The sequence below is a fragment of the Salminus brasiliensis genome, chromosome 9 (assembly GCF_030463535.1).
Source record: "Salminus brasiliensis chromosome 9, fSalBra1.hap2, whole genome shotgun sequence".
Lineage (NCBI taxonomy): Eukaryota > Metazoa > Chordata > Actinopteri > Characiformes > Bryconidae > Salminus > Salminus brasiliensis.
In genome coordinates, this window is record NC_132886.1 from 29,369,055 (window position 1) to 29,489,673 (window position 120,619).

Below are 120,619 nucleotides of genomic sequence, written 5' to 3' on the forward strand. Positions count from 1 at the left end.
CCCAATACTTTTGTCTACATAACATCATCATGAATAGCCGGGGTTAGGAATGTTCTGTGAATTACTTCACACTATGTAACATCACCCATTCACAGTGCCTGATGTTATCAGATTCACATTCGTAAAGTACATTTCTCTGTTTACTGTCGTATAATGCTATAATATAAACAGCTGATAGAAGTAAATCTGATGTAAAATTTGTCTTACTTGGCAACAGAAAAGGTTTTTTAATCGTATGGCAATATGGAATACTATGTTTATTTTCTAGGTGTATATTTGCTGCATGGGTTGCCACGCCTGCCAAAACGCCTACATCCTGCTTCTTCTGTGCAATGTTTTTTAGTATACCTTAGGGCTGGGCAATATGACAATATTTTATCGTATTTTGAAGCATAATGAGGATATTGTGAAATAACAGCATTTCGATACAAACAGTGTAATTAGTCTGATTTAAGTGGAATAGATGCAGCACATTTTGAGTCCTGAGTACGGGACTGCATTTGAATAATAGTTTTTAAGAATCTGAGGCTACTGATGCATGTTGTCTACGATCATGTATATCTCAGTTAATATCATGCATTGTGGAAATGTCTTCAAATATCGTGATTTAATATTTTTACCATATCGCCCACCCCTACTACACCTACACCAACACCGGCATAATGGATACGATGGGGGGAGGATTATTCCACCGGATCCTCTGCTAAATAAAGAATCATGTCCTGAAGCCTGGGGTTTTCAGAGGTCTGAGAAGCAGGTCTGCAAATCTGATTGGATAGCACTGACAGAAGTGAGCACCAGTTTTCTGAACCATCAGTCTCTTGAAACCAGTAAATAACTGGAAACAGCTGGTCTGATCTTACAGTTTAAAAAGGAGAGGAGGGGTTCCTGACTTCAGATCATTTTAGCTGGTTCATAAATGACTTATTTTATATAATTAAATATTTTATATTTTTATATAAATATTTATTATGTATTCTTTCTTTTCTTAAATGGTAAAAATCATTGTTACTGTAAAAATACACTAATATTAAAATGTTACCATAAATCATAACTTATGCTCAATATCATAGTTAAAATAATACTTTTAAATACTGTTGCTTATCTATTTAAGTAAGTGTGTGTGTGTTCATACACTTTTACCAGAATATCTTGCATAGAACTAAGACTTCTTCATCAGTATGGGGATCTGTGCAGTTCTGCCACCTATGTGAACGAGCCCACGTTTCCACAGCTGTTCACATCTGTGCAGATTTAGCACCTACCTGTGAGGTAGCCATGAGTTACTGCACTCCTGAAACTGCAGATCAGACCACAGTCCCAGCTCGGATCAGTGCTCGGTTCTTTGGGGTGATCGTTCACAGAACCCTGTAAAATATTCACTAAATAAACTCGACCTGCCTCGAGATGATCCTGTTTAACCTCACAGCAGAGCAGAGCTGAGGACCCGCTCCTCTCCCTGCATACTAATATATATATACACACACACACACACACACACACACACACACACACACACACAAATCATACAACTATGCATTACAGACTGGAACCCCGGACCTTCACGCGCCGCGCTCCCTCAGGACCCCGCATGCTGACAGTGTGCGCCGCTGAGCGCGAGCCCCTGCTCCCCTGCTCCTCTACCCACCTCTTAGCGGCCTGCAGCTCTTCTTCCACACTCTTCAGAGCCGCTGACCTAGACTCGTCAAAAGCGACTTCATCAGGACCCTCGTCTTCACTCGAACCAGACATTTCTTCACTAACTTTTACTTGTTTCACCGGCTTTGACTGAGATTCCCCACGCTGAAACTTCGCCATGTTGAACGACGCTCGAACGCTACAGACCCAGAAGACAAAGCATCGCCCCCTGGCGCTCAGGAGGGTTCATAGCGTCACAGCGTGTAAACAAGCAGAGTGATCGCAGGTCCTCTGATTATAATACAGGGAGATATTTACGCTTAACTAATTTAAAAATTACACTGCATTAAATTATGGCCAACTTTCACTCTAGACATTGAAGCATATAAGGCACTGTAGTTACGTAGGACTGTGTTACGCAGAACATCTCGTTATTTCGAGAAAGTGTCTTGTTATTATCTCGTGATACGACGTACAAAGCAGATATGTCGCAGTTATGACAAAGAGCATCCCATAATAAATATCTTATTATGTGATATTGTAATATTCTATATTATGAGATCGTAATTATGTAGTAATTATGATACTGAACATATCTGGTTATTATGAGATATTGTGTCGTAATTATGATACTGAACATATCTGGTTATTATAAGATATTGTGTAGTAATTATGATACTGAACATATCTGGTTATTATGAGATATTGTGTCGTAATTGTGATACTGAACATATCTGGTTATTATAAGATATTGTGTCGTAATTATGATACTGAACATATCTGGTTATTATAAGATATTGTGTCGTAATTATGATACTGAACATATCTGGTTATTATAAGATATTGTGTCGTAATTATGATACTGAACATATCTGGTTATTATGAGATATTGTGTAGTAATTATGATACTGAACATATCTGGTTATTATAAGATATTGTGTCGTAATTATGATACTGAACATATCTGGTTATTATGAGATACTGTGTCGTAATTATGATACTGAACATATCTGGTTATTATGAGATACTGTGTCGTAATTATGATACTGAACACATCTGGTTATTATGAGATATTGTGTAGTAATTATGGTACTGAACATATCTGGTTATTATGAGATATTGTGTCGTAATTATGATACTGAACATATCTGGTTATTATGAGATATTGTGTCGTAATTATGATACTGAACATATCTGGTTATTATGAGATATTGTGTAGTAATTATGATACTGAACATATCTGGTTATTATGAAATACTGTGTCGTAATTATGATACTGAACATATCTAGTTATTATGAGATATTGTGTCGTAATTATGATACTGAACATGTCTGGTTATTATAAGATATTGTGTCGTAATTATGATACTGAACAAATCTGGTTATTATGAGATATTGTGTCGTAATTATGATACTGAACATATCTGGTTATTATGAGATATTGTGTCGTAATTATGATACTGAACATATCTGGTTATTATGAGATATTGTGTAGTAATTATGATACTGAACATGTCTGGTTATTATAAGATATTGTGTCGTAATTATGATACTGAACATATCTGGTTATTATGAGATATTGTGTAGTAATTATGATACTGAACATATCTGGTTATTATGAGATATTGTGTCGTAATTATGATACTGAACATATCTGGTTATTATAAGATATTGTGTCGTAATTATGATACTGAACAAATCTGGTTATTAAGAGATATTGTGTCGTAATTATGATACTGAACAAATCTGGTTATTAAGAGATATTGTGTCGTAATTATGATACTGAACAAATCTGGTTATTATGAGATATTGTGTAGTAATTATGATACTGAACATATCTGGTTATTATGAGATATTGTGTAGTAATTATGATACTGAACATATCTGGTTATTATGAGATACTGTGTCGTAATTATGATACTGAACATATCTGGTTATTATGAGATACTGTGTAGTAATTATGATACTGAACATATCTGGTTATTAAGAGATATTGTGTCGTAATTATGATACTGAACATATCTGGTTATTATGAGATACTGTGTCGTAATTATGATACTGAACATATCTGGTTATTATGAGATATTGTGTCGTAATTATGATACTGAACATATCTGGTTATTATGAGATACTGTGTCGTAATTATGATACTGAACATATCTGGTTATTATGAGATATTGTGTCGTAATTATGATACTGAACATATCTGGTTATTATGAGATACTGTGTCGTAATTATGATACTGAACAAATCTGGTTATTAAGAGATACTGTGTTGTTAAATCAACACAATATGCATTTATTATGAGATCCACTGTAGAACACTGTAATGTTCGAGAAATTGATGTCATGACGTCTGACAACCATCTATCATAACCAGTGCTCAAACTTTATTTTATGTATACAGTATTTACAGTATTTATGACTGACACACTGGATATTTTAATACACTGATAAGCAATGAGTGTTTTATGCAGTATGTTTGACTGTGTTAACTGTGTGCAAGGTGACTGCATTCTCAAAAATCAGCCTGTGGCCGACCACAAGTTCCAGATTGGGAGTGTATGGTGAAGAGGGGCTCTTGGCATCATGAAAACTTCATCTTGGGGAGTACTGGCAACTATATATAGTTTTAGTAGGGCTCTCCTCTACACACAGTCTGGGTTCTGATGGCCTGGAGTTGCCCAGGGTGAGAGGTGCTAGTGGATGTAGTGATACTTCCCAGTCCAGCCAGTCACACAGTTGGAGTTTGTCGCCTAAATGTCACTATCACTGTGTTTCAAAGAGTTCTGTGTGTGTATGCACCCAACAGCAGTTCAGAGTAATCGGCCTCCTGGAGAAAGTGGGTGGAATTCTTGAGAGGGTCTTATGTGCTGACTCTATTGTTCTGCAGGCCGACTTCCACGCTCATGTGGACAATGACTGGAAAACCTAGGGAGGAGTGGTTGGGAGGAACGGCCTGCCTGATCTGAATCTGAGTGGTGAGATGTTATTGAACACATCTGTGCTTATAAGTGTAATTGGTACCTGCCGCCTTGGGTCAAAAGTTAGTGAACAACTTTGTGGTCGTGTCATCTGACCTGAGGTCATATATTTTGGACGCCCAGGTAAAGGGTGTCTTATCTGTTTGTAGGTGATATTGTCCTGCTGAGGCCTCCAGCGCTTGAACAGTTTGCAGCTTTGTGTATCCCAGAAAAGGATGCCATGCTCTCTCTAGGTGGGAATGTGAGCCTAACCCAGGTGGAGGTTGAAGTATCTTATTATAGAAGTTTAGTGGTGTCATGTTCAGGTGTCATGGGAAGAGAGATCATGAGACTGACCGCAGGTTAGGTGCATTGGCTGCAGTAATGCAGTAACTATACCTCAGAAGAAAAGTCAGAGCTGGGCCATTACACAGAGCTCTTGGGTTAGCAGTCAATCTATGTCCCCACCCTTACCTATGGACAGGAACTCTCCACAGTAGAATAAGGAGAACAGCGGCTATGGAGAACAGCGGCTGCTCCTTTGTGGTGAGATGAGCCAGCTTAGGTGGGTAGGGAATCTGATAAGGATGCCCCTTTGTCGCCTTCTGTTGTAGGTGTACTAGGTACAGCCAGCTGGGAGAAGACCCAGGACTCGCTGAAAGGATAGGCCTAAGAGCGCCTGGGGATCCCTCAGGATAAGCTGGTGGACGTGGGTGGGGACAGGGATGTCTGGTTTATGTGCTTGCCTCATTAAAACCCTGTAAGGAGATGATGATGATGATGATGATGATGTTTATGTTATCAGTCAGAGGAACTGCTTTTTTGGGAGGGATGGTTGCCATGTTATGATGGGGATAGTTATCACATCAGGGAAATACTGTGTGTACACTAAGCTGACATCCCATACCCTACCTATGCATCGTGCACACCATAAAAATGTGAACAATGAAAAATGGGGGTATATTTTTATGAACTATGAATTAAGGTTTGGGTTGTGGAGTGGCTCGGATTGGCTCTAGGGCTCCCATGCTTTCCATGTAGTGGACCAATCAGAGCTTTTGGGGGTCTGAGCGCCCACTGTCGACCATGTTTTGGTGTTACCTCCGGCCTTAGCTGTCTTGCCGGGTAGCACATCTATTCTCATAGCATCTCTGATCTTGTGTCCCGGTTTCAGCACGATGCTGCGGTTCGTCGTGTTCACGCTGGCCCTGTGGCTGTCAGCCATGGTGGTCTGTCTTGGCCGGCCGCCTCCCGGAGCTGCAGCCCCGGCTCAGCCCTGTGCGGCTCCGCTACAGTGGGAAGGACGGACCGTTGAGTACGACCACAGCACAGGCAGAAACACACGGGCTGTAGTCTCGTATGATGGGCAGAATCAGCGCATAAGGGTTCTGGAGGAGAAGAGGAAACACACCCCCTGTAAGAGGTGCGGAAGGGCTTCTTTTACTGCGCAGATAAAGCCGCAGATCTCGCTAGCAGTGATGACAGGACTAGCGTCGAAGCGGAGAATTACCTAAGATGATAGCCTGCACTGTTTTACCTCGTTTATTCTATTTTTTTATTAAATTTGATTTAAATTTGATTTGATTTCATTTGGCAGAATTGTATTTTACTTATTTACAGTTTAGTAATCCTTAAAACATCGTGCAAAGGCTACATGAGTCAACACAGGGCAGCTTAGCTCCAGCCCTCCAGCAAATAAACAACACGTGATGCTGCTCATGTTGAATCTGCAGGGTTTCAGCTTGGGCTGGTTAATGCTGGCAGGACCAGAACCATCAGGTTCAGTGATATCAACTACAAACCTTTACAAACTACAAACTACAGTCTCTTATTTTATTTTATTTTTTTTTTTGGTTATTGTGCAAAGTGACAGTGGGTTACTGTCATTTTTTTATTATATGCATGTAGACAGTGGCAGGCATAGGTTGGACACCCCTTGTGAAATGATGATTAGGCATGGCATTAAATAGGAAATATTGATTTAATATTTTAAGCAAGACTACAGTTTATTCCCATCGTTTGCTGTTTTAAAATAGCAAAAAAAAAGACCAAAAGGAAAAGCATGGGCACCCTGCATGGTCAGGACTTAATATCATCCACTGTAGAACACCGTAATGTTCGAGAAATTGATGTCATGACGTCTGACAACCATCTAATCATATCCAGTAAGAAAATCAGTGTTCAAACTTTATTTTATGTATACAGTATTTACAGTATATTTGACTGATGCACTGGATATTTTAATACACTGATAAGCAATGAGTGTTTTATGCAGTATGTTTGACTGTGTTAACTGTGTGCAAGGTGACTGCATTCTCAAAAATCAGCCTGTGGCCAACCACAAGTTCCAGATTGGGGGTGTAGTGCAATGCCCAACAAGTAAAGGGCAGAGGGGCTCTTGGCATCATGGAAACTGCATCTTAAGGAGTAATGGCAACTATATATAGTTTTAGTAGGGTTCACCTCTACACACAGCTTGGGTTCTGAAGTCCCGGAGTTGCCTAGGGTAAAAGGTGCTAGTGGATGTAGTGATACTTCCCAGTCCAGCCAGTCACACAGTTGGAGTTTGTCCTGGTGGATGAGAGGGTTGCCTAAATGCCTAAATGCACCCTACAGTCTCTTTCTTTTTTTTGGTTATTGTGCAAAGTGACAGTGGGTTACTGTCATTTTTTATTATATGCATGTAGACAGTGGCAGGCATAGGTTGGACACCCCTTGGGAAATTATGATAAGACTACAATTTATTCCCATCGTTTCCCGTTTTAAAATAGCAAAAAAAGACCAAAAGGAAAAGCATGGGCACCCTGCATGGTCAGGACTTAATATCATCCAGCTTGTGAACGCTTTTTGTCACTAGCTAAGAGTTTTCCATGTTGGAGGGATTTTCACTAATCCATCCCTGCAAAAGGATTCTAGTTCTGTGAGAATTTTAGGCTGATTTGCTGCGCTGCTCTTTTCGCCTTGTGCAGCTTTTTCTTCTTGAGGTGTTTATTGTAGATGTTGAGATGTGTTTGGGGTCAGTATTCTGCTGTAGAAGCTGTAGGGTTTTTTTTTTTTTTTACAGATGATGTGATGTGTTTTTGCTGGTATTTAATGGAATCCACTCTTCCCTGGACCAGTGAAATGTTTCCCATGCCACTGGCTGCAACACATACTCAAGACGTGACCGATCCACCCCAGACTTAACAGTTGGAGAAGTGTTCTTGTCATGAAATTCTGCACTTTTGTTTTCTTCAAACACACACTACCGGTCAGTGAGGTCTAGAACCCCCCTGTTTTTTCTGTTAGTCCACTGGTAACGCTGCATGGCCCAGGTAAGCCTGCCTTTATTGTTTTGCTATCTTAGTATTGACTTTCTTACTGCCACTCCAAGACTGTCAAACCTGCAGCTCCAAGTTTTCTCTTCACAGTTAAAACTGAGGCTTGGTCCAGTGTTAAGCTGTGCTTTAAGGTATTGCCATGTGAGCCAACTGTCATACAAGCCTTCTGAGATGGTTGCGGATTTGAGTCGTTGAGACATTCATTCTCTACTAGACCTTTTTTTTTCTCCAAGAGCCCTTTGATGGTGTAGAAAACTGAGTTGAGTTCTAATGGTCTATTGTAATGGACATTATGATAGAAACACCAACTTGCTATCTAGATACTTAGGTAGAGAGTGCTGCTGTGTTCCAACACAGCTTTCATACAAGGGTTTGTAAGTAGGCCTGTCCTACTGATAACTGTGAACAAGCTATAGCCTTTACATTCTTATTAATTCTTATATATTAGACCTTGGTAAAAGTGCATAGTGCTCCTTTCCTTTTTCCACTCTGAATTTGTAAAAATAACCACAGAAAAACATCTTGCTTAAAATGTTGAACAAATGTTTCAGCTTTTCCACGATTTTATTAAAGGTGAAGCAGTACTGGCAGTTTAGTTAGGATGCAGCTTAAACTTGCCCATGTTGTATATACAGTTACATGTACAGTTGTGCATGAATTCTTACAGACCTCTGCTACCTCACTGCCCAGGTACTTCGAGTATATCTACCTGTTCCAAAGTGGGGTGCTTTTCCAGATTGAGCAAGTTTCCAAGAACTGTGCTAAGCTCAATTTAACTGATGCATGGGACCCATATGACATCCCGATGAACTCCACGTATGAGGATCAGTACTTCATTGGTGGGCCCGGGGACATGATTGAGGTTCAAGAGTGGTCTGACAGGAAACCAGCTCGCAAACGTGAGTATAGCGTGATGTAAAGTGTACAGTGTTTTGAGGTAAGAGAATGGCCCGTTTCTGGGTGCAGTGTCACCAACCAGTGCATGAAGGTTTTTCCAATGTCATTCTGATGCAGGTGTATCAGAAATATGTACAGATATATAGTATACCATGTTTTAAATACACTGGAAAGGTGGTTCATCCTTTTAGCCTAAAAAAATGACTACATGTGGTAGCAAATAATTGAACTGGGCTCATTCAACGTATACTTTTAAAGAACCATTATTTGATTTAAAGTATTTATTATAAAAAACTGTTTGCTTGTCACATTAAGTACTTTTTCTTTAGACTGAACCATCAGACTGCTTTTTTTCAATGTACAAAGTAATGCTGCTGTGCCTGAGACAATGTCAGATGTGCTAGAGGGGGCTGATAAGTTGAGCTACTGTCAATATCTGCAAACCTACAGAGGTTTGCCTTGATTTAGTAGGAGCTGTAGGCCTCTGTGTTTTAATGACCAATAAATGTATGTACAGGAAGTAAGGCAGCCAAAGCATGCATTTGTGAGCATCACTACTGATAAACACTGTGATCTGTGTCCCCTTTGCAGATGAGACCTGGGTGGGAGTGTACACCTTAAATGACTGCTACCCCGTGCAGGAGACTTACACTAAGAACACCAGCGTGACCACGTCCACACGCTTCTTTGACCTACAGCTGGGCATTACTGACCCTGGGGTCTTCACCCCACCCAGCACATGTATGTCAGCTGTACCTGAGCGTATGCTTTCTGACTGCTGAGGCTCTGATTCCTGCACTATCACTGGTGCTCTTCACTCTGCGCAGGCCGAGGAAGCACATGGCATACACTGTCGACTCTCTACAGGGGAACACTGTTTAAATGAGTGTAGACATCTACTGATAAAGCGTAATTGTAGCTTTTTGCTCCAGGAGTCTTATATTTGCACAATATTGAATACGGGGGTGTGTGTAAATGTATAGCAATTCTAATTTTAATTTGAATGAACTTTTATTTATTTTATAAAAGGCATTCAAATATATGGTCATCCAGTTCAAACATAAAACAAAATTCAGAGCAAATTGAGATAATTCAGCTGCTGTAATTTCAGTTTGGTTCTGTGTGATTGCTGACGCAAGGCTATAAAATCCATGATGCAAAGAAATAAAACCATAATACCAGAACCTGCCTCTGCCTTTCAGTCATTAGCATTAAGCTGGGTCTCATTAGCTTCATTAGGTGCTATAGAATGTATTTATTCAGTAATTTAAATTGCTCTGGAATGTCTGAACAGAATGTATGTGGCTTTACATGCTCATTTATGACCCTATAATATCAGAATCTCTTTATTTCATATGCAAGGAACTGTATTTATATGTTCAGTATTTAGCTGATGCTCTTACCCAGAGCAACTTACAAGGTTACTTGTATTACAGCATTGGGCCAGTGTAGTGTTAGGAGTCTTGCCCAATGACTCTTATTGGTGTAGCGCAACATAGCCACCCAGACCAGGACTCATACCCCAGTCTCCCACATGGTGTGGTAGCTCACTGGCAGGTAGTGGTGTTATCTGTTGCACCACACCAACCATGAATTGGTACTTGGTGAGAGCAACACAAGTATGACATGTAACAAACACACAGACTATTAACAAGTATTACACTAAGAGAGAAAAATACACTAAACAATAAATAGAATAAGAATAATAAGTAATAAGTACTAAAAGTAATAAAACAATATACTAATAATAATCTGTAATCAGAAATTTGTACTTGTACGAGTATAAATACTGCATATCCATATGTCGCCTGAGCTGACATATACATACAAACTAATATGTACAGTTATAATGATATAATATGACTCTAGAATTAAACAAGCTGTTTCTTTTAGGGTGGGTGAGGCACTGCGGCGCATCATAAAGAAGCCACATAGCGTCGCTTTGTTTTTCACACTGTAACAAGAACATTGTAGTTATTTTCCAACCTTTTGCTGCTATCCTCTCAGTGCAATGTGCGGTTAGAGGAGATAATAAAAACGATCAGCTAGTGTTGGATTGTAGTCTAGCATGAAAACCACACTTGCTTCCCTGGTTTTTGCTTCCTTGTGCACAGCTTTCAAGCTCCCGATCACAGGTCGGGTCTCAGGCAAAGCCATGGTCATGAGACCTGTTTTTCAAAGTAACCAGAATCTGGTGGTGATGTAATGCTCTCCAGTCTTACTGAAGTACAACTGTGGCAAGGATTGTGTCAGAAGGGACACAGAGTATCTCAGTGGTCTAATGCGCTGCCACTACAGTCCAGGGGTAGCAAGTTCGAATCCCAAGTCATGCTACTTTGCCATCAGCAGCTGGAGTCAGAGAGAGCACAATTGGCTGTGCTCCCTCCAGGTGGATAGAAGCGACGTTGGCCGGCACAGGCTACGAACCTGGCTGGTGCTGCGAACCTGAAGCTTTCCTCAGAGTGTGTGGGTTAATTGTCAGTAGCAAATTGGGAAACAGGTTAATTTGTAAGAAAACTGACTAAAAGTTTCAGCAGTGGGCTGGGTGAATATACATTTTAGGGGGTGTAACTGTAATGAGTAGAGACTGTTACATAAAAGTTTGATGGTCTTGGCCCACTTCAAAGCCCTGTTTTGGTAATGACGGATTTCCTTTTGATGGAGGACAGAACAGTGTTTGAGGTTCATGGTTTTGTTACTTCTATGTATTGAACTCTCATTATTCAATGATGCCAAGAGATGTTTGACATTGTAAAGCACCCTTTAATAGAAAACAGCAGTGTGCATGCATTTGAACAGGGATATCTTAGAAATGAACCAAAATATTCATTAGTCTTAATTACTACAATTACTACAACTATCTCTGCTGTCCAATGAAACACACGTATCTCCAATTTTTCATTTCCTCTGTGGTTTGAACCCTATAGTTGCTATAGCTATTCTGGATGAATAGACCAATAGAAATGCTCCAAATAATTTTATTTACAATGTGTATATATATGTATATGTGACGAGACAAGACACAAACACATACACACTAGTCATCCAACACACAAAGTGACAGCAAGAAACCATTGCTGCAGCACCCGGGGAGCAGAGAGGGTGAAGGGCCTTGCCCAAGGGCCCAACGGTGGCAGCTTAATGAGGTATCAAAGCCACTACTGTCATATATGTATAATATATTTATATGTCATATCATATATTTATAGTATATATAGTATAGTGTTTTAGTACGGGTGCTGGTCATAAAATTAGAATATCATGAAAAAGTGAAACGTGAGGTCCAAGGTCAACGCAGCTGTCTACCAGGAAGTTTTAGAGCACTTCATGCTTCTTGCTTCTGACCAACTTTATGGAGATGCAGATTCCATTTTCCAACAGGACTTGGCACCTGCACATGGTGCCAAAGCTACCAGTACCTGGTTTAAGGACCATGATATCCCTGTTATTGTGAAGAAGCCCAACAATGCAGAAGAGCTGAGGGCCACTATCAGAGCAACCTGGGCTCTCATAGCACCTGAGCAGTGCCACAGACTGATCGACTCCATGCCACACCGCATTGCTGCAGTAATCCAGGCTAAAGGAGCCCCAGCTGAATATTGAGAGCTGTACATGCTCATACTTTTCATTTGGCCACATTTCTTTTTTTTTTTTTGGTCTTAAGTAATATTCTAATTTTCTGAGATAGTGAATTTGGGTTTTTTTTTTATTAGTTGTCAGTTGTAACCATCAAAATGAAAAGAAATAAACACTTGAAATATATCAGTCTGTGTGTAATGAATGAATATAATATACAAGTTTCACTTTTTGAATGGAATTACTGAAAGAAATCAAGAAAAACTTTTTCATGATGTTCTAATTTTATGACCAGCACCTGTAGCTAGCTATATATTTAGATAGCTAGTATTTAGAACTGTACTGGCGGACTGGGTCGACAAAACTACATCTCCCACAATTTCAGTGTCGAACCACGTCTGCCGACGAAACTACAACTCCCATAATTCCCGCTTACAAACAGAGTGAGGCATTTTCAGTTTTGTCCTGAAACTGCGGGCCCTGGGGGAAGTTTCTGTTTGTGGCTGATGTGGGAGCGGTTCCGGGGCACTCACAGCCCGCAGCTGTCCGATTAAAACACAAACAGAAAGCCGTCATGAGATCAGCGCTGGAGGACGAGTAGCTGGGCGGAGGGAGGGACGGCCTGCCTTCCTGCCTTCCAGCAACACCAACATTAGCTGAACAGCCTGGTTTCCTACTTCAGCTAGATCAATGTGTGTCCTCCGTTTGCGCTCACACCCCCATCTTCACTGTGAAATAAGGTGAGTAGTGCTAAAGCCTTCATAACACACTGTACAGTTAAGACACAGATATAATATTTCTGAAGAGTGGTGGAGGACAGACCCCTCGGTGAGAGACTGATTAGCTCGGTTAGCTAATAGCTAGCTATCGCTAGCCTGTTTGTGTCCCTAACTTGGCGTCGTAGCCTCAAGTGGATGGTGATAACTAGCTAGCTAGCTATATATTCAGGAAAGCTGTTGTTTTAGATAGTTAGCTGTCTAAATGTCGGTGCTTTTTTATGTTAGTATAATATTTTCTATTGGTACATTAGTTGGGAGCTGAGGGGACAGGTTTGCTGTTTAACGAAACGGCGAGAGTTCAGACAGGGTGAACTATTAGCCTGTGTGGGACATGATTGCCTTCCAGACTTCTGGAGTAGACACACACACACACACACACACACACAAACACACACACAGTGTATCTACCACTCTAAAATCCTCTGTCCTAAACAAACCGAATGAGAAAATTCAGATATTCAGACATGTCAGCACTCCTAGTGCTAAGATTGACTCAGACAGTCTACCTGGCCTATAGTGGGACTGTCCTGTTGGAAATCTGCAGCACTGAAAAGGCAGTGTTTAAAGAGCTGAATAAAAAACCTTAGCTCAGTAACTATTCAATCTAAATGCAGTCTCATGCATTTCAGTAATTTGCCACTTACAGGGCTTTGGTTTTGCAAAATGTAGGAATATAGGTGTGGATGTTAGAATAGACTGTAACGGCCTTAATGCATTTCGTCACACTCCTGCAGAAATCTACAAATTTTTACAATTTAACAAGGTACAAATATTATGATGACTGGACCAAATTTACATTAACTTCCTTTGAAGGTTAAAAAAGGCATTTCCTTCTTCTGCAAAGTTGTCGATTTAGAGATTTGGAAGTTTTTTTGTAACAGTGACAATAAACAGAAAAAAATATGAATAATCTGTTAAAAGACCCTGTAAATAATCCTAGCTATAGCTTAATCCACGGCCCTCCACCATTTGTTGCCTGACTGAAACACTTAGACTACATATAGGACAGCCCCTTTATACTCCACATACTCCACACAGCCCCATATACTGTCCCCCTTTTTTAAACAGCTGTCCTAAAACAGGACAACAGAACATTAAATGTATTGTGTATTTGCACACAATTATATTTTATAATTTTATTGATAAACAAACACACCCTGAAAAACTATCAGGATTGATTTATTTTTCAGAAAGCAGTGCACTCAATAATTGTCTACACATTGTATTACTGACCTTTGGGTGGTCTTCACATGGGCTGCTTCCTGTTTGGAGATTGCTCCACTCTAATCTAAGATTGAATGTTTGAGAAGTCACATGATTTGATCACATGCCATCACAGCTTGTGTAAACTTTAATTCTTTTCTTTTTTTTTTTTAACCCAGTCGAGCTTAGATGTCCCCCGTTTGGCTGTGCTCCACATTAGAGCAGTTCACCCTGCCGTTGTTGGGTTGGTCATCTTGTCGTACACTTTCTCAACAGTTTCTTCATTATTGGGAATATTTTGAGGCCTAGGACATTAGTAAAAGGTACATTTAGTCGAAATGGGGTTTAGCAAACTAAATCCCACCATTTACAGGCTGGGATTTTGAATGCAGTGTCGTTCTGTGGAAAGCCTAGGCAAAACGTTTAGTAACGCCCTTCACATGTTTGGTATGCTAACAAGCAGGCTTTACTTCCTTGTACTGATAAAGCTCACCTGTCTTCACGTTTTTACTGTGAGTAAAAGTAAAGTGCATGCTTTAGGTCACTTTTGTAAACGTGCCATTGTGGTGAAATTAGGTTGTCCACCATGTAGACAACTGCTGCAAGAAGTCGTATCTGTTTGGTAATATTAGACAGTCTTTTCTGTTGTGTTAGGTTTACCTGCAGGGTCCATGTGACCAGGTCTTCTGACAAGCTTTTGGTTTCGGAACAGCCTGGTGTTTTATCTGCTTTACCAAATGTTGATCTATGACTAGGCAGTTTAATCAAGCAGTAAACAACAGCCTAACTTCCACACAGACACCATGCTTGTAGGAATAAGGAAGCATGTTAATCTATTTCTGATATTCATCTCTATTTCTGTTTCTTTCTGTATGTGCATGTTTGCACTTTTATCAGCTTATACCCATGACTGATTAGGCTTGTGTGCCAAGTTAGATTCCTGTATTATAATTTTATAATTTTATGACTTATAATTTTATCACCTCTCAGACTGATGCACCTTTACCATATCATTGCTCTGGCAGTTATCTTTTACATTGTGTCCAACTTCCATGATGAATGGACCAATAGGAATGCTCTAGAATTACTTGAAATTAAATATTTTTAACAAAGTCTCCAATTTGAAGACACAAGTTTTGTTGTCTGTCAGCGATGATTTGCGCTGATATCAGGTACTACTAATCCTCTGCTGTACAAATGTCCATATGTACCTCACAGAGCTTTGGTTTGTACACATTACCTGAACTGACCATAATTTACAACATTTAGAAAGGTCTGCCAAACTGAAAAACACAATGCCTCTGTGCTCTGACCACCTGATCCTCCATTCCACCTGATTTACTATTACTTACTGCCTTTAGAAGGCCTTGATTTACTGAATGGGGTGTCTTAGACTTGATGGGAGTTGAAACCTGCAGGAAGACAGCTCTCCAAGAGGAGGGTTGGAGCAGACTGAGCCATGGTCTTCTCTGGAGCTTGATCTAATACCTTAAGTTAGAGTGCCAGAACTATTTATCCCCTATTGGTACTTATCCTCACTAATGCTCCTCAGGCTGAATGCATTTGCTGTGTTCCACCTCAAATCCTCACATAAGCCCTCTGAGGAGACTAAGGACTGTTACTGCGTCAGAAGGGAGGTCTTGTTGATACTTTTCAATTTCAGAGGCAATTTTGGATGAGGTGTCTACAAACTTTTGATCATAGAGTGTATGTTGCAGCACAGTGTACAAGATGATGTGCATGTATTATCAGAAGATTCTTTTTACTAAAAAAAAAAAAAAAAAAAAAAAAAAAACTTTTTGTAAATCATTACAGTCCTGCTTGTTGTCCCAGTTCTACTAAAATTCATTTATAACCATCACGTACCCCGTTAACCTCAGCACTTTAAGTTTTGTGCTTGGTTGTTTCCCAAAATAGCCCTCCTGCGGCCATGTGAAATGCCTCTGCACCTCTCTATGTTTCAGCTCAAGCAAGCATGACTGCTGAAGGTGGCTATCTGGACTGCTGAGAGGAAGCAGTGGGTGTGTGTCAGTAAGCGAGAGGCCATGGCCAGCCAGTGCAGCAGCGTGGACTCCAGGGCCACGTTAAGGGGTGCGGGCTCCATCAACTCCACCCCAATGGCTGCCCGGATCGAGTCCTATGAAGGAGTGGAGAAGAAATGCATCTCTGACGTCAGGAGGACTTTCTGCCTGTTTGTGACATTTGACCTCCTGTTCATCACTCTGCTCTGGATCATTGAGCTCAATGTAGGTTCAACTGTTGCATCTCACTGCCTACTCTTCCTTTAGCTTGTTAAAACTCCCACCAGGAGTAATAAAGCAGTGCCCTGAGCCACACCTTAAGACTGTTTCTGAGTTTTACATGCAGAGTCACTCATTCATTTAAAACAGTGTTTAGCAATGTGGAGCTTTGAAGAGTGAACATATTCTTGCATAAGTGTTTGAAAGCTTTACAGAACAGTTTTTCTTATACGTTCCTAAGAACCCCATCTCTAAGATGAAATAGAAGAGATGGACAGCTTGGTTAACTTACTCCTGTGTTTTCACAGTCTGCTTCTCACATTTCACACTCATATTACCAGCACATACTTGACACAGTGCAAGGCGGCTGTTGTCATCAGGGGCGGGGACAGTGGTTGACAAGATTTGCATCCTATGTGTGGCTTTGTGCTTTGGTACTTAGCCTTTCATTCACACCTATAGCTGAGTTGACCACAATATTTATTTATTTATTTTTATTTTGAGGGGTAAAATTTCAGAAACACTGGTGAATGCAACAGATCATTTTTTTATTAAACAAATTGACTTGGGGGTACAATTACTCTAAGATAATGTAGCTGGTAAACAATTATATGTATACATATATAAACAATGAATGGGGGAATCAAGGAGAAATGTGCAATATCTGCTACTTCAACTTCTTAAATTCTTGTTTCTTTATGCTGTATTTGGGTTTGCAGCTATTAAATGTATTATATAGTGTATATATACAGGTGATTCAGAAAGTATTCAGAAACCTATGGTTTGGATTTTTTTTATATCATTTGCATGTATTGGAGTTATCCACTTTTTCATATTGTCTCAAAATATTACCACTTTACTCCACTGGATTACTAAAGTGGGGAGTAATTGTGCAAGTAGCGTAGATGGTTCTAGGTGATTCTTCCATACGTTATTTATAAAAATTAAATACAAATTTCAAGACTGGGTTGGGTAACATTAGCTGGTTAACATTAACTTAGTAAGCAGAATAATAGTAAACCTTATAACTGGGACCACAAAGTTGAGTGAAAAGGTGCATTTAGCAGGGTCATCCAGGGTCCTCTGCTCGGGATACTGTCTATGCAGTGTAAATTGGGTCCTTGTAGACCCACACCTTTCCAAACTGTGTCCAGTCAATTCAAATAGCAACAGATGGCCTCCAACTAGTTCTGGAAAAATCTCAAGGATAATTAAAACAAACAATATGCACCTGATCACAATTTGGTTTGCTGCAACAAAATGTCTAAATATTTCTGATGGTAGATTTCTAGTTTTGATTTCTAATTGGTTTTCAAAATACTTTTTTCAAAAAACATTTTTCCCCTTAATGTTATAGGTGATTAGATGTAGATTGATGGACATAAGTGATGGTTATATCTATTTAAAATACTCTTTCTGAATTCCATATATAGTCTTACAGACTAAAACAGACTAAGATCTTTTGCACTGCACTGTATATTGTTTATTGTCAAAAGCTATAAAGGATAAAGACAAATTAGCATTATGTCACAATAACGATAGACTGTCAGATGGATAATGCTGTTAGTCCTGCATTGATACAATTAGATTTTGTTCCAATCTTAAGAAAATTTCACAATTAGATGCTCCTTATTTCCTGGTTGTTAGAACTGCCAAGCTTACAAGTGTTATGCGATATCATGTGGCCAAAAATGAAATGGGTGGCAGGAAAAAAGGTAATGGGTGTGTTTCTTATCAGATCAAATGGCTATATACCCCTACCAAGTCGGGCAGTGAACACAATAAACACATGCTATTACTGGTCTGGTTTAGTCCGTTTTATTCAGAATAAACAATAGGTAACACTCAAATATAACACTCAATGTATCTGAATTATCCACTTAAAAGTATTGCAACCCTTTAAATTTGCAAACATATTTGTTTGGGAAGCCCAGCGTTGCGCTGTGGAGCAGTGAGACTGTGTTCTCTGGAATTTTTGTTATGTTTGTTTATTTGTTTCAGGTAATTGGAAAAATACAAGACCAGCTAAAAAAGGAAGTGCTGGAATATGACTACCACAAATCCTTTTTTGATATTTTTGTAAGTATTGTATTCTCTTATTAGCCAAGTGCTCCAGACAGAGGAAAAAAACAAACCCCACTGAGCCAGTGGTTCTCAGTGCTGTTCCTGGAGTACCACTACCCTGCATATTGTAGTGTTTTCCCTGCACCCGCACACCCAGTTCACCTCAGCAATGGATGATCAGCTGTGGAACCTGGAAAGCAAGAAGAAGCTGTGGAGCAGGGGTACTCCAGGACCAGGCTATAGATATAGAACCACTGTGTGTAAGATATGTAGGCCGAGCCACTTTTGTCAGTATTCTCTTGCTAACTCTAATGCAGGCTTTGTAAGACTTTAGGTCCTTTTTAAGAGTGTCTGACCTTCTGTTCATTGCCTCGTCTTGTCTGACAGTACAGCTAATGCAGTGTCAATCAAATTGTGACTCTTCTGTTCATATTCCTTGCTCGATTTTCAGGTTTTGGCTGCATTTCGATTTACAGTCTTGATCCTGGCCTATGCAGTGTGTCGACTACGCCACTGGTGGGCTATTGCGGTATGTTGACTACCACCAGTCCAAAAGTGTAATACCAGGCATTGTTTACTCTTATCGACACCAGGGGGCAGTAGAGCCCTGTCGTATGATTTAAAAATTGTAAACAGTCTGCTGATTTGAGCTTGACTTATGGACTTGAAACTTCTCTAAGAATAGATACAGGACTTCAGCAGTTATCCGCAGACAGCAGGGGGAAGCTCAGCACATGGGGAGAGAACAGAATATAGAAAAGAAAGAAAGGGATTTAGGAGTATGAATAGACTGGTGTACATCCTGTAAAAGAAGTAGATTAGAACAACAATAATAATGATCAGATACCTGTAATCAGACTGGTACAGGGGGGAGAAAGCTTCTTCGAAGGCATGGAACTGACAGTAGGCCAGCGTCCTGCGAGCGAAGTGTATGTGACGGGTTATAGGGTTTAAGAAGAGTGACTTTTAAGTCAGGAGGAGTATTTTTTAGCATTAAGCATTATGCTCAACGAAAACAGTCTCTAGATTTTTACAAGGGTGCTGGGTATGCTTACATGAGGCCATTGTGTGTTATTTCCTTTTCTGTAATGTGCTTGGAAGCTAGATTATTCTTAATACACTGCACTATCTGTTATTCTGTCATTCATTTATTTATTTATTTTTTTTATTTTTTTTACAGATAACTACAGCAGTCACCAGTGCTTTCCTGATTGTGAAGGTTATTATATCCAAGGTATTTCATTTCACATTCCTCTCCTTTCATGAAATAAGGAATTAGCCGTTATACACCATCGCTCACTGTGTATGCACAAGCCAGTGTTTGAGGCTGTACAGTCATGTGGCTGTCAAAAAGGCTACTGGACAGCTGTGTTTTTGATGTAAACAATGTAAACAGTGTGAATATACCCTTAAAGGTACAAAAGCTTCAGTGAGTACCATTTACTCATTTTTAACTGTGGCCCCTAAATAAAGTACCAAAGAGGTACCATTGGGGATGACCTCTCTGACCAGGCTTGTGTCTATAAAAATACCATGTAGTACCTCCCTACATGTCTTTGTAGAACGTCTGAGAGTGTTCAGTTCAGAGGATAGTTGGTAGTGCAGTTTGGCTCTTCTATAATGACAGTCAGCTTAATGGTTACGTTGTCCAAGCATAAACATCTCACACACACCTGTTCTGTCTGGTATCTGTCCAGCTGCTCTCTCAGGGAGCCTTTGGGTACCTGCTGCCAATCATCTCTTTCATCCTGGCATGGATAGAGACGTGGCTTCTCGACTTTAAAGTTTTGCCTCAAGAAGCCATTGACGAGAACAGTGAGTTGGCCTGTCAAGTACAATATTCTTACTGCATCCCTGATAGAGCTTATGTGTGGTATGATGGTTGATGTTTTTGATGTGCAGTATTAGCTTTTTAACTGATGTCTGTTCTGGTTGACAGGGTATCTTACAATACAAAGCATTGCAGAAACAGCTCCGCTCATGCACCCAGGGCCTCTCTCAGATGGCCAATTCTACTCACCACCAGAGTCTGTAGCAGGTAAGGGTCTGATCATTAGGAGACAGAACATTAGAACACACAGTACTGTTCAACAGACAATGTTTTTGTGGTAACAGAAAACAGAAAACGACACCAGGGGGCAGTAGAGCCCTGTCGTATGATTTAAAAATTGTAAACAGTCTGCTGATTTGAGCTTGACTTCAGCAGTTATCCGCAGACAGCAGGGGGAAGCTCAGCACATGGGGAGAGAACAGAATATAGAAAAGAAAGAAAGGGATTTAGAAGTATGAATAGACTGGTGTACATCCTGTAAAAGAAGTAGATTTTAAAGTTTTGCCTCAAGAAGCCATTGACGAGAACAGTGAGTTGGCCTGTCAAGTACAATATTCTTACTGCATCCCTGATAGAGCTTATGTGTGGTATGATGGTTGATGTTTTTGATTAGGATGTTTTGATTAGGTAATATGAATCCGACTTTGTTACAGATGCACTGTAAAATTGTTTTCTAAAGGTTTTCCTCCACAAGAACCAGAATATTATATAGACAAAACATAATCTTAACATTCATTTAAGCAGGCCAGTGAATTTTTACAGTTTTGCTATTAGATACAAGATGTAATGCTCCTAGTCCATACAATGTTATTAAATAACTGTTGAACCACAAAGAAGATTTCCTGTAAATATTACTGAGCCGCCCAGGTGCACCATGATTCATTCAGAGATAGTAAAACGACGTGTGCAGCGTGGTTACTCAGAATAGCTCCTGAGTCTTTCCAGTGTTTCACACAGCGAAGTTAAATACATTTTAAATAAGCAGAATAGGGATTGATTGATTACGACCTAAATCAGAAAAGCATGTAATTTCTGAATGGATTCATCATATTGTCCAGCCCTAATACTGAATATGTCTTAGAATATCCTACATGACATAAAAATGCAATTTCTATTAAAGATATACTGAGAATGATTCCCTCTTGATTTTGCTTTGTTTTCCATGTAGTTATTAAACAGTAAGCCTAAGGATTTGGACATGCATATAAACCTCAAGGGATTTAATTGATCCTTGTTGGATCTTTTGCAGATTCTGATGAAGAGCTTGATGACAAACATGACCTTGAGAAGCCCATCGTCTAGCAGGTACTAAAGTGTTGACTTATTGTGTTTGAGGGTAAATGGCACAGTGGTACTCTAGTAGCAAGTAACCTTGAAATGGGCAATAAGTATGTTTATGCATGTATTAAAATCAGGTTATATGTTATATATACATATATGTATATATGTATATATATGCCACACACATGTTCAAATTCACCAGCAGCACACCTGATTTTATTTAATTTAATATACAATTCTAACACAGTTGCAAACTAGTATTTCCAATACTTTTCTGATATTATAAGAAACAGTGAAATATTACAGTTGTTTGTGCATAAGTCTATTTTTTAAGTTTGTTTAGACCCCACAACCAGAAGACTACTGGAAGAACCTTCTGTGAACAAATGAGAACAATGCCTTATCTATGCATTATGTTCAGCAAAGACCAAAGGCTTTGCAGCCTTGGGCCCAGAGTGGCTTGCTGTAATTGATTGACTTATAAATTCTAGACTGTAACAGCAAATTCTACAGGAGAAGGTCTAGATATCTTTGTGTGTAGATAGCTCTCCTCAGTGGGTCATACAAAAAAGACATCGACCATGGCACATAGAAATGCTACAAAGAAATGTTTAATACAGGAGGAAATTCAGCATCATGGAATGACCCAATAGAAATGTTGTCAAGGGACCTTTAAAAAGCAGTCCATTCAAATGAAACCCATCAACATCACTGAATAATACAAAAAAAATCTAAGGGGGAAGGGGCCACAATGTCCAGGATGGACCATTCAAAGTTGGTGTCACTTTTTAAATTGAGTTCTGTAAATCTAATATTAGATTTGTTATTATGATCTATGCATAAATCTAGAAAGTTATAAAGGGCTTATAAACGTCATTTTGTCAAAATTTTGTCAGATTGCCAATTATTTGTTTAAGGAAAACCATTGCTGGTCCTTTTTCTATTCCAATTTTTCACCTCTAGTAACTGCATTTCAGTTAAACACATTGACATATTTGTGTTAATATTTAATGTTAATATTAATATTTAGTCCTGAGCAGATAAAAGTGTAGAAAAATAGCTTTGAAAATGGCAGCTTCAGTGCAGTATAGCAGATGTTTGTTGCTTTTCTCAGGAGTCCTGGGTCATAAGGAAGACCTGCTGAGTTTTGTCATTAAAGCCTCGACATGTGTGACTCGACCTTGAGCTGTTCCAGCACTCGCTGCACCCTCTGGTTAATTGTCTGAAGTGATCTGGACAGTTGATCTGCCTTGGATCCACCATCGCAACCTTCTACTGTATCACTCTCGGCTTCGCTTTAGCACTCCAAGTTTTTGGTGCAATCACGTTACGGTGCCACCAAATCTTCATCCTGTTCTGCTGTCTTAATGGATGCTGTGCCAAATGAACACACAGCTCAGATGTTTACACGGTTTTGAAATCACTGATGGACAGATTCGCGTCTCGTTTCTGAACAAAGCATTTGCTTGCTTTTGCTTTTCTGCCTGTGCTGCACTTTCACATCTCTTTTCCTCCTGAAAAAGAGGCAAACGTCTGCCGTCGTTAATGTACATGATGCAACTCCCAAACATCTTCATTTCTACAGTAACAAACATGTGAACAGCATTTTCCTGCCACCTGCACGACCGCTCATTACTGAGGTATTGCCACCTCCAGTGGATCAGTGTATTTATTTCTATTATTTGCTCTCCTGGTTATTAAGTTACCTAGCTGTCAGCTGTAATCTAGCTGTCAGTTTGTAAATAAGAAACTGACCTTCAAATATTATAGGCTGTTATACAACGTATGTACATAAATATATATAACCTATAAAATGTCTGGAACAGTTTGTTTACCTGCAACATAAGTGCAAAATAAAGGGCTCTCCTCATTTTGCATGATCTTAAACAAAGTCTGTTGCATCTCTGAAGCATGAACGATATTTCTTCATGATCATTTGTTCAGGTTGTCTCTTAGCAAACATGCCCAGATAGATAAAGCATATGAATTTAACATTGATTTTTTTCCGTTATTAACCTTTTCCGTGTTCATATTTAAGCAACACTTACAGATAAGGGCTTACGCACCCGGTGCTTGTCTGGTTCCCGCGGCCTTCTGTATGTACACTATTTACAAAGTGATTTTTATCAACACATACAGCTATATGGAAATCTCATTGCCATTCTTTTTCATGATAAATGTGAAGATATTTGTTTTAATTAAAGTTTCTGTTTGTCTTTCATGAGTTACCATTCTAATTAAAAAACACAAAACAATATTATCAATTTTTTTGTGTAGAAAATAGTAAGATTCAATAGATAAGCCCAAACACCAGACATACTGTACTTGAAACATTACTTAGTTTGTAGTCTTCTGGTTGTCATTTTGGATTTACACTGTGAATGAATTAACACAGTGAAGCACTTTGTAATAACATCATAATATTAAACATCATAATTGTTAAATAGTGTAAATGTGATAATTTGTGTTATTTTATTTGCTCAATACAAATGTGTATACACATACAATACAAATCTTAATAATAACACTTTATAATACTTTATAATACTGTATCACAATTTTAGTTTTGTAAGTTAAATAAGTTTTGTTACATTTCAGAAATTTAGAATATAGCACCAGCATCAGGTAAAGAGAATATAACACCATTAAAACACTGGAATTCACATGAAGAGGCTTGTGTAAATGTGGTAAATAGGATTTTGTATGAATGCATGAATTTTGTGTTAGGTTGCCTATATATAATATATATAGACAACAGTAGCATACTCTTAACAAGCCCCATTAAAAAAAAAAAAAAAAAAAAAAAATAATTATATTATTTTTGGTAAAACAAAAAACTATTTTACATTCGATGCAAAGTAATTGGATTTGGTTCTGTGATTTCGGTCAGTAAGGAATTCTTTAATGAAAGTATGTATTGAATTTGCTGCTTATGCTGTTTTAGCAGAGTAATAAGCCACCTGAGTCCTAACACAGAGGCTCATGTGCTGTTTAAGCTTTACTGAATCTGCTGCTCACTAATGTGTATCTGAGTGTTTGCAGCGTGTTTTCAGTGAAACCTAGTTTCAGTGATCTTTCTACCCCACAGATACACCACTTGTGGTGTAGCTGCTGCTCTCTGTCTCTGTAACCACTGCAATCACAAATAAGAGCTGAAGGCTCCGAGACCCCAATGCTCTTTCCTACAGCAGCAACATAATCTTGTCTTTAGTGGCGTGTGAGCATGCTAATACCTAAACAGGCAGTAAGAAGAAGAGTGCTGCCATGGAGATGAAGTGGGGGGAAAAAAAAGTATTTAGTCAGTCACCAATTGTGCAAGTTCTCCCACTTAAAAAGATGAGAGGCCTGTAATTGACATAGGTAGATCTCAACTATGAGAGACAAAATGAGAAAAAAAATTCAGAAAATCACATTGTCTGATTTTTAAAGAATTTATTTGCAAATGGTGGAAAATAAGTATTTGGTCAATAACAAAAGTTCATCTCAATACTTCATTATATATCCTTTGTTGGCAATGACAGAGGTCAAACGTAGTCTTCACAAGGTTGGACACACCGTTGCTGGTATGTTGGCCCATTCCTCCATGCAGATCTCCTCTAGAGCAGTGACGTTCTGGGGCTGTCGGCGGGCAACACAGACTTTCAACTCCCTCCAAAGGTTTTCTATGGGGTTGAGATCTGGAGACTGGCTAGGGCACTCCAGGACCTTAAAATGCTTCTAACGAAGCCACTCCTTTGTTGCCCTGGCAGTGTGCTTGGGATCATTGTCATGCTGAAAGACCCAGCCACGTTTCATCTTCAATGCCCTTGCTGATGGAAGGAGGTTTGCACTCAAAATTTCACAATACATGGCCCCATTCATTCTTTCATGTACACGGACCAGTCGTCCTAGTCCCTTTGCAGAGAAACCACCCCAAAGCATGATGTTGCCACCCCCATGCTTCACAGTTGGTATTGTGTTCTTTGGATGCAACGAGTTGTGTTTGTACCAAACAGATCCAAATGCTCTCTAGCAAACTTCAGACACGCCCGGATATGTACTGGCTTAAGCAGGGGAACACGCCTGGCACTGCAAGAGTCCCTGGTGGTGTAGTGTATTACTGACGGTAGCCTTTGTAACGTTGGTCCCAGCTTTCTGCATTAATACAGGTAATGAGTGGAGGACAGAGAAGCCTATTAAAAAAGAAGTTGTTACAGGTCTGTGACAGCCAGAAATCTTGCTTGTTTGTAGGTGACCAAATACTTATTTTCCACCATTATTTGCAAATAAATTCTTTAAAAATCAGACAATGTGATTTTTTTTCTCATATGGTCTCTCATAGTTGAGGTCTACCTATGATGTCCTATTACAGGTCTCTCTCATCCCACAAGTGGGAGAACTTGCACAATTGGTGACTGACTAAATACTTTTTCACCCACTGTGTGTGTGTGTGTGTGTATATATATATATATATATATATATATATATGTATATGTATATGTATATATATATATATATATATATATATATATATATATATATATATATATATGTATGTATATGTATATATATATATATATATATATATATATATATATGTGTATAAATATAAAATTTTATAAATTATAGCTGCAGTCAGAGGAAGCCAAGAGCCACCATCAAGCTTCACTGTAGACAGGATCTTTTCCACGTATGCTTAATTCTCTTCTGTTTAGTCACTCCACAGATCTATATATATCTATATCTCTCTATATATATTTTAGCAATTAATCTGTTTAGATTATTCTTTTTACAGGAAGACTGAATGAGATTGAGAAATCTGATTAAACAAAAGGTTATGGAAAGTGACTAATCTGTTACGTTAAAAATATTAGTCAAGACAACTGCCATTTCTGCTCATATTTTATTGATAAATGCACACAACAAGCACAACTATTAAAACAGCAGATATGATAAAAATGTTCAGCTATTGACAGAACAGACAGGCAGGTCACAGGAAGAGTGTAAATGTTAAAAATGTAAAAGGTGCATGACATTATACATTATACAGAAAAGGGGAATAGATCTATGTCTTTGTAAATGTAGCACTAAATTCACAGCAAGGAAAGACGTGTCACGGTGGGACATTAGGGTGAGATAAACATGTAAACATACACATATGTCTGCACATTCTGAAGCAGAATTACTGTTTAGTTTAACATATTGGGGGGACAACGTGCAGTGCATGCAAAAGTAATGACAAATGAAATGTATAGAAAAATGTGATATTTATGTTTTAATATTTAAAAAATATTTTAACCTTCTCCTGTAGAGAATGTATTTATTTATTTTTGACCAGGGCTGCCCAAACTGTTGTACAAGGCTGAATGTTTGCTTAGTCTTAGGTGGGCCTTTTAGTGCCATTTCTGCCTATGTGAAAAATACACAAGGTTTCTTCGATTTGGTGCTGGACCGGGTTCACTGTTTTCACCTCTCCTCTTGTACAGTATGATGCACACAGCACAGAAATACACCACGTTCTTCACTAGCAGGGACGCATATGTCACACTGAACAGGTACAGATTGGGGGTGGGCTCACAAGAACCTGAAGAGGAATAAAGAAAAGAAAATGGACAATGAGAAAGTCATCCTGATGATACAACATTTACCTTGTATTAAAGCTCTTATCTTTCTCTTCTTTCCACTGTTAAATCCACGGATTTAATTTCACGAATTTGCTAAACGACCTCAAAATTGGAGTAATGTAGACCAATGCAGACCAAAAAAAGACCCTTTTCTTATGTTACATACAGCCTTCACCAAAGATCTTCATTATTCTACTCACAGTGTCTCAGTCTTACAATTTATTTGTTTTAACGTTTATGTGTTTTTCATTCAGCCATTCACCCAAAAGCTTTGTTGAAAGTATTTGGATTTTAAATGCCAATATTCTGATATTCTTTACTATAATTTAAACAATTTTACCAATGTCTAACAACATTTATTGGCTGTAAACATTCTAAGTGTTTAAAAGCCTTGATCATGTTTTAACGTTTTTAGAATTTTGAACCTTAAAGTTAAAACATCCACACAACATTCATCTCTTTAAATGTTTAACAGCATATTAGAGTTTGATTGAACTCTAAGCGTTATTCACTGCTTTATTCACAAGCCAAATTAAAGTTTATTCATTCACCCGTTACCTTAGCAACTGCAAAGACACACCTTAGCAACCAGCACCTGCACCATATCAGCACACTAGCAACACCATCTGGCCACACCTTAGCAACCGATTAGCAACACCTAAAGAAGTGCCTAGGAACACCTTAGCAGCAACTCATTACCAAAATGAGTTACATAGTGATACTTCAGCAACTGCCTTGTAATACCTTAACAACCAACACCTATACCATAGCAACCAGCATACATTGTGATGTAATATTTTAGCATTGAGATTAAATCCTCCCAAAAACATCCAGCTCTTAATGCATGTACTAGCATTGTGAATTTTAGCATTTAGCATTTTTTACTAGCATTTTAGCTTTTTCAACCTTAAAGTTTAAATGAAATAAGACTGCCATCTGTTTTTGATGTAGATGTAGAATAAACCTACGTCATGTTCTTGTAGGAATGTCTGATTATGAAAAATGAGAAGTTAAAGCAGACAATGAACAAAGACACAGTTCAAGAAGAGGAAAAGTCAAATGCGGCCATTAAAACCTATTTCCCTCATCAGAGAGTGTGTGTTAAAGTGTGTAGTCTAATGTGGTGTTAGTCAGTAAAGTTATAGATACATGGGTTAGAAGGACACGGGTTTGGGTGCTGATCTTCTCGGTGGACTCCAGACAGTGTATGAATGTATTCAGTTTCGCCAGGAGATCACCTGATTTTCTTTAATGATGGTCAGATTACATACACTACGTGTTAGATGAGAACTGTGTATACTGGCCTTCCTCGAGGAGAGCTTTGGCAATGGTTAAGGGAACACACACATCTCAAATCACAATGCTTGCTGTTGCTTGTGAATTCTGTAACACTGAAGCTTTCATTCCCAGGGACACAGAATCTGCATGCAGCTGTTACCTTTTCTAAAGGTGGCCTTCAGATCCACGTTCCTGCTGCTGTCGTGTTGGACGGAGCAGGTGAATGTGTTGGAGCATGCTTTCTGATTGCTTATGATGAGCATGCTGGTCACGCTCACAACATTGTCATCGTACGTGATTTTCTGCTCCAGTATGTCATCTGGGCCGCTTTGGTCCACCTGTCTACCATATTGATCCTCCCATGTGAATCTCACCAGTTCTGGAAACATGCATCTGGCTTGGCACATCAGGATGTTCTTTCCATTCTTCTGTTGGACTATTGGGTAGGTTGATAATATGGGGTCCTTTACCGAGCCCTGTCCAGGGACTGTTTAGCACATGCAGAAGTCTGGTTAATTGAATAAGCTTCAGGCAACACACGTTATCAACTACCAAAACTACCAGTTAATTTCTAACAGGTTAGAAATCAGTCTTACAACATGGAATTTTTAATGCCATGCAAAAAATTCCAAAATTTCCGAAAGAGGAACTTTGCAGGACAAAGAAAAGACCTTCTTAACTTACAGTTGAAGTCAATGTTAAGATTTTACTAAAGATAATTTTTCAGAGTTTATATTGGTCCATCATTAAATTTTGACACAGTATAAAAACTGCCAGATTTACATTGTCAAAAACCTGAAACCACCAAATATGAAGGTACAAGGATTTATGTATTCTATTTAGGAAAATATTAACATACTTAGGTATTTATATATTTAAATATATGCAAGAGTAGTCTTATAAGCACAGTTTTAGGTTCAGAGTTTATGACAAATAGGAGGGGTGTCCAACTTCGTGACCTGTAGGGCCACAGTGCAGCAGTGAGTGTTTATACTAGCTGGCTTCACCCAGTGCTCTGTATTATTTGGATTCAAATGACTAAATTTGAATCTTAAGTAAAGCTTTCAATTGTAAACCATTCATCCATTCAGTTCATCTTAAGATCAGATGTCACACATTCGCTTCAAGACCATCTAAATGGTTTTGGCAAAATATAAAAAGACCCTTTTCTTACCACCGAAGACCTTTCCACCCACAGCGTTTTACTCAAGGTGGAAAAGACCTGAGCTGACCATCCATAATGAAACAGCATCATTGTATTTGGAACTTTTTAGCTTTTACTTCTCTCGATTAAAAAAAGAATTGTGTTCATACCAGTGATGATTAGCCGAGTTCCAGATCAAATACTTTATAATAGAAGCTGCCAGAGTCGCACTCAGAAACAGACTACAGTAAATACTCTTACATAAATTAAATACCACTAATGACAAATTACACAGCCTTTTCCCATAGTCGTAATGTTCTGTAAAATATTCTGTTTCATTTGTATGGCATATGGTTTATTTGATGATTTAATTCAACCAATTTGCTACATGACCTCGAAATTGGAGCAATGCAGACCAAAAAAGACCCCTTTCTTATCTGTTACATACAACCTTTAACCAAAGATCTCTCTCTACTCACATACTCTACTCACAGTGTCTCATTCAAGATTGAAAAGACCTGAACTGACCTCTACAGACATGCAGGTGGAAAGTAAAGTATCATTCTAAGGGATTTTAATAAAAATATATTTCTTTGGCAAAGAATATTATTTTTTTAATTTTTATTTGAAGTTTCAATGTTGAGGTTTTTTTTTTATGAATTTTAGATTTTGCCACTTTTATGTTCCATCTTAAGCTTGCACAATTTGCAGAAATGCATAATATGCTGACAAATTTCATCATTTCTTTTTTTTCTTTTAAGTTTCAACTATTACCAACAATATTAACACCTGTCCTCAGTTAATATTGAGCATTTGATCATTTTTGTTGATACAAAAATAAATGCGATCATACCCGTAACGATTAGCTGGGTTCCAGGCCCAAATACTTTGTATTCATAGTATGACACACTCAGGAACAAGCTGTAGCAAATACTCCTAAACAACTACAACTATCTGGAAAATTACTATACAAGTATTCCTAGTCTTTGGACCCTGAGTACAGATTCCTGCTACATTTACCAATCCTGAATATTAAAGCTACTTTAGCCAAGGTTAATTATAAGAGCAGAGCAAGATTTCCTTCATGGTTTTGGAACCATTTCTAAAGAGCCTTTTCTTACCTGTTACATACAGTCGTGTGCCTGCACCAAAGATCTTCCTAACCATAGCATTTTACTCAAGAACAAAAAGACCTGAACTGACCTCTATAGACATGCAGTGGCTCAGGATTTGTTTTGCACTGAAAATTAAGCAAATAGTCTGTTTTACAGAGAAGCCCAACTGATGTTTTTTGCTCTGTTAGTCAGTATATGGTTCTGACCACTGGCATTACCTTGACCTTATTCAGGATTTGATTGGAACTTGTACTTTCACCATCAGCTTTAGTTTAATTTAGTGAACATTTACTTAAATATTAGTTAATCACAAAGTGAACATCTATAAAAAGATCCACAGTGGACTTTTAAGGTGTTTAATTCACCATTTTTCGATAGATAAAGAAATATGCTCATACCAGTGACGACTAGTCGTGTTCCAGATCCAAATACTTTGTGGGTGTAGTAGCCAGAGCCACACTTAGAAACACAGTACAACGAATACTCTGAAACAGCTACCACTAATCTGACTGACACAACCTTTCCCATAATCTTCAGACTCTGTTAAAGATCCTGATGCCAGTGTTTCACAGTAAATGTGATGATGGATAATTTCAAGTTTCCACAAAAATATCTCATTTCTGGAGAAATGGATAAAGACCTTCTCTTACCTGTTACATACAATCTTGTTCCAGCACCAAAGACCTTAATCCACCCCCCACAGTGTCTTACTCAATTACAAAAAGAAGGTAGATCTTGACCTTATCATGAAACAGTTCAGACAACAAAATTCATTTGTTCTCTAAGGTGGAGGTGAAAAATCTGACCAGTAAGCATTGATGAGTTTCTTTGCGTTAGCAAAATAAATAAAGACATTTTCTAAGTTCTGTAGATACAAATTAAACGTTTTAATCTCTGTGATGATTATCCAGGATTATTAGCAGTAATTATTTTTTGCTTTTTAGTCATTTTATTTAACTGTGTTCCATTAAAAGCTGTCTAGTAGGACATATACACTGAAAAGCAATTGCATTATCTTGCCGAACATTTTATCTGTAGACAAAAAGAACGATTCGGTTCCACATCCAAATACTGTATAGTAGTAGCGAGAGCTCCACTACAAAACAGACTAACAAATACTCTTAATCAGCTACCACTGATTTAAGTATACAAGTACACAACTATTCCTAGTCTTTAGACCCTAAACACTGACACCAGCTACATTTCCCAATTCTAAATATGAACAATTTTCAGGCCAATGTTTCATTTCCAAACCACACTTTTACTCTTAAAAGTGGTTGATGTCAAAATCACTTCTACAAGACCTGGAAATGGACCTTTATAGACATGCACTAGCTCAGAATCTGCTTTGCACTGAGAATGATGCATTCTGTTAAAACTGACTGTTAGTTTACAGCCAAAATGTTCCAGTACAGAGTTATTTTTTAAAGAAAAACAGGAAAATACTGATTATTTTTAGAGGCTGAAGCAGAAAAATGGCTCTGTGACGGAAACTCTAGCTACTGTAAATCCTGTGTTTTGCTATTATTTGTAAGTTGTAAGTTGCTGTCATGCATGCTGCTTGTTTTGATATCTGTTGGTGCCACTGGGCACAGAGCACTATCACCCTTTATAAGACATGTGGTGTGAGTAAGGGCTTCAGGCTGAGTAGAGGATGGGCTTAACTATATAAGTTTAATTGTAGGGGTTATTGACATCTTCAGGTCTTAATCTGACTTCTTGAGTTCTTGATTGGAACATTTCTCCAGTGTGTGAATCTGTAAATGAAGAAATACTACAATCCTATAGTGTTGCATTACCTTCTAAAGTGTAAATGTGGAGGTAAAATGGCGGTATGCGTTGATGAGTCAGTTTTGTACATAAAAATGAAGTAGCGGAATGTGCTCGTACCTGTGACGATTAGCCGTGTTCCAGATCCAAATACTTTGTAGGAATAGATGTAGCCATCAGAGACACACTCAGAAACAGACTACAACAATAACTTTAAACAGCGAAAGGCCAAAAGAAGAGCTACCTCTTCTGTAGTCTCTAGATTCTATTGGATTCTTGGCAATGTTACAATTCTGACCCTAAAACACTTCTGGAACAATGAATAAAGTTTTTTTTTTTTCCCAGGATTTGAATTAGACTGTTCTGTTCACCATCAACTTCAGTTGAATTTAGTGGACATTTGGTTGAATATTAGTTGATCTATAGAAAGATCCACAAAGTTTTGTCAAATGTTTGAGGTGTAAAACACACTATTTTTATAAAGTACTTTAGAAAATGTGAACATTTTATCATTTTTGTAGATAGATAAAGAAATGTGACGACTAGTCGTGTTCCAGGTCCAAATACTAGCCAGTAGTAGCCAGAGCCACACTTGGAAACACTGTACAACAAAGACTCTGAAACAACTACCACTAATCTGACTGACACAAGCTTTCCCATAATCTTCAGACTCTGTTAAAGATCCTGACGCCAGTGTTTCACAGTAAATGTGATGATGGATAATGTCACAAGTTTCCACAAAAAGACCTCAAAACATTTATGGAGCAATGGATAAAGACCTTCTCTTACCTGTTACATACAAAAGACCTTAATCCCCCTCCCCCCACAGTGTCTTACTCGAGTACAAAAAGACCTGAACTGACCTTTATAGACATGCAGTAGCTCAGGTTGTTTTCTGATGTTTCAGTGTTGAGAAAACAAAGCAAGTGAACTTATTTCAGTCATTTAACCACAATCTTACCACTAGGTGCTGCTATCAAAACCTCTTCATATGCCACCACACTGATGTTAATTATGTGAAGTTAGGATATACACTCACACAGGAAAGGTTATCTTCAGATGCTTTATTCATGAAGGTGCACACCCACTCCACATTCTGCTAAATCTTCCTGAATATATTTTTGATCTTTTGGTGGAACATTTGAATATATGTAGAATTCTAGACAACTGCCAAAATGGGCCTAAGGCTGCCTAAGTTTATATAAGGTCAGAGATATTAGAGTGTTGGAAAAGCTTTGCAGTGTGCATCACCTGACCCTTCCTAACAGTGACTGTAAACAAGCCATACCCCTAACAAGCTCATGTCAGACAGCTCAATCCTCTCGGGTTACTCCTTGTCTTTTTTCACTTTCTACAAAACAAATGTTAAAAATTTTGTCCAGGGGGGCTTTAAATGTGCATGCCTCTGCACCCTTTGCATTGTGTAACTCTGTACTTATTATGTCATATGTCCACAGTGCAGGCCCCTAACATTTTGTAATCTGTAAGCAGCTAAGCTAAGTTTGCTTTCAGCAGCAAACACCTTCACTTAACATTTCTGTAACAAAATGATGGACCATTTCTCTCCACAATTTTGTTTTAGTCTATAAATATTTTTGGGATACCTTGGGTGCACAGCCCTTATCAGGTCATGCCTCAGCATCTCCATAGGGTTAAGGTCAAGACTTGAGTTGGCCGTTTCAGAACACACATTTTCTTTTTTTCTTCTTTTCTTTAACCGTTCGTTGATTTACTTGGATTGCTTCACCCTGAAAGATCTGATCGTGAGTTGCAGTAGTCAAGTGTTAAGATGACAAAAGACTAAAGATACACCTGGGTGGCCTCCCTGAAGAGGAAGGACTGGTATCACTTTCATTTAACTAACATTCAGCTGAATATGTATTAAATGCAACTGAACTGAAAGTTAAACGTAAATGATTGTCTATTGAATGAACCTACACCCAACCATAACCCTTAACCTTACCCTTGAATCAACCTTAAATCCTAACCCCAAATAAAATGTTTAGGTTAAGGTTAACATTTGTAGTAGGGTTACATTCAATAGACAATCGTTTACAGTTAACCTCAAGTTCAGTTGCATTTAATACATATTCAGCTGAATGCTAGTTGAATGTCAGGTGAGCATCTATGAGGCATCTAAAATGGACCGTCCAAGTGTTACCAAAGGTTCTTCCAGCCTCCCGATGAGAGTATGTTGTATTGTAACCTTAATACTCCCATAAAAAATCAACCGGTTACTTTCTTTTTGGCACAGTCTCTCTTAGAAAATAATATTTTTTGATCAATATGACCAGCATAACATATCGTAAGAACATGAGCTTCAGTGAAAGCAATAAAAACTGAAAAGGATGAAAGGATCTGATCCTGGGAACAGGATGCTTATCAGGGTTGTAAATCCATAAGTTAAGGGTCAGTATGCAATAATTGGATTAGGAGAGTTGACCATTTGGTAAACTCACAACCGGATATACCCTCTTTGTATATGGGGGGTGGGGGGGGGGGTGTGCAAACTGCAATCGCCTCAACTCAACACCTCAGCTGTCCACTGGTTCTTCCTTCAGTGCAAGAAAGCAAGAATCTACTTCAATGTGTTGTCATAAACTGGAAATGTGTGTTGGATTGAACACAGAGCTGTTTAAATTTATTGTGCTAAAACTATCCCAGCCATCTTTTACAGCTCATCCTGCTCCTGCTTAAATTGCTATATAACTCCTCTTTGGGCTATAGTCTTTATAAATAGTTGGAGCTTGTTACATTGTCATTTTCAGCAGAGGTGTGCAGGTTGGCTGTATATATAAAAGCATGTATTTTAGCATTATTAAGTTGAAACCAAAATGTTAGCGTGTAATCAGCTCTGTTCTGCTTAGGTAAAGGTGCACGTATTTGTCACTGTACACTGCACAGCGAAATGTGCCCGCCGAATTTAATCCATCTATGGTAGTGAACACACACTCGCACACACTAGTGAGCACACACACACACGCCCAGAGCGGTGGGCAGCCAACTCCAGCGCCCGGGGAGCAGAGAGGGTAAAGGGCCTTGCTCAAGGGCCCAACAGTGGCAGCTTGCCAAGCCTGGGAATCGAACCCACAACCCTGTTATCGATAACCCGGCGCTCTAACCGCTGAACCACCACTGTATGCACAGTATTCAGTCAGGAGCTGCATTTTCTCACTGAGGCTGCAGTCTATGAGATTTTGAACAGGTCTCTGAGCCCTGCTGTCACTGTGTCATCCCAGATCCAGCAGGCACAATAATATGTTGCTGAATGCTCTGAGTTTAGGTTTGGGATTTTCAAAACAAGCTGATTGTGTGCTTTCTTCTCTGATTTTAAAAACCCAAAACCAGCTTCATTTTGAGGTGCTCCACCACTGATCCTCACATACTGAAGTCTTTTAAGTATTCCATCAGATTTCTGCTGATACCAGTGAATGTAATATTCACAGTCTGAAGGGAAAGTGCATTCTATGATGGCAGTCTTTGTAGCAGGTTTAGTCATTAGGAACTTCTGGTGCAGCTCCACAGCTCCGTCCACTGTTGAAGAGAAGAGCTTATCTTAGGTTAAGGACTAAATAAGGAACATATGCTAAACATATTGATGGATATCAGATCATTTGTCTCTTATGAGACTGAATATTGATTACAGTAAAGAATGAACAGGTTAAAAACAGGGTTTACCTGCACTGATGAAGAAAATCATCAGCTTGAATGCTAGCTGTGGTAGAAGATGCATGGCTGCTGTAAGACGCTCTCTAGCTCTTGTGACTGCACCAGCAGCTGCTGGGAGGAGAGTGAAGGTTAAGGGGAGGCCTATGCAGGGTCTCTCTTCTACGTTTTTTTTCTGCTGTGGAGCAGCAGCATGGTGATGCTTGATAATGTGCTGAAGACATTTAATAGGATGATTTAGTACCAGTACCAGTACCATGCCATCCATTCAGTCAGTACAGAGTTTCTTTGGAAATGTTTGTTGTTGTGTCCGTAGCCTTTACATAAAAGTTGAACAATTACACCTTCTTAAGCCATCAATTTGGAAATCTTAGTTTTTTTTATATAATATATGTATAGAATATATAGAATTATATAGAAGATCCACAGAAGTGCTTGTCTGGCAGTCATGTACAGTCATGATAAAATGAAAATACACTCTTTGAATTCTATGGTTTTACATATCAGGAGATAATATACAAAAATATTAGCAGGTTTTAAAACAAGGACAAATAAAACCTCCTCCAACACAGATTCCACTGTATCATTATTTATTAGACCAACATGCAGAAGCAGTCTGTGAAAAATAACTGCCTCCATAGGAATTAAGAAGGTAAGTAGCAGCCAGGTGCTGCTGGTCAAATGCCCTTGATTAATTGGTCATCAGCCTGGGTGACCACCTCTTTAAAAGCAGAGGTTTGGGCCATTTGCTGGCCTGAAGAATTCAGATGGGTTAACACAATACCAAGGAGGAAAGACATCAGCAATGTAATTGCATACCAACGTATTCTAGAGTCCGATGTGAGGCCATCTGTCCAACAGGTAAAGCTTGGCTGAAATTGGGCCATGCAACAGGACAGTTATCCCACCACACCCGCAAATCAACAAATCTACAACAGATTGGCTGAAAAGGAAAAGAATCAGGGTGTTGCCACAACCCAGTCAAAGTCCGCTTCTCAACTGTGCAGAAACAAAATCCCACAAACCTCAATGAACTGAAGCAGTGTTGTAAAGAAGAGGCCAAATATTTCCATATTGATGTGAGATTAAAAGCCATACATAAACAGTTACTTCAGGTTATTACTGCTAAAGATGGTTGTACAAGCCATTGATTCATGAGTTGTACTTAAGTTTTTCAAACATGGCTTTTCCATATTGGTTTAATTCTTTTGGAATAAATGATAAATCTGTTGTGTGGTGTTGTTCATCTGAGACCTGCTCATAAAACATGCTAAAGACCAGACATTCTTTCTTATTGTCTGATACAGAAAACCATAGAATTCCCATGAGCATTTACAGGATGAGGACCATTTTCTGAGTTATAACTATTTCAGTTTGTTATATTTAATATTTAAAGTCATGTATGATCTCATTTGATAAAAATAAATGTAATTAAAGCTCAAAATGGTGATGTGATCAATTGTATTATTTGTTTGATCATTTATTATATGTACACTGCATGTCCAAATGTTTGTGGACCCATCTTATCTAGTCCATGTAGAGAAGTACTGCCAATAGAATAGGACTCTCTGGAGCAGATAAACATGAACCTATTGACTGACACCATGTCTAATGCCAGGTGTGGGCTAAAGGGGTATAAAGCATTGAGCTGTGGAGCAGTGGAACTGTGTTCTCTGGAATGATGGTGCTCCAATAACTTTGGTATGAGTTGGTGAGTTGGGTTTGGATGGTGACCATGTAACATCCTGACCTTACGAGCACTCTTGTAACTGAATGCAATTTAAACCACACAGCAGTGCTCCAAAATCTAGTAGAAATCCTTCCCTGGGTAGTAGAGACGGTTACCCCAACAAAAGCAGGATAAAAAAATTTAGGGTCATCAGGTGTGTTGGAAGCTGTGGAACTTGGGAAGCAGGAGAAACTGGGGCGCAGGGTTATTCCAGGACCACGCTATAGAACCACTACTCCATGCTGTATTTAGTGATGCAAAGGCTGATTTCCCCACATATTTTTACTAATATGTGTAAGATCTGTAGACAGAGACACTGCTTAACATGTTTGTCAGTATGCTCTTGCTAACTCTAATGCAGTCTTTGTAAGACTTTAGGTTCTTTTAAGAGCGACTGACCTTGTCTTGTCTGACAGTCCAGCTAACTCAGTGTTAAACAAATTGTGACTCTTCTGTTTAATTCAGGTTCAGGTTTCGATCCTGGCCTTTGCAGTGTGTCGACTATGCCACTGGTGGGCTATTGCGGTATGTTGACTACCACCACTCCAAAAGTGTAATAGTAGGCAGTGTTTACTCTTATCGATACCAGGGGGCAGTAGAGCTCTGTCTTATGTCTGATTTTTAGCTTGACTTAGAATTTAAAAGCTTAATAATACAGTTGCTGTCAGAAATAAGGCTACTGTACTGTGTGACAGTATCCTTAAAGGTACAAAACTTAGCATCCTTAAGATCCAATGGTTTACCTATTAAATAAGTGGCAAGGGTAGACTATGTTGATTTTATCAAGTGATGGGTACCATTTTATAATTTTTAACTGTGTCTAAATAAAGTACTAAAGAGGTATCATTGGGGATGACCTCTGTGACCAGGTGCCTTAAATAGTACAGTGTAGTACTCCCGACATATCTTTGTAGAACGTCTGAGAGTGTTGGAGGCACAGAGGATGGTCGGTAGTGCAGTTTGTTTCTTTTTAAATGATGGTCAGTTTACATTGATGGTCAGGTTACATTGTCCAAGCATAAACATCTCACACACACCTGTTCTGCCTGGGAGCCTTTGGCTACCTGCTGCTCACAGTTTGCACTGTCCTTCTATTAGATACAAGATGTAATGCTCCTAGTCCACACAATGTTACTAAAGTAACTGTTGAACCACAAAGAAGATTTCCTGTAAATATTACTGAGCCGCCCAGGTGCACCATGATTCATTCAGAGATAGTAAAACGACGTGTGCAGCGTGGTTACTCAGAATAGCTCCTGAGTCTTTCCAGAGTTTCACACAGCCAAGTTAAATACACGTTAAATTAGCAGAATAGGGGTTGATTATTGATTATGACCTAATTCAGAAAAGCACATAGGAATGTAATTTCTGAATGGATTCATCATATTGCCCAGCCCTGATGCTGAATGTCATTTTTTTTGTTGGCTAAGGCTAACTAAAATGCAATATCTATTAAAGATATACTGAGAATGATTCCCTCTATTTTTTGTATTATTTCCATGTAGTTATTGAACAGTAAGACTAAGGATTTGTACATACATAGAAGTATAAGGAGGTTTAATAAATCTGTTGGATCTTTTGCAGATTCAGATGAAGAGCTTGATAACTAACACAACCTTGAGTCTAGCAGGTATTCCAGTGACGACTTATTGTGTTTGAGGGTAAACGGTACAACTCAAGCAAGCAGTTTATAAACACTGATCTGGGCTTTAGTTGTGTTTATGCATGTTTAAAAAAATGTTTGTGTTTCAAAATAAAGGGCTCCCCTCATTTTGCATGATCTTAAACAAAGTCTGTTGCATCTCTGAAGCATGAATGATATTTCTTCATGATCATTTGTTTAGGTTGTCACTTAGCAAACATGCCCAGATAGATAAAGCGTATTAATTTAACATCGACACACCCGCTGCTTGTCTGGTTCCCTCAGCCTTCTGTATGTACACTATTTAGAAAGTGATGCTATCTTGTAATTTTTAAATGTTATCTCTTTTCAGATGCTCTTGTTTTGAGACACTTTTATTTTGAAATACTTTCTTGTTATTTATGAGATAACTAAATTGTTACATAACAGTTCCCGCATAATTATGTTCTTTTTTTTGTGGCACAGTGGGCTTCCGTGCCACTGTCCTTTTCCTGTCAATAAAAAAATCTTTATTAAAGTATGTATTGTATTTGCTGCTTATGCTGTTTTAGCAGAGTAATGAGCCACCTGAGGTTGAGACGCTCTTGGCGTCTTATTCGAGAGCACCTCTAATTCATTATGGTCACAGTAAGTTTATCCTAACACAGAGGCTGATGTGGAGTTTGAGAATCTGCTGCTTGGTTAGGTGTATCTGAGATCTAGAGTTTCCGTGACAGAGAGGGTGATCTTTATACCCTACAGAGACGTGTAGAGGGGTTTTCACTCTGGTGGTGTATCTGCTGCTCGCTGTCTGTATATAACCACTGCAATCACAAATATGAGCAGAGAGCATCACACTCTCTGCAGCAGCTAATCAGCTAATCATTGCTGCAAACTGTGGTAAAGCTACTGTGTGTGTTTTTTCCAGTAAACACACTCCGCTGCACTGCATGCAGACCCCACCACACTTTCCTACCACAGCACTTTCCATCATAATCGGCCTTTGCTGATCATGCCAATACCAAAACAGGCAGTAAGAGGAAGAGTGCATCACAACTGAAATGAAATGTAGTAGAACTGTGCCACTGCCACTGTGGCTTTGTCAGCCCTGACTTCAACCTGTATTTATAATGATATAGATATAAATGTGTGTATTTTCAAATGTGTGTGTGTATATATATATATATATATATATATATATATATATATACAATCCTTTTAAATATCTCCTAATTGGACTTTTTATTAATTGATCAATCAAACTTTATTTATATAGCACTTTTTAGACAACTCTGATTGAGTGTTTCACAAATGATTAACAAAGCATTAAAGCAGGTTAAAGCAGCATGATGAATGATGAAAAATGTTATGTGAAGTGATAATGTGGAATGTAACAATTAAAATAGAATAAAATCACATTGATCAATTGATTGATGTTGAAATAATGAAATAATTAAAATAAAAACAATTAAATAACTAAAACCCAATAATAATAATAACTGAAAACTATTTAATTTGCATTTAACAATAGCAATATTACCAGCTCCTCTCATCTTTACTGGAAGGCTGTTCCAGCAGCTTGGAGCATAATGGCTGAAATCAGCATCAGCAAAAGTTTTTGTTCTGCTTTTAGGAACAACTAAAAGAAAGGCCAGAAATCATTCTGGTTCACGAACCAAAAGTAACTAAAACTAACTGTTAGCACTGTTAAACAGTAAGGAGAGCATTACAGAAGTCTAACCTGCCAGTTATAAAAGGAGAAGGAAATGGCCTCACTTTAGAGATGTTCAGCAAATGATAAAATCGCTTGGGTCCTGGTGTGTTTAGTTTCTTTTAACTAATGATCTAGAATTGATGATGTTTGAAAACAACTGCCACATTCACATTTCTTCAGTAAAAACATCAATTTATTTAATTATTTAACATATAAGAAATTTATATATTTATATATATATATATATATATATATATATATATATTTTTTTTTTTTTTTTTATATAGTGGTACAATGTTGCTTATGGACTCTAAATGTCAAAAGTTGTGTTAATATAAATGTATGTAAACTAAATATATATATTTATACATTTATGTGAATTTTCAAAATTAGAAATGCTGATTCGGAAGCACATTATGGAAAGTCCATTGCTGGAAATTATATAAATACATATTTTTATGTCAAATATATAAATAGTACATATTTACGAATTTGAAAGTTCAGGGCTGTAACTGACTGTCATTCAATCAGTAAAATGAATAATGATCATGTAAACTTAAAGAACCTCACCAAACCTGTGAAGCCTGATGTGGGTACTATCATTATGACATTTATAGAGGGTTTTTTTAACTATTAGAGAAGGTGTTCAGCATATCATTTATAATTATCTTTGTTCTACAAAACTTTGGAAAAAGTTTATTAAAAACACAATGAGACAATTTCTGAATTAATCTGTTTAAATTTCTACAGGACGATTTAAATCTAATGGAACAAATGAGGGTTATGGATGGAAATGTGTGATTTAGCTATTTAGGAACATCAACCGAGACATCTCTGCCATTTCTGCTAATATTTTATTGATAAATGTAGACAACATGCGCTGGTATAAAAACAGACAGATAGATTACAGGAACAGGGTAAATGTTAGAGTAAAATACACAACAATACACTCAGTCAGAATAGAGAAACAGATTTAAGTCTCTAGGATCTAAACTGTAAGAAAAGTATAGCACAAAATTAACAGCAAATATTGGGATATCTTATATTGGGGTAAAATTAACCAAACTATGGAATTACATGGGGTATAACTGAAAGTCTTATGCAAAAGGTTCAGCAACCCTGGTTAAATTCCATGTCTCAGTAAGTTCACATCTTCTACATAGACCGACATCTGCACATTCTAAAGCAGAATGACTGTTTGCTTAATTAAACATATTGTGAAATAATAATAAATGTGGTGTGGGGAAAGGTAATAGCATTTTAAATGTGTTTTAATGTTTTCAATATGTCAAGCAAATAGGTCAGCATTGTTTATCTACAATGTGTAGAAAATGTCAAGTTGTACTTTGTGTTCTATAGAGGATTAATTCACTTACTTACAACTAAATATGACCAGGACTGCCCAAACTACTGTATAATTCTGTAGGTTTGCTTAGTTGTAGGTGGGCCTATTATGAACATTTCTCACTATATGTAAAAAAAAAAACACTAAGCTCTTCATTTTTCCCGATTTGGTGTTGAATCATATTGACTGTATCCATCTCGTCTCTTGTACAGTAGGACACAAACGGCAAAGAAATACAGCACGTTCTTCACTATCAGGGACAGGTAGGTAAGATTGAACAGGTACAGCTTGCGGACGAGCTCAGATGATTCTGTAAAAAAGTGAGGGGGGGGGGGGGGGGGGTGAGAGAGCCATCATGATAATAAACATTTGTCCTGTACTAGAGCTCATCTTTTTTACTCGTTCCTTTTTTTTACTACAATCAGTAACATACATTTTAACACATTATATTCTTTTGGTTTTCTATAAAGACCAAATAAAAAATGTATAAATAAAAGCTGGTTATTTAACACACAAATGCTCATTGTGATTGCAACAGTTATTATTGAACATTTTAGGAAAGTAGGGAGCTTTTGCATCTGCTTACCAGATATGTCCACTTCCTTGTTTTCTTGAGGTACACAGTTTTGGTCAGAGGAAGAGGCAGTGCTATTCTCAGATTGGGAATACTGTTCTGTAACACAATGTTATGGTATTGTTATTTTTTTTATGTAGATACAGAATACCTGTTTATCCTTTGAAGAAATAAATCTACTTCACGTTCTTGTAGCTAAATTAATTTTTATGAAGAGTCGTGTAAAATGACATCAAAGTTAAAACAGCCAATGACCGCATAAATGGTAGAGGATCAGGACTGTGCAAAAGGCAAATGCATCCATAGAACCTATTCATTTCAACAGGTAGTGTGTGTGTTAAGAGTTTAAAACACGCTGCTTTAGAATACATTACACTAAACAAAGTCAGTAATGGGGCAGTGGTGGCTCAGTGGTTAGAGCACCGGGTTATCGATAATAGGGTTGTGGGTCCGGTTCCCGGGCTTGGCAAGCTGCCACTGTTGGGTCCTTGAGCAAGGCCCTTTACCCTCTCTGCTCCCCGGGTGCTGGAGTTGGTTGCCCACCGCTCGGGGTGTGTGTGTACTCACTGCAGAATACCTGTTTGTGTGTGTTAAGAGTTTAAAACACTGCTTTAGAATACATTACACTACACTACACACAGTGTACTCACTGCCCCTAGCTCACTATTGTGTGTTCACTACCACAGATGGGTTAAATGCGGAGGACACATTTCGCTGTACAGTGTACACTGTACAGTGACAAATACGTGCACCTTTACCTTTAATGCATTGTTAGTTAGTAGAGTTATTCATACACTGGTTAAAAGACAGGGTCAGTTCAAATAACAGATTTTTGTTTTTTACATTTTTTAGTTATTCCAACAACTCCATTGGTAGATTTTTTCTTAATAAGATTTATTTGTTTAGCTAACTTAGATTTGCTTGTTCAAACAATATTGATTATTTTATTCTGGCTGTTAATAATATCATAATGTGATAACTACATAATTCCTGCTTAGTAAAAGAGTGCTTTTCGAAATAATGATAAATGTAGTGTGGGCAAAAATAAGGACACTTTAAATGTGTTGTTTTATTTTTTTCAATATGTCAAGTTCAGCAAATAGGTCAGCACTGTGCTCTGAAATGTGTAGAAAATGTGACGTTGTACTAAGTTGTGTCCTGTAGAGGATTTATTCACTTATTTTTACTTGGAAAATCAACAAAATGTGTCCTCTGACCAGGGCTGCCCAAACTACTGTATAATTCTGTAGGTTTGCTTAGTTGTAGGTGGGCCTATTATGAACATTTCCCACTAAAAAACACTAAACTCTTCATTTTTCCAGATTTGGTATTGAATCAGATTTACTGTTTCCATCTCGTCTCTCGTACAGTAGGACATGCACGGCATATTACGATAACTACGAAATTCCTGCTTAGTAAAAGATTGTTTTAGTCCTTAAGTTACAGTTTTACTATTAACTATCTGCCAAATAACTGACAGTATGATCAGCAGTGAACAGCAACAGTGAACATTGCTGTACTCGCAGCATAGTTCCACTCAACCAGTCAGAAAATGGTAAGTTGCTCTTATAGCCTTCAACACTAAGGCCAAACAGTCAACCACACTCTAAGAAATCAAGGTATTACAAGTGGTTCTTTAGGTAGTACCGTAGAAGAACCACTTTTGGTTGGCAAGGAAACTTCACACCAAAAGAAGCCGTCTAATGGTTCTTTATAATCACACATCTCTATTACAAACATGGTTCTCAATGGAGCCAAAAGTGTTTCTTCTATGGCATCCCCTTAATTAACCTTTTGTAGCATTTTAAAGACGAAACAGCTGAGAAAAATAAAGTAGTCTATGGGGAACGACAACAGGCTGACTGTATGATCTGTTCAGTTCCACCAGCAGCTCACATGATAGATAAACTAGGTGTTGGATTGGAACTGTAAATCCTGGCCTTCTTCACGGACACCTTTGACAATGGTTAGGGGAACACACACATTGCTTGCTGTTGTCTGTGAATTTACTAACATCTCCTAGAACACAGATGCAGTGTGCAGCCATTACCTTCTGGAATCGGCTTCTTTAGATCAGCATTCTTGCTGCTGTCATGTTGGACGTGGCAGGAGAATGCTTTGGGGTTTATCGATCTGTTTATGATGAGAATGCTGGTCACACTCTGGACCTGTTCACCATTCTTGATTTTCTGCTCCAGCACTTCCTCTATGTTTGACACCAGGCTATTGTCTTCTTCCCATGTGAATCTCACCAGATCTGGATACATGCCTTTGGCTTGACACAGCAGCATACTCCGTCCATCAGGCTGTTTGACTACCGGGAACGTTGATAATATTGGGTCTATAACTTTGTCCGCTCCTGCATCTGTGGAGCACATGGAAAGGTCCAACAAATCACAAATCAGTTAGCTTCAGACAACACACAATAGCGACTTTTATTGGAAACAAATTATTTATGTCAGATTAGAAATCCATCATACACTATATACACAGTCATATCAGAATAGTATGACCACCCCTGGCTTGGAATCAACTTGACCCATTCTGTCAGAGCAACTTATTGTGTATTGTGGTATTATGTAGGCGGCGTGTCATTTTCAGCACTTCAGTGACCCTGACATGGTGGTGGTGGTGCTGTGTTAGTAGTGTGTGTTGTGCTGGTACGAATGAATCAGACACAGCAGTACTATAAACACTGTGTCCACTCACTGTCCACTCTATTACACAGAAATACCTAGTTGGTCCACCTTGTAGATGTACAGTCAGAGACAGAAGCTACAAGTTGTGTTTGTCATCCTCTAGTCCTTCAGACGTTGCTCACAGGACGCTGTCCACGGGCTGTTGTTGGCTTGATATTTCTGGTTGGTGGACAGTTTTCAGTTACCACCAGCATGTCAGTGTCACTGCAGTGCTCAGAATGACCCAGCACCCAAATACAACCTGCTTTGTGGTGGTCCCGGGGGTCCTGACCATTGAAGAACAGGGTGAAAGAAGGCTAACAGAGTATGCAGAGAAACAGATGGACTACAGTCTGGAATTATAGGACTACAGAGTGCTCCTATATGATAAGTGGAACTGATAGAATGGGCCAAACCAAGGGTGGTCATAAAACTTCTCCCAAATCCTAAATCTCTCTCTCTCTCTCTCTCTCTCTCTCTCTCTCGTGATTAATAGAGCATTATTTATATTTATTTTACAGTTTGGAGTAAAGTTGATGAATACTTTATTTGCTGAATGTAACTTATTGAAAGAAAAGGTGCCGCTATATTTAGTTTTTTATAATTTTCATATTTCATATTTTTTAGTATGTTAAATTCAGCAAATCATACAAATAATGATTGAAATTATGCAGTAGACTATGCGAGTTTAGTATTTAAGTTAAGTTTAAGTTAACAATTTTTACTTTATAGCGTATAACTGCATTAAATATTTGAGACTTAGTCTTACTAACTTCAGGGTTTGAGGTGTTGAAGTCTTGTTTGGATTTTGACCTTTAATCACAATTACAGTAATTACAGTCCCTCATTCTAGATGATTATAAGTTAAGGGTTAACAGGGGTTAAGCATAGACTAAACTGCTTTCTGAATGATAAAATTATCAACCTAAAATTGAAACCAACCTATATTCTGAATGCTAAATCAAGCAAAACTAAGCCAAATATATATATGTATCACTATGTAAACAGTTAAGAGTTGCTTTTCTCTATAGACACCATGTATTAGCAAGCAGTCATTTTAGCATGAACATTGGTGAGAGAATTCCTATAATGTGCCTATAAAGTCTTTGACTATTAATAAAATAAATTATGGGTCAATATTCCTCCTGATGTATATATATATATATATATTCAGTATCTTAGTCAGTAACGTAATTAGCATCCCTATCTTTAAATGGTGCACTTTAACATCAGGATTTTGTGTGCTTCAGTTGTCTCTGCTATTAATAAAAAATAAAAATAAAAATTATAGTGACTTCAAATGTAAACATTTGCTCAGCAACAACATTGACTGTCTGAATGACTATTACTTCTCTATCTGGCAAACATTTACTTGCCAAGTAAACTGATGAACAAATTCTTCCTTAACTAATACTTAGTTGGTGCCAGCTTATTTAGGCTAGTCATTTCAACTATTGCAACTACACTTTTTTATACTACACTTTACACTACACTTTTTTATAGGCTATTTTTGTGTGAACTGTTTTTTTTTTCAGAAATAAGTTATATATAAACCTTAAAATATAAAAATGTCTTTCAAATATGATTTACAAACTTTTGATCCTGAACTTAAGATTATATTACCTGCTTAGGATGAAGAGTTTCCGTATGTTAAAATGAATTAGTAGACAACTTAATTAATTAATTAGAAAGGCAGTCCATTATTATTTTTTTGTTTAACTAAAATCAATGTCTAAGGGCTACAGTAACATAGTAATATGTAGAAAGTGTATATTTATATATAGTATGCATTTCTACATGCCTGCTTGCTGTGATTCACATCATCAGAGTACATTCTTACTTTGTAGTGACAGTTATGGGTAGAAATGGGCTAAGAACTATGCTGTTATGCTTTTGAAGACAAGGTATGATCCAAAATTGACAACCGAATATTTGTCTTTTAATTACTAAGATGAATGACTTTCAATGTGTGCCAATTCACATAGTCAATGTTAAGCACAGCTTTGGACAAGTTAAGTTTAATTCACTTAAATATTCTCACATTCTCTCCAGAATTCTACTGAATGTGATATCTTATATCATTTGACCTGAAAGCCCCAGGCACATCACATCCTATTACTTATTATTAAGCGACAACATGGATTGCAGTCCGAGTTTTCAGGTCTTGGCCATTTAAGCAGATTATGCTGTTCATGTTATTTTTGTACTGGCAATACCAATTGTTCAAAATCACCAAGTTTCCCATAGTATGAATGATGGGGTCAGCACTCCTATTGTTGAAATACAATCACTTTTTGAACAGATTAGATCTGATTTCATCATATTGCTGAGAAATGTCTAGTAATTTTGGTAGATTTTGGACGATCTTTGGACGATTCCCAGCAGCACTGTCTAAAATGTAGAGTGAACAGCAGAACAGCAGCAGATCAATTAAACAAATATTCTATATTTTGGTTAAAATTATTATTTTTTATTTAGATTTTTATTAAAAGTAAAAAAAACATTTTAAAAAAAAATTTATTTGTAGGATTTTATGGTGAATATCAATGTCTCTTAGGTGTCTTAGTTTGATATTTTAACTTTCAGTAATTAACTGTAATTTACAGCCTGCAGAGCCATTAAACTTTGACATGAACTTCCAAACACTAATTCGTCATTGGCTTTATTAGAATGTTTTTTTCACTAAGGGATTTGCATTTATTCTTATTTATTCTTTTTATTTTTTTTTCCCAATTATTCTATCAGAACTGGTATTGTAATTTCTGTTAATTTTACTCATTAATGAATTAATGTTACCAAGTTCTATTTGAAGCTACCTTGTGAAACCTTGTGGGATTATGATGTACAGATTATTAACATTTAACAAGTTCGTAAGACAAAACAGGAAAACATATTCATACCAGTGACAATTAGCTGTGTTCCAGATCCAAGTACTTTGTAAGCATATTCAGAGACTGATTCATAGTCCATATAGTCAGAGCTATAGTCATCTGTAATAGTTGTAGTTACACATAGCAACATACTATAACTAATACTTCAGAACCATGTACCGTGGAATTTGGACATTGGGCTTGCAGGTGTTAAGCAATACTTAAGTCTGGACAAAGTCATTAAACATTTTAACTTCTTTAAACTAAACACAAAAAATGTTAAGGTTTATTTAGAATTTTCCATTTTATATTTTAAATTATCTTTGCATATTTTATTTAATCCTTTTTTAACATTTTACTTAAAAAAAAAAAATGAATATTTCAGTTAAAGCTTCTTTTGAGAACCAAAAGCATCTTCAATAATAAAAGAGCTTCATATTATTTTGAACATTTGCTCACTTTTGTTGATCAAAAAGAAACATGTGAAACGTGTTCATACCAGTGACGATTAGCCGTGTTCCAGATCCAAATACTTTGTTGTAGTATCTGCCAGAGGCACACTCAAAAAACAACTATAACGAATACCCCTATCACTGATCTGACAAACGACACAACCTTTTTCACAATGTCTAGACAAAGATACTGAGGGCAAACCTGGTTGTACCTAGTCATAAGGTAAATTGGATGATCAGAAAATGTCACACATTTGCTACAAGACCTCAAAACATTTCTGGAGCAATGCATAGAGACCTTTTCTTACCTGTTACATACAGTCTTGTGCCTTCACCAAAGCTCTTCCACTCTACCCACAGTGTCTCATTCAACAACAAAAAAGTTATCTGATTTATTTGCACTGCAAATGGGCTAGGTCTTTGCAGGGAAGCCATGTATGGCTTCAACTTTAGTACTGTTTTCAGTTCTGGTAGTATGGAAGTTTATGGTTCTGGCCACTGGTATAGGCAAATTGTGATATGTGAGATATATGTCATACAACTAACGGAATGCTTTGTTTGTTTTTTTAGTTTGTTTGTTTTTTTTGCTTGGTTAAAGGGTTCTTCAAATTAGTGGAAAACCATTTGGAGAACACCAAAAATCAAAAAGCCATTTTGATTAATATATAGCACTTTCCAGCTTGCTTAAAGTATAAATTATCATATCAAGGGATTGCAAATATAGTTTTATGATTTCTTTTATTTAAAGTGTCTTTTGTTTGATGTTTTTAGTTATTTTAGTTTTTTATGTTCCATTTTAAGCTGCTTAGTCTTGGGTCTAACAATTTCACCTAAGTTAATATTGAGCATTTTTTATATCTATTGATAAAATAAGAAATGTGTTCATACCTGTAACGATTAGCCGGGTTCCAGATCCAAATACTTTGTACTCATAGTAGCTGCCAGAGACTCACTTAGTAACAGACTGTAACAAATACTCCTAAACAACTACAACTATCTGGAAAATTACTATACAACTATTCCTAGTCTTTAGACCCTGAGTACAGATTTCAGCTACGTTTCCCAATCCTGAATATTTAAGCTACTTTAGGCAAGGTTTCATTACAAATTTGCTACAAGACCTCCAAATGGTTTTGGAACAATTTATAAAGAGCATTTTCTTACCTGTTACATATAGTCGTGTGCCTGCACCAAAGATCTTCCTATCCACAGCATTTTACTCAAGAACAAAAAGACCTGAACTGACCTCTATAGACAGTAACTCATGCTCTTTTTTATATTTGGATTCTATTTGGTTTAATTGATAATTGGTGCTCAGATATTTTTATTGGATTTACATAATTTATTTTCTTTGTAAGTAATAATGCTGTAGTCAATTTTAATTTACCATTTCTGATTTACCATTTGATCATTTTCCTAGCTGAAAATGTAAGTGATATAAAAAAGAAGAAAGTATCATCAAAAACGAATTAACAAAATAAAAAAACTAAATCTGTCCTCTAAGGTAACACAGATGATTATGGGTAAAATACATTGATACACCTCTTTCAGCGAAACTTTTACACCTCAAAAAACCCTACATTCATATAACCGCCTCATCTTCCACCACTTAATTATGAACATTACAACACTTCTTTTTAGATAAATAAGAAATTGCTAAATGTGCTTATACCTGTGACGATTAGCCGTGTTCCAGATCCAAACACTTTGTAGCCATAGCCTGAGCCACACTAGAACAGACTACAACAAATACTCTTAAACAGCTAACTGGCAAATGAATAACCCCTTTAACCATCCTTAGAGTCTCAGCGCAGTTACTAGCCTTATTTCTCCATCCATGAATCCCCAAGCCAAGGTTTCAATTGGATATGATATGGTTATCCTGATTAATTTAACATTTGGAAGTTTGTTTAAGACCTTGAAGCTCTTCTGGAGCAATAATTTAAGACATTTTCTTACCTGTCACATATAATCTTGTGCCTGCGCCAAAGACCTTAATCCAGTTACCCACAGTGTCTTACTCAAGAACAAAAAGACCTTAGCTGACCTCTATAGACATGCACGATTCTCTGATCTATTTTAATTAGGACTGAAAATTATCCGAATGGAATCTGTGTTTACAGAGACTCTGTGTATGTCTAATGTTTAACTGATGTTTATATCCTTATTTAGTGAGTCTGGCCACTGGCATTACACTCTTTCATTGGTAGATTTTGGCCATATCATCATATCATCAAGCTGTCTAGTAGGACATGCACTGAAAAAAGCATTGTAATATCTTGCTTCAGTTAATATCGAACTATTTATCTTGTCTGTAGACAAAAAAGAAATGTGTTCATACCAGTGACGATTAGCCGGGTTCCAGATCCAAATACTTTATAGTCATAGTAGCCAGAGCTCCACTATGAAATGGACTGGAACAAATACTCCTAATCAACTACCAATGATTTGGAAAATAAATAACTGTCCAACTATTCCTAGTCTTTAGACCCTGAGTACAGATACCAACTACATTTCCTAATTCTGAATATTAGAATTTTCAGATTTTCAGGCCATGGTTTCATTTCTAAACCATACTGTTACTCTTATGGGCAGATAATGTAAAAAAAAAAAAAAAACAACAAAAAAAAGCTATGAGACCCCAAACTGGGTTTGAAACAATTCATAAAGATTCTTTTCTTACCTGTTACAAACAGTCTTGTGCCTGCGCCAAAGGCCTTGCCACCCACAGCGTTTTACTCAAGAACAAAAAGATCTGAACTGATCTCTATAAACATGCAGTAGCTCAGGATCTGCTTTCTTTTTTTTTTGGGTTCTTACAGCATTGATGATTTCTCTATAGTAGTCGGACTATGACCCCAGCAAGTGGTTTACCATTCTGTGTTATCTAAGCTTAACTTAATTAAACATTCCTCTGCTCTGATATTAGTCATCCTTTTGAGCTATGATTACAATTTCTCAATTTATATTATTGTTATTATTATTATTATTATTTTGTATAATTCCTTTGCATTTTTATTTTCTTTTATATAGATTGGGCTACTGTTATGCTTTTAGGGTGCCTAGTGTAACTTTTCAAAAGGTTCTACTGATTTTGAGGACACATTTCATAAGGATCTTTTAACAAGGCTAATAAATATCATTAAAGGAACAGTTCTAACAGAAGCAAAATCTGTTCCCTAAGAAGGAGATAAACATGGCAGTATGCATTAATGAACATCTTTGCGTTCACTGTTTCATCATTTCTGTAGCTACAACAAATGTACAGAATGTGCTCATACCTGTGACGATTAGCCGTGTTCCAGATCCAAATACTTTGTAGGCATAAGTGTAGCCACCAGAGACACACTTTGACACAGACTATAACAAATATCCCATAACAGCTAAAGAGGAGCTAAACAGCTAAAGAAGAGCTAAAGAAGAGCTTCTGCTTCTATAGTGTACAGATTCTCAGTGCAGAGAGTGTCACAGACATCTAAACATTCCTGGAACAATGGATCAAGACCTTTTTCCTACCTGTTACATACAATCTTGTGCCTGCTCCAAAGATCTTCCTCCTGCCAGCCACAGTGTCTTACTCAAGGACAAAAAGCCCTAAACTGACCGAACTTATAGACCTGCAGTGGCTAAGAATCTGCTTTTATGTTCGAACATATTGAGGCAAAAAAATGCACAAAATGCATAGTGCTGTCAGTTAGCAGGATAAAAGTGGGCCAGTTTATTTTAAAGGAATATCTCTTGCATACCTGTGCTGTTGGAGTACACAGCTATTATACTTTGCCAGGCTTTGAACTAAAGACTTTTAATTAAAACCTTTCTTTCTCAGCTCTGATATTTTGACCTTTTGCTTATTTTTTTTAATGATCTTTTCTTCTTTTATATACTTTATTTAAGACTATTCCATTTAATTCTGGGTTGTACAACTTTTGATCACACTTCATTTTGATAATTTACAAATACTCAAAACTGTTGTAACCATACCAACTAGACTTAGGATGGGGTTTAAGATTAGAAATACAGTTTAGGTTGTAGTTAAGGTTAGAGTTAAGTTTGGGGCAGGGTTCAAATTGAACTTTTATGTTTACCAACTTCAGTTTGACATTTAACATTTACTTAAATATTAGTTAATCACAAAATAAACATCTATAAAAAAGATCCACAGTGGACGTTTGAGGTGTTTTAGGCACCATTTTTAGAAAGTACTTCATCGTGCTTCAAATAATTTGAACATTTTATCATTTTTGTAGATAGATAAAGAAATGTGCTCGTACCAGTGACGACTAGTCGTGTTCCAGATCCAAATACTAGCCAGTAGTAGCCAGAGCCACACTGAGAAACACAGTACAACGAATACTCTGAAACAGCTACCACTAATCTGACTGACACAACCTTTCCCATAATCTTCAGACTCTGTTAAAGATCCTGACGCCAGTGTTTCACAGTAAATGTGATGATGGATTTCACAAGTTTCCACAAAAAGACCTCAAAACATTTCTGGAGAAATGAATAAAACCCTTTTCTTACCTGTTACATACAATCTTGTTCCAGCACCAAAGACCTTAATCCACCCCCCACCCACAGTGTCTTACTCAATTACAAAAAGACCTGAATTGACCTTCATTGACATGCAGTAGCAGGTTGTTTTCTCATGTTTTGGTGTGGAGAAAGCAAAGCAAGTAAACTTATTTGAGTCATTTTACCACAAACTTACCACTAGGTGCTGCCAAGGCTGGTATCAAAACCTCTTTATATGCCACCACACTGATGTTAATTATGTGAATTATGTGATTATGTGTTTTCGGATGCTTTATTCATAAAGGTCATATTTGCGCAGTTGAACAGTGCACCCCCTCTCCAGAGTCTGCTCAATCTTCCTGAATTTTTGCAGTAAAATGGCCATTTTAATTTGCTTTTCCAGTAATCCTATGATATGTTCTATGGTTCAAAGGCTACCTTAAAATGCTTTGCATCTTCTTATAGCCTTGCACTTTGTGAGCATGACATTTCATATATAATAAATAATATGTGTAAAATGCTTGACAGCTGCCTGGAGGCGCCTGTTGTTAGTTAGTAGGCGTTTGATGCATCAGAGAATTTATAAAAGCTTGGCCCTAATCAGTGTATAGTGCACTGCTCTGGGGTCATTTTGTTGTGGTGTCTAAAAATGTGGTGCCAAATTGTCAGTGCATTACAATACATTGTAATACATTACATACGCAATAAATAGTGTACAAATGATGTACACTAAAATACATGGAATGTCCATAATGCATTGTGTTGTTAGGTTTGAAGTTACGCATGCAGCCGCAGTTCAGATTGTTTATGCAAAGTATTCTGCTGTCGCACAGCAGTCAGTGAACTCACACACATAATGATGTGTCAAAAATCACTCATTACCTTGTTATTCTGTTTTCTATAGTAGTGCTCCATACAGTGATCTGGGTTTTCGTGTGAAGGCCATAGTGAATAGGACACAGTGTATAGGGTACAGTTTTGGACACAGCTAAAGGTTTGCAATTTGCATTACCTGGCCTTTACTAACAATGATTGTGAACAGGCCAGAGCCCTAACAGGCTCAAAGCTTACATCTTTTGGGTTGCCCAAACCAATACTTGAATGAGTTTCTTGAATTCCAACCGATGTTCCCAAGTTATAGTTGCTAAAGGTAGATCAACATGATTCTTTCCCAGATTTCTTTTTTTAGGAAGTCGTAATATAATAGAACAGTAGTTTTGGAGAGCCCTTACACTCAGCTGATGAATTTGTATTGATAAAGCCTAAATAATGAAGATATGTCTGCACAAATACACACTAACACAAACTATTTTACAGACAAAAGTGTGTGCATCACGCCATCCACAATATGTGGCACGCTGATGATGTCATAGTCTACAAGCAAAGGAGTTTCACACCACCCTGGACTGAGAGGCTGCTGTCCAGGAAGAAGCCCCTGCTCCAAAATCAGCTGACTTATGTTTGCAGTTAAACACATAACCAAAGAAACTGCCTTCTAAAGGAGGGTTTTAATGGTCAGACAAGGACAAAGATGGAAGGAGTAAAGGTGAGGCATTCAACCTCAGGCATAACCTCAATCCATCAGCTACACCAACTTGGACCCAATTGGCTGTTCCAACAGGTCAGTGTGCCATCAGGTGTGCTAGAAGTTGTTGTACACCTAGACGATACACTTATGTGATCTTGTGATTATTAATGCCAATTATAAACGAACACAATCTAACTAAATTAATAATACACAAACAGATGCACTCTTTGTCAAACATCCACAGTGTAGGCAAGAAAAAGTAAGTAATGCATGCATAGCCAATATGGAGTTGCAGTAGTCAAGTGTCAGATGGCAAGCGGCTAAAGAAGCACATGGGTGGTCTTCCTGAAGAGAAAGGATCAGTTCTCCAGATGTTGGTTTGCTGAAAAAAGAATTCTAGTCAGCCCCCATGTGACAGGTTTAATAGTAATTGTTTCTTTTAGCCAATAATATTTATTTTTGTGAATATTTACTGTAGTGAACTGTACTGTAGTGAAGTCCGAGCTTTAGTGGACGTGATGAAACTACAAAAACATCACATCTTTTTAAACCAAGGCCTTAACCTGATCCATGTCACACATTTGCTTAAACTTTAGCCTTTACCCAAAAGCATTTTCCGTTTGTTTTTGCCCTTTGTTTCCTTTGTTCTTTGTATTTTTTTATTTTGAAAGGTTTTAGACATTGGAAAATACAACCCAGAGCTGCAGCAGAGGCGTGCAGTATAAGCTGGTTGTATAGAAAAGTGTGTCTTTTTACTGGAGAGATTATTAAGGAGAAACCGAAATGTTAACGTGTGCTCAGCTCAGCTCTGCTTAGTATGCACAGTATTCAGTCAGGAGCTGCATTTTCTCACTGAGGCTGCAGTTTATGAGATTTTGTACAGGCCTCTGAGCCCTGCTGTCACTGTGTAGATCCAGCAGGCACAATAATATGTTGCTGAATTCTCTGAGTTTAAGTTGGGGATTTTCAAAACAAGCTGATTGTGTGCTTTCTTCTCCGATTTTAAAAACCCAAAACCAGCTTCATTTTGAGGTGCTCCATCACTGATGTCCACATACTGAAGTCTCTTAATTATTCCATCAGATTTCTGCTGATACCAGTGAATGTAATACAGACAGTCTGAAGGGAAAGTGCATTCTATGATGGCAGTCTTTGTAGCAGGTTTAGTCATTAGGAACTTCTGGTGCAGCTCCACAGCTCCGTCCACTGTTGAAGAGAAGAGCTTATCTTAGGTTAAGGACTAAATAAGGAACATATGCTAAACATATTGATGGATATCAGATCATTTGTCTCTTATGAGACTGAATATTGATTACAGTAAAGAATGAACAGGTTAAAGACAGGGCTTACCTGCACTGATGAAGAAAATCATCAGCTTAAATGCTAGTTGTGGTAGAAGATGCATGGCTGCTGTAAGACACTCTCGAGCTTTTGTGACTGCACAAGCAGCTGCTGGGAGGAGAGTGAAGGTTAAGGGGAGGCCTAATCCCTGTTCTGATCAGCTACGCGGGGCCTCTCTCTTATGTTTTTCTGTCATGGAGCAGCAGTGCAGTATGATTTTACAGCCAATGAAAATGGTCATGATAATGTCAGTTTGAATGACAGTAAAAACAAAATATATGTTCTCCAGTGATGCCTTTTTGCTGCAGCTTGATAATGGGGTAAATACCTTACTTAAAGCAGCATTATGCAAGATTTGAGACTTTTTGCTTATGAGATCCCCCTACAGTTGGTAGAGTGTAATTCACTGCAGGTGCAGACAAATCACACTTGGATCTCTCCTTTACAAGCTGAAAGAGCCTGGAGTAGCAGCACAATTTTGATGCTGTTAGAATTGGAAGATAAAAATACTGCATGATGCTGCATAAATCTATTGTATCAGTAGCGAGTCATTCTGTGGAAACGTCTATTGTTGTGTCTCTAGCCTTTACAGAAATGTTTCACTTGAAAATCCTTTTCAGTTTTTTTTGTTTATATATTTATAATAAACTAACCTTCGTAAACATCAGTTTGATAATATGTTTAATATATTAACATATATATTTTTTCAAGGTTTTTGTCACATACATAATCATACATGGTACAGCTACAGTGGAATGCTTTGATAACTACCCGCTCACATTAAGCAGTAAGATATAATATAAAGATAAAAGCAAAGATGTCAAATAAACATATAATAAGATAAAAACATATACATTATAATGTTCTGTTTTGTTTTTGCTCATTACACGGAGTTGCTGAGCTGTAGTGAAATTTACATGAGCTGCACTTTTACTGTAAAAACATTCCACTTACCAGACAGGAAAAATAATTTTTGCTTCTAGTGGAAGCTCAATGTAGTCTGACTCTAAGATGCTTGGTCTGGGAGAAGGGGGCGGGTCTACCAAATGAGTAGATTTAGGCTCCACCTACTACTCTACACACTACACTACTCTGCAGTACTCACTACACAGACTTTGGCTGCCAATTTGACACCATGTTGGCATTATCATTACTCGATATGTGTCCCCTGCTTGATATGTGCAAACTCAGCAGATCGAGTAGACAGTAGCAATCTGTGCTGCTCATAGATGATCCCAAAATGATGAAGAGCTAATGTTAGTTGGCATTTGAATATCAGTGTCCTGTTAGGCAGGAGGGTGGTTCAGCATAGATTAGTTTACGTTAACTAGCCAGGCAGACCTATATATATATATATATATATATATATATATATATATATATATATATATATACACAGTGGGGAAAAAAAGTATTTAGTCAGTCACCAATTGTGCAAGTTCTCCCACTTAAAAAAATGAGAGAGGCCTGTAATTTACATCATAGGTAGACCTTAACTATGAGAGACAAAATGAGAAAAAAAAAATCAGAAAATCACATTTTTAAAGAATTTATTTGCAAATAATGGTGGAAAATAAGTATTTGGTCACCTACAAACAAGCAAGATTTCTGGCTGTCACAGACCTGTAACTACTTCTTTAAGAGGCTTCTCTGTCCTCCACTCATTACCTGTATTAATGGCACCTGTTTGAACTCGTTAACAGTATAAAAGACACCTGCCCACAACCTCAAACAGTCACACTCCAAACCGCACTATGGGGAAGACCAAAGAGCTGTCGAAGGACACCAGAAACAAAATTCAGGGGTCCACGCAAGATCTAACTACCCAAAATCACACATCTACATTGGTTAAACATGCTAACTCACTGCTAGCGCTAGCAACACCAGTCTGAAGTTCGACCCCCCTGCTCAGTTTGCACTACACATGCGCACACATGCTCTGCACAAGTCATGCAGGGGGTGTGAATCGGACAGCATAAGGCATCATTTCTAAACAAGAAAAGACAACATATTCACCATTAGTGTTGGGCACAGGTGGAATTTGGCCTCTGCCTTTAACCTACATGTGCAGTGAACACACACATACACTCTAGTGACCAAACAAACAGTGACACTGAGCACACATGAAGCCTGAAGCCCAGAGCGGTGGGCAGCCATCACTGCGTTGCCCTGCGAGCAGACAGAGTGAAGGACCCAAGGCCCCAACAGAGGCAGCTTGCCGAGCCCGGGTATCAAACCCACAACCACAACCACCACTGGGAGCCCCTTTCTCCCAGACCAATCATCTCTTAAACTGACTACATTGAGCTTCCACAAGAAGAGAATGTATTTTTCCCATGTATTTACAATATCCATGTCTGGTAAGTGGAATGTTTTCACAGTAAAAGTGAAATATGATAAAATATGAGTTTCACTACAAACTCAGCTACTCAGTGTACTTAACAGACACAGAACAGAATATTATTATTATTATTTATATTATTTATGTTTATTCAACATCTTTGCTTTTATCTTTATATTATATCATATTGTTTAATGTGAGCGGGTAGTTATCAAAGCATTCCACTGTAGTTGTACCATTATTATGTTATTAAATATAATGCTTAATCAACATTAATAAACACTGATTATCAATATTAATTAATGTTACCCAACTGATGTCTCAAGAAGGTAAAATTGTTCAAATAACATTAGTTTATTAAAAATTATAAATAAAGTAACTTTAAAATTTAGAAAGTTTTTTAAGTGTAACATTTCTGTAAAGGCTAGATCCACAGAATGACTCACTACTGATAGCATGGTGTTGTTTATTATGTATTTGTATACATTTAAACAGATAATCAGGGGAAAAAATGTTTTTAAGCTGCTGCACTAAAACATGTGTCAAGGCCTCAGCTATAGTAGTATGTTGGTGCTGGGCAGTATGACAGGCCATTCATATTCAATCAAATTGTGAGTGTGAAACCCAGAGTTTATTGTATTGGTCAGTGTAAGGAGATGGAAAAGGATCTGCAGGCTGCAGTGAGTGAGTGGAGGTCATTACTGTGAAGTATCAACAAGCTGCTTTAAATGGTTTGTTCACGGATCAATTTATTTATTTCTTACTTTATTTCTATTCTGAACAGTTGTATAAAGCAATAGAACACTCAAGATTGTGTGATTATCGTGAAACAACAGCATGACTGTGATGCCAATAACACGATAACACTCCCTCTCCTGATCAATTGCTGGAGTAGGTTACATATCTCTATAGATATAGTACAGAGTGCTGTGTAGATCCTCCACTGTCCTGTCTGTTTACTGTTCACTGTCTTTCGTATTTATCTTATTTGTTGTGGGTTTGTTTTTGCTCTTGTTTTTGCATTATATGTGGTTTTGTGCACCATGATTCCTTGTATGGCAGTGTAGGGTATTTCTTGGGTGTTTCTCTCACGGTTTTGGTCTGTTGAACCATGCACGACCCAGGACATGCAAATCAGGCCGACTAATGGATATACATGATTTGTTGGCAACATTGGTTTGTATCATCAATTGGCTGTTAATATGTCCAACATATTTGCATTTGCATTGAAAGCCGAGTACATGTAGAAAGTCTTCTCACAATTCTTACATCAGGGCATCTGTTGTGTAATAAAGGTATAAAATGATGTACTGAATGTATTTGAGCAATCAGATAACACAGGTGTAATTTTTGTGGCTCTGTCAGATTTGTGTAAAGGATGCAAACAATTTCTCTCACTGTGGCCGTCCCAGCAGGCACAGTAATACACTGCCGAATGGCTCTTCTTCAGTGTATCCACTCTCAAAACGTAAGTACTGTCTCTCTCTCGTCTCACAGAGAAATCATTTGCTTCAGGATTGTTAGAGTTGCGAATGGTGCTGGTGCCGGCTTCGTTGATGTACAGTAAATGTTTAAGAGCTTCACCATCTTTCTGTTGGTACCAGTGAACGTAATTGCTGTTGGCTAGTCCAGTCACTTTACAGTTGATTTGCAGTCTTTTTCCCACTGGCTTTGTCCAGGAGAGTTGAGTTTGCTCCACTGTCAGTCCCAGCGCACCCGCTGTAATAATTGTATGTTTTTATTTTTTATATAATTATTATAGTTTAATGTAATCAGCAAATAAATTATTGTAAAATGATACTCACTTCACCAAGGTCTCACATTGAAATGGTACTTACCTGCTATCAGTGAGAAGAAAACAGCATGCACAACTAAATGCATCTTTCCTTTAGTTGTGAAGTCTGTAAAATTCTCTTGCTGGCACTTGTAGTTTGTGTGTGGGAGTGTGTGTGTGTGTGTGTGTCTGTATGCATGAACTCCACTGCTATCTGTAGTATACGTCACTCAGTTGTTAATTGTTGATGTCATTTCCTGGATAACAGTTTGTGTTCTTTTTAAGGTAGTGTTAGAAGAACATTACCTCTTAATTTGGATTAATAATATAATCTGGTCTACCCATGAACCGCCATATCCTGTTTTACTGCAAGTAGATTCCTTTTTTTCTTTCCTTGTCCTTCATAATTTCAAAACATGTAAGCTTGCATTGTGCAACATTTAACGCTTGGATGTTGGAGAGCTTATGCACTTGGAAATGAGTAGTAGTAGTAGGATGTGTATGTAATACCTACATGAAGTGTAATAACTGTATAGCGCAATAACACAAACATTACACCTATTAATAAAACAAACACAAAAGTACTACTACATTAAATGTTGTTTATTACATCATATACCGCTTATGACATCACATACTGTTTGACATCGCATACTGTTTATGACCTTTACATTACATGATTACACCAAATACTGTTTATTACATCATTGCATTATTACATCAAAAGATGTTTGTCAGTACTATAAAATGAAAGATTAATGATGTCACCACATAATATACTAACATACTAATAGAATTTCTATTAACTCAGTACAAGATGAAAAACCAAAGCTAAGGATTTGTATTTATCCTTAAGTTTTCTTACATTTTTTTAGTACACAAAATACTTTTGCTAGAAAATCACCTGAATATATATATATATATATATATATATATATATATATATATATATATATATATATATATTTGTTTATATGTGTATTTACATTAGCAAAAAAACACAAACAAAATAGACACCAGAAAAGGCCCAGTTGCTTTTTAATCTTGTCTGAGAGTATGGAATGATTTGAGAGATATCAGAGGTCACAGATACAGCTGAGACGCATATCCTACAAAACCTTCGATTCAAATTGCACGAGATCCAGGAGTATTAATAGGAGTATTAATATTTCTTATTACCTATCTGGAACCTCACTGTTGCATCTTGAGTCACCCGCAGATGTGATGAGATGGAGATAGAAGTACAGCTAGTTGCAGTATTCAGTACAAGGAGAAATGAAAGAACAGTAATTCATTGCTTTAAAATTTTAAGGACTCAAAAATGATACCAAGGTTTTTTGCGTGTGAACATTAAGCCCATTTTACACCAGATATGGTAAGTGGCACATGTCTCCACAGCAGTACTGCATGTGAAAAGGGCCTGGGTCTATGTGCTGCAGTCTTGTGGTTTATAAGCAAAAACAATCCAAAATGCAGTATGTGCAGTATTACACATTACATATTTCTAACTGTAAACTCAAGACCAACAGACATCTCAACAAACAGCTACAAAAAAATAAATAAAATAAATAAATAATAAAAAGCCAAACAAAAATAAGTATTTATTTGTATTGCATAAACTATTTATTACCTGATATTGTCAACAAAATGGCTAACTAAAAAAATCTACCTAGTGGCTAGACGTCTACCTAAAGCAGCACACCTACAATAAAGCAATGTGTAGATTGTAGTCCCATCACAGGAAAAACAGAAATCGCTTGCCCCTTGCAGACAACCCTGAAATATTAATACATACCACTCCACATGTGTCTGATGTAAAACAGGCTCTTGTTGTTAATGGCCATAATGTATTGGCTATAGCTCTTTATTTTCTATAGCTCTTTTAGGGCTATGGCTTGTTCACAGTTATCATTAGGAAAGGCTATGAAGGCTTATACAAGGCTTATGGTGCTAATTTTAAAGATCGATCTCAGGCTTATACAAATCGATGTCAGATCATTTAAATGAAGATTGATTTGAATCGAAAAATTTATTTTCTAAACACACCCCTAGTCAGGACATTAAGGAACATCTAAACAAGCCACTGCACTGAAGAGCACAGAATAGAAGGTAAACATTTAAAACTGATGATTGTGTTCTCTAAAAATCAGTACTTCTGTATTCATACTGTATTCATTCTGTATTCAGTTTGCTCCATTTATAGTCCCACCATTGCCACTGTAATCAACATTAAACATGATCAGTGAGAACGTTTTAAGTTTGTGTTTTAAAATGTCTTTTAGTTTAGCTGAGGATCTGCTTGAAAATCATGCATTTTGTCTACTAGATTTATATGAGGATTTTTCGGTTTTAGAGGAGCTATTCTTTAGAGCAGCGTAGTGATGTAATTTCCTGTAAGTGAAAATGCAGTAGCAATCTGTTCTTTCAGATGTGTGAGCTGAAATATGGCGCCCTCTGCATCTCTGCCTTTCTTTACATAACAGGCAGGTTCTCACTTGACAGTTCTGCTAACAACATGCCACTGTTTCACTTGGCCCTAAATTCCTATAATTATAGGAATGTAAATAAAAATTTAGCTAGAAAGACACACATGATTATTTATGAAGGAAAATCTTAAACTTCAAACAATATCACATCAAATCAGTGTTCGTCAGCAGGTAACTGCACATGGTAGGATTAGTTTGGCATATCACTGTTGCTGATTTTTTTAATGTGTAAAATTTAGAGATTGAGAGCAGGGCTTTGTGATGGTCACTCCAAAACATTGACTTTGTTATCAGTTTTGTAACCAGTTTGGCAGTATCGTTTGGGTCATTGTCCTTTGGAAGACCCATTTACCCCCCGACTTTAACTTCCTGGCTGATGTCTTGAGATGTTTCAGTATTCAGCTTCAGTATTTCCACAAAACGTTCTTTTCTCATGACGCCATCTATTTTGTGATGTGCACCAGTCCCTCCTGCAGCAAAACAACCCCACAACATTCTGCCACATTCTGTTCTCAGGCTTGCAGGCTCCTCATTTTTCCTCGTAACGATGGTCATTATGGCCAAACAGTTCAAGTTTAGGACATGGACATGTCTCCAAAATTAAGGTATTTGTCTCATTCCCATCTTGTTTTTACTTGCATATAATTGTTTGTACAGATGAATGAGGCACCTTCAGGCATCTGGAAATTGCACCCAAGGATGAACCAGACTTGTGCATGTCCACAACTCTCTACCTGATATCTTGGCTGATTTCTTTCAAGTTTCCCATGATGTTACACAAAGAAGCAGTGTGTTTCAGGTGTGCCTTAAAAAACATTCCCAGGTGTGTCTTTAATTAACTCAGATGTTGCCAATAACCTTATCGAAAGCTTCCAAAGGAAGGATATCATCATATGGGCTGTCCCTAATGGTTTAAAGGCATAGTAATCTTAGTGTATTAAAATTTTTGACTTTGAAGAAAATAATCAAAATTGCCTTAAAGAATTCCCTCTCTCATTAATCTGGCATTTAGCAAATTTAGTTCATCCTAATTGACCTAAAACAGGAAAAGTTTATTCTAAATTCATGTAAGACAGTGAGAAAAAAAATACATGTCTTTTTATATAGTATTTACAGTTAGCTGCCTTCCAGTACATGCTTTATTTAATTAAAATAATATGATAATATAATATTTAATCAGTATGTTGTTAAATCAAATTAGGTGTTGCTGGTCCAAATTCATGCAGTGACTGCAGTGCAGCTTAAAGAACCAAACATTGTTCAGTATTGTTATTTTTTCATGCTGTATTCCTTGAACATAAGTTTTATTTTCAATTGTATTTATCTTTATTCTTGTTATATGGGGTTGTATATAAACAAGCTTGCTGCTGAGATAAATAGTCTTAGACTATTGGAATATATTGATTATATATTATTAGCTGTGAAATAATATCTCCTCCCCTTCCAAAAAAAACTCCCCAAAAAAACAAAGAGGAGAAAATGTACTCATCTCCAAGCCTAGGAGCAACAGATCTCTCCCAGAACCCACAATCTGATCTACCTTCTGACAAACTAATGTTTGCAAAGATGCCAACGACATGATTAGCGCCTGAACGGTACAAGACGTTTACTCATTTTTGTGTTTTAAAATGGCCGATACTGGTTATGCTTCCATTGGTAGTAGAGTCCATATCTGGAGATTTGTACCTGTTGAACTATGATTGGCCTATTGGCCATGTTTTTTCAAACATGAGCTCAGACTCATGGATACTGATCCAGGACAGCACATAGTAGAATCATTCATTTTCATGTCAATCAGACAACCTTTGGTTGCGTACCATATATATATATATATAGATAGATAGATAGATAGCAATATTAAACAATGCAGGAGTTTGACCAAAATCAGTTGACCAAAATCCCAAAAAGTAAATGACCCATTGTGATGATAATAATGCATGTTTCTTAGTAAGAACTTCTTATCCTAAATAAGTAGCTCATATGTGAATGATGAAGGTTAGTGTCTAGAAGGAATACAGGAGGAGATTACAGTATGCTACATCTTTGTGTTCATTTGAAACAGCATTAAACCAAGGAAGCGTCAATAACACATTAGGGAATTAAGATGAGTGAACATTTTCTTTATAAATCATATTCTTTTCAAGTTGTAAACAATTAAACCAAAACTACAGAATAAAATGGCAGCTATTTAGCATTCCCATTGACAATTGACAATAGTCAAAAGCCGATCCGCACCAAGAGCTCTTTAAGTACGGCTCGGCTTGACCCTCAAAATCCATGGAAGACAAGCGCCCTGGCACCAAAGTGGTGGACAACTTCCCCTTGGTGTCCGAACAGCAGAGTCACTCGCTGTCTTCAAACGCAGACTGAAGACCCTCCTCTTCTGAGAGTTCTGAGTGAATAGCAGAGTGGTCACCTTATTGACTTGTGTTTAATAGTGTCTAAGATTATATATATCTTTATATTTTTAGCCTATTCAAACTAGCTGAGGTATTTCTTGGGTAAATAGCAAAGCACTTTTGTAAGTCGCTCTGGATAAGAGCTAAATGTAAAATGTAAGCTAGCTATGTTATGCTAGCTAGCTAATGCTAGCAGCTACAGACGAACGCCAAACAAGCTGTTTATGGTTCTCTGTGGGGTTTATAGGGTCTTTATGGCTAAAAAGTTTGTCATTTACAACCCACAGTCTGTATCAAAGAGAGGCATAATTGTCCTGTTTGGCGTCAGTAACGTTAGCCGCTAGCGTTAGAACAGTTAGCTAACATCATTAATAGTACAGCTATATTAATAGTACAAATATTAGACAAAACTTTGTGGGCAAAAGAACAAGAGGAGTTGTCTGTAGTTGAGGAGTTAAGTTTATGTACAGTTCTTAAACAAACTAAAAGTCTCATAACTGTTAAGCGTTGGTAAGCTCATCTAGGCCCCAAGCAGCCACATTCTCTAATCCCTGTTGTGACGTTCTCACTTGTATGATCCTCCGAGGAAAATGCTGATGCATGGATACTGATATAAACTGATAAAACTTATATAATAAAAAAATAGTATAAAAGACAGTTAAAGATAGAGAGAGCGAGATGGAGAAAGAGGTGGTTGCCAAGGTCTACTGGGTGGCAGTTTCTTTGTGTATAGGGTTGGTTGATGAGGTAAAAACTTATTTAAGGCACCATGCCATCAGAATTTATGGATTTTAAGGATTATGGATTGTAACCTTGATTTTAAACATTTAACTTCCTCTTGCTTCTTGTTCAACATACTAAAGCCTTACAAAGTTTGTATAGTGTAATCATCCTTCTATTATCTGATGCTTGAACAGTCACAACTCCCCATAAACCTGCATTGTCATTTCTTCCCCTACTCAGTATACAGGTGCTGGTCATAAAATTAGAATATCATGAAAAAGTTTATTTATTTCAGTAATTCCATTCAGAAAGTGAAACTTGTATATTATATTCATTCATTACGCACAGACTGATATATTTCAAGTGTTTATTTCTTTTCTTTTTGATGGTTATAACTGACAACTAATGAAAACTTCAAATCCACTATCTCAGAAAATTACAATAGTGTGAAAAGGTTCAACATTGAAGCCTGGTGCCACACTCTAATCTAATCTAAGCTAATTAACTCAAAACACCTGCAAAGGCCTTTAAATGGCCTCTCAGTCTAGTTCTGTTGGCTACACAATCATGGGGAAGACTGCTGACTTGACAGTTGTCCAAAAGACAACCATTGACACCTTGCACAAAGAGGGCAAGACACAAAAGGTCATTGCTTAAGAGGCTGGCTTTTCACAGAGCTCTGTGTCCAAGAACATTAATAGAGAGGTGAAGGGAAGGAAAAGATGTGGTAGAAAAAAGTGTACAAGCAATAGGGATAAACGCACCCTGGAGAGGATTGGGAAACAAAATCCATTCAAAAATGTGGGGGAAATTCACAAAGAGTGGATTGCAGCTGGAGTCAGTGCTTCTAATGTGAGACCTCTAATGACTGTCACCTCTAATCATTCAAAAAACGCAGACCACACCCTGGATGTAAATTGTGGTCCACAATCAGGCAGCATATCCTCAGGGATACCAAAAAAAGGTGTAAAATAAAAAACGGTGGGAAGACCAACAAACGGGATAAAACTGACTCTGTGAGGGACTTTGTGGAATTGGTAATGGCAAATGTTTCCCAGCTGGCTGAGTTTTAGGCGTTTTACATTGAGAACATGTACAGCATGACAGAAATCTGTATACGTCTGCTAACATCAACTCCCAACAGTCTCTACTGCCCAGTAACTGGTTGGTACGGGTCTCACCTGGATATCCCAATGTCAAAGACAGATGGGCCCAAGAAATCAGTCTATCTCTAAATTGCTATGTAAACCTAGCAGGGCACTGAGCTGGGATATAAGTGTGAGCCAATAAACATGTTCTCTTCATCTATTTCCCATCTCACTGGAGCTACGTCAACGGATGGGGATAAAACAGATTGCACCTCTAAGGGTTTGTCAGAGCAGGTAAACTGACAAGGCAAAGCAATGACCTTGGTGTTACGCAACCCTACGCCAATATGTAATAGTGAAATGAAATAGGAAAAGAACAAAGGCCATCCCGCCTGGCGGAGATTGAGACATTTAGCAGAACACACGTATTTTAGATTTTTGTTATCTTTGGGTGGAAGTTGCAATTTCATTACAGACCCAGACAGTACAGGCCAGTTCAGTACTGCTTCTATTTTCTTGTCATCCATGAAGACTCCTCCATGACTAATGACATATTCAAGAAACAAATAGTGGAAAGAGTATTATGTGATATCAAGCAGATAACACAGTTGCATTCATACTCCCCCTCACCTGTACCACCCCCTACCTCTAGGCAAGCCACTAACAGTGAGATTAGCTTATAAAGCAAAATAAAGTGGAAAGGGGGAAAGAGTTGAAGAGTTGACTGAATCAAGCACACGTTAACTTTTTAAATGAACAAGCTCAATTATCTAGCTGGGATTCATATACAGTATATCACAAAAGTGAGTACACCCCTCACATTTCTGCAGATATTTAAGGATATCTTTTCATGGGACAACTCTTTTACACACTCTTTTTCAACACTTTGACACAATGAAAAGTAGTCTGTGTGCAGCTTATATAACAGTGTAAATTAATTCTTCCCTCAAATTAACTCAATATACAGCCATTAATGTCTAAACCACTGGCAACAAAAGAGAGTACACCCCTAAGAAACTACACCCCTTAATGTCCAAATTGAGCACTGCCTGCATTTTCCCTCCAAAATGTAATGTGACTCGTTAGTGTTACTAGGTCTCAGGTGTGCATAGGAAGCAGGTGTGTTCAATTTTGTAGTACAGCTCTCACACTCAAGAACTCTGAGGATCTTAAAAGACTAATTGTTGCACTACATGAAGATGGCCAAGGCTACAAGAAGATTGCCAACACCCTGAAACTGAGCTGCAGCACAGTGGCCAAGATCATCCAGCGTTTTAAAAGAGCAGGGTCCACTCAGGACAGACCTTGCGTTGGTCGTCCAAAGAAGCTGAGTGTTGTCTTTGAAAGATAGGCGCAGAAGTGCTGCCAGCATTGCTGCAGAGATTGAAGAGGTGGGGAGTCAGCCTGTCAGTGCTCAGACCATACGCCGCACACTACATCAAATTGGTCTGCATGGCTGTCACCCCAGAAGAAAGCCTCTTCTGTACACAAGAAAGCCCGCAAACAGTTTGCTGAAGACATGTCAACAAAGGACATGGATTACTGGAACCATGACCTATGGTCTGATGAGACCAAGATTAATTTGTTTGGTTTAGATGGTCTCAAGCATGTGTGGTGTCAATTAGGTGAGGAGTACAAAGAAAGTGTGTCATGCCTACAGTCAAGCATGGTGGTGGGAATGCCATGGTCTGGGGCTGCATTAGTGCAGCAGGTGTTGGTGAGTTACATTTCGTTGAGGGACACATGAACTCCAATATGTACTGTGAAATACTGAAGCAGAGCATGATCCCCTCCCTCCAGAAACTGGGTCGCAGGGCAGTGTTCCAGCATGATAATGACCCCAAACACACCTCTAAGACGACCACTGCTTTATTGAAGAGGCTGAGGGTAAAGGTGATGGACTGGCCAAGCATGTCTCCAGACCTAAATCCAATAGAACATCTTTGGGGCATCCTCAAGTGGAAGGTGAAAGTCTTGAATATCCGCCAGCTCCGTGATGTCGTCATGGAGGAGTGGAAAAGCATTCCAGTGGCAACCTGTGAAGCTCTGGTAAACTCCAAGCCCAGGAGAGTTAATGCAGTTTTGGAAAATACTGGTGGCCACACAAAATATTGACACTTCAGGAACTTTCCCTTAGGGGTGTACTTCCTTTTGTTGCCAGTGGTTTAGACATTGATGGCTGTTATTTTGTGATGGGAGTTAATGGGAGTTATTTTGAGGGAAGAATAAATTGACACTGTTATAAGCTGCACACAGACTACTTTTCATTGTCTCAAAATGTCATTTTGTCAGTGTTGTCCCATGTCAAACAGACAAAGAAGGAGAGTGACCACTTCAGGTTGGGAGACAAAGCGTAATCTCCATAGAGACAAAGGAGTAAGATGACCGTTTGCTAAGTTGGATCAGGACCCGTGGCATGGCATGCAAAGGGAACGTTGCATCTCCCATAAACACACATGGAGAGGTGACCTGCAACCAGGCAAGGGAGTTGGCACTCTCTCCTCTATCACTCTCTCACTCATGCCTTTGAATGTTACTTGTTGTAGCTTGTAAACATGTTAGTTGTGTGAATATTAAGAGTCAGTAGAGGTAAGAGAATCCTTATACTAACAATCCTTGTGAAATGGAGATGGCTGTTAGATGGTGGAGCTTTTGAGTATGGGTGGCAAATTCAAGCGAGTAATCAGGAGATGGTTGATCATGCAGCAAGAGTTAGATGGCCTGTTTACTACGGATGGTGGCTCAGTTCTGCAGGTAAGAAGAAACTATTGTAGTGCTTGAGACCCCAAGGATGCACCAGATGTGGTTGTGACAGATAAAGGGGACAAGGGAGTGAGCCCAGCAGTGCTGAAAAGATCTTTGGGCAGCAATCAAGCAGCATGATACCGACAGGGAGTCACAGGGTTCAGGGCGAAAGCTGAAATGTGCTGCAACACTTATCCAATCCAGGGGGCGGAGAGCAGAAGTAGTGCAGGTAGGAGAGTGTCGAAGCCAACAGCCAAGACAGGTGAACAAGGTAGAGATAGAATTTATAGAACATTAAAGATGGATTAGGAAGGAGGGGCTTCAGGCAATGCTCATTGTCCAAAAACTTAGTTATTTCATAACTCCACTAATATACCAACACTGAATAGAATAACTAGGCTTGTCTCAGAAAGCCTGTCTTATTGAGTTAGCTCGCTTTGTGGAATACCCCCTAGGTGCAGTACTAAAGATATACTGTTTATTTGACATTTTTGTAACTCATTTGGTAAGTTTTGGTTTAGGAAGCTCTTTGCAAAACACTTGCAAAAGTGATTCATTCTTTTGTGCTTTGTTAGTTGGTTTGTTATTTGGCACGATTGATCATTTTTGGGAAACACTAATATCAAGCCATTGGTACAAACACAGTGTCTGAACTCAGAACAATTGGATCATGCTATCTACCTACCTTTATTATTCTAATGGAAAATGCACATTTATATTTATCCAAATCATTACTATTTTTTTGTAATCAGTCAGAGCTGTGCTTGGGGTGGCTTTTGTCTTTAGCATATTAATCTTGAATTGATTAATTATGAAAGGTCTGGGATTTGGCAGATGTTGTAAAAATTCCAAGTCCAAAATTGCATTTACCAGATTTATTCAAAGAATAGCCAGGCAAAAACAGTTTTCTTGATGCAAAATAAGGAAAAGATTGACAAAAAATAAAGAGATTAAAATATGCTTTAAGTTTATAAATATCAAACACCTATTGTTTGATATTTATAAAAAGACATTAAGATGGGTAAAATATCAGTTAATTTCCCATAGTCACAAAACAGTCACAGTTGAAGATATCAAATCAAACCATAATCACTTAAAGAAAGAAAGATAAAAAGAAAACTCATAGGCAAACTTGGACTGGACAGAGTAATCCTAAGTCACATTATCCCTCAGTTATTTGGTAATCAGTTAAGAAGAGAAAAAAAACTCATGCTCATTCTGCATTTGCTTGCGGAAGATTCTGTTGGCTTTTTCCACTTTTCCAGGTGTGTTCAGGTACGTGTTCAGAATGTCTTTAAATTTCTCAGGATGGCCACTCATATTGTCTATTTTCCATTTGTAGTAGGCAGATTTTTCTGCTATTTCCAGATGATAAGCCAGCCAGGGCCAGAGTCTGTAGCAGGGCAGGAGGGCCACAGCAAAGTAAATAGAATCACAGTCACACATCACCTCTCTGTAGGTAGACAGATACTTCTCAGTAGCTGGAGTCGGTATGATGAAAGATGGATCCTGTAGTATGAACCATAAAATAAATTGTTATTAGATACAAAAAAAATGTATTATAATGAACAGCTTTTGTTCTTACTGTAACGTTTTCAACATTTTAGTTCTTACCTTAATCAACAACTGACCGTCAAGTAAGTCAAGAAAGTCTTTGTAGTCATTGAATATCTCTTTTATGAAACTCCTCAGGTCATCTGGCTGTCCGACCTTCTTAGTCATTTCCTGCAGCATTTCAGACACCTTTTGGATGTAAAAAACGTCCTGTAGAGTAAACCTGACAAAACGATTAGCATCAAGGCTACCGATTTGCATTTGGTTTAGGAAGTCAACATGAAGTATTTCTTTAGCCAGGTCTTTGTTGTCAACCCAAAGTTTCTTGTAGATGTCATCATCTTGTTTGGTTGTCAAACTACATCCAGAGTGGGGGAGCACATTGTCCTCAATGTTGTTGTTATCCTATTGGATCGTGCATGCATCCTCCTCATGTTGTGCCAAACTGCAGCTAAAATTATATAAAAGCAGGTACATCATCCCTATTATTAATTAAACATATTTTTTAAACAAGTATTAAACATTTATGAAGGCTGTGCATACACAGATGACGACAAAGTAACATTAAAACAGACAAAACACACCCCCTCTCTATCCCCTTTAGGTTAATAATATTAAATTATTACATTGTATTATACATCTGTATGGCCGATTTACTAATGTTTTGCAGCATCACTAACCCTATGTTTACAAGGTGAGTGTTCAGATTTACTATGGCTTTGTTGTTGTTGCTCTTTTGCACTTTTGTTTTATACAGGAGTTTCCCTCTCAAAGCTAAAAACACTCGGAGGACGCCTACTAGATTTTTGTAAGTACATACTGTGTAATATATATATATATATATATATATATATATATATATATATATATATATATATATATATATATATACACACACACACACGTCACCAATTTTTTAATTTTCTTTATTTAATACTTTGTACAAAATCCTTTGTTGGTGATGGCAGCTTCAAGATGCCGCCTGTATGGAGAAACTATTGGCATGCATTGCTCAGGTGTGAGTTTGGCCCATTGTTCCACACAAACTCTCTTCAAATCCTGAAGGTTTCTTGGGCTCCATCTATGAACTCTGAGTTCCTTCCATAAATTTTAAATTGGATTCAGGTCATGTGATTGGCTGGGCCATTCTAGCAGCTTTATTTTATTTCTCTGAAACCAATTCCTTGGCTGTGTGTTTGGGATCATTGTTTTGCTGAAATGTCCATCTTAGTTTCATCTTCATCATACTGGAAGATGGCAACAGATTTCTATCAAGAATGTCTTGGTACATTTGTCCATTTATCCTTTTTTCAATTATATGAAGCATGCCAATGCTAACAAACAGCCCCACACCATGATGTTTCCACCTACAAACTTCACTGTTGGTGTAATGTTTTATGGGTGATTTTTGGCCCCTTAAACATGGTGTGTATTTTGGCACCCAAAGAGTTACATTTTGGTCTCATCTGACCAGACTATATTCCCAGTATTTCACAGGCTTGTCTAATTGTTGTTGAGCTGAACTTTAAAAATGCTTCAATATGCTTTTTCTCCAGCAATGGACTCTTGTGTGGTGAGCGTGCATACAGGCTATGGCAGTTGAGTGCATTACTTATTGTTTTCTTCAAAACAATTTTACCTGCTAATTCCACTCTTCTGGTCATTTTTTTGAATGAAACCTTGTGGGGAGCACCTGGTCGTGGCCTGTTTATAGTGAAATAATGTTCTTTCCACTTATTATGATTATGGCCCCAGCAGTGCTCACTGGAACCTCCAGTTTAGAAATTCTTCTGTAACCAATGCCTTCGGTGTTTTGCAACAATAAAGTTGCAAAGGTCTTAAGAGAGCTCACTTGTTTTACCCACCATGAGATGATTCTTGTGTGGCACCTTGGTAATAAAATACCTTTATAGTTGAACCAATTGATATGAACGCACTAAGTGGCAGGATTGCTAATTACTGATAGATTTCAGCTGGTGTTAAGGTTGGGGTCCATGGCTTTTTGCACCTCTCTTTCTTTATGTGTTTAATACTTTTTTCATGTGTGATTTCTCAATATTACACACAACTTAATTTATGTGGATTGGATGGGTTGTTTCTGACATCTGGTGAGAATTTCACGTACCTGTAAAAAATATAAATGTATATAATAATATAATATAATATAAATAATTTCTATAAAAATATTTATATATACAATGTTTATTTTGTGCGCTACATTTATTATATACACTTTGTGTATGTTATATCGACATAAGATTTGACTTGAACTGTTGACTAAAAACATATTTACTTGAACTTTTACAAAATCACACGCTTTCCAATTGCATTCAACATGGACCCCAAGTGAAAGTAAAAAAATGTTCTGAAAATAGTAAACGGTAACAACAAGATTGTTTTCAGTATTTCTACAAAGTCCTTATTTATAATAATTGAATGTGGGTCACAATTTGAATGTAAAACCTAGAAACGTGTGTAATAGTAGTAAATGTAATAAATACTCCTGGTAGTACAGCTACTAATAATAAAATTATATAAGTGTGTGTGTGTTCTAGAGAATGTTTACATTCCTTTATTTCCATATCTTTTTCAAATTAACAAGTTACTTACAGTTAATAAAAAAATATGTGGAATTAATGCATATAACATGAACATGAACAGTCTAACAGAAAATAAATGAATCCTTACCTTAAAATAAATGCAAAAAGTAAGAAGGAAAGTGCAGCAGACTTCATCTTGTCTCTTTTAGTAATAGTCAAGTCAAGGAAACAGCACCTGCAGTGTAATCTTGAAAGTTTTACAACACTCTTGAAACTGCATCACTTGATAGAAGTTAAGCATGTCCCCCATTATTTCTAGAATCTTTTCAGCTAATCATGACCACTCCTTCAGAACATCATTTCAGAAATATGACACCAGCCTTACATCTGTGCGTCATGCCATGAATTTCAGTTGAGCATTAAGACACATGGACAAAGTAAGTCAGGAAGGTTGGTGCCATTGCTTAGGCATGTTCATTCATTCACAGGTTGTCTAATCCAATGTTCTCTAGCACTCTCAGCACTTCAGGTTTGGATAGGAAAATTGGATACCAATTTCAGTTTATTTCTAGAGCACATTTAAGCTGACAAAGGTGTACAGTTGCAATGGTGTTGCCAGGTGGTTTCTATGGTGTTGCTAGGTGGTTGCAATGATGTTGCTAGGTAGTGGCTATCTTAATTACATTTGTGGATCAAAGTGCCCTGGTCCTTAAATCTAGGAAAAGATTCTAACTGAGAGATACCTTGATAAAAGCAGCCCTTTATGGCAGTGTTTGTCAAACTTATTGAAACTTATTTAAGAGAAGCGATGTGGCAGTATTCAGGCCTCGGTGTGGCTAGTGAAATTGAACTCAGCTTTCCAAAGATGGGATAAACCACAGTTCATTTATTTTTTAGGGGGGCAATCACTTTACACAGGACCATGTAGGTTTGGATTTTTTCCCTTAATAATAAAAAATCCTTATTTAAAAACCCACATTTTGTGTAATATTTTACTTTGTTTAATCTAAAAATATTAAAGTGTTACAAATAGGCAAAACAAAAATAAATCAGAAAGAGTTGAGTTATTGTACTGTATCAGTGCACCATGCTTGCTACCCCCTATTCTGGTCAAATCAATCCAAACAGTTCTGCTGTATACACTAGATTATTATTATGGATTAATAGAAAACAAATTAAAATAATGGGTGATAAATATATACTGGATGAATAGAAATAGAAGCACTTTGGAGGGGGCAGGTCCACAGGTAACTGGGATAAGAGGGCTGAATTTTCCTGAAGGCTTTGAGGGTACATATTGTGCAATCAGCTTATGTAATTAACACACTGATTATTACCTGATAAACTTGTACACTAAAGAAATCCGGGATTACCCAATCTTCCTATATTGGTACAACCATTAATTATTGCTGACTTATATTAACTTACAGTCTTACCAGAAATGTTTGCAGTGCTGGCTTTTTTTTTTATTTTTATGGTATGACAAAGTAAGGTATGAATCATTTGAGGCTGTCACATTTCACAATGCTGTTGGGGGATGTACTGCCATCAGTACTGCCATCAATAACTGATACAGTTCAATGTTCAGTGAAAGTTCAATGTTAGTGTTATACTAAGTTACTATTACTTTTAGTAGTTAGTTATTATTACTGTTTATTCATGTATCCTAATTATAAAATGTATTTTATTAAACTTTAGATGATGAAGCCTGATGGATTTTGTGTACAAAATGTTTGCCACTTAATGCCATCCAAAGCATAAAGCACTACTACTGACTACTGAAATTAAACATGCAGAAAGAAATGTGATGTGGCCAAATGATTACACTGTACAGCATCATATTTTTTACCACCTGAATATCTAACTTAAACCTCATGTTTAGTTTTACATGTAGCCTATGTAACTATTGTGTAACTGAGCATTTTTATCCAGTGTCAACTGATACAAAACTGAATAGTTCTGAAATATTACACTGTAGGGCTGCCAACTTTGAGGAATGTATTGGTGGGAGATTTGGGGTCATACAGAGTTAGGCCAGTTCACTTGGTAGGTAGAAACAATATAATGCAGCATTTCTGTATATTTACCAACATTACATATTATGTTACCTTTGACCACCAGGGGTTGTTCCACAAAGCAAGCTAACTGGTTCATTTTGTTCAATTTTGTTTCCAGATAAGAGTTGCCATAACCAATGCTTTTGGACAAATTGTGCCAGGCCAAGGCTTAGCTAAGTGTGGTCATGTGTATTGGACAAGCCATGTGATTTAGAAGGAAAATGGTGTGTAAATGTCATTACCTGCATAATGGTGATTTGAATCAGAGGTCTAAATTACTGTTACCTGTGTAAATTTCATATGCACATTTCTCTGGCCTACACTAAGGAATGACTAGAATTTTTCTTCTTACACCCTGATCATAACCTGTGCTGAAGCAGTGTGAACTCCTTACAGCATCTTCTCATCACCCACAAAGAGCATAAAATAGTAGGAGCAGCAGTGCATTTTTATACAGTGTGTCTGAGCTGCAGTCAGAGCATATAATTGAACTGAGAGCTGAGCTGAGAGGACAGTACAGTAGAGCTGTAAGAGATTTTAATTAATTCTCTGGAAAACATGAGTACAAATTTAAGTGTCTGTCGTGGAAAAATCGATTTAACATTTATTGAGAGCAACAAGCATTCAGATGCAAGTTAAGGACGGCTCTGCTCGCAGGCAGAAAAAACTCAGTAATATATGATACGTTGGGGCGCGTCTTTCCCCTATATGGTTATAAGTGATACTATTGGCACGTTAGACAACTCTGGATCAGACTAAGTCTTGAATGGGGAAGCCGTCGAGACAGCACGTCTGCCGTCTGGCCTATTTGTGTGCTCTGCTGTGGACCTTGACAGCGGCTGTGGTTTTAGTTCACTTCTTGTTGCTGGCTGGGCCACACTCGCGCTCACAGCATATACCCCTTTACCTCGTAAACATACTTACACTCTTACAGGATCATCTTTTAAGAAGCAAATATGCCAGGGCTGGGCATTATTGAGCAATGTAAGCTAAACAAATGTTTGCCTTCACACTTCCCCCTTTGATCCTGGATCCCTCACTAGTAGTCATGCACTCAGGAATATCGGGGCCTTCTGAGTCAACATCATCCCCCTTTAGCTGTATTAAAACTTGTGGTGGTCGTTCTGGCTTGGGTTTTATTTCAGTCCTGGAGTCAAATCTGACTTCCCTACTGCTTCCTCTCGCTCCAGCTTTGCCTCTTAGGCAGCTGGTGAATATCAGAATAACTAACACACCCAATGCATTTCTTCTCAGCCCCTCAGTGCAAACAGTGCAGGATATACCCACACACACTCGCCCCACAGATTCCGTACCTACTGCTCTGGGGGGCTAGTCACCTGAGTCACCAGCTTCTTCTGTCTTCTACTGGGACCTTCTTGCAGTGAGTGTGTTGTATCCACATTGCTCTTTCCTCAACCTTCACTGCTGTGTGCATAACCAGCAACACTTGGAATGGTCCCCTACACCTGGGCTGGTTCCCTTTACTTACCCTTTACCCTTTACTACCGCTGTGTAATATGCAATTCAGTTTGCACATTAAATATCTGGCCATAAGATTCACTGAGCAAACTTCTGATACTAGAAAAGTGTGCTGAAATTTCTTCCCTGGAAATGCACTCTGAACTGGCTGAGATACAGGTTCTAAAGTAGCATGTTCCCCAACCCCCAGAGTGATGACAATTTGCCTGCTCAGGGGAGGATTTAAATGATTCTTTCTAATTACTGAAAGTGCAGCACCGGAATCTACCAAAAACTTCATATTTTTTCCCATCACATGCATTTCAATGATAGGCAAAGCTAAGGGAGTTGAGCTAAGCATGCTTAAATATAATTCATATGCTTGCCTATCTGCAGCAGCTGCGGTCTCTATGTCTCTGTTGTTACAACACTAGATTCAGCTAAAAGATACATGGCAAAAGGTTTAGCCCCATCTGCTAATTATGCCACATGGTCACTTTTCACCCTCTTTTGCATTACCTTGCAAATATCCATGCACAACTGCAGTCTGTACATTCATTGTTCATAATTATGAGAACTGGCCCTTAAAATTGGTAATTTTGCTGCATGTAAGCAAGCATCCAATTCTTCACAAGATGCACAGATCCCATTTCTCCTATTTGTTTTTATCTAATTTAGCGAGTAGCTTGGTTCTAAAAGGTATAACTTTTTCATCAACACAATCCCTAATAACCAATCTAATCATCTCGCAATAATGAAAAGATTTTCTGCAGATCAGGTATAACTATGGTTGTGTACAGACAAAGAGAATGGCCAAGTATGAATATATAAACTGGGACACTTAAATCTGATTGGCCTGTTTTGACTGCTTTTGACACACATATAAACTTGAGTGACATTCCATTCTTAACCCATAGGATTTTATATAGGTCACCCTTTGCAGCTGTAACAGCTTCAACTCTTCTGGGAAGGCTTTCCACAAGATATAAGGAGTGTGTTATTGGAATTTTTGACCTTTTTACCAGAAGCGCATTTGTGAGGTCAGGCACGAGAAGGCCTGGCTTGTAGTCTCTGCTCTAATTCATCCAGAGGTGTTCTATTGGGTTGAGGTCACGTTAAGTTGCACTCTAGTCACATTTTTCTACACAAAACCCACTCATCCATCTCTTTACTGACCTTGCTTTGTTGCCCTGTCATGTTGGAACAGGAAGGGGCCACCCCCAAAGCATGAAACTGACCAAAATCTCTTGTTATGCTGCAGTAATAAGAGTTCCTTTTACTGAAGCTAACCACCCCACACCATAATCCCCCCTCCACCAAACTTTACACTTGGCAGAATGCAGTCAGGCAAGTACCGTTCTCCTGGCAACCGCCAAACCCAGACTCGTCCATCGGATTGCCTGGCGGAGAAGTATGATACGTCACTCCAGAGAACACGTCACCACTGTTCGAGAGTCCAGTGGCAGCAAGCTTTACACCACTGCATCCGACACTTTGCATTGCACTTGGTGATGTAAGGCCTGAATGTAGCTGTTTGGCCACGGAAACCCATTCCATGAAGCTTTCTATCCACTGTTCTGGAGCTAATCTGAAGGCCACATGAAGATTCCACATGAAGTTTGGAGGTCTGTAGCGATTGACTCTGCAGAAAGTTGGCGACTTCTGCGCACAACGCGCCTCAGTATCTGCTGACCCTGCTCTGTCATTTGGCTTACCACTTAGTGGCTGAGTTGTTGTCGTTCCCAATCCCTTCCACTTTGTTATAATACCAAGGACAGTTGACTGTGGAATATTTAGTAGTGAGGAAATTTTACGACTTGTGGCATCCTATCACTGTACCACGCTGGAATTCACTGAGCTCCTGAGAGCGACTTATTTTTTCACAAATGTTTGTAGAAGCAGTCTTCATGCCTAGGTGCACATGAATTCAATGATTTGGATGTTTGAATACATTTGGCAATATAGTGTATTAAATTGTTTAAACTGTGATTTTAGATTTCTTGATATTTTTATTTCTGAATTTTATTTTTTCATACATCTTGTCTTTCTATCTCAATTTTCTTTAGTTGTGTCTTGATGGTTAGTTGTACCATGTATATGACTTTGATTCGACTTGACTTTGATTTGACTTGATTTTTGAATATGGAACACTGGTCCATTTACTTGTGCCTGCTCTCCAAATATGACAGTGCCATCTGAATCATTTAGTCAACTGAGTGAGAGTAGCCTACTAAATGGTTTGAGACCAAAAGAAGGGATGGCTCATATAAGTATGCTATAGGATTAGCTACATCGGTCAATTCTCCGTTTTAGATGTCCTTTTTGAGTATTAAGAGAAAATCAACTAAAACTATTTCTTTTACAGGCTGAACAAGACCTCTAATAAAATGCTTTAAACACTGAAAGGTTGTATTTTCCATTGTTTTAACATATGTGACATTACGAAATACAAATCTGTACTCATGTTTTCTAGAGAGTGGATTAAAATCTCTTTCAGCTCTACTGTACTGTCCTCTCAGCTCAGCTCTCAGTTCAATCATACACTCTGATTGTAGCTCAGACACATTGTATAAAAATGCACTGCTGCTCCTACTATTTTATGCTCTTTGTGGGTGATGAAAATATGCTGTAAGGAGTTCACACTGCTTCAGCACAGGTTATAATCAGGGTGTAAGAAGAAAAACACTAGTAATTCCTCAGTGTAGGCTTAACTCTGCATCGCTCCAAATCTCCCACCAATAAATTCCTCAAAGTTGGCAGTCCTACAGTGTAGTATTTCACAATGCTAGGTAGACCAGATATATTTTCTTGAATAGTTAGAACAGAAAGGTATGTGCCTTTATTGTAAAATATAGATAGAGACTCTATTTGTACCTAATTCTTTTACAAAATGCAGAATGTACCTAACATCACATTTCTTTCTGCATGTTTAATTTCAGTAGTCAGTAGTAGTGCTTTATGCTTCGGATTGCATCAAGTGGCAAACATTTTGTACACAAAATCTAAAGTTTAATAAAATACATTTTATAATTAGCATACATGAACAAACAGTAAGAATAGTAATAGTAACTAAGGATAACACTAACATTGAACTTTCACTGAACATTGAACAGTTGATGATGGCAGGGCTGACAGGATCATCAGCATTGCGAAATGTGACAGCCTCAAATGATTCATACCTTACTTTGTCATACCATCAGATTCTGTGGAACAAACACAAGAAAATTAAAAAAATAAGCCAGCACTGCAAAAGTTTCTGGGAAGGCTGTAAGTTTAAAAAAGTCAGCAATAATTAATGGTTGTACCAATGTAGGAAGATTGGGTAATCAAGGATTTCTTTGTGTACAAGTCTATCAAGTAATAATCAGTGTGTTAATTACATACCGGGATGATTCCACATGCATTAAGAAAGGGAAAACTTAGCCCCAGATAAACAAGGTAACTACACCTTGTGAAAACTCCCATAGTCAGCAACACCACAGAGACCCTTGGATCCATGGAAACCGGGAACCACATTCCAGGAACCAACAGGCCCCATGGAAACAAAAGCCCAAGCTTAACCCCAATCAACACAAATTAGAGCACAATTGCCAGCATCTTAGTCAGAAGTTTCATTGCCGGCAAAGTGGAAATTTTCAGGGTACATTTACGACCAGGCAGAGGATGACAGGAAAGAGAAATGACAACCAGTATCAGGGAACTCAGGCCCAAGGCCCGCTCACATGCCTAATAACCCAAATAAGGGGTCGCTCGAAAATTCTACTTGTCCACGACTCTTGAAAATGAGCTTAGACACCGCAGCCAACATGCTGATGTCAGCCCCTCTCCTCCAGCGAGCCCGGGCAACATCTTGTCGGCCCAAATGGGAGTTCCAGCTCCAAAGCTGCCTGCTCAACATACAACCATATGCCAACACTGGCATTACCTTAGAATCCATGGCCCAAATCCACTTAGCCATTGGCCCATAGGCACACCCTATGCAAGTGTCCCCACTGGAAACAATTCCATTCTTATTGGTAAAGATCTCCTTAACCGGTTTGAGCCGCTGATTGATTTGGGCCCAGGTCAAAAGCCCACTGCCAGCCATTGCTTCAGATCCCAGTGCTACTGTCTTGACTCCAGTTGAACTTGGTACTCCTCTCCTCACCATCCCTCAGGGGCGTGAACTGGAAAAATTGGCAGACACCTCCTTGGCTCCCAAGCAAGACCTTCCAATACAGAGACACATACTTGTGTTCCCTGGCTCCCACTACTGCCTGTAGGTAGTCAATGGGGTTAAGTTCAATGATGCCCAAGTCAACAATGTGGTCTTAGCCCTCTAGGCCGATGAAGTCCACTGTCAGTAGACAGTTCCTGGACTATCTAATACAAAATGGTTTGACTGTGTCCTTTATGGCAAGCACCTACCACATGATGCATACAAGTTCTGTTGTCTCTCACTGAGCCGTATTGTGGATATCGTCAGTGCTTAAAGAGCTCTGATTAACTACACATCTCATTACAGAGAGTTTAATTAGGCAGGAGGACTATGAATGCCATTCGGCAAGCTGACACCATGCTACAACAGTCGAAGATGTTCACCGTCACCCAGTCCGAGCTTAGGGGACAAAACAAGCGGCCCATATGATTTATAGGGGGACTCTTAGCCACACCATGGGGGGATGCCTGTTTAGTTTTGCCGCTTTCACTGCCAACACTGTTAGCATTTTCACCCTTGCACAACAAGTGGGAGAATTACAAGCAGAGATCCCCACCATCAGGGAACAGCTCAACACACAGTAAACATCGCTGCATCGATACAATAATACTGAACAACCTTGCTATCTGTAATTCAGGTAGACCAAATCCACATATAGCTAGTTAACTTGCTCCTATTGTGCGTTACGGCACCAGTGTTTGCATGCAAATGACTTTGCCTAATTGCATTCACCACCTGCATTCTTCTCCTCAGCCAGACAGATGTTCCAACGCTCCATAAAACGGCAACCTTGAACCGAGTGGGGGGAAATGTAGCAGAATACTTCAAAGATCATCAAAACATCTCGAGTTATTAAGTGAGTTCCGTGGGTTAACTTAGAGACCCATATTATATTCAAGACTCTCAGTCCGACTATAATTCTTAGTGTTCAAAACCTGACTAATCATGGAATTGCACTACGAAGGTGAGTGGCATAGGTACATTAAAATGAATAATTTTCAGACTTCTGATGCCAGTGAGATGTGGGACCCTCCTGTTGACCTCTCTCACCCGGATAAGAGGCTGAGACAAGTGGTTGTACTTGTCTCTGTTTTTGTAACACCGTGGGGCCTTTACCAGTGGGTGTGGATCCCATTTAGTTTAATAAATGGGTCGCAGCCTTTCAATGCTGCATGGCGGAGTGTCTGGAGGGCCTGTGTGACGATATGTGTCCCCTACTTAGATGACACCATTGTCTTTAGCGAAACGTTTGATGATCAAGTGTCTGATGTCTGAACATCTTGCTAAGGCTTAGACGTCATGGAATTCAGCTAAAACCAAAAAATTTAATTGTTTAAGACAGACGTTACCTTGGTCAAATTGTGTCCACAAAAGGAAGCAGATTGGACCTTGCTGATACATCTGCAGTGAGAGCTTTTGCTCTCACTGCAAGAGCTCCAAGCACTGTAGGTGAGCTTAGAGGGATGCTAGGGCTTTTAAGTTATTATAGACAATACATATAAGATTTCTCTCGCATTGCTGGTCCACTCTGTGACCTTTAACCATTAAAGAGAAGAGGTGGTTAAGAAAGGGGAAGTCCAAAGTTGTGCCCTCTAACATGCTGATTGAGTGGATAGAAACACACCAGCAATTATTACATGAACTAATCAGCTACCTTGTACAGCCACTTGATTTTTCACAGCCATTAATACTTCACACTGATATCTTAAATAAGGGATTAGGTGCTGTTCTGTACCAGAAGCAAGATGGAAAGCTTTGTGTAATTGTCACACACATTATCAGCATCTGAAAAGAATTATCACTTGCATCACTTCTGGGTCATAACTGAGAAATGTCATGATTATTGGTATTATGCACCCTTCTTCACTGTCTATAGAGATTGCAACCCACTGACTTATGTTTTATCCTCTGCAAAGCTAAATGCCACCATTATTAGGTGGGTTGCTGAATTGGCAGATTCCATTTCTCCATAAAGTACTGCCCCGGAAAAGAGAACATTGATGCCGGCAGTTTGTAATGAATGCCTGCTAACATTGATACTTTGATGCAAGAATGCACAGAGGAAATGCCCTATGATGCAGTGGGAATCAACTGCGCAGGCAGTTGAGCTACAATCGGAGTCCAGTGCCTTGTAGTCAATGGCAATATCTGTTAAAGACCTATCTTATTGTCATCAGTGACATTATTGCAAGATCAATTGAATTACCCTGATATTGGAGCAGTCTTACAGAGCAAACAGTCTGAGACAAAACCAGCACGTCATGAACTGCAAAAAACTCACAGTTAAACACAGTTGCCTCTTGAGAGAGTGGGATAAGCTAAAAATGAGTGAGAATGGGATTTTGTAGAGGAAAACAACATAAAAACAATTGATTCTACCAGAAAAACACAAAGTGACAATATTAAAGGAAGTACACAACAGTATGGGACACCAAGGTATTGACAGAATGACATCACTGATCCAAGCTTGCTTCTTCTGGCCATATATGCTATTGCCTGAAACAAGACACCCATCAGTTACGGCAGTTACAGACTGAATTTTCAATGACTATGCTCTCAAGTTTGACTTCCCCTCATGTATACATCATGACCAGGGAGGTGAATTTTAAATGTTTTTGCAGTTGAGTAAGTATTGCGGTGTCACAGGATCACAAACCACTCCCTACCATCCATGGAAAAGTGTAACGCTTCAATCGAACCTTGCTCCAAATGTTGAAGGCTCTCACTGAGAGAGAAAAGTCAAATTGAAAAGATTCATTAAATAAGTTTTACCCACAGAACCAGGCAGTACCTCTCAAGTGAAGTATCTAGAGAAATGGAACAATGGGATGAAAGAAGCATCTGCGAGAGGGAATATCCACAAAGCTGCTGAGAACTGGGAAAAAAACTGGGCAATTGAGAAATCATTGGGAGGACCATGATCTATGTTGTGGTATGACAATTTATTAATAAAGAGATCCCTGTGTATGAACCCTAAAAAGGTAAGAAAGGGGTGATATAATGAAAATGGAATGTATCATAAGAGTTTCAGACTGTAATTTGATATTGTGTGATGCCTGTTTAATTAATTGTTGCATGATGTGTTATGATGTTGAGGACAGCTGATCTCATTTTGATCAGGAGTATTGATTTCACTAAATGCCCAATGAAGATGAAGATTTACATATGCACTCGACTTAAATTTTTGTTGTTGTTTTTTATTTGCAGAGTAACAAAACATTACACAAAACAAGTAGACATGAGTGAAGTTAAACTAAACAAAGAAACATAATTATTATTTACACAACAATTGTGCTTTGAGTAGCATATAACAACACATACATCTCCAGCTGCACATGCACACCCGCACAGACAGCACCTTACACAACACCGATAGGCCAGACGGTTCGGAGACTGTGAGCCACACCATTCACCGAGGTACCCCCCTTCAGTACTGTCTCTCCTTCCTTGCTCACAATTAATGTACGGTTCACTGTAGCCACTGTAGTGGCCATCTCCCCCCTAGCTGCTGTAGTGACCTGCCTGGGCAATACACCACACCACTGGCTGAAAGCACCATAACAGAGAATGTGCTTATTGTAGCAGTGACCCTACAAGGCCTTATTGGGTCCAGGCGCACTCATAGCATTCTATATAGAAAAGGGGGCCACACAGCCGCGCCCACCAGCGCTACGCACAGCGCAATCCATGCTTGCACATACTCACAGCTGCAAATGCACATCCAGACATCCACCCCTGTTCCCGCTCGCACACCCATATATACACATAGATACATAGAAATTCTGTTTTGCTTCGGTTAAGATTACTGAGGCATTAAAAGGCAGTTTTAGAGATGTTAAGAGGGTTGAAAATATATGTGTTGAATTATATTGTTTAATCCCGGAGTGCAGCTGAGATTTTTTCTTGTGTTAGAAAAATGCTGTCTGTTTTTCCAGTTAAAATGATTGATTTTCTTTGCCATGGTTAATGCTAAAGGTAATGTTTATTTGTTTTTTTTTTGGCAGATTTATTGTTGTGAGGTCTCCTAATAGACACAAAGCTGTTTTTGCTGGAATAATAATTGCTTGGTAATACATTTTTCTTTCCATTTATTGAAGATGTGATTTGTTTATTTCAAATTCTGGGTTATTCCATATTAGCGTATGCGAGTAAATGTGTTAATTTGTTGAATCTTCACCAGGCGTTGAGGGTATTGCTGTGTTTTTAAAATGGGAAGTCTTTGATGGGTATGTCAGTGCAATAGGTTGAATACACGTTCGTATACTCACAGCGGGCAGTGGATGGAGTGAACCGGCTTTGTGGAATTAGTATTTCGAAGACACAATATGTCTTCAGAGCAAGTGATTCAGACTTCCATAACTTTGGACAAATTGCATGGTAAGTGCAAACTTCACTTTGAACCGAGACCCCTCCCTAGGTATAAATGCTACACTAAGTGTACCAGAGCCAATACAATTTGGTAGAACCAGGTGTAGAGTCGGACTCTATTTGTATTGCGACCAAGCAGGCTGTTTCTGTGCAGTTGGAAACTTCATGGACGCAAGTCTGTCGAACCATCTCCAAATCCTCTTTCGGAGAATGGTTTCTCAGCTATGAGTCAAGCCTTTGGATGGGCATTCATTAGGCAGGGGTTGATGACGGAGCTACAGAGGAAATGGTATGTCATTTTGGAATTATTAATGGAGAGAAACTCTCATTTTTAATCATAGACTTGTCTGATCACTCCATTATACTGGGTTATAATTGGCTGGCTTTCCATGATCATCTGATCTGGAAACAAGGAGAGATCTTTATGTAAAGTGCATTTTATACAGATCACTACATGTCTGTTCCATGTTTTGCCATCACTGTAGAGAGTCCTGAAATTAGCAATGAAGTGTCTGTCCCCAGATGCTACAGTGATTTGGTAGAGGTCTTTAGCAAGGACCGTGCTACATGGCTACCCCCACACTGTTCCTGGGATTGTGCTATTGACTTACTTCCTCATACTGTCCCACTTTGGGTGTATCCCCTTTCTAAACCAGAGACCCAGGCCCTAGAACAGTATATAGAGGAGACTTTGGTTATAAGACATATCCAACCTCACACCTTCCCGGCCACAGCAGGGTATTGTTTTTGTGGAAAAGAATGACGGTCTCCTTCCTTGCATCGATTACGGAGGTCTAAATGCCATATCAGTAAATATCCATACCCTTTACCATTGGTACCATTGGGTTTGTAGAAACTTAGAACTGCCCAAATATTTACTAACGCTGCCAGTAATCTACCACACCATGTGGGAGACCAGGGCAAGAAACTTTGTATATCATCAATGTATGCAATTGCAAAATGACCCAACATATCTGTAAGAACATCATCTATGAAGACTTTGAAGACAGACGGGGCATTAAGTAACCTGAACAGCATGACCCTCTACTCATAGTGCAAAAGCAGTGTTCCATTAATTGTCCTCTTTAATTCTGACCAAATTGCAAACAGAAAAAATTAACGTGAATGCCAAAGCATTTGAAGATTCATATATCTGTAAGAAGTGGTGGGGTGCCAATATTTTTGCCCATGGTTATAGATATAACTGTTGTGCATCAAGCCAACAGTTTCTAAAATCAGGTAGAAGAAGGTAAACGTACAACTGTTTAGGTAAAGTGTGGTTAATGAGTAATTATATTTGCAATCTATAAAATATCATAGGAGTTCCTACTAGTGTTGTAAAAAAATGAGGATATCTTGGTACATATTGATACGGAACATTTTAAAACCATACAACAGACAAAAATTCGGGGAGGTCACACCAAGCAACAACCCTCCCAAACTCCACCCACCATAACTCCTCCCCACCCCACCACAAAAAAAGAATACTTAACCACCACTGCAACCACCCCCAATGCACACATATACAGTGTATCACAAAAGTGAGTACACCCCTCACATTTAAATTTGACCACAATGAAAAGTAGTTTGCAGCTTATATAACAGTGTCAATTTATTCTTCCCTCAAAATAACTCAATATACAGCCATCAATGTCTAAACCACCGGCAACAAAAGGGAGTACACCCCTTAGGGAAAGTTCCTGAAGTGTCAATATTTTGTGTGGCCACCATTATTTTCCAGAACTGCCTTAACTCTCCTGGGCTTGGAGTTTACCAGAGCTTTACAGGTTGCCACTGGAATGCTTTTCCACTCCTCCATGACGACATCACAGAGCTGGCGGATATTCAAGACTTTGCGCTCCTCCACCTTTCATTTGAGGATGCCCCAAAGATGTTCTATTGGATATATTTTACAGCCATTTAACCCCCATGGGTAATAGTAGGTAGTGTGTGGGCTAGGTTCTGTTCTGTACACTTTGCCACAGAGCTGCAGGACATTTAAATGAACAAAATATATGGTTGCTGTCTCTGTCACTCACTTGCTCTGTCTCATAGATATACAGAATTCAAATTCTGGGATATTGTATGTAAATTATGGGTGCCAGGAAGTCCCTATCAATATGTGTGTGATTCTCTTGAAGTGCAGTATAGGTGGGATGTCGGGTACAAAACCCGTTTTTCACAGTATTGATACATTCAAACTGAAGATTTTCCAAGGGACTTCTGAGAGGAGTAGCGGTAGTCAGAGTTTAGGGTTCCACCCTCTTTGAAACAAAGGTGCTAAACTGTCACATGTATTTGTTGGTCTTTGGTGAAGTGAAAATTAGGGAGCCTGTGAGTTCCTGTGTGTAACAATAATTAACATAAAATGCGTAAAATAATGTAAAATTACATTACTCCCCCTTCACATGATCCCTTCAAAGCTTTCCAGCGCTCAGAGATATTTTAAATGTATAGATTATGGTCTGTAAAAAAGAATTCAGTGGAGGAATATACTATTGTACTTTATACTAAATCTTTGGAATGAAGCACACTAGTCCCCACTGCATCTGCATTTATATCAAATGAAGAATGAAATGTGTGATTCTGGTGTGAAACTATGAGATTGCACACTGGCAGAGTTATTGTAGAGGATGTGAGCAGTGTGTGCCACTGTGGCTGCTTCTATCCCAGCAGGCACAGTAATAAACTCCTGCATGGATCTTCTTCACTGCGTTCAGCTTCAGAACATAAGTATTATCCTGCACTAGCCTCACAGAGAAATCTTTTGCTTCAGGGTGGTCAGCGTTAGTAACAGTGCTAGTGACTTTTTCATTAACATACAGCATCCTTTTGAGAGCTTCCCCATCTTTCTGTTGGTACCAGTGGACATATCTGTAGTCTGGTCACTTTACAGTTAATAGAAATACTTTTGCCCTCTTGCTTTGTCCAGGAGAGTTGAGTTTGCTCCACTGTCACTCCCAGCGCACGCACTGTAATCAAAATTACACTGTAAATGAACCATTTTAATATGATTTTTTATTCTGACTTTGTAACTGATACCTCAAATGAAAATGGTAATTACCTGTGATCAGTGAGAAAAAAACCACACACACGTCTGAGTTCATCTTTCATTTAGCTTAGTTTAAAGTCTGCCAGACAATACTGCTGTTTATCTACTAGATTTTCTACTAGGAGTTTAGTTTGAAAGGAGCTGTGTTGTAAAGTAGCTCTTATGTCATTTCCTGTGGGTGGAGATCTAGTAACAGTCTTCTTTCTTGTGGAGGTGTGAACAAAGATTTTCTGTCCTCTGTAAATTCTCCCTTGACACAGTGCTGCCACCAACATGCCAACACAAGTGTTACGGTAACAAGAATCTAACCAGAAAGACATACAGTGGTGTGCAAAGACTCCAGTTTGGGCAATCCTGGTAAAAATAACTGTTGTTGTGTATTATGTAAGTTGAAGATTACCTTATCTTTAAAAAGGTAAAGGTGTGAACTCACACACACACACACCAGTGAACTAGGGGCAGTGAGCACACACACAAAGCGGTGGGCAGCCAACTTCAGCGTCCGGGTAGCAGAGCCCAACAGTGGAAGCTTGCTGAGCCCAAATATCGGCCCCACAACTCTGTCATAGCCTGGAGCTCTCACCGCTGAGCCACCACTGCCTCTAAGTTGTGACATTAAAGATTTAATATTCTTTTCATAATTTTAAGCAAGATTACTGTGTTCTTTTTGTTCTGTTAAATTTTAGAGTAAACAAAAAGGAATTTCTTTACAAAAAGTGTAATCGGTTCTATTAAAAAGAACAGAGTGTAACATATTTTGAGTAAAAATCACAGCAGTGGGTATTTGGATAACATTTTTCACACTGTTGGTGTATTTGTTTTTTGTCTACATGATAAATATTGTATATTGTAAAAAATGTCTTTAAATATCGCACATTTTTACCATATCACCAAACTTTAAGTGGAGGTCAAGCTGAGGTCTGAAAAACAAAACAAAAAACAACATCCAACAAACAAGATAATTACCCATAGGGTTGCTAGAAAGGCCAGTTGACTGCAAAATACCTTCTGAAGATTTAGCAGGCTCTGCAGTAGTGGTGCACTATTCTACTGTGCAGTGACACCTGCACAAATATGACCTTCAGTGAACTACAGAGCACCTTTTTTACTGCTTTTGGACCACAAACTTAAGCGACATAAGTTAAGGAACATCTAAACAAGCCTGATGCAGTTTGCAAAGTCCTGTGGACTGATGAAGTTCAAGTAAAACCTTTTTTTCACTAACTGTTAGATCGATCATGTTGTGGGCTAATTAGTGGATGTTAAACTGAAGGGATTACTGAATTTAAACAAATATCAACAAAGTTTGGAAACATCACACTGTCTGGACAAGCTTAAATTTTAAGAGGATGGTTTTTACAGCACACTTTTAAATCTGCTGTGGACAACCTCAAGAGGCGCAAGCTAAAGGTTTTGCCTGCCTTTATAGTGCAGTGCAGCAGGCCAGCCAGCAGTCTCCCAGAACTAGAAGCCTTTTGTGAGGATGGATGGGTGAAATTCACTGTTAGCTGTCTACAAAAAGTGTTTACAAATTATGATACTTGCCAAAGGGTTTGTTCGTAAGTATTGTCCATGCAAGGGTGCACAAACATTTGCTTCAGGCCCTCTTGAAACTATCAAAGATTGTGAGCAGGCAGCATGTACCGCTAGCCGCCAGCAGGGGGCCCGGCCAGCAAAGTAGGAAAGCTGGTGGGGTTGGAACAAAGAACTCGAAGCCCCAAAATTCCCAGCGGTAATCAACGCTGACCAGGCCCACCTGTGTGGCACGGTATGAATACATCCAGCCAAACACACTTCCCCGTCGCACCTTTGTAGAGGGGTGAACGGTAACAGTGGGTTTATGGTGTTAATAGAAAACAGAAAAGAGAAGTTTAAGTTGTGAACAGAAAAGAGAAAAGAGAAGTTTAAGTTGTGAACCGAAAAGAAAAAAGTGATCAGTTGTGAACAGAAAAGAGAAAAGTGAAAAGAGAAGTTTAAGTTGTGAACAGAAAAGAAAAAAACAAAAAGAGAACAGCATTTGAGTTGTTGTCTTTAGTTTGAGTTAACATCATTCCTGGTTTTCCTTTGTTTGTTTTCCCGCCGTTTTCTGTGTGGCTTATGATCAGTGTTTATACTGCCACCCCTCACAGCCGTGGTGGCACAGTAGAAATACACTGGGCTCCCATTACCAGAGTTGGGAGTTTAAGCCCAACAGTCACCAAGCACACACCACAAGAGAATTTTTGTTTCCTCATAATAAAACAAACTTAAACTGCACTTAAGTCCAAACCCCACACCACACCGTAACAGAAAGGTGCGACCAACAATGGACTCAGCAGAGTTGGCGCCAATTAAGGAAGCTTTGCAACATCAAGGCACGGCCATCGGCCGCCATGAGCAACTGCTATTGGCGATCACAGAGCGTTTGAACCAGCTGGTTACAGTTCAGGCTGAGGCCACACAGGCCCGCCATGAGACTGCCGCACAGCCAGTCCAACCCCCTCCTCCTGAGGTAGCCACGGTTGGACATGAGGCCCACTTGGTTACACCTGAGCGTTACACTGGGGAATCAGACAAATGCAGAGGATTCCTGCTGCAATGCAGTCTCGCATTCGAGCAGAAACCTTCCCGGTTCCCCACAGAGCGCTCCAAAGTGGCCTACATGGTGTCACTGCTCACGGGCCGAGCTCTAGAGTGGGCTACGGCCCTGTGGGAGCAGAACTCTCCTGACTGCCTTATTGCTCAGGCGTTCACTAAGGCGTTACGTCAGATGTTTTACCAGCCATTAGAGGGCAGAGACGCTGGCCCATGGCTGCTAGACCTCACCCAGGGTGCATGCTCTGTAGCAGAATATGCTATAGATTTTTGCACTCTGGCAGCGGAGAGTGCTTGGGGTGAAGAGGCCTTGAGGCCGATCTTTTTACGGGGTCTCAATGGCAAGATGAAGGATGAGCTCCCCACTTGTGACCTACCCTCTACGCTCACCGACCTCTATGACGTGTGCATCCGGCTGGACAACCGCATATGTCAGAGAGCCAGAGAAAGAGCACGTAACCCTCGTGCTACAGGCTTTTGGCACCAGCAACCAGTAAATCCCACTTGGGAACCCCCACCACGGGAGGCTCCTGAGCCCATGCAACTGGGCGGTGCCTGACCATCTACCACCCGGACCTGTCCCGGGGAACAGGTCTAAGGCAGTCCTTCATAAGTCGGGAAACGAGAGGGTCTAACCCGAGCGGGGGACTCGGCCTTAGACCATGTGGTATCCCCCATCTCGGGACTACACCTCCCGGTTACTCTAGCCTGGACCTCCCAACGTACATCGCTGACAGCCTTTGTGGATTCTGGGGCTGCGGGCAATTTTGTGGACAGTTCACTGGCTGCTAGTCTCGGCCTTCCCGTGGACCCCCTGGAATGCCCACTACCCGTCCATGCCATAGATGGGAGGATTGTGGGATCTGGTCCCGTGACCCATCGCACCCAACCAGTAACACTGCGGATTGGGGCGCACACTGAGCAGGTGGAATTGTACCTGACTCAGGCACCTCATCTGCAGTTGGTGCTGGGCTACCCCTGGTTGGAACTCCACAACCCACGAATAGATTGGACAACCCGCTCAGTCTATGCTTGGGGGCCACATTGTCAGGGGACCTGTCTGGGTCACAAGGAAGAACCCCCCCAGAGAGACCCTAAGCCAGAGTTAGTCATTCCTCATCTGGACAGGGTTCCTGAGGTGTACTGGGATCTCTGCGCTGTGTTCCGTAAGGAGGAATCGCAAATCCTGCCCCCCCACAGGCCTTACGACTGTGCCATAGATCTCCTTCCGGGGACCACTCCCCCCAAGGGGGCGCCTGTTTGCAATTTCCCCTCCGGAACGTGCTGCCATGGACTCCAACATTAAGGAGGCATTGGAGTCCGGTTTCATACGTCCATCCTCATCCCCGGCTGGGGCTGGTTTCTTCTTTGTGGGGAAGAAAGATGGCGGACTCCGCCCATGCATAGATTATCGAGATCGCTGTGAAAGACCGCTATCCCCTCCCCCTCATGTCGACTGCTTTTGAGGCACTGCAGCAGGCATCACTCTTTACCAAACTGGACCTGCGCAGTGCCTACAACCTGGTCCGCATACAACAGGGGGATGAGTGGAAAACCGCTTTCATCACCCCTACAGGGCATTATGAGTATTGCATCATGCCTTTCGGCCTCATGAATGCCCCAGCGGTTTTCCAGCCTCTTATCAATGACGTGTTACGGGAGGTGTTGGACCACTTCGTATATGTCTACCTCGATGACATATTAATATACAGCCAGTCCCTGGAGGAACACGTGGGACACGTCAGGCGAGTCCTCCAACTGCTCTTGGAGAAACGTCTCCATCAAGTTGGAGAAGTCTGTGTTCCACACAGAGACTGTGTCATTCCTGGGGTTCATAATCTCCGAAAGGCACCCTCCAAATGGATTCAACCAAGATTCAGGCCGTCAAGGACTGGCCACGTCCTTCTTCTCTCAGGCAAGTCCAGTCCTTCCTGGGGTTCGCAAACAGTGGCAGTTCCCCTTACTGCCCTGACTCGAAAGACCCCAGGCCCCTTTCGTTGGTCCATGGAGGCTCAAAGGGCCTTTGAAGAGATTAAACTGAGGTTGACCTTACCCCCGGTTTTACAGCTACCGGACCCCAATGAACCATTTGTCGTCGAGGTAGACGCCTCTGATGTAGGTGTAGGTGCGGTCCTGTCCCAACGCCTTGGGCCAGGTAAAAAGCTCCATCCCTGTGCGTTCTACTCCCACAGGCTAACCCCGGCTGAACGCAACTATCCCATTGGGGACAGGGAGCTCCTTGCTGGGAAGTTGGCTCTGGAGGAATGGAGGCACTGGCTTGAGGGGGCCAAACACCCATTTATTGTTTGGACGGACCACAAAAATTTGGCTTACATACTGCAGGCTAAACAACTGAACCCTCGGCAGGCCCGATGGGCACTGTATTTTGGCCACTTTAATTTTACACTGTCCTATAGGCCTGGTTCAAAAAACACCAAGCCAGATGCCTTATCCCAGCGGTGGGAACCCCAGAGATCCAATCCAGAGCCAAAACCAATCATCCCTGCCTCCCAAATAGTTGCTCCCCTCCACTGGAACTTTGAGCAGGACATAGTGCAAGCCCTCCGATGGGAGCCCAACCCCGGGGGTGGTCCTCCTGGTCGGCAATATGTGCCCTCCGCAGTTCGCCAGGCGCTTCTGCAATGGGGACATTCCTCCCCATTTTCTGGCCACCCAGGTGCGGTCCGGACATTGGAGTTCCTCCGGAGACGATTCTGGTGGCCAGGAATGGACAAGGACACACGTGCCTATGTTGCCTCTTGTGAAGTGTGCACCAAGAACAAGGCACTCCGGTCCCGACCACCTGGCCTTTTACACCCTTTGCTGACTCCGGCTCGTCCGTGGTCCCATGTGTCCCTGGACTTCGTGACTGGTCTTCCACCATCCAAAGGCAACACTGTTATAATGGTGGTCGTGGACCGTTTCTCCAAGGCATGCAAGTTTGTGGCATTGCCCAAACTCCCCTCTGCCTAAGAGACAGCAGAACTGCTGTTGCAGCACGTGGTGAGGGTGCACGGAATGCCTTGCGACCTAGTGTCGGATCGGGGACCCCAATTCGCCAGCCGGTTTTGGAGAGCTTTCTGCCAGTTGATGGGAGCCACAGTCAGCCTTACTTCAGGTTTCCACCCAGAATCGAATGGACAGGCTAAACAAACCAACCAAGACCTTGGCCAGCTGCTCCGCTGCTTGACCGCGGGGAACCCGGCCTCTTGGGCGGACCAATTGCCCTGGGCGGAGTACACTCACAACACACTTTAGCACTCGTCCCTGGGTATGTCTCCCTTCGAGTGCCAATTTGGGTACTCTCCTCCCTTGTTCGCAGGTGGGGGTTCCCTCTGCTGTGCAGCTTGTCCGTCGATGTCTTAGGACCTGGCAGAAGGCTTGGGCCACCCTACTGGCGACCTCGAGGGCCAGAAAGCAGATTGTGGATCGCAAGAGGCGTTGTGCTTCGTCTTTCCGTGTGGGCCAAAGGGTGTGGCTGTCCACTCGAGACCTCCTGCTGCAAGGTGTCTCGCAGAAACTGTCCCTTAGGTACGTGATTTACACCCATGATTTACTTTTATTCCAATACTATTGTGTGTGTGTGTATGTGTGAGGCAGCTTGAAGCTGTGGAGAACCAATGACTGGTTAATAAATCGACTGCACTGAAGTTTGAGGTGAGCAGAGAGGAGTATGTAAACATTTGAAACTAATGATTGTACTCCCTGAAGATCAGTACTTCTGCATTTATTTAAAATAAAGAATGAAATGTGTGATTCTAGTGTGGAACAGTGAGGTTGCACACTGACAGAGTTATTGTAGAGGAGGTGAGCAGTTTGTGTCACTGTGGCTGCTTCTATACCAGCAGGCACAGTAATAAACTCCTGCATGGATCTTCTGCACTGTGTTCAGCCTCAGAACATAATTACCCCTTTCTAGCTTCACAGTGAAGTCATTTGCTTCAGGATGGTCAGCGTTAGTAACAGTGTTAGTACCGGCTGCGTCGACGTACAGAATTCTTTTAAGAGCTTCTCCGTCTCTCTGTTGGTACCAGTGGACGTAATTGCTGCTCTGTAGATCAGTCACTCTGCAGTTCATAGAAACTCTTTTGTTCGATGACTTTGTCCAGGAGAGTTGAGTTTGCTCCACGGTCAGTCCCAGCGCACACACTGTAATCAATATTACACTGTTATACTGTAAATCCTTCTAATATGAATTTTGTATTCTTACTTTGTAACTCTGATATCTCACATTAAAATGGTACTTACCTGTGATCAGAGAGAAGAGAACCACATACACACCTGTATTCATCTTTTAATTAGTTAAATTCTAAGTGTTCCTAAAAATACTGCTGTTTATCTACTGGTTATTATGAAGACTTTTCTTGAATAGAGCTGTACTGTAGATTGGCGCTGATGTCATTTCCTGTGGGTGGAGATGCAGCAGCAGTCTGTTCTTTGAGAGGTGTAAGCTGAAACATTCTGCCCTCTGCATCTCTACCTGTCAGATTCCCTTAACACAGTGCTGCCATCAACATGCCACTGTTTCACTTGGCCTTAACATGACACAAGTGTTAAAAATACTAGTGGAAGTGGAACAAAGAAATACAAGTGGAAAATACTAGGGCTGGCCTAAATACCATTTTTTGAGGGACAGATATTCAGCACTGATTGGTAGGGAATATTCAAAGCATTGTTTTCTCTTGTTTTTTTTTTTTTTTTTTTTTTTTACAAAAACATTAAAAAGATTAAACAGGTTAAAGTAAAAAAAAACTAATAAACTGCAGGGAATAGAATGTAGTTGTCAGGCCCTCGTTATCGCACCCTCCCCCGGGGTGATCCCGGGCCGCCGCCCACAGGCCCATATAAGGACTTCCACCTTGTTTCCTGTTCATTTGTGTTGATTCGTATTCATGTATTTCACCTTGGACTGGGAGCATTTAAAGAGCTGATGTCTCCTTGGGACGTGAATTGATTCTCCACGCGTCGGTGGTGTGTTCATGTTGGCAATTGTTCTGATCTGATTCAAGAGAGCACCGTTGGAGTTCACTAGTTCTACCGGCCCAGTCACCACTTCCTATAATCTGTATCCGGTGGGCAAATCAGATGCGTATTCTGGCAATCCAGAGCTTTGCGAAGGGTTCCTGCTTTAGTGCTCTGTATTCTTTAGTAACCAACCAGTCAACACTGACCAGGTGAAGATCGCCTTTCTGGTATCCCGTCTTGCAGGCAAAGCTCTGGATTGGGCCACTGCCACCTGGGAGGAACTTTACGAAAGGCCCTTCTTGGAGTATATTCAACATTTCAAAGCGCACATATCGCGCTCCCTGAATGTGATAATGAATCGTTATCCATACCCTATGCCCCTGGTCCCCTCCACCCTCAAACAGTTGCGGGTGCCCGGCTGTTTACGAGGTTTGATATGAGGAGCGTGTACAACCTGGTGCGCATCAGGAAGGGGGGTGAGTGGAAGACGGTATTTCTGACCACTAGGGGGCACTACCAGTATAGGGTCATGCAATAGAGGTTGGCCAATGCCCCCCTCCATCTTCCAGGCCTTCATTATTGATGTCCTTAAAGACTACCTCGGACACTTCGTGGTAGCCTTTTTGGACAACATTTTGGTCTACTCCCCTGACCTGCCTACGCATGAGCACCAGGTCCATCTAGTCCTAGCATAGCTTAGGGCCCACCAGCTCTTCTCTAAACTCAAAAAGTGTGTATTTCATGTTTCAGAGATCCCTTTTTTAATGTATATCATCAGCGAGCAGGGGGTTCAGATGAACCAGGCCAAAGTCCAGGCAGTCCTAGATTAGCCTTCTTCTGGCTCCGTAAAAGAGGGCCAGCGGTTTCTGGGGTTCGCAAACTTTTATCGTTGATTCATACGATAAAATCATAGGTTAGTATTTTGGCAGTGCCCATTACGTCCTTGCTAAAAGGACGATAAAAGGAGATAAACCGAGCTCTCACGCACATTACCCCCCAGACAAGGTCTACGTCCCGGCCTCGCTACAAAAGCGTATCGTTGCCTGGGCTCATTCGTTCCCGGCTTCCGGTCACCCAGGTGAGACCCGCACTTACCACCTTCTGGCCCTCAAGTACTGGTGGGAAAGGACATCCATAAAGTGGTAGTGTGTAGTATGTGTGCACAATGCAAGACCCTTAGAACACTTCCCTAAGGCAAACTCATGCCGCTACCTTTGCCTGAGCACACCTGGTAGACTTCGTGTCCAACCTTTCAATGTCGGAGGGGAACATGGTGGTGATGATACCTCTGGATATCACCCCCAGTCTAATGGTCAGTGTGAGCGCGCCAACCGGGACATGGGTAAGTTCCTGAGAGTATACTGTCACAAGTTCCCCAGTGATTGGTCCCAGTATTTAGTCTGAGCAGAGATGGCTAAAAACTCTCTGCGGTGTGCGACCACTGGCCCCACCCCTCGTCAGTGCTACCTGGGGTACCAACCTCCACTGGCCCCCTGGGCGGCCGCGGAGACTCAGGTGCCCATGGTGGACTCATGGGTGCACCGCAGTGAAGAGGTGTGGACCACCTTAAACCAGCACATCCAGACCTTCCTGCGGCATTATAAAAATCAGGCAGACTGCAAGAAAGGGGGGGACCCCGTCCTATGAGCCAGGAGATAGAGTCTGGCTGGCAACGTGCGAACTCCGGATGGGGATCCCCCCTCACAAAGTCTCAGTTAAGTTTTTCTGGGCCTTTAATTAAAAAAATATATTAATGATGTCACTTTTAAGTTACAGTTTCCACCCCACTCACGCATTCACCCTGTGTTCCATGTTTTGCAACTTAAGCCTGTGGTGCTAGGCCCCCTGGATGAGGCCTCCCCGGCGGACGAGCCGCTGGAGCCTGTGGAAGTAGAGGAGACGACCCCCACTTACATGGTCAGGCAGGTGCTGGATTCCCGGAGGCGTGGGGGATGATTGCAGTATGAGTACGAGGGTACTGTCAGGCCCTGTAATGCCCACAGGCCCATATAAGGACTTCTGCCTTGTTTCCTGTTCATTTGTGTTGATTCATGTTCATGTATTTCACCTGGGACTGTGAGCATTTAAAGAGCTGGCTGATGACTCCTCAAGGCTGTGAATTGATTCTCTACATGTCGGTGACATGTTCATGTTGGCAGTTGTTCTGATCTGATTTGAGAGATCTCTAAGTCGGGTTCTAGAGGCAAGCGCATTGCATCGCTTCCTGTTCCTGCTCCTTGGCGACCCCAGCTCATGAGGCAGTCACGGCGCACTCAGGTTGGGCTTGCATCGTTATCTAGTCAGGCAGCTGGCTCTCCAGCTACCCCTTTTTGTTTACACAGAGCGCTGCTCTGGTTCTCTGTTATAGTTACCCCTGTATCCCAAGCAAGGCTTGTGTCCCTTTCCTTAGTTTACCTCTTTATTGTATTCTGCTCATTCCTACTTCAATCACCTACTGTTTGGTTTTCCATTTTGGCCATTAGTTTGCTGCTCATTGTTTGTTATTGCACCTTGTTTGTACACCATTTGTGTTCAATAAATTATCTTGCTTAGTTCCATCTCTGCAAGTCTTCATCCCTTCTTGTCTGGCCGTACACGCCATGACAGTAGAAAACAAAGAACAGTAACTTTCATTATTTAACTATTAAAAAATTTAAAACACATTCTAAAAGCAACAGATTTTAATAGCTTCAAAAGAAATCACTATTAAATTATTATAGATTACAGAAAAGCTTAAACGCCAAACAAGCAAAAAAATTTTACTGCAAGAAATTTAACAATGGAACACCAATCATAGCAGAGGATCACAAAATGAACCTTAAGTTTAATTTTAAAATGATTATCTTAAACACAATAATACAAACACCTTGAACACTTCAAATAATTATTTTTAATAAAGTAATTAAAAATTAAATGATTTAACAAGCTAATAAGATTATTACTGCTAAAATACATAGCAGTGCAGCACATGAAAAAAATACACTTTAAATTAAAACTAATAAAATGTAATAACAAAAATTCAAGAATTAAGAGTTTGTCATGTTTGTCATGTACAATGAAATTCTTGCAGCTCCTCCATTAACAGAATCTTATTAATATCAATATAAAAAGAGAGAAGCCTGATGGCTTTAAATACACTTTAAATACAAAACACTGAGTGTAGTACATTTTTAAAAATAGCACACATTGTGCTGTTAAAAACTAAATAAAAAACTGCACTATTAAAACTAAATAGCACTAACATAACTACAAAATATACTAAATTTAACAAAATAGCACTACCATAACTACAAAATACAATATACAAATATACTACAATATACAAAATATAATGTTAAAAACATTTTAAATACAAATATTTAGACAAAGGATAACATACACCTTCTTCATGTTGTGTGCAAGAAAAACAAGTTTGTTTACATTTATTGGTAAAAGTGTGCTTTTTGTTTTCTGAACTGTGTAGCCAGCTTTGGAAAAAATGCGCTCCGACAGGGTTGATATGACCGGTACACAACGACAGTAGCAGTGAGTGTTGCCTTTGGCTTACTCACAGGGGGTCTTAGGTTTTCATTTCTTCTTATATTGTTCGTTTCTTGTCGTCTTACTGGTTACTTATTGTATAAAAAGCTGCTTTATGACCACACCAGTTATACAAATCAATTTCATTTTATTTTATTTGATTTCTTTACCTGCAAAAGTAGTGAGTGGACCAGACTGGACTATTGTGTCCATTAAATACTGATGTAATAAAAAAATAAAAAATAGAAATAAAATGGAATAATTGTTTATTTCACTGTCACATTTTATTACTTATCTCATTTAGAAGGTTTCTTAAGCTTGTTGTGCCACTGTGATATGAGAGTTGAATGTCACATATTTGGCACAATGCTTTTGTCTTGTCTGCACTTAATTTGAAATGCTTACAAACAGCTGAGCTTCTTGGCATTTAGCCTCTCTTATACCACCATTAACCTGAACTGAAGTGTGATGTTAAAGTGAGGTGGAACTAAGGAAGGAAAAAAACCTAATATCCGAATACCAAAATTAAAAAACTAATATCTATTCAACAAGTGAATATCTGAACACCTGAATGTTCGGGTCCAGCCCTAGAAAATGCTACCCATTACTTAACTGACCCATGGTCATCAGCATTTTAGTGTGATTAGTGTATTTCAGGACTGTTTGGCACATCACTGTAGATGTATTCTTAATGCTAGTTATTTTGTGTGTGTGTGTGTGTGTGTGTGTGTGTGTGTGTGTGGATAAGTGGGAGTCTAATACTTCTAATAAACTGATGTTTGAGGGTGTAATCGATCATTTCAGCAGATGATTGGATTTTAAAAAATCAGCATTGGGCAGATTTAAGTTTAGATTTGACTGATGTGGGATGTACTTATTAAAGTCCAGAAGAACTATTTCACTAAAACATCTGGATTTTATTTGTTGTACTGTACTTGTAATCATACAAAAGCATGTTTCCACATGTGTTAGCAATACTAATCGAGGTAGACATAGTCTTAAATTTTACATATTATAAATCTTAATTTATGGACAGATCCATACATGCATCATATCTACACTAAAGCTACTGTTTCCATCTCTAGTGGCCAGGTATGAGGTAGTAAACATTTGGGGTAATGATATTATTTTTATTACATTTATTTAAGATGAAGGAAAAAAAATGTGTGTAATTCTGGTGCGAAACTCTGAGTTTGCACACTGGCAGAGTTATTGTAGAGGATGTGAGCAGTTTGTGTCACTGTGGCTGCTGCTGTCCCAGGCGGCGCAGTAATAAACTCCTGCATGGATCTTCTGCACTCTGTTTACCTTCAGAACGTAATTATTCCCGTTCACCTTCACAGAGAAGTCCAAATTCTGGATCAAGTTATTGCCGCCTTGATTAGCATACTGTACGCGTCTGAGTCCTTCACCGTCTTTCTGCTGGTACCAGTGGACATAGTTAGACTGTAGACCGGTCACTCTGCAGTTGATCTCAACTCTTTTGCCCACTGGCTTTGTCCAGGAGAGTTCAGTTTGCTCCACTGTCAGTCCCAGTGCACCCACTGTAATCAACATTATACTGTAAATGAGTCATGCCAGTATTAATTTTTTAATTCATAACTCCCCTTAAACTCACATTGGTCTGGTACTTACCTGTGATCAGTGAGAGGAGAACAGCATACACGTCTGTGTTCATCTTTAACTCGAGGTCTGCTTGAGAATACTGCTGTTTATGTAGTTTTAATAAAGAGGTTTTTAGTTTGAGAAGAGCTGTGCTGAGAAGTAAGTGCTGATGTCATTTCCTAGGGGTGGAGATGCAGTAATAGGTAGATGTAGAGAGGATAGTGTTTCAGCTGTCTTTACACAAAGTTTCCTCTGGCACAGTGCAGTCCTATCTATCTAACTATCTTTCTCTCTCTCTCTCTCTCTCTCTCTCACTCTCATATATATATATATATATATATATATATATATATATATATATATATATATAAATGTATAAACATAAAAAGGCAAGGCAAGCATGTTGGCTAAATTCCAGTTATACACACAAATATATACAGTGGGGAGAACAAGTATTTGATACACTGCTGATTTTTCAGGTTTTCCCACTTGCAAAGCATGTAGAAGACTGTAATTTTTATCATAGGTACTCTTCAACTGTGAGTGATGGAATCTAAAACAAAAATCCATAAAAATACATTGTTTGATTTTTAAATAATTAATTTCCATTTTATTGTGGGAAATAAGTATTTGATCATCTATCAACCAGTACGAATTTTGGCTCTCACAGACATGTTACTTCTTCTTTAAGAAGTCCTCCTGTTCTCCACTCATTACCTGTATTAACTGCACCTGTTTGAACTCGTTACCTGTATAAAAGACACCTGTCCACACACTCAATCAGTCAGACTCCAGCATCTCCACAATGCCCAAGACCAGAGAGCTTTGTAAGGACATCAGGGATAAAATTGTAGACCTGCACAAGGCTGGGATGGGCTACAGGACAATAGGCAAGCAGCTTGGTGAGAAGGCAACAACTGTTGGTGCAATTATTAGAAAATGGAAGAAATGCAAAATAACGGATAATCTCCCTCGGTCTGGGGCGCCATGCAAGATCTCACCTCGTGGAGCATCAATGATCTTGAGGAAGGTGAGGAATGAGCCCAGAATTACACGGCAGGACCTGGTCAATGACCTGAATAGAGCTGGGACCACAGTTTCAAAGAAAACAATCAGTAACACTCTACGCCGTCAAGGATTAAAATCCTGCAGTGCACGCAAGGTGCCCTTCCTCAAGCCAACGCATGTCAAAGCCCGTCTGAAGTTTGCAAATGACCATCTGAATGATCCAGAGGAGGAATGGGAGAAGGTCATGTGGTCTGATGAGACAAAAATAGAACTTTTTGGTTTAAACTCCACTCGTCATGTTTGGAGGAAGAAGAATGATGAGTACAACCCCAAGAACACCATCCCAACCGTGAAGCATGGCGGTGGAAACATCATTCTTTGGGGATGCTTTTCTGCAAAGGGGACAGGACGACTGCACCGTATTGTGGGAAGGATGGATGGGGCCATGTATCATGAGATTTTGGCCAACAACCTCCTTCCCTCAGTAAGAGCACTGAAGATGGGTCGTGGCTGGGTCTTCCAGCATGATAACGACCCAAAACACACAGCCAGGGCAACTAAAGAGTGGCTCCGTAGGAAACATCTTAAGGTCCTGGAGTGGCCTAGCCAGTCTCCAGACCTGAATCCAATAGAAAATCTTTGGAGGGAGCTTAAAGTCCGTGTGGCCCAGCGACAGCCACGAAACCTGAAGGCTCTGGAGGAGATCTGTATGGAGGAGTGGGCCAAAATCCCTGCTGCAGTGTGTGCAAACCTTGTCAAGAACTACAGGAAACGTCTCATCTCTGTAATTGCAAACAAAGGTTTCTGTACCAAATATTAAGTTTCTTTTTCTGGTGTATCAAATACTTATTTCCCACAATAAAATGGAAATTAATTATTTAAAAATCATACAATGTATTTTTCTGGATTTTTGTTTTAGATTCCATCACTCACAGTTGAAGAGTACCTATGATAAAAATTACAGTCTTCTACATGCTTTGCAAGTGGGAAAACCTGAAAAATCAGCAGTGTATCAAATACTTGTTCTCCCCACTGTATATATGCTTGCCTTGCCTTTTTATGTTTATGAAGGCAAATACTTCACTTCACAACTATCACTTTATCAATCCATGCTTACTGACCGATAACTGGACTTATGATGATATAGGTTAGGCCTTTTTCATTGTGATGTGATTTGACAGTCTTGGGGCACTTGTATTCCAAAAATGAAAGTTTCTTGCTCCATTTCAGTCAGTCTTTTAGAAAGATAAATAAAAGGTTCACTCTTTAAAGCAAATACTTTAAAGCCACTTTTGATATATTTTTTTTCTTTTGAGAATGCTGTAGCATCAATGTGATAATTCAGTAATTACTGTGTATGCTCCCTGATGGATTATACATGCACTGTTTACTTAAGTAAACTTTAGTTTGTTTTTTGTTTGTTTTTTTACCTTTAAAGGCAGCTCAGTGTATACCATAAGTTTTGTGTTTTCTGTATGTTTTTGTTGTTCGAAAAAATAACTGCTGTGAGCAGTTATGTCTGGATTCTAGAAGTTATTTATGCATATGTGTTATTTCATTTCAATTTTTTATATTTACAGGAGGTCAAATAAACACTGTTAAAGAATTATCACCCCTTTCTAGCTTCACAGTGAAGTCATTTGCTTCAGGATGGTCATTGTTAGTAACAGTGTTAGTGCGTCAACGTACAGAATCCTCTTGAGAGCTTCTCCGTCTTTCTGTTGGTACCAGTGGACGTAATTGCTCCTTTGAAGTCCAGTCACTTTACAGCTGATATAAGCTCTTTTGTTCAGTGGCTTGGTCCAGGATCGTTCAGGTTGCTCCACTGTTTGTCCCAGGGCACCCACTGTAATCAAATAATCACTAATATGCTTTTTTAAAAAATGCTTATATTTAAATACTTAAATAATACCCTGATATTTTAAAATACTTTTGTAACCCTGATACTGCAAAATGTGATTCTTACCTACAAACAGAGAAAAGAGAACAGTGTACATGTCTACATTCATCTTTCATTTAGTTGAGAAAGGATGTCTGTGCTTCAGAAAATGCACTTGTCTGCACTTGTCTGTGTTTGCCTGACCTTTGTAGTGTTATCAGCAATGTGAACCTCTCATCTGTGGCACAGTGATGTCATTTCCTAGATATCAGTCAGCATTCTGGTTCTTCTAAAGTAGTGGAAATAATAGACATAATAGTAGACGTAATAGTAATTAAAAAAAATAATTTTTAAAGTTTAAATGTAAGACATTAAGATTAAAGACATTTAAAATTCTAATCCTACACTAACTGAAGATTGTAATTGTAACGCCTATATTTATGGGTAGAGTTGGAAAACTTAATCAGCTATGTATCGGTATTGGCCGATTTTTCGTCATAAATATGTGATTATTAATTGGCCACATAATTCTCTAACTTAGCCCATTAGTTCTTATTCATAAGTTAGGGTTTACAGCGGCTCTGTCTAAGGCTCCTCGGTCACAACACAATGCAGTTCCTTATTCAACCCTTTGATGAAACTATGGAGCTCATGCATGGTTTCAGTAACTGTAAGGAGACCCCTGCATCAACACTTTTCTGCCACCGGAGGGAGACCACGCTCAGCTCCCAGCAAAATTTAACCTAACTGATGGCAGCTGGGTACTGCCCTTTTTAAGTGTTTCACACAGCTCACTTATAGCAGAGTCTTATTTTATGCACTCTGAAACCAGCCCTTGCCGGTAAAAGTTACTTCACGGCTGCCTCTTTTTCCCCAGTATCTTTGTGATCAGCTTAGTAGGGAACCAGTACAAACTGTTATTTGACTCCTTCTTTCTTTCAAAAAGTACCTTCACCTTCTGTTAGTTCTTTGCACATTTGCCAAGGTTCCCTTTTGAGTTCTGACCAGACTACCAGACTTCCCTGTCTTTTCATCTCTTGCTTTATGTTGTGACCCTTAAGACCTCCACAGTCACAAGCAATCCACCCTCCTCATTGCCTAGTGGGTATCAGATCAAATCAAATTTATTTGTATAGTGCTTTTTACGACTGTTTTCACAAAGCAGCTTTACACAATCAGTAGTTAGTAAAAAGACAAGACATCAACACCATAAGAAGACATAAAACCTAAGACCCCCAGTGAGCAGCCAAAGGTGACAGTGGCCAGGAAAAACTCCCTCAGAGCTGGAGGAAGAAACCTTGGGAGGAACCAAGACTCACAAGGAGTACCCATCCTCCCCTGGTCAGAACTTTTTAAATTATTGATACAAACCACCAAGACTGTTGTACTGCTCAGGTGTGCAATATTAATTATATCTTAATCATAATATAATAATATTCATCATAATATAATAATCATGGTGTAGTATAACTTCTATATAAGTCAACTTATATAGTTATAGCAGTGATGGTAAGAGTAATGAAAGTAATGATAACAGTGACAGTTACCGGACATTTCTTTGCTATTTCTTTGCACAAGAAGTGTTGCCTAACACGTCCATTCAAGTTGGACAGACCCTTTCCAACCAACTCACGGGATTAAAACACTTTGCTTTGAGGACTGATATATGGGTCAGGATGCAGTTCTTTGGGCATCGACTTTATCTGTCAGATTGTAAGTGTAAAGCTGCAAATAAGCAGTTTATAGTGAGTAGTTATATATAGTTATATATTATATATTAGATATAGTTATATCGGTTAAATATTTGTTACTTATTACTTATTTCATTAAAAAACACTATTAAATTAGCTACAGCATACAATGTAAAATGTCCTTAGACTAGACAGTTTTACCAAAACAAAGTATACCCTACTTTTTTACATTATTTATAGGCCTAATAATCTAAAATTGTAACAAAATTAAATTAATCTCTAGTGTACACTGAGGTGTTAATCATATTTCATTAGGCCTTAATTAGCTTCAATTTAACAAAGTTCTATTTAACACACAGTTATTAAAAAGTAAACTCATTTTTTTACAGGACATGGCATGGATGATGACAGGGTGACCTGGTTTGACCTGTGTTTATATAATGTCATCGTATTATATTGTATATCATATATCGCAATTCATCTAAAATATATCGATATGATTTTTTTTGTCCATATCGCCCAACCCTATATCAGAGTGTATCTGATGACTCCAGCAGGTCTGACTATAACAGCATACTTTAAAGGACAGAGCCAGAAGGTAACACAGACACGGGAGCACCCTAAAACACTAGCGTCCATCTGCTCCACCGTACACAAACCTGAGTGATCGCGTGCAAGCAGCGAGGCGACAGCTCCAGCATCTCAGTGTACTACAATTCCCTGTGTCCGTGAACTCCTGGACCTACAACCTTTATCTAAGGGAAAACATTAATTACCAAAAGCTAAACTAAACAGATGAGTTTTTAGTCTAGATTTAAAGATTGAGACTGTGTCTGAGTCCCGAACATTATCTGGAAGGTTATTCCAGGTTGGAGGGCTTTATAAGAAAAGGCTCTTCCCCCTGCTGAGAAGGGCTGCAACAATGATTCAGTAAAATCTATTATAATCGATTATTAAAAGTGTTGGCAACGAGTTTCACTATCAATTCATTGTGTTTTGCACAATTTATGTATTAATCGCCTTGTCATATCCGCGTACGTCACCTGCAATGCTTCGTCTACAGTGGAAAAAATAAATAAATAAGGGTGAGCCGGAGCGATGAAGGCATAATCTTCAAAGCAGGCTTAACATCAAGAAGTATATACATTCCAAAAAATGAAACATGACCGACGCAGAAAAAAATGTTTGGCTTAAATCCTCAAAAGCGTGGGAGCACAGTCACTACAATATCGGTGGACCTGCTTCCCCAGAGGGCAGTGGCCTAGGCTAAAGCCTAATCAGTCAAAAGGAAAATCATGTAAGCCACTTTATTCCCTTCAGTGGGAAACTGGGTGGGTGAATGTCCAGTGAACATTCCCTGCACCCTCCAGGTTCATCACTAAACCTAACAGGTGCTGCTAGCATGACTTCCGCACTGTTAGGGGGAAGTGACTGAACAGGCGTGAAGGGAAGTGGGGCCTCATCTTTGGGGAGATTTGTAGGCTGTTGCACAGCCATTGTTAATTCCTGCGTGCTTTGGGGCTAACTGACTTAACGCCTCCTCATGTTTACCCAACCAGGCTCCCTGAGCCGTGATAGATTTCTGCAATACTGCCATGATCCATGGTTGGCAGTCTTTCTGTAACAGGGCAGCAATCCAGTTGAAGGGAACCCTAAGAGGTCTTCTCAGGATTATCACCAAGTGCATTTTATCCCAGGTATAGACAACCACCTGGATGGACTGTAGGGGTGGCATCCACCCCGTTATCTACATAGAGATTCCTGCAGACCATAGTGAGGTTTTTAGGAAACAAGGAACTGAGGTGTTACCTCACCACTGGCCTTTTGATTGTGACATTGACTTTCTGCCTTGCACTGGAGAAATCTAAATTTATTTCCTTGGGTTTGTGGTTTCTAGAGGCAAGCTGGCCATGGATGCAGCAAAGCTCAAAGCAGTGTCCAAGTGGCCCCATCTCACCTCTTTCTGACTAGTTCAATGCTTTCTGGTAATAGTTTCAAACCCTTTTTGGTAGATGTCGATGCTCTGGAAGTTGGTGATGGAGCAGTACTTTCCCAATGCTTAGATACTGCCAAGGAGCTACACCCCTCCACCTACTTCTTCCATCGACTAATGCCTACTGAGCGCAATTATGATGTGGGAAATCGAGAGCTGTTCACAGTCAAAACTGCTCTTGAGGTTTAGAAGCACTGGCTGGAGGTGGCCAAGCATTCATTTGTGGTCTGAACAGACCCCGGAACAGGTCCCCAGTTCGCCAGCTAGTTTTGGAAGGCTTTCTGTGCCTCCCTAGGGGCCTACGTAAGTCTCTCGTCTAGGTTTTCCCCCAGTCTAATGGTCAGTATTTGGAGCAGTCTTTGCAGTGTCTAGCTTCCTGGGCAGATCACCTTCTGTTGGCGGAATATACCTGCTCTCTGGCATTCCTCATTGGACGTGTCCCCCTTTGAGTGCCAGTTTGGTTATCTGCCTCCCCTGTTTCCTGAACAGAAAGCCTAGGTGGCTACATCATCAGCCAGCTGCAAGGTGCAAGGTGCAGTGCAGCCTGGCAGCGAGCTCTTGCAGTCTTGGTAGCCCAAACTGCTGCACACAAGACTATGGCAGAAAAAAAACAGCCGGGGCAGTCCTTTCGCCCAGGTCAACGGGTATGGTTGTGTATAGTGTGCTAAAGACCTGCCCCTGAAGGTCAGTAATAAGAAACAGACTCCTCAATACGTCGGGCCTTTCAAGGTTATCCAATGCATTAACCCTGTTTCTTATAGGTTACAACTTCCACATTCTCTCAGGGTTATCCTGACCTTTTACTTCTCCTGTCTCAAACCTTAATTAGAAATTAATTTTTTTCCGGGAGCTATTGACTCACTCTCTCTTTCCAAAAAAAAAGTAAGAAGTACCTTCACCTTCTGTTCGTTCCTTGAACCTTGGTTTTATTTTAAGTTCTGACCAGGCTACCTAAAAGCCAGTGAGTAGCTTGTCAGTTTGTTTTGTCTCTTGTTTAGGCATCCTTTGTTCCATTTTCCATGTTATCTCTTGCTTTACATTGGGGTCCTCTTAAGACCCCCACAGTCACAAGCACTCCACCCTTGTCATAGCCTAGTGGGTAGAGCTCTTTTCTCCCAAGCCAACAACCCCAGTTCAAATCCCTCTCTCTAAAATACGTCCCTTTCTGCATTTGAGTCCACCCAGGTGGTTGTCTATACCTGGGATAAAACACACTTAGTGACAATTCTGGGAAGACCTTTCAGGTTTCCTTTCCACAGGATTGCCACCCAGTAACAGGCAGTGTAGAAATGCGCTCCATCTTCTCTATTTGTCAGCCTTGTTTGTTTGTTTATCGTATCTGACTCAAACTTAATTTTTGATATTTTTGGTTTGCCTCAGAGTAAGCACCACTACCCACATGCCCCTCTCAAGAGTATGTAGCCATTTTCTTAGTTCGTAGTGTATGTAAGACCAGGCAGTTAACAGTGAAGGTAGGGGTGGGCAGTACTTTACTTATCATGATAAATTGTGTTATTGTGGTACATTATGCGTTTATATATATTGTGGATTTAAACAGTGCTTAAGGAATACTGATTAACTGCACATTTTATAAATATAATCGGTCCTATTTCATAGAATGGGGTGTAGCATATTTTAAGTAAAAATCACAGGACTCGGTATGGTCTATATGACAAAATATTGCGATAAATCTTATTTTTTATTTTTTATATTTTAATATAACATTTTCACCAAATCACCCAACTCTGAGTGGAGGTCAGGCTGAGGTCTGAAAGACCAAGACAAAGCAACCAACAAACTAATAATTAAATAATTATCTACAGGGTTCCTAGAAAATCCAGTTGACTGCAGAAGACCTTCTTGAGGATTTAGCAGACTCTGCAGTAGTGGTGCACTATTCTACTGTGCAGTGACACCTGCACAAATATGACCTTCCGTGATCTACAGAACACCACCACAAAATTCAGCAACAGAAGATAAAAGATGTAAACAAGCCTGATGCAGTTTGGGTTAAACCTTTCCCTTCTCTTATTGTTGGATCAATCATGTTGTGGGTATATGTTTCAATTAGTGGTTGGGGGGCGTTGAACTGAATGGGACAAATTAATTCAAATAAATACCAACAAAGTTTGGAACCAAAGTTTAAAAAGTAAGAGGGTGGTTGCAGCAAGATGGCGCTGCTGACGACGGCCGCCGTAACGACTGCTCTGACCACATCTAGCTTTTTTTTTTTAGTTAAATTTAGTGTTTTTAGCTATTTTATCTAAACTTTTCCATCATGGCTCGTATTGCATACGACAGAGAGACTCTTCTTTCTGTTAATTTACAATTCACTCACCTTAATTCGCTGCTAACTCCGGATCCAAGCTGGCCAAGAGAAATCCTGAAGGAGGACAAAGAACGGGACAACAAACTCCACAAGAAGCGACACAGAGGAAAGTGAGCCGGTGCCAGAGACAGACTGAGAGCCAGGGCACACAGGGCACCTCTGCCTAGTATTCTCCTAGCCAACGTCCAGTCTCTAGACAACAAACTCAATGACCTTCGGGCCAGAATCAAGTTCCAGAGAGACATTCGGGACTGCAACCTCCTCTGTTTCACCGAGACATGGCTGAACCCAGCGATACCGGACCACGCCAGCCAGCCGGCCGAGTTCTTCTCGGTACATCGCATGGACAGAACTGTGGAGTCGGAAAAGTCAAGAGGTGGTGGAATATGTATCATGGTGAACAACAAGTGGTGCGACAGTGCTAATGTTGTGACGCTCATACGCTCCTGCACACCAAACCTGGAGCTGCTCGCCCTATAGTTTCGTCCCCTCTTCCTCGGGAGTTCACCTCCGTCATCGTCTGTACAGTGTACATTCCACCCGATGTACAGAAGGACACCACGCTGTGTGAGCTTCATGACACACTCACACAGCTCCAAAGCCACCATAAGGACGCTGCACTCATTGTTGTTGGGGATTTTAACAATGCCAACTTCAAAAGTGTGGCAGCGAACTATCACCAACACATCACCGCCGAACTTTAGATCACTGCTATACCACACACAAAGACAGCTACAAAACGCAATCAGTACCACCGTTTGGAAAGTCAGACCACGCCGCCATCTTTCTCCTACCAAAATATAAACAAAGGCTGAAGCAAGAGCTTCCGGTGGTGAGAGAGGTCGAGCGCTGGACGGACCAATCAGTGGCCGCGCTACAGGACACTCTTGATGGCGCGGACTGGGACATGTTCCGGCGCAGCTTCGACGACGTCAACATGTTTACGGAAGCGGTTGTGGGTTTTATCGGGAAAGTAGCGGACGACACCGTCCAGAAATCTACAGTCAAAACATTTCCCAATCAGAAGCCCTGGGTGGATAAAAGCATCCGGGAGGCTCTGAATGCCCGCACTGCTGCCTACAACACGGAACTGATCAGCGGAGAAATGTCTGCGTCATATGGAGTAAGGAAGGCGGTAAAGGAGGCGAAGCAGCGCTATGGGAGGAAACTAGAGTCCCAGTTCCAGCAAAACGACTCTAGGAGCCTGTGGCAGGGACTGAGAACAATAACGGACTATAGGAGCCCACCCTGTGGACTGGGAAGTGCAGAATAAAAGCGATCAATACTCACATTAGCAACGGTTCAGTTCTCTTCAAACACACAGTTCTGTTATAACATTCTTCAACATGTGGATATAATTTTCCGGGTCGGCTCCTGTGGCCTGTGTGTGTGAAGCGTGGCCCCCAAAGTTTAAACTAATGCCAGTCGCTCAGGGGCTAGATCTTAAAGGTCTTGGGGAGTGTGAATGTACCTATGGTATACTTGGGAGGACCTGCAGCTAAGAAGTAGGATAGTGTAGTCGGAAAGTCCTTGATTAGAGGCAGTGAAGGCTGCCAATGGACGGGAGAGAAGAATTATGCAAATGCCGCAAGTGATTGTAGCAGGAGGCTCATATGGGTCCAGAAACATGGCTTCAAGAATGTAACAGAAGGTAGAAGAATGAATGTTGTGGCTGGTTGTGAGGTTCATTCTTCTGCATTCCTTTTAGAAGCAGGATCATTTGGTATCATTTGATTATTAAAGCAATATGGGCAGCCTGTGATGAGTTTGTGGAAGAAGTTAAAGGCTGATAGGTAAACCTTGAGTAAACCTATCGGTTTGGTTTGTATTTGCAAAAGTGAGGAAGGCTGTAATGGTATGAAGGTTGAAAGATGGGAAAGGTATGGAAAGGACAGAGTGAAAGCATCTAAAGGCAGTTCCAGTGATTCCAGACAGTCAAATAAGTGGCTAATGTTTTAGGTGTGACAGCCAGCTTTTAACAAACATGGGAGGGTGCAAAGGGCAATCGGTCACGGGACACGGGGGAGCAGGCCGAAACAGGGTGAGCAGGGAGGCCACAAAGCAAAATGAGTTACAGGGAAAGCAGGGCCCTCTTGTTTGCGCCCTGCAGAGGCTTGTGCAGGTGAGCGATGGTCCAATCTGTCAGGTATGTGGCAGAAGGAGGAGAAAATTGTGACTGAGCCTAAAGGAGTGGTGCAGGAGTCAGACAAGCCCCACATAGAGAGCACGAGGAGCACTAAGAAGAAGGCGGAGAGACAGGAGAAGGCAGCTGTTGTGCTGTGTACCAGGGTGCACGGTGTGAAAATGGCCAAAGAGCAAGGAGCAGAGGACCTTGTCGGGTTGGCTGAAATGGTGACCACAGACCACATGCTGGTAGATCTTCCTGGGGGCTTGGGAAAAGGAGAGTGTGCTTGTCTCCTGCGCTCGATATGGACATTCTTAGTGGGTGCGAGACAAGCTTAGCAATAGAACACTCCAATATCAAAGAATGTTTGCCACCATGACCTAGGGGTCGCTAGATAGGTCTCTCTGTCTCTATCTCTCTCCCCACATCACTTTAGTGTCCGCTAGCCGGTGCATCAGAGCTGGTTACCAGGCTCTTTCCTCCAACCGCAAGAGTTGTCTGGTGATGTAATAAAAGACTTTGAAAAGAGGTGGTGGCTTGTTGCGTCAATGTGTCAGCCCACAGCATGTCTTCACACAACTTCCCTTTACAATAATATTTCAAGCAAGGAGACCCAACCTTAGCTTACTTAAGATTACACCTCCTCTCTGCAGCACATACTGTGACAATCCAGTGTCCCATGTATCTCCAATATGACTTTACAGGAGAAGGCAAAAATGTGCTTAACTTTTAATGGAAGGTAATGTAATATGAGTTTATTAAATTATTTAGCATTTCTATTGGTCCATTCATCCAGACTTATTTACACAATGTATAGAGCAGCTACAGGGTTCAAAACTTGGAGAAAACTAAAAATGGACATAAATGGAGATACATGTTTTTCATTAGACAGCAGCAAAACATTTAAGTTATGTTCTTTATGGTTTTTATTAGTAGTATGAGCAAAGGATCAACAGCTTCACTTACTGGCAACACAAATTCTTAGTATAAACAGCTTCAAATGAGCTAAGACAGATACCACTTTGAATAATAGTGTGTAAATAACAATTTGGCAAAAATTCATTGTTTTAAAATGATTGTTTTCAGCCTATGATTAAATAAAACATTAAATACAGTTTCTTACTAATTAAGGACTTTGTTGTGAGTGTACTATATCCCCCAGTGCTTATGTTCACTTCAGTTAGAGTTTTTGTACAGGACTTGAGTAATTGCTGTCACTGTGGCTGCCTCTCTCCCAGCAGGCACAGTAGTAAACTGCTGAATGGCTCTTCTTCAGTTTTAGCACTCTTAGATCGTAGGAGCCTCTCGTCACAGCAAACTCTCTGGCATCAGGATGATTAGCGTCATGAACGATGTTGCCGGCTGTATTAACATACAGAATCCTTTTGAGAGCCTCCCCATCTTTCTGCTGGTACCAGTGGACATAATCAGTAGTCAGGCCGTTCACTTTGCACTTAATGAACACACTTTTATCCTCTGGCTTTGTCCAGGACAGTTGTTCCTGCTCCACCGTCACTCCCAGTACAGCTACTGTAATGAACAGTAAAGTGGTCATCAGTCTTTAGAATAGTAGACTGTTTGTTAAAATCTCATTTACTGATCTAATTTGATGAGCTACTCACCTCGAGTCAATAGGAAAAGAATGATCCACATTTCATGGAGCATCTTTGGTTGGATTGTTAATAGTGTTCGCTTAAGAAAAGCTGCCTTTTACTGCCATTTCAAAGATATTGCAGCTGTTAAACAGTGCTGATGAAATTTCCTGTAGGTGGAGATGCAGAAGCAGTCTGGCCCCTCCTGCACTAAAAGGGCAATCTGCTGCCACCTGTACTGCTTCACTGTGAATTTCTCCCAGAAACACAGTGCAACCACCAATATGCAAGTGTTAGCCAGCTGTATTTGCCCCATTAGTGTGTTAAGCAGGTTTTAAGCATAAAGACTACATTTCTTATTCATATAGGGATGTAGTGTGTTTGTCAGCAGTATTTGGGTTGGACAGTTATGACCAGACAGGGTGGGTTGATTTAGTGTTTGGTGAGCTTTGGTTACAGCATTGATATGCGTTTTTGGCACAGTGGAAAAAGCAGGTGGAAGAGAAGCAGGTAGATCAGCTTCAGTCATTTGGTCATTTTCTTTCAAAGCCTTTTTGTAAAGAATGAGTAGCTAATGACCTGAAGGCACTGAAAGTTAGAGGAGACCATCTCATCTTTTCCTTGTAGGCCTCATTTAATTTTCTGTGAACAGCAGAATTATGTGCTTTACCAAAAAGCTGGTCTCACTTGTCCACAAGACGTCTTCCTAGAAAGAGTTTGGTTTACTCACGTACATATTGGCAAACTGCAGTCTAGCATTTTTATGGCTCTGTGTCAGCAGTGGGGGCACCTCTTACTTGCCACAGGTGAGTTTAAACAAGCCTCACATGCTTGAAACAAAGTTATTTACCCACAGATTTCAAAAAGTGCCAATTTTGTCTGGCCCATTTTTGGAGCTTTGTGTGAAATTTGCTTTTGCTAATTTCCTCTTTCCTGCTAATTTCATGCTAATTGTTTTGTGTTGTTCACACACACAAAGAAAATAAACATGTGTCTAAACAGAACATGTGTTATTGCAAAAATTGGTCTGGGAGAAATTGAGGGGTACCAAGACATTTGGCCATGAATGTAAATGTGTGTGATTCTGGTGTGGAACAGTGAGGTTGCACACTGGCAGAGTTATTGTAGAGGATGTGAGCAGTGTGTGTCACTGTGGCTGCTTCTATACCAGCAGGCACAGTAATAAACTCCTGCATGGATCTTCTTCACTGCGTTTAGCCTCAGAACATAAGTACCACTCTGTTCTCGCTTCACAGAGAAATCTGTTGCTTCAGGATGGTTAGGGCTGTAAACAGGGCTGTTGCCGGCTTCACTGACATACAGTATCCTTGTGGGTCCTTCACCATCTTTCTTCTGGTACCAGTGGACATAGCTAGTCTGTAGATCAGTCACTCTGCAGTTGATCTCAACTCTTTTGCCCACTGATTTTGTCCAGAGGAGTTGAGTTTGCTCCACTGTCAGTCCCAGCGCACCCACTGTAATCAACATTATACTGTAAATGAATCTTTTTCAAATTAATTTCATATTTTGTAATTCTGTTACCTCACATTCAAATGCTACTTACCTGTGATCAGTGACAAGAGAACCGCATACACACCTGTGTTCATCTTTCATTTAGTTCAGCTTAAAGTCTGCCAGACAATACTGCTGTTTATCTACTAAATTAGTTTTTATAAAGAGGTTTCATCTTGAAGAGAGCTGTGCTGTAAAGTAGCACTGATGTAATTTCCTGTGGGTGGAGATGCAGCAGCAGTCTGTTCTTTTAGAGGTGTGAGCTGAAATGTGCTGCCCTCTGCATCTCTGTCTTTCTTCTTCACATAGCAGACAGGTTCTACCCTAACACAGTGCTGCCACCAACATGCCACTGTGTCATTTGCCCCTAACAGGAAACAAGTATTAATATAACTAGAATCTAGCCAGAAATACATGCTTGTCTTGTTTATGAAGGAAAATACTATTCAATTCAATTCAGCTTTACAGAGATCCGGGTCCGAGCTTCTTTTGAGCAAGCTAGTGGCAACAGTGGCAAGGAAAAACTCCCTTGGGTCAAGAGGAAGAATCCTAGGAACCAAGATTCAAAAGGGGAAACCCACCTTCCTCATGTCAACACTGGATAATGATAAAAAGCAGAAGAAGAATTATACTATAATAAAAATGTAATAAATAATAATCATACTATAATCAACATAACATACATAATCATTATACTATAATACAATCATAACCAATTACTTAATTGACCCATAGTCACCAGCCAATAACTGGACTTGTTATGATGATAGAGGTTGGGCCTCTTTCATTACCCATGTGACTTTTGGTGCACTTTTATTCCAGAACTGTGTGTGTGTGTGTGTGTGTGGCAGGGTGCTGTGGAGTTAGGTGAGATAGAAATCCACTGCACTGAAGTTCGAGGTGAGCAGAGAGATGTGATGATTGTTCTCCCTGAAGATCAGGTTGTACTTCTGACTTCATTTAAAATGAAGAATGAAGGGTGTGATTCTGTTGTGGAACTTGTAAGCTTAAGTTATTGTAGAGGATGTGAGCAGTGTGTGTCACTGTGGCTGCTCCAGTACCAGCAGGCACAGTAATAAACTCCTGCATGGCTGAACTTCGCTGCGTTTACCCTCAGAACATAAGTATCACTCTTGTCTAGAGTCACAGAGAAGTCTTTTGCTTCGGGATGGTTAGGATCGTGAAAGGTGCTAGTGACATCTTTATTAACATACAGAATCCTCTTGAGAGCTTCTCCGTCTTTCTGTTGGTACCAGTGGACGTAGTTGCTGCTCTGAAGTCCAGTCACTTTACAGTTGATATAAACTCTTTTGTTCAGAGGCTTGGTCCAGGAGAGTTCAGGTTGCTCCACTGTTTGTCCCAGTGCACCCACTGTAATCATAATTACACTGTAAATCAATCAAACTAATATGCCTTTTAAAAAATGACCTTAAATGCTTTGTAACCATGATATTTTACATATTTTGTAACCCTTATAATTCACACTGATCTGGTACTTACCTACAAACAGAGAAAATAGAACAGCGTACATGTCTACATTCATCTTTCATTTAGTTAAGAAAGGATGTCTGTGCTTCAGAAAATGCTCTCGTCTGCACCTCAGCTGTGTTTGCCTGAACTTGGCAGTGTTATCAGCAATTGGAACCTCTCATCTGTGGCACAGTGATGTCATTTCCTGGATATCAGTCAGCATTATGGTTCTTGTAACATGGTGTAAATAATAGACTGTAAATAGTTGGAATTTATTTCTAAAAAAGCACAAAATTAAAGAATACATTAGTTTTCAGTGGATTATTGATGTGAACAGCAGCATGGTGGTGTAGCAGGTAGTGTGTGTGCCGCACAGCAACAGGGGTCTGGGATTTGGTAGGTTTTTCCCATGTCTGTGGGGGTTTCCTCCAGTTACATCTGTTTGCTCCCATCTGCCTAGAACATCCTGGTAGGTGGACCGGCTATGCTAAAAAAACTAAATTATTAGGTATGAGTGTGCAAGGGAACAGGTGTGAGTGGGGAACCCTGCAATGGTCTGTCCAGGGCCTATTCCCATCTACTCCCTGTCTTGTATCAAGGTTGCAAATTTCAGTATTGTGACAAAACTGTTTCTCACTAAATCTACATTAATGGATTTATTACATTTATTTGAAATGAACTAAATATGTATGATTGTGCTTTGGAAGTCTGAGGTTGCACACTGGCAGAGTTATGAGGATGTGAGCAGTTTGTGTCACTGTGGCTTTCTGAGACCCAGCAGGCATAGTAATAAGCTCCTGAGAGACTCTCCTTGACTGTGTTCAGCCTAAGAACATATGTATCACCTTTTTCTAGCTTCACAGAGACGTTTCCTACTTTGGGATTGTTAGGGCTGTAAACAGGGCTGTTGCACCCTTTATTGACATATGACAGTATTTTTGTCAAGTCAAGTCAAATTTATTTGTATAGCTCTTTTTAAAACTGTTGTTTTCACAAAGCAGCTTTACACAATCAGTATTTAGTAAAAAGAATTTAGCAACATAAAAAGACATGAAAAATCTAAGACCCCCAGTGAGCAAGCCAACAGATGCAGAAGCAAGGAAAAACTCCCTCAGAGCTGGAGGAAGAAACCTTGGGAGGAACCAAGACTCACAAAGGGGACCCATCCTCCTCTGGTCAGAACTATTTATAAATTATTGATAAATTACCAAACCATCTATACTGTTGAACTGCTCTGATCATGATCTTAATTTCTGTCATGTTGTGGTATAGCTCTAAAGACAACTTGAACTTAAACTTGCCAGAGGTGAGTTTAAACAAGCATCACATGCTTGAAACAAAGTTATTTACCCACAATTTTGAAATGGAATTCAAAATACAGTTTTTTCTGGCCCATTTTTGAGCTTTGTGTGAAATTTGCTCTTGCAAATTTTATCAGTTTTTTGTGTTGTTCACACACACAAAGGAAATAAACATGTGTCTAACAGAACATGTGTAATTGCCAAAATGGTCTGGGAGAAATACTTCATTTTCTGGAAAAAAAAAATCAGGGGTGCCAAAACATTTTCATGACTGTAAATGTGTGTGATTCTGGTGTGGAACAGTGAGGTTACACACTGGCAGAGTTATTGTAGAGGATGTGAGCAGTGTGTGTCACTGTGGCTGCTGCTATCCCAGCAGACACAGTAATAAACTCCTGCATGGATCTTCTTCACTGCGTTCAGCTTCAGAACATAAGTACCACTCTGTTCTGGCTTCACAGAGAAATCTTTTGCTTCAGGATGGTTAGGGCTGTAAACAGGGCTGTTGCCGGCTTCATTGACATACAGTATCCTTATGGGTCCTTCACCGTCTTTCTGCTGGTACCAGTGGACATAGCTAGTCTGTAGATCAGTCACTCTGCAGTTGATCTCAACTCTTTTGCCCACTGATTTTGTCCAGAGGAGTTGAGTTTGCTCCACTGTCAGTCCCAGTGCACCCACTGTAATCAACATTATACTGTAAATGAATCTTTTTCAAATTAATTTCATATTTTGTAATTCTGTCACCTCACATTGAAATGCTACTTACCTGTGATCAGTGAGAAGAGAACCGCATACACACCTGTGTTCATCTTTCATTTAGTTCAGCTTAAAGTCTACCAGACAAAACTGCTATTTATCTACTAAATTAGTTATTATAAAGAGGTTTCAGCTTGAAGAGAGCTGTGCTGTAGAGTAGCACTGATGTCATTTCCTGTGGGTGGAGATGCAGCAGCAGTCTGTTCTTTTAGAGGTGTGAGCTGAAACGTGCTGCCCTCTGCATCTCTGTCTTTCTTCTTCACATAGCAGACAGGTTCTACCCTAACACAGTGCTGCCACCAACATGCCACTGTGTCATTTGCCCCTAACAGGAAACAAGTGTTAATATAACTGGAATCTAGCCAGAAATACATGCTTTATTAAGGAAAATAATATTCAGTTCATTTTATATACACACATGGACAAAATTGTTGGTACCCCTTGGTTAATGAAAGAAAAACCCACAATGGTCACAGAAATAACTAAATCTGTCATTGCTTTTCAACCATGTTTTAACAGAATTATAAAAAAAAAAATAAACTCATGAAACAGGCCTGGACAGAAATGATGGTACCCATAACTTAATTTTTTGTTGCACAACCTTTTGAGGCATTCACTTCATTCAGACGATTCCTGTAACTGTCAATGAGACTTCTGCACCTCTCAGCAGGTATTTTCGTCCACTCCTAATGAGCAAACTGCTCCAGTTGTCTCAGGTTTGAAGGGTGCCTTTTCCAGACGGCATGTTCCAGCTCCTTCCAAATGTCACGCCCGCGTCGC

At 39.5% G+C, this 120,619-nt stretch overlaps 4 protein-coding genes across 6 annotated transcripts in view; 2 read left to right on the plus strand and 2 right to left on the minus strand.

Moving 5' to 3' along the window:
* The window catches only part of nol7 (nucleolar protein 7), a 7,015-nt gene extending 5,180 nt beyond the window's left edge, over window positions 1-1,835 (minus strand). The window contains exon 1 of the mRNA XM_072688150.1: window positions 1,649-1,835. Within this exon, the coding sequence (XP_072544251.1) occupies window positions 1,649-1,818 (170 nt within the window). The 5' untranslated portion in view covers window positions 1,819-1,835. The remainder of the gene's footprint in view (window positions 1-1,648) is intronic.
* A 3,828-nt stretch (window positions 1,836-5,663) lies between these two features.
* On the plus strand, window positions 5,664-10,001 carry epdr1 (ependymin related 1). Its single transcript, XM_072688151.1, has 3 exons — window positions 5,664-6,023; window positions 8,611-8,819; window positions 9,409-10,001. Exons 1-3 carry the CDS (start codon window positions 5,779-5,781, stop codon window positions 9,597-9,599), a joined length of 645 nt encoding a protein of 214 aa, XP_072544252.1. The 5' UTR covers window positions 5,664-5,778; the 3' UTR covers window positions 9,600-10,001.
* A 2,823-nt stretch (window positions 10,002-12,824) lies between these two features.
* On the plus strand, window positions 12,825-24,046 carry stard3nl (STARD3 N-terminal like). Of its 3 annotated transcripts, none has more exons than XM_072688155.1 (9): window positions 12,825-13,133; window positions 16,340-16,621; window positions 18,617-18,694; window positions 19,131-19,208; window positions 19,860-19,913; window positions 20,377-20,494; window positions 20,619-20,717; window positions 21,760-21,815; window positions 22,126-22,899. In XM_072688155.1, exons 2-8 carry the CDS (start codon window positions 16,421-16,423, stop codon window positions 21,810-21,812), a joined length of 681 nt encoding a protein of 226 aa, XP_072544256.1. In that variant the 5' UTR covers window positions 12,825-13,133; window positions 16,340-16,420; the 3' UTR covers window positions 21,813-21,815; window positions 22,126-22,899. The 3 variants fall into 3 exon arrangements, with proteins under 3 accessions (XP_072544256.1, XP_072544254.1, XP_072544255.1); XM_072688153.1 differs by lacking the exon at window positions 22,126-22,899 and adding an exon at window positions 22,906-24,046 and having other exon boundaries at window positions 12,826-13,133; XM_072688154.1 differs by lacking the exons at window positions 12,825-13,133; window positions 22,126-22,899 and adding exons at window positions 14,594-14,619; window positions 22,906-24,046.
* Window positions 24,047-42,266: 18,220 nt separating this feature from the next.
* LOC140562481 (immunoglobulin lambda-1 light chain-like) lies at window positions 42,267-119,928 on the minus strand. The gene is made up of 6 exons (XM_072688156.1): window positions 119,850-119,928; window positions 114,424-114,735; window positions 51,310-51,366; window positions 45,401-45,715; window positions 43,363-43,449; window positions 42,267-43,086 (listed from the first exon to the last, which is right to left on the minus strand). The coding sequence occupies exons 1-6, from the start codon at window positions 119,890-119,892 to the stop codon at window positions 42,929-42,931; spliced, it is 972 nt and encodes a 323-aa protein (XP_072544257.1). The 5' UTR covers window positions 119,893-119,928; the 3' UTR covers window positions 42,267-42,928.
* Window positions 119,929-120,619: the final 691 nt, after the last annotated feature.

Excerpts from the sequence above, each read along its gene's own strand:
- epdr1 (XM_072688151.1), top strand. The coding sequence starts at position 5,779 with ATGCTGCGGTTCGTCGTGTTCACGCTGGCCCTGTGGCTGTCAGCCATG. Across the intron at positions 6,024-8,610 it reads AAACACACCCCCTGTAAGAG|GTACTTCGAGTATATCTACC; the intron begins GTGCGGAAGGGC and ends CTCACTGCCCAG. Across the intron at positions 8,820-9,408 it reads CAGGAAACCAGCTCGCAAAC|ATGAGACCTGGGTGGGAGTG; the intron begins GTGAGTATAGCG and ends TCCCCTTTGCAG.
- stard3nl (XM_072688155.1), top strand. The coding sequence starts at position 16,421 with ATGGCCAGCCAGTGCAGCAGCGTGGACTCCAGGGCCACGTTAAGGGGT. Across the intron at positions 18,695-19,130 it reads AATCCTTTTTTGATATTTTT|GTTTTGGCTGCATTTCGATT; the intron begins GTAAGTATTGTA and ends CTCGATTTTCAG. Across the intron at positions 20,495-20,618 it reads AGAAGCCATTGACGAGAACA|GGTATCTTACAATACAAAGC; the intron begins GTGAGTTGGCCT and ends TCTGGTTGACAG.
- LOC140562481 (XM_072688156.1), bottom strand. The coding sequence starts at position 119,892 with ATGAACACAGGTGTGTATGCGGTTCTCTTCTCACTGATCACAG. Across the intron at positions 114,736-119,849 it reads TCTCTTCTCACTGATCACAG|TAGCTGTACTGGGAGTGACG; the intron begins GTAAGTAGCATT and ends TGTTCATTACAG. Across the intron at positions 45,716-51,309 it reads CACAAGATTATATGTGACAG|ATGCAGGAGCGGACAAAGTT; the intron begins GTAAGAAAATGT and ends TGTGCTCCACAG.